A 135155-nucleotide genomic window follows, 5' to 3' on the forward strand; every position below is an offset into this window, starting at 1 on the left:
GAGGGCGAGAAACAGAGAGGCTGAAACAGAGGGCGAGAAACAGAGGGGCTGAAACAGAGGTCGAGAAACAGACGGGCTGAAACAGAGGGCGAGAAACAGAGGGGCTGAAACAGAGGGGCTGGAACAGAGGGGCTGAAACAGAGGGGCTGAAACAGAGGGCGAGAAACAGAGGGGCTGAAACAGAGGGCGAGAAGCAGAGGGGCTGAAACAGAGGGGCTGAAACAGAGGTGCTGAAACATAGGGCGAGAAACAGAGGGGCTGAAACAGAGGGCGAGAAACAGAGGGGCTGAAACAGAGGGCGAGAAACAGAGGGGTTGAAACAGAGGGGCTGAATCAGTGGTGCTGAAACAGAGGGGCTTAAACAGAGGGCGAGAAATAGAGGGGCTGAAACAGAGGGCGAGAAACAGAGTGTCTGAAACAGAGGGGGGAAACAGAGGGCTGAAACAGAGGGCGAGAAACAGAGGGACAGAAACAGAGGGGCTGAAATAGAGGGGCTGAATCAGAGGGGCTGAAACAGAGGGGCTGAATCAGAGGGGCTGAAACAGAGGGGCTGAAACAGAGGGTCTAAATCAGAGGGGCAGAAACAGAGGGGCTGAAACAGAGGGCGAGAAACAGAGAGGCTGAAACAGAGGGCGAGAAACAGAGGGGCTGAAACAGAGGTCGAGAAACAGACGGGCTGAAACAGAGGGCGAGAAACAGAGGGGCTGAAACAGAGGGGCTGGAACAGAGGGGCTGAAACAGAGGGGCTGAAACAGAGGGCGAGAAACAGAGGGGCTGAAACAGAGTGGCTGAAACAGAGGGCGAGAAACAGAGGGCGAGAAACAGATGGGATGAAACAGAGGGCGAGAAACAGAGGGGCTGAAACAGAGGGGCTGAAACAGTGGTGCTGAAACAGAGGGCTGAAACAGAGGGGCTGAAACAGAGGGCGAGAAACAGAGAGGCTGAAACAGAGGGCGAGAAGCAGAGGGGCTGAAACAGAGGGCGAGAAACAGAGGGCGAGAAACAGAGGGACTGAAACAGAGGGGCTGAAACAGAGGTGCTGAAACAGAGGGCGAGAAACAGAGGGGCTGAAACAGAGGGCGAGAAACAGAGGGGCTGAAACAGAGGGCGAGAAACAGAGGGGTTGAAACAGAGGGGCTGAATCAGTGGTGCTGAAACAGAGGGGCTTAAACAGAGGGCGAGAAATAGAGGGGCTGAAACAGAGGGCGAGAAACAGAGTGGCTGAAACAGAGGGGGGAAACAGAGGAGCTGAAACAGAGGGCGAGAAACAGAGGGACAGAAACAGAGGGGCTGAAATAGAGGGGCTGAAACAGAGGGCGAGAAACAGAGGGGCTCAAACAGAGGGCAAGAAACAGAGGGGCTGAAACAGAGTGCGAGAAACAGAGGGGCTGAATCAGAGGGTCTGAAACAGAGGGCGAGAAACAGAGGGGCTGAAACAGAGGGCGAGAAACAGAGGGGGTGAAACAGAGGGTGAGAAACAGAGGGGCAGAAACAGAGGGCGAGAAACAGAGGGGCTGAAACAGAGGGGCTGAAACAGCGAGGGCGAAACAGAGGGGCTGAAAGAGAGGGGCTGATACAGAGGGCGAGAAACAGAGGGGCTGAATCAGAGGGGCTGAATCAGAGTGGTTGAAACAGAGGGGCTGAAACAGAGGGCGAGAAACAGAGGGGCTGAAACAGAGGGGCTGAAACAGAGGTGCTGAAACAGAGGGGCTTAAACAGAGGGCGAGAAATAGAGGGGCTGAAACAGAGGGCGAGAAACAGAGGGGCTGAAACAGAGGGGGGGAAACAGAGGGGCTGAAACAGAGGGCGAGAAACAGAGGGACAGAAACAGAGGGGCTGAAACAGAGGGACAGAAACAGAGGGGCTGAAACAGAGGGGGGGAAACAGAGGGGCTGAAACAGAGGGCGAGAAACAGAGGGACAGAAACAGAGGGGCTGAAACAGAGGGGCTGAAACAGAGGGCAAGAAACAGAGAGGCTGAAACAGAGTGCGAGACCCTTTGGTTCTCGCCCTCTGTTTCAGCCCCTCTGTTTCAGCCCCTCTGTTTCTCGCCCTCTGTTTCAGCCCCTCTGTTTCTCGCCCTCTGTTTCAGCCCCTCTGAATCAGCGCCTCTGTTTCTCGTGCTCTGTTTCAGCCCCTCTGTTTCTTGCCCTCTGTTTCAGCCCCTCAGTTTCTCACCCTCTGTTTCAGCCCCTCTGTTTCAGCCCCTCTGTTTCTGCCCCTCTGTTTCTCGCCCTCTGTTTCAGCCCCTCTGTTTCTCCCCCTCTGTTTCAGCCCCTCTGTTTCTCGCCCTCTGTTTCAGCCCCTCTATTTCTCGCCCTCTGTTTCAGCCCCGCTGTTTCAGACCCACTGTTTCAGCCCCTCTGTTTCAGCCCCTCTGTTTCTCGCCCTCTGTTTCAGCCCCTCTGTTTCTCGCCCTCTGTTTCAGCCCCTCTGTTTTTTAAACTCTGTTTCAGCCCCTCTGTTTCTTGCCCTCTGTTTCAGCCCCTCTGTTTCTCGCCCTCTGTTTCAGCCCCTCTGTTTCAGCCCCTCTGTTTCAGCCCCTCTGTTTCTCGCCCTCTGAATCAGCCCGTCTGTTTCTCGCCCTCTGTTTTTTTCCCCTCTGTTTCTCGCCCTCTGTTTCAGCCTCTCTGTTTCACGCCCTCTGTTTCAGCCCCTCTGTTTCAGCCCCTCTGTATCTCGCCCTCGGTTTTAGCCCCTCTGTTTCTCGCCCTCTGATTCAGCCCCCCTGTTTCTCGCCCTCTGTTTCAGCCCCTCTGATTCAGCCCCTCTGTTTCAGCCCCTCTGATTCAGCCCCTCTATTTCAGCCCCACTATTTCAGCCCCTCTGTTTCAGACCCTCTGTTTCATCCCATCTGTTTCTCGCCCTCTGTTTCTCAACCTCTGTTTCTCGCCCTATGTTTCAGCCCCTCTGTTTTTCGTCCTCTGTTTCAGCCCCTCTGTTTTTCGCCCTCTGTTTCAGCCCCTCTGTTTGTTGCCCTCTGTTTCAGCCCCTCTGTTTCTCGCCCTCTGTTTCAGCCCCTCTGTTTCAGCCCCTCTGTTTCAGCCCCTGTTTCTCGCCCTCTGAATCAGCCCGTCTGTTTCTCGCCCTCTGTTTAACCCCTCTGTTTCTCGCCCTCTGTTTCAGCGTCTCTGTTTCACGCCCTCTGTTTCAGCCCCTCTGTTTCAGCCCCTCAATTTTAGCCCCTCTGTTTCATCCCATCTGTTTCTCGCCCTCTGTTTCTCAACCTCTGTTTCTCGCCCTATGTTTCAGCCCCTCTGTTTTTCGTCCTCTGTTTCAGCCCCTCTGTTTTTCGCCCTCTATTTCTCGCCCGCTGTTTCAGCCCCTTTGGTTCTCGCCCTCTGTTTCAGCCGCTCTGTTTCAGCACCTCTGATTCAGCCCCTCTGTTTCAGCCCCTCTGTTTCTCGCCCTCTGTTTCAGCCCCTCTGTTTCTTGCCCTCTGTTTCAGCCCCTCTGTTTCAGCCCCTCTGTTTCAGCCCCTCTGTTTCTTGCCCTCTGTTTCTCAACCTCTGTTTCTCGCCCTATGTTTCAGCCCCTCTGTTTTTCGTCCTCTGATTCAGCCCCTCTGTTTCAGCCCCTCTGTTTCTCGCCCTCTGTTTCAGCCCCTCTGTTTCTTGCCCTCTGTTTGAGCCCCTCTGTTTCAGCCCCTCTATTTCAGCCCCTCTGTTTCAGCCCCTCTGTTTCTCGCCCTCTGTTTCTCGCCCTCTTTTTCAGCCCCTCTGTTTCTCGCCCTCTGTTTCAACCCCTCTGATTCAGCCCCTCTGATTCAGCCCCACTGTTTCTCGCCATCTGTTTCAGCCACTCTGTTTCAGCCCCTCTGTTTCTTGCCCTCTGTTTCAGCCCCTCTGTTTCTCGCCCTCTGTTTCACCCCCTCTGTTTCTCGCCCTCTGTTTCAGCCCCTCTGTTTCAGGCCCTCTGCTCAGCCCCTCTGTTTCACGCCCTCTGTTTCTCGCCCTCTGTTTCAGCCCCTCTGGTTCAGCCCCTCTGTTTCAGTCCCTCTGTTTCTCGCCCTCTGTTTCTCGCCCTCTGTTTCAGCCCCTCTGTTTCTCGCCCTCTGTTTCAGCCTCTCTGTTTCTCCTCCTCTGTTTCAGCCCCTCTGTTTCTCGCCCTCTGTTTCAGCCCCTCTGTTTCTCGCCCTCTGTTTCAGCCCCTCTATTTCTCGCTCTCTGTTTCAGCCACTCTGTTTCTCGCCCTCTGTTTCAGCCCCTCTGTTTCTCGCCCTCTGTTTCAGCCCCTCTGTTTCAGCCCCTCTGTTTCTCGCCCTCTGTTTCTCACCCTCTGTTTCAGCCCCGCTGTTTCTCGCCCTCTGTTTCAGCCTCACTGTTTCTCGCCCTCTGTTTCAGCCCCTCTGTTTCTCGCCCTCTGTTTCAGCCCCTCTGTTTCTCGCCCTCTGTTTCAGCCCCTCTGTTTCTCGCCCTCTGTTTCAGCCCCTCTATTTCTCGCCCTCTGTTTCAGCCCCTCTGTTTCTCACCCTCTGTTTCAGCTCCTGTGTTTCTCGCCCTGAGAGGCGTGAAACAGAGGCGTGAAACAGAGGGGCTGAATCAGAGGGCCTGAAACAGAGGGTCTGAAACAGAGGGAGAGAAACAGAGTGGGTGAAACAGAAGGCGAGAAACAGAGGGGCTGAAACAGAGGGCAAGTAACAGAGGGGCTGAAACAGAGTGGCTGAAACAGAGGGCGAGAAACAGTGGGGCTGAATCAGAGGGGCTGAATCAGAGGGGTTGAAACAGAGGGCGAGAAACAGAGGGGCTGAAAAAGAGGGCGAGAAACAGAGGGTGAGAAACAGAGGGGCTGAAACAGAGGGGCTGAAACAAAGCGGCTGATACAGAGGGCGAGAAACACAGGAGCTGAAACAGAGGGTGAGAAACAGAGGGGCTGAAACAGAGGGCGAGAAACAGAGGGGCTGAATCAGAGGAGCTGAAACAGAGGGGCTGATTGAGAGGGGCTGAAACAGAGGGCGAGAAACAGAGGGGCTGAAACAGAGGGCGAGAAACAGAGGGGCTGAAACAGAGGAGCTGAAAGAGACGGTGAGAAACAGAGGGGCAGAAACAGAGGGCGAGAAACAGATGGGCTGAAACATAGCAGCTGAAACAGAGAGCGCGAAACAGAGGGTCTGAAACAGAGGGCGAGAAATAGAGGGGCTGAAACAGAGGGCGAGAAACAGAGGGGCTGAATCGGAGGGGCTGAAACAGAGGGCGAGAAACAGAGGGGCTGAAACAGAGGGGCTGAATCAGTGGGGCTGAAACAGAGGGGCTGAAACAGAGGGCGAGAAACAGAGGGGCTGAATCAGAGGGGCTGAATCAGAGGGGCTGAAACAGAGGGGCTGAAACAGAGGGCGAGAAACAGAGGGGCTGAAACAGAGGGGCTGAATCAGTGGTGCTGAAACAGAGGGGCTTAAACAGAGGGCGAGAAATAGAGGGGCTGAAACAGAGGGCGAGAAACAGAGGGGCTGAAACAGAGGGGGGGAAACAGAGGGGCTGAAACAGAGGGCGAGAAACAGAGGGACAGAAACAGAGGGGCTGAAACAGAGGGGCTGAAACAGAGGGCAAGAAACAGAGGGGCTGAAACAGAGTGCGAGACCCTTTGGTTCTCGCCCTCTGTTTCAGCCCCTCTGTTTCAGCCCATCTGTTTCTCGCCCTCTGTTTCAGCCCCACTGTTTCTCGCCCTCTGTTTCAGCCCCTCTGAATCAGCGCCTCTGTTTCTCGCCCTCTGTTTCAGCCCCTCTGTTTCTCGCCCTCTGTTTCAGCCTCTCTGTTTCTCGCCCTCTGTTTCAGCCCCTCTGTTTCTCGCCCTCTGTTTCAGCCCCTCTGTTTCTCGCCCTCTGTTTCACCCCCTCTATTTCTCGCCCTCTGTTTCAGCCCCTCTGTTTCTCACCCTCTGTTTCAGCTCCTGTGTTTCTCGCCTTCTGTATCAGCCGCTTTGTTTCAGCCCCTCTGTTTCAGCCCCTCTGTTTCTCATTCTCTGTTTCTCACCCTCTGTTTCTCGCCCTCTTTTTCAGCCCCTCTGTTTCTCGCCCTCTGTTTCAACCCCACTGATTCAGCCCCTCTGATTCAGCCCCACTGTTTCTCGCCCTCTGTTTCAGCCACTCTATTTCAGCCCCTCTGTTTCTTGCCCTCTGTTTCAGCCCCTTTGTTTCTCGCCCTCTGTTTCACCCCCTCTGTTTCTCGCCCTCTGTTTCAGCCCCTCTGTTTCAGCCCCCCTGTTTCAGCCCCTCTGTTTCAGCCCCTCTATCTCTCGCCCTCTGTTTCAGCCCCTCTGTTTCTCGCCCTCTGTTTCTGCCCCTCTGATTTAGACCCTCTGTTTCAGCCCCTCTGTTTCAGCCCCTCTGTTTCTCGCTCTCTGTTTCTGCCCCTCTGCTTCTCGCCCTCTGTTTCAGCCCCTCTGTTTCTCGCCCTCTGATTCAGCCCCTCTGAATCAGCGCCCCTGTTTCTCGCCCTCTGTTTCAGCCCCTCTGTTTCTTGCCCTCTGTTTCAGCCCCTCAGTTTCTCACCCTCTGTTTCAGCCCCTCTGTTTCAGCCCCTCTGTTTCTCGCCCTCTGTTTCAGCACCTCTGATTCAGCCCCTCTTTTTCTCGCCTTCTGTTTCTCGCCCTCTTTTTCAGCCCCTCTGTTTCTTTCCCTCTGTTTCAGCCCCTCTGTTTAACACCCTCTGTTTCAGCCCCTCTGTTTCTCACCCTCTGTTTCAGCCCCTCTGTTTCAGCCCCTCTGTTTCTCGCTCTCTGTTTCAGCCCCTCTGTTTCTCGCCCTCTGTTTCTCGCCCTCTTTTTCAGCCCCTCTGTTTCTTGCCCTCTGTTTCAGCCCCTCTGTTTCAGCCCATCTGTTTCTCGCCCTCTGTTTCAGTCCCTCTGTTTCTCGCCCTCTGTTTCTCGCCCTCTGTTTCAGCCCCTCTGTTTCTCGCCCTCTGTTTCAGACCCTCTGTTTCGGCCCCTCTGTTTCAGCCCCTCTGTTTCAGCACCTCTGTTTCTCGCCCTCTGTTTCAGCCCCTCTGTTTCTTGCCCTCTGTTTCAGCCCCTCTGTTTCTCGCCCTCTGTTTCAGCCCTTCTGTTTCAGTCCCTCTGTTTCTCGCCCTCTGTTTCTCGCCCTCTGTTTCAGCCCCTGTTTCTCGCCCTCTGTTTCAGCCCCTCTGATTCAGCCCCTCTGTTTCTCGCCCTCTGTTTCTCGCCCTCTGTTTCAGCCCCTCTGTTTCTTGCCCTCTGTTTCAGCCCCTCTGTTTCTCACCCTGTTTCAGCCCCTCTGTTTCTCACCCTCTGTTTCAGCCCCTCTCTTTCAGTCCCTCTGTTTCTCGCCCTCTGTTTCTCGCCCTCTGTTTCAGCCCCTCTGTTTCTCGCCCTCTGTTTCAGCCCCTCTGTTTCTCGCCCTCTGTTTCTGCCCCTCTGTTTCAGCTCCTCTGTTTCAGCCCCTCTGATTCAGCCCCTCTGTTTCTCGCCCTCTGTTTCAGCCCCTCTGTTTCTTGCCCTCTGTTTCAGCCCCTCTGTTTCTCGCCCTCTGTTTCAGCCTCTATGTTTCAGCCCCTCTGTTTCAGCCCCTCTGTTTCAGCCTCTCTGTTTCAGCCCCTCTGTTTCTCGCCCTCTGTTTCAGCCCCTCTGTTTCAGCCCCTCTGTTTCAGTCCCTCTGTTTCTCGCCCTCTGTTTCTCGCCCTCTGTTTCAGTCCCTCTGTTTCTCGCCCTCTGTTTCAGCCCCTCTATTTCTCGCCCTCTGTTTCAGCCCCTCTGTTTCAGCCCCACTGTGTCAGCCCCTCTGTTTCAGACCCTCTGTTTCTCGCGCTCTGTTTCAGCCCCTCTGTTTCTCGCCCTCTGTTTCAGCCCCTCTGTTTCTCGCCCTCTGTTTCAGCCCCTCTGATTCAGGCCCTCTGTTTCTCGCCCTCTGTTTCTCGCCCTCTTTTTCAGCCCCTCTGTTTCTTGCCCTCTGTTTCAGCCCCTCTGTTTCTCACCCTCTGTTTCAGCCCCTCTGCTTCTCACCCTCTGCTTCAGCCCCTCTGTTTCAGCCCCGCTGTTTCTCGCCCTCTGTTTCAGCCCCTCTGTTTCTCTCCCTCTGTTTCAGCACCACTGTTTCAGCCCCTCTGTTTCTCGCCCGCTGTTTCTGCCCCTCTGTTTCAGCCCCTCAGTTTCTCGCCCTCTGTTTCAGCCCCGCTGATTCAGCCCCTCTGTTTCAGCCCCTCTGATTCATCCCCTCTGTTTCAGCCCCTCTATTTCAGCCCCTCTGTTTCAGCCCCTCTGATTCAGCTCCTCTGTTTCAGCCCCTCTGTTTCAGCTCCTCTGTTTCAGCCCCTCTGTTTCTCGCCCTCTGTTTCAGCCCCTCTGTTTCTCGCCCTCTGTTCCTCGCCCTCTGTTTCAGCCCCTCTGTTTCAGTCCCTCTGTTTCTCGCCCTCTGTTTCTCGCCCTCTGTTTCAGCCCCTCTGTTTCTCGCCCTCTGTTTCAGACCCTCTGTTTCAGCCCCTCTATTTCAGCCCCTCTGTTTCAGCCCCTCTGTTTCTCGCCCTCTGTTTCAGCCCCTCTGTTTCTTGCCCTCTGTTTCAGCCCCTCTGTTTCTCGCCCTCTGTTTCAGCCCCTCTGTTTCAGTCCCTCTGTTTCTCGCCCTCTGTTTATCGCCCTCTGTTTCAGCCCCTGTTTCTCACCCTCTGTTTCAGCCCCTCTGTTTCAGCCCCTCTGTTTCTCGCCCTCTGTTTCAAACCCTCTGTTTCAGCCCCTCCATTTCAGCCCCTCTGTTTCAGCCCCTCTGTTTCTCGCCCTCTGTTTCAGCCCCTCTGTTTCTTGCCCTCTGTTTCAGCCCCTCTGTTTCTCGCCCTCTGTTTCAGCCCCTCTGTTTCAGTCCCTCTGTTTCTCGCCCTCTGTTTATCGCCCTCTGTTTCAGCCCCTGTTTCTCGCCCTCTGTTTCAGCCCCTCTGTTTCAGCCCCACTGTGTCAGCCCCACTCTTTCAGACCCTCTGTTTCTCGCCCTCTGTTTCAGCACCTCTGTTTCTCGCCCTCTGTTTCAGCCCCTCTGTTTCTCGCCCTCTGTTTCCGCATCTCTGTTTCAGCCCCTCTGTTTCAGTCCCTCTGATTCAGCCCCTCTGTTTCTCGCCCTCTGTTTCAGCCACTCTGTTTCTTGCCCTCTGTTTCAGCACCTTTGTTTCAGCCCCTCTGTTTCTCGCCCGCTGTTTCTGCCCCTCTGTTTCAGCCCCTCAGTTTCTCGCCCTCTGTTTCAGCCCCGCTGATTCAGCCCCTCTGTTTCAGCCCCTCTGATTCATCCCCTCTGTTTCAGCCCCTCTATTTCAGCCCCTCTGTTTCAGCCCCTCTGATTCAGCTCCTCTGTTTCAGGCTCTCTGTTTCAGCCCGTCTGTTTCAGCCCCTCTGTTTCAGCCCCTCTGTTTCTCGCACTCTGTTTCTCGCCCGCTGTTTCAGTCCCTTAGTTTCTCGCCCACTGTTTCAGCCCCTCTGTTTCAGCCCCTCTGATTCAGCCCCTCTGATTCTGCCCCTCTGTTTCTCGCCCTCTGTTTCAGCCCCTCTGTTTCAGCCCCTCTGTTTCAGCCCCTCCGATTCATCCCCTCTGTTTCAGCCCTACTGTTTCTCGCCCTCTGTTTCAGCCCCTCTGATTCACACTCTCTGTTTCAGCCCCTCTGTTTCAGCCCCTCTGTTTCTCGCCCTCTGTTTCTGCCCCTCTGTCTCTCGCCTTCTGTTTCAGCCCCTCTGTTTCTCGCCCTCTGTTTCAGCCCGTCTGATTCAGCCCCTCTGTTTCAGCCCCTCTGTTTCAGCCCCACTGTGTCAGCCCCTCTGTTTCAGCCCCTCTGTTTCTCGCCCTCTGTTTCAGCCCCTCTGTTTCTCGCCCTCTGTTTCAGCCCCACTGTTTCTCGCCCTCTGTTTCAGCCTCTCTGTTTCAGCCCCTCTGTTTCTCGCCCTCTGTTTCAGCCCCTCTGTTTCAGCCCCTCTGTTTCAGTCCCTCTGTTTCTCGCCCTCTGTTTCTCGCCCTCTGTTTCAGTCCCTCTGTTTCTCGCCCTCTGTTTCAGCCCCTCTATTTCTCGCCCTCTGTTTCAGCCCCTCTGTTTCAGCCCCACTGTGTCAGCCCCTCTGTTTCAGACCCTCTGTTTCTCGCGCTCTGTTTCAGCCCCTCTGTTTCTCGCCCTCTGTTTCAGCCCCTCTGTTTCTCGCCCTCTGTTTCAGCCCCTCTGATTCAGCCCCTCTGTTTCTCGCCCTCTGTTTCTCGCCCTCTTTTTCAGCCCCTCTGTTTCTTGCCCTCTGTTTCAGCCCGTCTGTTTCTCATCCTCTGTTTCAGCCCCTCTGCTTCTCACCCTCTGTTTCAGCCCCTCTGTTTCAGCCCCGCTGTTTCTCGCCCTCTGTTTCAGCCCCTCTGTTTCTCGCCCTCTGTTTCAGCACCTCTGTTTCAGCCCCTCTGTTTCTCGCCCGCTGTTTCTGCCCCTCTGTTTCAGCCCCTCAGTTTCTCGCCCTCTGTTTCAGCCCCGCTGATTCAGCCCCTCTGTTTCAGCCCCTCTGATTCATCCCCTCTGTTTCAGCCCCTCTATTTCAGCCCCTCTGTTTCAGCCCCTCTGATTCAGCTCCTCTGTTTCAGCCCCTCTGTTTCAGCCCCTCTGTTTCAGCCCCTCTGTTTCTCGCCCTCTGTTTCAGCCCCCCTGTTTCTCGCCCTCTGTTTCTCGCCCTCTGTTTCAGCCCCTCTGTTTCAGTCCCTCTGTTTCTCGCCCTCTGTTTCTCGCCCTCTGTTTCAGCCCCTCTGTTTCTCGCCCTCTGTTTCAGCCCCTCTGTTTCTTGCCCTCTGTTTCAGCCCCTCTGTTTCTCGCCCTCTGTTTCAGCCCCTCTGTTTCAGTCCCTCTGTTTCTCGCCCTCTGTTTATCGCCCTCTGTTTCAGCCCCTGTTTCTCGCCCTCTGTTTCAGCCCCTCTGTTTCAGCCCCACTGTGTCAGCCCCACTCTTTCAGACCCTCTGTTTCTCGCCCTCTGTTTCAGCACCTCTGTTTCTCGCCCTCTGTTTCAGCCCCTCTGTTTCTCGCCCTCTGTTTCCGCATCTCTGTTTCAGCCCCTCTGTTTCAGTCCCTCTGATTCAGCCCCTCTGTTTCTCGCCCTCTGTTTCAGCCACTCTGTTTCTTGCCCTCTGTTTCAGCACCTCTGTTTCAGCCCCTCTGTTTCTCGCCCGCTGTTTCTGCCCCTCTGTTTCAGCCCCTCAGTTTCTCGCCCTCTGTTTCAGCCCCGCTGATTCAGCCCCTCTGTTTCAGCCACTCTGATTCATCCCCTCTGTTTCAGCCCCTCTATTTCAGCCCCTCTGTTTCAGCCCCTCTGATTCAGCTCCTCTGTTTCAGCCCCTCTGTTTCAGCCCGTCTGTTTCAGCCCCTCTGTTTCAGCCCCTCTGTTTCTCGCACTCTGTTTCTCGCCCGCTGTTTCAGTCCCTTAGTTTCTCGCCCACTGTTTCAGCCCCTCTGTTTCAGCCCCTCTGATTCAGCCCCTCTGATTCTGCCCCTCTGTTTCTCGCCCTCTGTTTCAGCCCCTCTGTTTCAGCCCCTCTGTTTCAGCCCCTCCGATTCATCCCCTCTGTTTCAGCCCTACTGTTTCTCGCCCTCTGTTTCAGTCCCTTAGTTTCTCGCCCACTGTTTCAGCCCCTCTGTTTCAGCCCCTCTGATTCAGCCCCTCTGATTCTGCCCCTCTGTTTCTCGCCCTCTGTTTCAGCCCCTCTGTTTCAGCCCCTCTGTTTCAGCCCCTCCGATTCATCCCCTCTGTTTCAGCCCTACTGTTTCTCGCCCTCTGTTTCAGCCCCTCTGATTCACACTCTCTGTTTCAGCCCCTCTGTTTCAGCCCCTCTGTTTCTCGCCCTCTGTTTCTGCCCCTCTGTCTCTCGCCTTCTGTTTCAGCCCCTCTGTTTCTCGCCCTCTGTTTCAGCCCGTCTGATTCAGCCCCTCTGTTTCAGCCCCTCTGTTTCAGCCCCACTGTGTCAGCCCCTCTGTTTCAGCCCCTCTGTTTCTCGCCCTCTGTTTCAGCCCCTCTGTTTCTCGCCCTCTGTTTCAGCCCCACTGTTTCTCGCCCTCTGTTTCAGCCTCTCTGTTTCAGCCCCTCTGTTTCTCGCCCTCTGTTTCAGCCCCTCTGTTTCAGCCCCTCTGTTTCAGTCCCTCTGTTTCTCGCCCTCTGTTTCTCGCCCTCTGTTTCAGTCCCTCTGTTTCTCGCCCTCTGTTTCAGCCCCTCTATTTCTCGCCCTCTGTTTCAGCCCCTCTGTTTCAGCCCCACTGTGTCAGCCCCTCTGTTTCAGATCCTCTGTTTCTCGCGCTCTGTTTCAGCCCCTCTGTTTCTCGCCCTCTGTTTCAGCCCCTCTGTTTCTCGCCCTCTGTTTCAGCACCTCTGATTCAGCCCCTCTGTTTCTCGCCCTCTGTTTCTCGCCCTCTTTTTCAGCCCCTCTGTTTCTTGCCCTCTGTTTCAGCCCCTCTGTTTCTCATCCTCTGTTTCAGCCCCTCTGCTTCTCACCCTCTGTTTCAGCCCCTCTGTTTCAGCCCCGCTGTTTCTCGCCCTCTGTTTCAGCCCCTCTGTTTCTCGCCCTCTGTTTCAGCACCTCTGTTTCAGCCCCTCTGTTTCTCGCCCGCTGTTTCTGCCCCTCTGTTTCAGCCCCTCAGTTTCTCGCCCTCTGTTTCAGCCCCGCTGATTCAGCCCCTCTGTTTCAGCCCCTCTGATTCATCCCCTCTGTTTCAGCCCCTCTATTTCAGCCCCTCTGTTTCAGCCCCTCTGATTCAGCTCCTCTGTTTCAGCCCCTCTGTTTCAGCCCCTCTGTTTCAGCCCCTCTGTTTCTCGCCCTCTGTTTCAGCTCCCCTGTTTCTCGCCCTCTGTTTCTCGCCCTCTGTTTCAGCCCCTCTGTTTCAGTCCCTCTGTTTCTCGCCCTCTGTTTCTCGCCCTCTGTTTCAGCCCCTCTGTTTCTCGCCCTCTGTTTCAGCCCCTCTGTTTCTTGCCCTCTGTTTCAGCCCCTCTGTTTCTCGCCCTCTGTTTCAGCCCCTCTGTTTCAGTCCCTCTGTTTCTCGCCCTCTGTTTATCGCCCTCTGTTTCAGCCCCTGTTTCTCGCCCTCTGTTTCAGCCCCTCTGTTTCAGCCCCACTGTGTCAGCCCCACTCTTTCAGACCCTCTGTTTCTCGCCCACTGTTTCAGCCCCTCTGTTTCAGCCCCTCTGATTCAGCCCCTCTGATTCTGCCCCTCTGTTTCTCGCCCTCTGTTTCAGCCCCTCTGTTTCAGCCCCTCTGTTTCAGCCCCTCCGATTCATCCCCTCTGTTTCAGCCCTACTGTTTCTCGCCCTCTGTTTCAGTCCCTTAGTTTCTCGCCCACTGTTTCAGCCCCTCTGTTTCAGCCCCTCTGATTCAGCCCCTCTGATTCTGCCCCTCTGTTTCTCGCCTCTGTTTCAGCCCCTCTGTTTCAGCCCCTCTGTTTCAGCCCCTCCGATTCATCCCCTCTGTTTCAGCCCTACTGTTTCTCGCCCTCTGTTTCAGCCCCTCTGATTCACACTCTCTGTTTCAGCCCCTCTGTTTCAGCCCCTCTGTTTCTCGCCCTCTGTTTCTGCCCCTCTGTCTCTCGCCTTCTGTTTCAGCCCCTCTGTTTCTCGCCCTCTGTTTCAGCCCGTCTGATTCAGCCCCTCTGTTTCAGCCCCTCTGTTTCAGCCCCACTGTGTCAGCCCCTCTGTTTCAGCCCCTCTGTTTCTCGCCCTCTGTTTCAGCCCCTCTGTTTCTCGCCCTCTGTTTCAGCCCCACTGTTTCTCGCCCTCTGTTTCAGCCTCTCTGTTTCAGCCCCTCTGTTTCTCTCCCTCTGTTTCAGCCCCTCTGTTTCAGCCCCTCTGATTCACACTCTCTGTTTCAGCCCCTCTGTTTCAGCCCCTCTGTTTCTCGCCCTCTGTTTCTGCCCCTCTGTCTCTCGCCTTCTGTTTCAGCCCCTCTGTTTCTCGCCCTCTGTTTCAGCCCGTCTGATTCAGCCCCTCTGTTTCAGCCCCTCTGTTTCAGCCCCACTGTGTCAGCCCCTCTGTTTCAGCCCCTCTGTTTCTCGCCCTCTGTTTCAGCCCCTCTGTTTCTCGCCCTCTGTTTCAGCCCCACTGTTTCTCGCCCTCTGTTTCAGCCTCTCTGTTTCAGCCCCTCTGTTTCTCTCCCTCTGTTTCAGCCCCTCTGTTTCAGCCCCTCTGTTTCAGTCCCTCTGTTTCTCGCCCTCTGTTTCTCGCCCTCTGTTTCAGTCCCTCTGTTTCTCGCCCTCTGTTTCAGCCCCTCTATTTCTCGCCCTCTGTTTCAGCCCCTCTGTTTCAGCCCCACTGTGTCAGCCCCTCTGTTTCAGACCCTCTGTTTCTCGCCCTCTGTTTCAGCCCCTCTGTTTCTCGCCCTCTGTTTCAGCCCCTCTGTTTCTCGCCCTCTGTTTCAGCACCTCTGATTCAGCCCCTCTGTTTCTCGCCCTCTGTTTCTCGCCCTCTTTTTCAGCCCCTCTGTTTCTTGCCCTCTGTTTCAGCCCCTCTGTTTCTCATCCTCTGTTTCAGCCCCTCTGCTTCTCACCCTCTGTTTCAGCCCCTCTGTTTCAGCCCCGCTGTTTCTCGCCCTCTGTTTCAGCCCCTCTGTTTCTCGCCCTCTGTTTCAGCACCTCTGTTTCTCGCCCGCTGTTTCTGCCCCTCTGTTTCAGCCCCTCAGTTTCTCGCCCTCTGTTTCAGCCCCGCTGATTCAGCCCCTCTGTTTCAGCCCCTCTGATTCATCCCCTCTGTTTCAGCCCCTCTATTTCAGCCCCTCTGTTTCAGCCCCTCTGATTCAGCTCCTCTGTTTCAGCCCCTCTGTTTCAGCCCCTCTGTTTCAGCCCCTCTGTTTCTCGCCCTCTGTTTCAGCTCCCCTGTTTCTCGCCCTCTGTTTCTCGCCCTCTGTTTCAGCCCCTCTGTTTCAGTCCCTCTGTTTCTCGCCCTCTGTTTCTCGCCCTCTGTTTCAGCCCCTCTGCTTCTCGCCCTCTGTTTCAGCCCCTCTGATTCAGCCCCTCTGTTTCTCGCCCTCTGTTTCTCGCCCTCTTTTTCAGCCCCTCTGTTTCTTGCCCTCTGTTTCAGCCCCTCTGTTTCTCGCCCTCTGTTTCAGCCCCTCTGTTTCTCGCCCTCTGTTTCTGCCCCTCTGTTTCAGCTCCTCTGTTTCAGCCCCTCTGATTCAGCCCCTCTGTTTCTCGCCCTCTGTTTCAGCCCCTCTGTTTCTTGCCCTCTGTTTCTCGCCCTCTGTTTCAGCCTCTATGTTTCAGCCCCTCTGTTTCAGCCCCTCTGTTTCAGCCTCTCTGTTTCAGCCCCTCTGTTTCTCGCCCTCTGTTTCAGCCCCTCTGTTTCAGCCCCTCTGTTTCAGTCCCTCTGTTTCTCGCCCTCTGTTTCTCGCCCTCTGTTTCAGTCCCTCTGTTTCTCGCCCTCTGTTTCAGCGCCTCTATTTCTCGCCCTCTGTTTCAGCCCCTCTGTTTCAGCCCCACTGTGTCAGCCCCTCTGTTTCAGACCCTCTGTTTCTCGCGCTCTGTTTCAGCCCCTCTGTTTCTCGCCCTCTGTTTCAGCCCCTCTGTTTCTCGCCCTGTTTCAGCCCCTCTGATTCAGGCCCTCTGTTTCTCGCCCTCTGTTTCTCGCCCTCTTTTTCAGCCCCTCTGTTTCTTGCCCTCTGTTTCAGCCCCTCTGTTTCTCACCCTCTGTTTCAGCCCCTCTGCTTCTCACCCTCTGCTTCAGCCCCTCTGTTTCAGCCCCGCTGTTTCTCGCCCTCTGTTTCAGCCCCTCTGTTTCTCTCCCTCTGTTTCAGCACCACTGTTTCAGCCCCTCTGTTTCTCGCCCGCTGTTTCTGCCCCTCTGTTTCAGCCCCTCAGTTTCTCGCCCTCTGTTTCAGCCCCGCTGATTCAGCCCCTCTGTTTCAGCCCCTCTGATTCATCCCCTCTGTTTCAGCCCCTCTATTTCAGCCCCTCTGTTTCAGCCCCTCTGATTCAGCTCCTCTGTTTCAGCCCCTCTGTTTCAGCTCCTCTGTTTCAGCCCCTCTGTTTCTCGCCCTCTGTTTCAGCCCCTCTGTTTCTCGCCCTCTGTTCCTCGCCCTCTGTTTCAGCCCCTCTGTTTCAGTCCCTCTGTTTCTCGCCCTCTGTTTCTCGCCCTCTGTTTCAGCCCCTCTGTTTCTCGCCCTCTGTTTCAGCCCCTCTGTTTCTCGCCCTCTGTTTCAGCACCTCTGTTTCTCGCCCGCTGTTTCAGCCCCTCTGTTTCTCGCCCTCTGTTTCAGCACCTCTGTTTCTCGCCCGCTGTTTCTGCCCCTCTGTTTCAGCCCCTCAGTTTCTCGCCCTCTGTTTCAGCCCCGCTGATTCAGCCCCTCTGTTTCAGCCCCTCTGATTCATCCCCTCTGTTTCAGCCCCTCTATTTCAGCCCCTCTGTTTCAGCCCCTCTGATTCAGCTCCTCTGTTTCAGCCCCTCTGTTTCAGCCCCTCTGTTTCAGCCCCTCTGTTTCTCGCCCTCTGTTTCAGCTCCCCTGTTTCTCGCCCTCTGTTTCTCGCCCTCTGTTTCAGCCCCTCTGTTTCAGTCCCTCTGTTTCTCGCCCTCTGTTTCTCGCCCTCTGTTTCAGCCCCTCTGTTTCTCGCCCTCTGTTTCAGCCCCTCTGATTCAGCCCCTCTGTTTCTCGCCCTCTGTTTCTCGCCCTCTTTTTCAGCCCCTCTGTTTCTTGCCCTCTGTTTCAGCCCCTCTGTTTCTCGCCCTCTGTTTCAGCCCCTCTGTTTCTCGCCCTCTGTTTCTGCCCCTCTGTTTCAGCTCCTCTGTTTCAGCCCCTCTGATTCAGCCCCTCTGTTTCTCGCCCTCTGTTTCAGCCCCTCTGTTTCTTGCCCTCTGTTTCTCGCCCTCTGTTTCAGCCTCTATGTTTCAGCCCCTCTGTTTCAGCCCCTCTGTTTCAGCCTCTCTGTTTCAGCCCCTCTGTTTCTCGCCCTCTGTTTCAGCCCCTCTGTTTCAGCCCCTCTGTTTCAGTCCCTCTGTTTCTCGCCCTCTGTTTCTCGCCCTCTGTTTCAGTCCCTCTGTTTCTCGCTCTCTGTTTCAGCGCCTCTATTTCTCGCCCTCTGTTTCAGCCCCTCTGTTTCAGCCCCACTGTGTCAGCCCCTCTGTTTCAGACCCTCTGTTTCTCGCGCTCTGTTTCAGCCCCTCTGTTTCTCGCCCTCTGTTTCAGCCCCTCTGTTTCTCGCCCTCTGTTTCAGCCCCTCTGATTCAGGCCCTCTGTTTCTCGCCCTCTGTTTCTCGCCCTCTTTTTCAGCCCCTCTGTTTCTTGCCCTCTGTTTCAGCCCCTCTGTTTCTCACCCTCTGTTTCAGCCCCTCTGCTTCTCACCCTCTGCTTCAGCCCCTCTGTTTCAGCCCCGCTGTTTCTCGCCCTCTGTTTCAGCCCCTCTGTTTCTCTCCCTCTGTTTCAGCACCACTGTTTCAGCCCCTCTGTTTCTCGCCCGCTGTTTCTGCCCCTCTGTTTCAGCCCCTCAGTTTCTCGCCCTCTGTTTCAGCCCCGCTGATTCAGCCCCTCTGTTTCAGCCCCTCTGATTCATCCCCTCTGTTTCAGCCCCTCTATTTCAGCCCCTCTGTTTCAGCCCCTCTGATTCAGCTCCTCTGTTTCAGCCCCTCTGTTTCAGCTCCTCTGTTTCAGCCCCTCTGTTTCTCGCCCTCTGTTTCAGCCCCTCTGTTTCTCGCCCTCTGTTCCTCGCCCTCTGTTTCAGCCCCTCTGTTTCAGTCCCTCTGTTTCTCGCCCTCTGTTTCTCGCCCTCTGTTTCAGCCCCTCTGTTTCTCGCCCTCTGTTTCAGACCCTCTGTTTCAGCCCCTCTATTTCAGCCCCTCTGTTTCAGCCCCTCTGTTTCTCGCCCTCTGTTTCAGCCCCTCTGTTTCTTGCCCTCTGTTTCAGCCCCTCTGTTTCTCGCCCTCTGTTTCAGCCCCTCTGTTTCAGTCCCTCTGTTTCTCGCCCTCTGTTTATCGCCCTCTGTTTCAGCCCCTGTTTCTCACCCTCTGTTTCAGCCCCTCTGTTTCAGCCCCTCTGTTTCTCGCCCTCTGTTTCAAACCCTCTGTTTCAGCCCCTCCATTTCAGCCCCTCTGTTTCAGCCCCTCTGTTTCTCGCCCTCTGTTTCAGCCCCTCTGTTTCTTGCCCTCTGTTTCAGCCCCTCTGTTTCTCGCCCTCTGTTTCAGCCCCTCTGTTTCAGTCCCTCTGTTTCTCGCCCTCTGTTTATCGCCCTCTGTTTCAGCCCCTGTTTCTCGCCCTCTGTTTCAGCCCCTCTGTTTCAGCCCCACTGTGTCAGCCCCACTCTTTCAGACCCTCTGTTTCTCGCCCTCTGTTTCAGCACCTCTGTTTCTCGCCCTCTGTTTCAGCCCCTCTGTTTCTCGCCCTCTGTTTCCGCATCTCTGTTTCAGCCCCTCTGTTTCAGTCCCTCTGATTCAGCCCCTCTGTTTCTCGCCCTCTGTTTCAGCCACTCTGTTTCTTGCCCTCTGTTTCAGCACCTTTGTTTCAGCCCCTCTGTTTCTCGCCCGCTGTTTCTGCCCCTCTGTTTCAGCCCCTCAGTTTCTCGCCCTCTGTTTCAGCCCCGCTGATTCAGCCCCTCTGTTTCAGCCCCTCTGATTCATCCCCTCTGTTTCAGCCCCTCTATTTCAGCCCCTCTGTTTCAGCCCCTCTGATTCAGCTCCTCTGTTTCAGGCTCTCTGTTTCAGCCCGTCTGTTTCAGCCCCTCTGTTTAAGCCCCTCTGTTTCTCGCACTCTGTTTCTCGCCCGCTGTTTCAGTCCCTTAGTTTCTCGCCCACTGTTTCAGCCCCTCTGTTTCAGCCCCTCTGATTCAGCCCCTCTGATTCTGCCCCTCTGTTTCTCGCCCTCTGTTTCAGCCCCTCTGTTTCAGCCCCTCTGTTTCAGCCCCTCCGATTCATCCCCTCTGTTTCAGCCCTACTGTTTCTCGCCCTCTGTTTCAGCCCCTCTGATTCACACTCTCTGTTTCAGCCCCTCTGTTTCAGCCCCTCTGTTTCTCGCCCTCTGTTTCTGCCCCTCTGTCTCTCGCCTTCTGTTTCAGCCCCTCTGTTTCTCGCCCTCTGTTTCAGCCCGTCTGATTCAGCCCCTCTGTTTCAGCCCCTCTGTTTCAGCCCCACTGTGTCAGCCCCTCTGTTTCAGCCCCTCTGTTTCTCGCCCTCTGTTTCAGCCCCTCTGTTTCTCGCCCTCTGTTTCAGCCCCACTGTTTCTCGCCCTCTGTTTCAGCCTCTCTGTTTCAGCCCCTCTGTTTCTCGCCCTCTGTTTCAGCCCCTCTGTTTCAGCCCCTCTGTTTCAGTCCCTCTGTTTCTCGCCCTCTGTTTCTCGCCCTCTGTTTCAGTCCCTCTGTTTCTCGCCCTCTGTTTCAGCCCCTCTATTTCTCGCCCTCTGTTTCAGCCCCTCTGTTTCAGCCCCACTGTGTCAGCCCCTCTGTTTCAGACCCTCTGTTTCTCGCGCTCTGTTTCAGCCCCTCTGTTTCTCGCCCTCTGTTTCAGCCCCTCTGTTTCTCGCCCTCTGTTTCAGCCCCTCTGATTCAGCCCCTCTGTTTCTCGCCCTCTGTTTCTCGCCCTCTTTTTCAGCCCCTCTGTTTCTTGCCCTCTGTTTCAGCCCGTCTGTTTCTCATCCTCTGTTTCAGCCCCTCTGCTTCTCACCCTCTGTTTCAGCCCCTCTGTTTCAGCCCCGCTGTTTCTCGCCCTCTGTTTCAGCCCCTCTGTTTCTCGCCCTCTGTTTCAGCACCTCTGTTTCAGCCCCTCTGTTTCTCGCCCGCTGTTTCTGCCCCTCTGTTTCAGCCCCTCAGTTTCTCGCCCTCTGTTTCAGCCCCGCTGATTCAGCCCCTCTGTTTCAGCCCCTCTGATTCATCCCCTCTGTTTCAGCCCCTCTATTTCAGCCCCTCTGTTTCAGCCCCTCTGATTCAGCTCCTCTGTTTCAGCCCCTCTGTTTCAGCCCCTCTGTTTCAGCCCCTCTGTTTCTCGCCCTCTGTTTCAGCCCCCCTGTTTCTCGCCCTCTGTTTCTCGCCCTCTGTTTCAGCCCCTCTGTTTCAGTCCCTCTGTTTCTCGCCCTCTGTTTCTCGCCCTCTGTTTCAGCCCCTCTGTTTCTCGCCCTCTGTTTCAGCCCCTCTGTTTCTTGCCCTCTGTTTCAGCCCCTCTGTTTCTCGCCCTCTGTTTCAGCCCCTCTGTTTCAGTCCCTCTGTTTCTCGCCCTCTGTTTATCGCCCTCTGTTTCAGCCCCTGTTTCTCGCCCTCTGTTTCAGCCCCTCTGTTTCAGCCCCACTGTGTCAGCCCCACTCTTTCAGACCCTCTGTTTCTCGCCCTCTGTTTCAGCACCTCTGTTTCTCGCCCTCTGTTTCAGCCCCTCTGTTTCTCGCCCTCTGTTTCCGCATCTCTGTTTCAGCCCCTCTGTTTCAGTCCCTCTGATTCAGCCCCTCTGTTTCTCGCCCTCTGTTTCAGCCACTCTGTTTCTTGCCCTCTGTTTCAGCACCTCTGTTTCAGCCCCTCTGTTTCTCGCCCGCTGTTTCTGCCCCTCTGTTTCAGCCCCTCAGTTTCTCGCCCTCTGTTTCAGCCCCGCTGATTCAGCCCCTCTGTTTCAGCCACTCTGATTCATCCCCTCTGTTTCAGCCCCTCTATTTCAGCCCCTCTGTTTCAGCCCCTCTGATTCAGCTCCTCTGTTTCAGGCTCTCTGTTTCAGCCCGTCTGTTTCAGCCCCTCTGTTTCAGCCCCTCTGTTTCTCGCACTCTGTTTCTCGCCCGCTGTTTCAGTCCCTTAGTTTCTCGCCCACTGTTTCAGCCCCTCTGTTTCAGCCCCTCTGATTCAGCCCCTCTGATTCTGCCCCTCTGTTTCTCGCCCTCTGTTTCAGCCCCTCTGTTTCAGCCCCTCTGTTTCAGCCCCTCCGATTCATCCCCTCTGTTTCAGCCCTACTGTTTCTCGCCCTCTGTTTCAGTCCCTTAGTTTCTCGCCCACTGTTTCAGCCCCTCTGTTTCAGCCCCTCTGATTCAGCCCCTCTGATTCTGCCCCTCTGTTTCTCGCCCTCTGTTTCAGCCCCTCTGTTTCAGCCCCTCTGTTTCAGCCCCTCCGATTCATCCCCTCTGTTTCAGCCCTACTGTTTCTCGCCGTCTGTTTCAGCCCCTCTGATTCACACTCTCTGTTTCAGCCCCTCTGTTTCAGCCCCTCTGTTTCTCGCCCTCTGTTTCTGCCCCTCTGTCTCTCGCCTTCTGTTTCAGCCCCTCTGTTTCTCGCCCTCTGTTTCAGCCCGTCTGATTCAGCCCCTCTGTTTCAGCCCCTCTGTTTCAGCCCCACTGTGTCAGCCCCTCTGTTTCAGCCCCTCTGTTTCTCGCCCTCTGTTTCAGCCCCTCTGTTTCTCGCCCTCTGTTTCAGCCCCACTGTTTCTCGCCCTCTGTTTCAGCCTCTCTGTTTCAGCCCCTCTGTTTCTCTCCCTCTGTTTCAGCCCCTCTGTTTCAGCCCCTCTGTTTCAGTCCCTCTGTTTCTCGCCCTCTGTTTCTCGCCCTCTGTTTCAGTCCCTCTGTTTCTCGCCCTCTGTTTCAGCCCCTCTATTTCTCGCCCTCTGTTTCAGCCCCTCTGTTTCAGCCCCACTGTGTCAGCCCCTCTGTTTCAGACCCTCTGTTTCTCGCGCTCTGTTTCAGCCCCTCTGTTTCTCGCCCTCTGTTTCAGCCCCTCTGTTTCTCGCCCTCTGTTTCAGCACCTCTGATTCAGCCCCTCTGTTTCTCGCCCTCTGTTTCTCGCCCTCTTTTTCAGCCCCTCTGTTTCTTGCCCTCTGTTTCAGCCCCTCTGTTTCTCATCCTCTGTTTCAGCCCCTCTGCTTCTCACCCTCTGTTTCAGCCCCTCTGTTTCAGCCCCGCTGTTTCTCGCCCTCTGTTTCAGCCCCTCTGTTTCTCGCCCTCTGTTTCAGCACCTCTGTTTCAGCCCCTCTGTTTCTCGCCCGCTGTTTCTGCCCCTCTGTTTCAGCCCCTCAGTTTCTCGCCCTCTGTTTCAGCCCCGCTGATTCAGCCCCTCTGTTTCAGCCCCTCTGATTCATCCCCTCTGTTTCAGCCCCTCTATTTCAGCCCCTCTGTTTCAGCCCCTCTGATTCAGCTCCTCTGTTTCAGCCCCTCTGTTTCAGCCCCTCTGTTTCAGCCCCTCTGTTTCTCGCCCTCTGTTTCAGCTCCCCTGTTTCTCGCCCTCTGTTTCTCGCCCTCTGTTTCAGCCCCTCTGTTTCAGTCCCTCTGTTTCTCGCCCTCTGTTTCTCGCCCTCTGTTTCAGCCCCTCTGTTTCTCGCCCTCTGTTTCAGCCCCTCTGTTTCTTGCCCTCTGTTTCAGCCCCTCTGTTTCTCGCCCTCTGTTTCAGCCCCTCTGTTTCAGTCCCTCTGTTTCTCGCCCTCTGTTTATCGCCCTCTGTTTCAGCCCCTGTTTCTCGCCCTCTGTTTCAGCCCCTCTTTTTCAGCCCCACTGTGTCAGCCCCACTCTTTCAGACCCTCTGTTTCTCGCCCTCTGTTTCAGCACCTCTGTTTCTCGCCCTCTGTTTCAGCCCCTCTGTTTCTCGCCCTCTGTTTCCGCATCTCTGTTTCAGCCCCTCTGTTTCAGTCCCTCTGATTCAGCCCCTCTGTTTCTCGCCCTCTGTTTCAGCCACTCTGTTTCTTGCCCTCTGTTTCAGCACCTCTGTTTCAGCCCCTCTGTTTCTCGCCCGCTGTTTCTGCCCCTCTGTTTCAGCCCCTCAGTTTCTCGCCCTCTGTTTCAGCCCCGCTGATTCAGCCCCTCTGTTTCAGCCCCTCTGATTCATCCCCTCTGTTTCAGCCCCTCTATTTCAGCCCCTCTGTTTCAGCCCCCCTGATTCAGCTCCTCTGTTTCAGGCTCTCTGTTTCAGCCCGTCTGTTTCAGCCCCTCTGTTTCAGCCCCTCTGTTTCTCGCACTCTGTTTCTCGCCCGCTGTTTCAGTCCCTTAGTTTCTCGCCCACTGTTTCAGCCCCTCTGTTTCAGCCCCTCTGATTCAGCCCCTCTGATTCTGCCCCTCTGTTTCTCGCCCTCTGTTTCAGCCCCTCTGTTTCAGCCCCTCTGTTTCAGCCCCTCCGATTCATCCCCTCTGTTTCAGCCCTACTGTTTCTCGCCCTCTGTTTCAGCCCCTCTGATTCACACTCTCTGTTTCAGCCCCTCTGTTTCAGCCCCTCTGTTTCTCGCCCTCTGTTTCTGCCCCTCTGTCTCTCGCCTTCTGTTTCAGCCCCTCTGTTTCTCGCCCTCTGTTTCAGCCCGTCTGATTCAGCCCCTCTGTTTCAGCCCCTCTGTTTCAGCCCCACTGTGTCAGCCTCTCTGTTTCAGCCCCTCTGTTTCTCGCCCTCTGTTTCAGCCCCTCTGTTTCTCGCCCTCTGTTTCAGCCCCACTGTTTCTCGCCCTCTGTTTCAGCCCCTCTGTTTCAGCCCCTCTGTTTCAGTCCCTCTGTTTCTCGCCCTCTGTTTCTCGCCCTCTGTTTCAGCCCCTCTGTTTCTCGCCCTCTGTTTCAGCCCCTCTGTTTCTCGCCCTCTGTTTCAGCCCCTCTGTTTCAGCTCCTCTGTTTCAGCCCCTCTGTTTCAGCCCCTCTGTTTCTCGCCCTCTGTTTCAGCCCCTCTGTTTCTTGCCCTCTGTTTCAGCCCCTCTGTTTCTCGCCCTCTGTTTCAGCCTCTCTGTTTCAGCCCCTCTGTTTCTCGCCCTCTGTTTCAGCCCCTCTGTTTCAGCCCCTCCGATTCATCCCCTCTGTTTCAGCCCTACTGTTTCTCGCCCTCTGTTTCAGCCCCTCTGATTCACACTCTCTGTTTCAGCCCCTCTGTTTCAGCCCCTCTGTTTCTCGCCCTCTGTTTCTGCCCCTCTGTCTCTCGCCTTCTGTTTCAGCCCTCTGTTTCTCGCCCTCTGTTTCAGCCCGTCTGATTCAGCCCCTCTGTTTCAGCCCCTCTGTTTCAGCCCCACTGTGTCAGCCCCTCTGTTTCAGCCCCTCTGTTTCTCGCCCTCTGTTTCAGCCCCTCTGTTTCTCGCCCTCTGTTTCAGCCCCACTGTTTCTCGCCCTCTGTTTCAGCCCCTCTGTTTCAGCCCCTCTGTTTCAGTCCCTCTGTTTCTCACCCTCTGTTTCTCGCCCTCTGTTTCAGCTCCTCTGTTTCTCGCCCTCTGTTTCAGCCCCTCTGTTTCTCGCCCTCTGTTTCAGCCCCTCTGTTTCAGCTCCTCTGTTTCAGCCCCTCTGTTTCAGCCCCTCTGTTTCTCGCCCTCTGTTTCAGCCCCTCTGTTTCTTGCCCTCTGTTTCAGCCCCTCTGTTTCTCGCCCTCTGTTTCAGCCTCTCTGTTTCAGCCACTCTGTTTCAGCCCCTCTGTTTCAGCCTCTCTGCTTCAGCCCCTCTGTTTCTCGCCCTCTGTTTCAGCCCCTCTGTTTCAGCCCCTCTGTTTCAGTCCCTCTGTTTCTCGCCCTCTGTTTCTCGCCCTCTGTTTCAGCCCCTCTTTTTCTCGCCCTCTGTTTCAGTCCCTCTGTTTCTCGCCCTCTGTTTCAGCCCCTCTATTTCTCGCCCTCTGTTATAGCCCCTCTGTTTCAGCCCCACTGTGTCAGCCCCTCTGTTTCAGACCCTCTGTTTCTCGCGCTCTGTTTCAGCCCCTCTGTTTCTCGCCCTCTGTTTCAGCTCCTCTGTTTCTCGCCCTCTGTTTCAGCCCCTCTGATTCAGCCCCTCTGTTTCTCGCCCTCTGTTTCTCGCCCTCTTTTTCAGCCACTCTGTTTCTTGCCCTCTGTTTCAGCCTCTCTGTTTCTCACCCTCTGTTTCAGCCCCTCTGTTTCTCACCCTCTGTTTCAGCCCCTCTGTTTCAGCCCCTCTGTTTCAGTCCCTCTGTTTCAGCCCCTCTGTTTCTCGCCCTCTGTTTCAGCCCCTCTGATTCAGCCCCTCTGTTTCTCGCCCTCTGTTTCTCGCACTCTTTTTCAGCCCCTCTGTTTCTTGCCCTCTGTTTCAGCCCCTCTGTTTCAGCCCCTCTGTTTCAGCCCCTCTGTTTCTCGCCCTCTGTTTCAGCCCCTCTGTTTCTCGCCCTCTGTTTCTCGCCCTCTGTTTCAGCCCCTCTGTTTCAGTCCCTCTGTTTCTCGCCCTCTGTTTCTCGCCCTCTGTTTCAGCCCCTCTGTTTCTCGCCCTCTGTTTCAGACCCTCTGTTTCAGCCCCTCTGTTTCAGCCCCTCTGTTTCAGCCCCTCTGTTTCTCGCCCTCTGTTTCAGCCCCTCTGTTTCTTGCCCTCTGTTTCAGCCCCTCTGTTTCTCGCCCTCTGTTTCAGCCCCTCTGTTTCAGTCCCTCTGTTTCTCGCCCTCTGTTTCAGCCCCTGTTTCTCGCCCTCTGTTTAAGCCCCCTCTGTTTCAGCCCCACTGTGTCAGCCCCACTGTTTCAGCCCCTCTGTTTCAGTCCCTCTGTTTCTGGCCCTCTGTTTCTCGCCCTCTGTTTCAGCCCCTCTGTTTCTCGCCCTCTGTTTCAGCCCCTCTGTTTCAGCCCCTGTTTCTCGCCCTCTGTTTAAGCCCCCTCTGTTTCAGCCCCACTGTGTCAGCCCCACTGTTTCAGCCCCTCTGTTTCAGTCCCTCTGTTTCTGGCCCTCTGTTTCTCGCCCTCTGTTTCAGCCCCTCTGTTTCTCGCCCTCTGTTTCAGCCCCTCTGTTTCTCGCCCTCTGTTTCAGCACATCTGTTTCAGCCCCTCTGTTTCAGCCCCTCCGTTTCTCGCCCTCTGTTTCAGCCACTCTGTTTCTCGCCCTCTGTTTCAGCCCCTCTGTTTCTCGCCCTCTGTTTCAGTCCCTCTGTTTCGCTCTCTCTGTTTCAGCCCCTCTGTTTCTCGCCCTCTGTTTCTGCCCGTCTGTTTCTCGCCCTCTGTTTCAGCCTCTCTGTTTCTCGCCCTCTGTTTCAGCCCCTCTGTTTCTCACCCTCTGTTTCAGACCCTCTGATTAAGCCCCTCTGTTTCAGCCCCTCTGAATCAGCCCCTCTGATTCAACCCTCTGTTTCAGCCCCTCTGTTTCAGCCCCTCTGTTTCTCGCCCTCCGTTTCAGCCCCTCTGTTTCAGCCCCACTGTGTCAGCCCCTCTGTTTCAGCCCCCCTATTTCTCGCCCTCAGTTTCAGCCCCTCTGTTTCAGCCCCACTGTGTCAGCCCCTCTGTTTCAGCCCCTCTGTTTCTCGCCCTCTGTTTCAGCCCCTCTGTTTCAGTCCCTCTGTTTCAGTCCCTCTGTTTCTCGCCCACTGTTTCTCGCCCACTGTTTCAGCCCCTCTGTTTCTCGCCCTCTGTTTCAGCCCCTCTGTTTCTCGCCCTCTGTTTCAGCCCCTCTGTTTCAGCCCCTCTGTTTCTCGCCCTCTGTTTCAGCCTCTCTGTTTCAGCCCCTCTGTTTCTCGCCCTCTGTTTCAGCCCCTCTGTTTCAGCCCCTCCGATTCATCCCCTCTGTTTCAGCCCTACTGTTTCTCGCCCTCTGTTTCAGCCCCTCTGATTCACACTCTCTGTTTCAGCCCCTCTGTTTCAGCCCCTCTGTTTCTCGCCCTCTGTTTCTGCCCCTCTGTCTCTCGCCTTCTGTTTCAGCCCTCTGTTTCTCGCCCTCTGTTTCAGCCCCTCTGTTTCTCGCCCTCTGTTTCAGCCCCTCTGTTTCAGTCCCTCTGTTTCTCGCCCTCTGTTTCAGCCCCTGTTTCTCGCCCTCTGTCTGAAACAGAGGGGCTGAAACAGTGGGGCTGAAACAGAGGGCGAGAAACAGAGGGGCTGAAACAGAGGGCGCGAAACAGAGGGGCTGAAATAGAGGGCGAGAAACAGAGGGGCTGAATCAGAGGGGCTGAAACAGAGGGTGAGAAACAGAGGGGCTGAAACAGAGGGCTGAAACAGAGGGGCTGAAAAAGAGGGCGAAAAACAGAGGGGCTGAAACAGAGGGCGAGAAAAAGAGGGGGTGAAACAGAGGGGCTGAAACAGAGGGGCTGAAACAGAGGGGCTGCAACAGGGTGGCTGAAACAGAGGGGCTGAAACAGAGGTGCTGAAACAGAGGGGCTGAAACAGAGGGCGAGAAACAGAGGGGCTGAAACAGAGGGCGAGAAACAGAGGGGCTGAAACAGAGTGGCTGAAACAGAGGGCGAGAAACAGAGGGGCTGAAACAGAGGGGCTGAAATAGAGGGCGAGAAACAGAGGGGCTGAAACAGAGGGGCTGAAACAGAGGGCGAGAAACAGAGGGGCTGAATCAGAGGGGCTGAATCAGAGGGGCTGAAAGAGAGGGGCTGAAACAGAGGGCGAGAAACAAAGGGGCTGAAACCGCGGGCGTGAAACAGAGGGCCAGAAACAGAGGGGCTGTAACAGAGGGGCTGAAACAGACGGGCTGAAACAGAGAGCCTGAAACAGAGGGCGAGAAACAGAGGGCTGAAACAGAGGGCGAAAAACAGAGGGGCTGAAACAGAGGGGCTGAAACAGAGGGGCTGAAACAGAGGGGCTGAATCAGAGGGGCTGAAACAGAGGGCAAGAAACAGAGTGGTTGAAACAGAGGGCGAGAAACAGATGGGCTGAAACAGAGGGCGAGAAACAGAGGGGCTGAAACAGAGGGCGAGAAACAGAGGGGCTGAAACAGAGGGGCTGAAACAGACGGGCTGAAACAGACGGCAAAAAACAGAGGTGCTGAAACAGAGGGCGAGAAACAGAGGGTGAGAAACAGAGGGCGAGAAACAGAGGGGCTGAAACAGAGGGCAAAAAACAGAGGGGCTGAAACAGAGGGCGAGAAACAGAGGGTGAGAAACAGAGGGCGAGAAACAGATGGGATGAAACAGAGTGGCTGAAACAGAGGGGATGAAATAGAGGGGCTGAAACAGAGGGGCTGAATCAGAGGGGCTGCAACAGAGGGGCTGAATCAGAGGGGCTGACACAGAGTGCGAGAAACAGAGGAGCTGAAACAGAGGGCGAGAAACAGAGGGGCTGAAACAGAGGGCGAGAAACAGAGGGGCTGAAACAGAGGGGCTGAAACAGAGGGCGAGAAACAGAGAGGCTGAAACAGAGGGCGAGAAACAGAGGGGCTGAAACAGAGGGCAAGAAACAGAGGGGCTGAATCCGAGATGCGAGAAACAGAGGGGCTGAAACAGAGAGGCTGAAACAGAGGAGCTGAAACAGAGGGCGAGAAACAGAGGGGCTGAAACAGAGGGCGAGAAACAGAGGGGCTGAAACGGAGGGCGAGAAACAGAGGGCGAGAAACAGAGGGACTGAAACAGAGGGGCTGAAACAGAGGGCGAGAAACAGAGGGGCTGAAACAGAGGGCGAGAAACAGAGGGGCTGAAACAGAGGGCGAGAAACAGAGGGGCTGAAACAGAGGGGCTGAAACAGTGGGGCTGAAACAGAGGGGCTGAAACAGAGGGGCTGAAACAGACCGCGAGAAACAGAGGGGCTGAAACAGAGGGCGCGAAACAGAGGGTCTGAAACAGAGGGGCTGAAACAGAGGGGCTGAAACGGAGGGCGAGAAACAGAGGGTCTGAAACAGAGGGGCTGACACAGTGGGGCTGAAACAGAGGGGCTGAAACAGAGGGCGAAAAATAGAGGGGCTGAAACAGAGGGCGAGAAACAGAGGGACTGAAACAGAAGGCGAGAAACAGAGGGGCTGAAAGAGAGGGCGAGAAACAGAGGGCGAGAAACAGAGGGACTGAAACAGAGGGGCTGAAACAGAGGGGCTGAAACAGAGGGCGAGAAACAGAGGGGCTGAAACAGAGGGCGAGAAACAGAGGGGCTGAAACAGAGGGGCTGAAACAGAGAGGCTGAAACAGCGGGCAAGAAACAGAGGGGCTGAAACAGAGGGCGAGAAACAGAGGGGCTGAAACAGAGGGGCTGAAACAGAGGGCGAGAAACAGAGGGGCTGAAACAGAGGGCGAGAAACAGAGGGGCTGAAACAGTGGGCGAGAAACAGTGGGCGAGAAACAGAGGGACTGAAACAGAGGGACTGAAACAGAGGGGCTGAAACAGAGGGCGAGAAACAGAGGGGCTGAAACAGAGGGGCTGACACAGTGGGGCTGAAACAGAGGGGCTGAAACTGAGGGCGAGAAATAGGGGGGCTGAAACAGAGGGGCTGACACAGTGGGGCTGAAACAGAGGGGCTGAAACGGAGGGCGAGAAACAGAGGGGCTGAAACAGAGGGGCTGAAACAGAGGGTTGAATCAGAGGGGCTGATTCAGAGGGGCTGAAACAGTGGGGCTTAATCAGAGGGTCTGAAACAGAGGGTGAGAAACAGAGGGGCTGAAACAGAGGGCGAGAAACAGAGAGGCTGAAACAGAGGGCGAGAAACAGACGGGCAGAAACAGAGGGCGAGAAACAGAGGGGCTGAAACAGAGAGAGCGAAACAGAGGGACTGAAACAGAGGGCGAGAAACAGAGGGGCTTAAACAGAGGGCGAGAAACAGAGTGGCTGAAACAGAGGGCGAGAAACGGAGGGGCTGAAACAGAGGGGCTGAAACAGATGTGCTGAAACAGAGGGCGAGAAACAGAGGGGCTGAAACAGAGGGCGAGAAACAGAGGGGCTGAAACAGAGGGCGAGAAACAGAGGGCCAGAAACAGAGGGACTGAAACAGAGGGGCTGAAACAGTGGGGCTGACACAGTGGGGCTGAAACAGAGGGGGCTTAAACAGAGGGCGAGAAACAGGGGCTGAAACAGAGGGGCTGAAACAGAGGGCGAGAAACAGAGGGGCTGAAACAGAGGGCGAGAAACAGAGGGCCAGAAACAGAGGGACTGAAACAGAGGGGCTGAAACAGTGGGGCTGACACAGTGGGGCTGAAACAGAGGGGGCTTAAACAGAGGGCGAGAAACAGGGGCTGAAACAGAGGGCGAGAAACAGAGGGACTGAAACAGAGGGGCTGAAACAGAGGGCGAGAAACAGAGGGGCTGAAACAGAGGGCAAGAAACAGAGGGGCTGAAACAGAGGGCGAGAAACAGAGGGGCTGAAACAGAGGGGCTGAAACAGAGGGGCTGAAACAGAGGGTCTGAAACAGAGGGCGAGAAACAGAGGGGCTGAAACAGAGGGCGAGAAACAGAGGGCGAGAAACAGAGGGACTGAAACAGAGGGGCTGAAACAGAGGGCGAGAAACAGAGGGCGAGAAACAGAGGGGCTGAAACAGAGGGCGAGAAACAGAGGGGCTGAAACAGAGGGGCTGAAACAGAGGGGCTGAAACAGAGGGCAAGAAACAGAGGGGCTGAAAAAGAGTGCGAGAAACAGAGGGCGAGAAACAGAGGGGCTGAATCAGAGGGGCTGAAACAGAGGGCGAGAAACAGAGGGGCTGAAACAGAGGGACTGAAACAGAGGGGCTGAAACAGAGGGGCTGAAACAGAGGGTGAGAAACAGAGGGGCTGAAACAGAGGGTGAGAAACAGAGAGGCTGAAACAGAGGGCAAGAAACAGAGTGGCTGAAAAAGAGGGCGAGAAACAGAGGGCGAGAAACAGAGGGGCTGAATCAGAGGGGCTGAAACAGAGGGCGAGAAACAGAGGGGCTGAAACAGAGGGCGAGAAACAGAGGGGCTGAAACAGAGCGCGAGAAACAGAGGGTCTGAAACAGAGGGGCTGACACAGTGGGGCTGAAACAGAGGGGCTATAACAGAGGGCGAGAAACAGAGGGACTGAAACAGAGGGCGAGAAAAAGAGGGGCTGAAACAGAGGGCGAGAAACAGAGGGCGAGAAACAGAGGGACTGAAACAGAGGGGCTGAAACAGAGGGGCTGAAACAGAGGGCGAGAAACAGAGGGGCTGAAGCAGAGAGGCTGAAACAGAGGGGCTGAAACAGAGTGGCTGAAACAGAGAGGCTGAAACAGAGGGCGAGAAACAGAGGGGCTGAAACAGAGGGCAAGAAACAGAGGGGCTGAAACAGAGGGCGAGAAACAGAGGGGCTGAAACAGAGGGGCTGAAACAGAGGAGCTGAAACAGAGGGGCTGAAACAGAGGGCGAGAAACAGAGGGGCTGAAACAGAGGGGCTGAAACAGAGGGGCTGAAACAGAGGGCGAGAAACAGTGGGGCTGAAACAGAGGGCGAGAAACAGAGGGGCTGAAACAGAGGGCGAGAAACAGAGGGGCTGAAACAGAGGGGCTGACACAGTGGGGCTGAAACAGAGGGGCTGAAACAGAGGGGCTGAATCAGACGGGCTGAAACAGAGGGCGAGAAACAGAGGGCTGAAACAGAAGGCGAGAGACAGAGGGGCAGAAACAGAGGGCGAGAAACAGAGGGGCTGAAACAGAGGGGCTGAAACAGAGAGTGTGAATCAGAGGGGCTGAAACAGAGGGCGAGAAACAGTAGGGCTGAAACAGAGGGGATGAATCGGAGGGGCTGAAACAGAGGGGCTGAAACAGAGGGCGAGAAACAGAGGGGCTGAAACAGAGAGGCTGAAACAGAGGGCGAGAAACAGAGGGGCTGAAACAGAGGGCAAGAAACAGAGGGGCTGAAACAGAGGGCGAGAAACAGAGGGGCTGAAACAGAGGGGCTGAAACAGAGGAGCTGAAACAGAGGGGCTGAAACAGAGGGCGAGAAACAGAGGGGCTGAAACAGAGGGCGAGAAACAGAGGGGCTGAAACAGAGGGCGAGAAACAGAGGGCGAGAAACAGAGGGACTGAAACAGAGGGGCTGAAACAGAGGGGCTGAAACAGAGGGCGAGAAACAGTGGGGCTGAAACAGAGGGCGAGAAACAGAGGGGCTGAAACAGAGGGCGAGAAACAGAGGGGCTGAAACAGAGAGGCTGACACAGTGGGGCTGAAACAGAGGGGCTGAAACAGAGGGGCTGAATCAGACGGGCTGAAACAGAGGGCGAGAAACAGAGGGGCTGAAACAGAAGGCGAGAGACAGAGGGGCAGAAACAGAGGGCGAGAAACAGAGGGGCTGAAACAGAGGGGCTGAAACAGAGAGTGTGAATCAGAGGGGCTGAAACAGAGGGCGAGAAACAGTAGGGCTGAAACAGAGGGGATGAATCGGAGGGGCTGAAACAGAGGGGCTGAAACAGAGGGGCTGAAACAGAGGGCGAGAAACAGAGGGGCAGAATCAGAGGGGCTGAATCAGAGGGGCTGAAACAGAGGGGCTGAAACAGTGGGCGAGAAACTAAGGGACTGAAACAGCGGGCGAGAAACAGAGTGTGAGAAACAGAGGGGCTGAAACAGAGGGGCTGAAACAGACGGGCTGAAACAGAGAGCCTGAAACAGAGGAGCTGAATCAGGGGGGCTGAAACAGAGGGGCTGAAATAGAGGGGCTGAAACAGAGGGGATGAATCAGAGGGGCTGAAACAGAGGGGCTGAATCAGCGGGGCTGAAACAGAGGGCGAGAAACTGAGGGGCTGAAACAGAGGGGCAGAAACAGCGGGCGAGAAACAGAGGGGCTGAAACAGAGGTGCTGAAACAGAGGGCAAGAAACAGAGTGGCTGAAACAGAGGGCGAGAAACAGAGGGGCTGAATCAGAGGGACTGAAACAGAGGGGCTGAAACAGAGATGCGGAAACAGAGGGCGAGAAACAGAGGGGCTGAAACAGAGGGCGAGAAACAGAGGTGCTGAAACAGAGGGCGAGAAACAGAGGGTCTGAAAGAGTGGGGCTGACACAGTGGGGCTGAAACAGAGGGGCTGAAACAGAGGGCGAGAAACAGGGGCTGAAACAGAGGGCGATAAACAGAGGGCGAGAAACAGAGGGACTGAAACAGAGGGGCTGAAACAGAGGGCGAGAAACAGAGGGGCTGAAACAGAGGGCAAGAAACAGAGGGGCTGAAACAGAGGGCGAGAAACAGAGGGGCTGAAACAGAGGGCGAGAAACAGAGGGCGAGAAACAGAGGGACTGAAACAGAGGGGCTGAAACAGAGGGCGAGAAACAGAGGGCGAGAAACAGGGGAGCTGAAACAGAGGGCGAGAAACAGAGGGGCTGAAACAGAGGGGCTGAAACAGAGGGGCTGAAACAGAGGAGCTGAATCAGAGGGGCTGAAACAGAGGGGCTGAAATAGAGGGGCTGAAACAGAGGGGATGAATCAGAGGGGCTGAAACAGAGGGGCTGAATCAGCGGGGCTGAAACAGAGGGCGAGAAACTGAGGGGCTGAAACAGAGGGGCAGAAACAGCGGGCGAGAAACAGAGGGGCTGAAACAGAGGTGCTGAAACAGAGGGCGAGAAACAGAGGGGCTGAAACAGAGGGCGAGAAACAGCGGGGCTGAAACAGAGGGGCTGAAACAGAGGGTGAGAAGCAGAGGGGCTGAAACAGAGGATGAGAAACAGAGGGGCTGAAACAGAGGGCAAGAAACAGAGGGGCTGAAAAAGAGGGCGAGAAACAGAGGGCGAGAAACAGAGGGGCTGAATCAGAGGTGCTGAAACAGAGGGCGAGAAACAGAGGGGCTGAAACAGAGGGCGAGAAACAGAGGGGCTGAAACAGAGCGCGAGAAACAGAGGGTCTGAAACAGAGGGGCTGACACAGTGGGGCTGAAACAGAGGGGCTGAAACAGAGGGCGAGAAATAGAGGGGCTGAAACAGAGGGCGAGAAACAGAGGGACTGAAACAGAGGGCGAGAAACAGAGGGCGAGAAACAGAGGGACTGAAACAGAGGGGCTGAAACAGAGGGGCTGAAACAGAGGGCGAGAAACAGAGGGGCTGAAACAGAGAGGCTGAAACAGAGGGCGAGAAACAGTGGGGCTGAAACAGAGGGCGAGAAACAGAGGGGCTGAAACAGAGGGCGAGAAACAGAGGGGCTGAAACAGAGGGGCTGACACAGTGGGGCTGAAACAGAGGGGCTGAAACAGAGGGGCTGAATCAGACGGGCTGAAACAGAGGGCGAGAAACAGAGGGGCTGAAACAGAAGGCGAGAGACAGAGGGGCAGAAACAGAGGGCGAGAAACAGAGGGGCTGAAACAGAGGGGCTGAAACAGAGAGTGTGAATCAGAGGGGCTGAAACAGAGGGCGAGAAACAGTAGGGCTGAAACAGAGGGGATGAATCGGAGGGGCTGAAACAGAGGGGCTGAAACAGAGGGGCTGAAACAGAGGGCGAGAAACAGAGGGGCAGAATCAGAGGGGCTGAATCAGAGGGGCTGAAACAGAGGGGCTGAAACAGTGGGCGAGAAACTAAGGGACTGAAACAGCGGGCGAGAAACAGAGTGCGAGAAACAGAGGGGCTTAAACAGAGGGGCTGAAACAGACGGGCTGAAACAGAGAGCCTGAAACAGAGGAGCTGAATCAGAGGGGCTGAAACAGAGGGGCTGAAATAGAGGGGCTGAAACAGAGGGGATGAATCAGAGGGGCTGAAACAGAGGGGCTGAATCAGCGGGGCTGAAACAGAGGGCGAGAAACTGAGGGGCTGAAACAGAGGGGCAGAAACAGCGGGCGAGAAACAGAGGGGCTGAAACAAAGGTGCTGAAACAGAGGGCAAGAAACAGAGTGGCTGAAACAGAGGGCGAGAAACAGAGGGGCTGAATCAGAGGGACTGAAACAGAGGGGCTGAAACAGAGATGCGGAAACAGAGGGCGAGAAACAGAGGGGCTGAAACAGAGGGCGAGAAACAGAGGTGCTGAAACAGAGGGCGAGAAACAGAGGGTCTGAAAGAGTGGGGCTGACACAGTGGGGCTGAAACAGAGGGGCTGAAACAGAGGGCGAGAAACAGGGGCTGAAACAGAGGGCGATAAACAGAGGGCGAGAAACAGAGGGACTGAAACAGAGGGGCTGAAACAGAGGGCGAGAAACAGAGGGGCTGAAACAGAGGGCAAGAAACAGAGGGGCTGAAACAGAGGGCGAGAAACAGAGGGGCTGAAACAGAGGGGCTGAAATGGAGGGGCTGAAACAGAGGGTTTGAAACAGAGGGCGAGAAACAGAGGGGCTGAAACAGAGGGGCTGAAACAGAGGGTGAGAAACAGGGGCTGAAACAGAGGGCGATAAACAGAGGGCGAGAAACAGAGGGGCTGAAACAGAGGGGCTGAAACAGAGAGTGTGAATCAGAGGGGCTGAAACAGAGGGCGAGAAACAGTAGGGCTGAAACAGAGGGGATGAATCGGAGGGGCTGAAACAGAGGGGCTGAAACAGAGGGCGAGAAACAGAGGGGCTGAAACAGAGAGGCTGAAACAGAGGGCGAGAAACAGAGGGGCTGAAACAGTGGGCAAGAAACAGAGGGGCTGAAACAGAGGGCGAGAAACAGAGGGGCTGAAACAGAGGGGCTGAAACAGAGGAGCTGAAACAGAGGGGCTGAAACAGAGGGCGAGAAACAGAGGGGCTGAAACAGAGGGCGAGAAACAGAGGGGCTGAAACAGAGGGCGAGAAACAGAGGGCGAGAAACAGAGGGACTGAAACAGAGGGGCTGAAACAGAGGGGCTGAAACAGAGGGCGAGAAACAGTGGGGCTGAAACAGAGGGCGAGAAACAGAGGGGCTGAAACAGAGGGCGAGAAACAGAGGGGCTGAAACAGAGAGGCTGACACAGTGGGGCTGAAACAGAGGGGCTGAAACAGAGGGGCTGAATCAGACGGGCTGAAACAGAGGGCGAGAAACAGAGGGGCTGAAACAGAAGGCGAGAGACAGAGGGGCAGAAACAGAGGGCGAGAAACAGAGGGGCTGAAACAGAGGGGCTGAAACAGAGAGTGTGAATCAGAGGGGCTGAAACAGAGGGCGAGAAACAGTAGGGCTGAAACAGAGGGGATGAATCGGAGGGGCTGAAACAGAGGGGCTGAAACAGAGGGGCTGAAACAGAGGGCGAGAAACAGAGGGGCAGAATCAGAGGGGCTGAATCAGAGGGGCTGAAACAGAGGGGCTGAAACAGTGGGCGAGAAACTAAGGGACTGAAACAGCGGGCGAGAAACAGAGTGCGAGAAACAGAGGGGCTGAAACAGAGGGGCTGAAACAGACGGGCTGAAACAGAGAGCCTGAAACAGAGGAGCTGAATCAGGGGGGCTGAAACAGAGGGGCTGAAATAGAGGGGCTGAAACAGAGGGGATGAATCAGAGGGGCTGAAACAGAGGGGCTGAATCAGCGGGGCTGAAACAGAGGGCGAGAAACTGAGGGGCTGAAACAGAGGGGCAGAAACAGCGGGCGAGAAACAGAGGGGCTGAAACAGAGGTGCTGAAACAGAGGGCAAGAAACAGAGTGGCTGAAACAGAGGGCGAGAAACAGAGGGGCTGAATCAGAGGGACTGAAACAGAGGGGCTGAAACAGAGATGCGGAAACAGAGGGCGAGAAACAGAGGGGCTGAAACAGAGGGCGAGAAACAGAGGTGCTGAAACAGAGGGCGAGAAACAGAGGGTCTGAAAGAGTGGGGCTGACACAGTGGGGCTGAAACAGAGGGGCTGAAACAGAGGGCGAGAAACAGGGGCTGAAACAGAGGGCGATAAACAGAGGGCGAGAAACAGAGGGACTGAAACAGAGGGGCTGAAACAGAGGGCGAGAAACAGAGGGGCTGAAACAGAGGGCAAGAAACAGAGGGGCTGAAACAGAGGGCGAGAAACAGAGGGGCTGAAACAGAGGGCGAGAAACAGAGGGCGAGAAACAGAGGGACTGAAACAGAGGGGCTGAAACAGAGGGCGAGAAACAGAGGGCGAGAAACAGGGGAGCTGAAACAGAGGGCGAGAAACAGAGGGGCTGAAACAGAGGGGCTGAAACAGAGGGGCTGAAACAGAGGAGCTGAATCAGAGGGGCTGAAACAGAGGGGCTGAAATAGAGGGGCTGAAACAGAGGGGATGAATCAGAGGGGCTGAAACAGAGGGGCTGAATCAGCGGGGCTGAAACAGAGGGCGAGAAACTGAGGGGCTGAAACAGAGGGGCAGAAACAGCGGGCGAGAAACAGAGGGGCTGAAACAGAGGTGCTGAAACAGAGGGCGAGAAACAGAGGGGCTGAAACAGAGGGCGAGAAACAGCGGGGCTGAAACAGAGGGGCTGAAACAGAGGGTGAGAAGCAGAGGGGCTGAAACAGAGGATGAGAAACAGAGGGGCTGAAACAGAGGGCAAGAAACAGAGGGGCTGAAAAAGAGGGCGAGAAACAGAGGGCGAGAAACAGAGGGGCTGAATCAGAGGTGCTGAAACAGAGGGCGAGAAACAGAGGGGCTGAAACAGAGGGCGAGAAACAGAGGGGCTGAAACAGAGCGCGAGAAACAGAGGGTCTGAAACAGAGGGGCTGACACAGTGGGGCTGAAACAGAGGGGCTGAAACAGAGGGCGAGAAATAGAGGGGCTGAAACAGAGGGCGAGAAACAGAGGGACTGAAACAGAGGGCGAGAAACAGAGGGCGAGAAACAGAGGGACTGAAACAGAGGGGCTGAAACAGAGGGGCTGAAACAGAGGGAGAGAAACAGAGGGGCTGAAACAGAGAGGCTGAAACAGAGGGCGAGAAACAGTGGGGCTGAAACAGAGGGCGAGAAACAGAGGGGCTGAAACAGAGGGCGAGAAACAGAGGGGCTGAAACAGAGGGGCTGACACAGTGGGGCTGAAACAGAGGGGCTGAAACAGAGGGGCTGAATCAGACGGGCTGAAACAGAGGGCGAGAAACAGAGGGGCTGAAACAGAAGGCGAGAGACAGAGGGGCAGAAACAGAGGGCGAGAAACAGAGGGGCTGAAACAGAGGGGCTGAAACAGAGAGTGTGAATCAGAGGGGCTGAAACAGAGGGCGAGAAACAGTAGGGCTGAAACAGAGGGGATGAATCGGAGGGGCTGAAACAGAGGGGCTGAAACAGAGGGGCTGAAACAGAGGGCGAGAAACAGAGGGGCAGAATCAGAGGGGCTGAATCAGAGGGGCTGAAACAGAGGGGCTGAAACAGTGGGCGAGAAACTAAGGGACTGAAACAGAGGGCGAGAAACAGTAGGGCTGAAACAGAGGGGATGAATCGGAGGGGCTGAAACAGAGGGGCTGAAACAGAGGGGCTGAAACAGAGGGCGAGAAACAGAGGGGCAGAATCAGAGGGGCTGAATCAGAGGGGCTGAAACAGAGGGGCTGAAACAGTGGGCGAGAAACTAAGGGACTGAAACAGCGGGCGAGAAACAGAGTGCGAGAAACAGAGGGGCTGAAACAGAGGGGCTGAAACAGACGGGCTGAAACAGAGAGCCTGAAACAGAGGAGCTGAATCAGAGGGGCTGAAACAGAGGGGCTGAAATAGAGGGGCTGAAACAGAGGGGATGAATCAGAGTGGCTGAAACAGAGGGGCTGAATCAGCGGGGCTGAAACAGAGGGCGAGAAACTGAGGGGCTGAAACAGAGGGGCAGAAACAGCGGGCGAGAAACAGAGGGGCTGAAACAGAGGTGCTGAAACAGAGGGCAAGAAACAGAGTGGCTGAAACAGAGGGCGAGAAACAGAGGGGCTGAATCAGAGGGACTGAAACAGAGGGGCTGAAACAGAGATGCGGAAACAGAGGGCGAGAAACAGAGGGGCTGAAACAGAGGGCGAGAAACAGAGGTGCTGAAACAGAGGGCGAGAAACAGAGGGTCTGAAAGAGTGGGGCTGACACAGTGGGGCTGAAACAGAGGGGCTGAAACAGAGGGCGAGAAACAGGGGCTGAAACAGAGGGCGATAAACAGAGGGCGAGAAACAGAGGGACTGAAACAGAGGGGCTGAAACAGAGGGCGAGAAACAGAGGGGCTGAAACAGAGGGCAAGTAACAGAGGGTCTGAAACAGAGGGCGAGAAACAGAGGGGCTGAAACAGAGGGCGAGAAACAGAGGGCGAGAAACAGAGGGACTGAAACAGAGGGGCTGAAACAGAGGGCGAGAAACAGAGGGCGAGAAACAGGGGGGCTGAAACAGAGGGCGAGAAACAGAGGGGCTGAAACAGAGGGGCTGAAACAGAGGGGCTGAAACAGAGGAGCTGAATCAGAGGGGCTGAAACAGAGGGGCTGAAATAGAGGGGCTGAAACAGAGGGGATGAATCAGAGGGGCTGAAACAGAGGGGCTGAATCAGCGGGGCTGAAACAGAGGGCGAGAAACTGAGGGGCTGAAACAGAGGGGCAGAAACAGCGGGCGAGAAACAGAGGGGCTGAAACAGAGGTGCTGAAACAGAGGGCGAGAAACAGAGGGGCTGAAACAGAGGGCGAGAAACAGCGGGGCTGAAACAGAGGGGCTGAAACAGAGGGTGAGAAGCAGAGGGGCTGAAACAGAGGATGAGAAACAGACGGGCTGAAACAGAGGGCAAGAAACAGAGGGGCTGAAAAAGAGGGCGAGAAACAGAGGGCGAGAAACAGAGGGGCTGAATCAGAGGGGCTGAAACAGAGGGCGAGAAACAGAGGGGCTGAAACAGAGGGCGAGAAACAGAGGGGCTGAAACAGAGCGCGAGAAACAGAGGGTCTGAAACAGAGGGGCTGACACAGTGGGGCTGAAACAGAGGGGCTGAAACAGAGGGCGAGAAATAGAGGGGCTGAAACAGAGGGCGAGAAACAGAGGGACTGAAACAGAGGGCGAGAAACAGAGGGCGAGAAACAGAGGGACTGAAACAGAGGGGCTGAAACAGAGGGGCTGAAACAGAGGGCGAGAAACAGAGGGGCTGAAACAGAGAGGCTGAAACAGAGGGCGAGAAACAGTGGGGCTGAAACAGAGGGCGAGAAACAGAGGGGCTGAAACAGAGGGCGAGAAACAGAGGGGCTGAAACAGAGGGGCTGACACAGTGGGGCTGAAACAGAGGGGCTGAAACAGAGGGGCTGAATCAGACGGGCTGAAACAGAGGGCGAGAAACAGAGGGGCTGAAACAGAAGGCGAGAGACAGAGGGGCAGAAACAGAGGGCGAGAAACAGAGGGGCTGAAACAGAGGGGCTGAAACAGAGAGTGTGAATCAGAGGGGCTGAAACAGAGGGCGAGAAACAGTAGGGCTGAAACAGAGGGGATGAATCGGAGGGGCTGAAACAGAGGGGCTGAAACAGAGGGGCTGAAACAGAGGGCGAGAAACAGAGGGGCAGAATCAGAGGGGCTGAATCAGAGGGGCTGAAACAGAGGGGCTGAAACAGTGGGCGAGAAACTAAGGGACTGAAACAGCGGGCGAGAAACAGAGTGCGAGAAACAGAGGGGCTTAAACAGAGGGGCTGAAACAGACGGGCTGAAACAGAGAGCCTGAAACAGAGGAGCTGAATCAGAGGGGCTGAAACAGAGGGGCTGAAATAGAGGGGCTGAAACAGAGGGGATGAATCAGAGGGGCTGAAACAGAGGGGCTGAATCAGCGGGGCTGAAACAGAGGGCGAGAAACTGAGGGGCTGAAACAGAGGGGCAGAAACAGCGGGCGAGAAACAGAGGGGCTGAAACAAAGGTGCTGAAACAGAGGGCAAGAAACAGAGTGGCTGAAACAGAGGGCGAGAAACAGAGGGGCTGAATCAGAGGGACTGAAACAGAGGGGCTGAAACAGAGATGCGGAAACAGAGGGCGAGAAACAGAGGGGCTGAAACAGAGGGCGAGAAACAGAGGTGCTGAAACAGAGGGCGAGAAACAGAGGGTCTGAAAGAGTGGGGCTGACACAGTGCGGCTGAAACAGAGGGGCTGAAACAGAGGGCGAGAAACAGGGGCTGAAACAGAGGGCGATAAACAGAGGGCGAGAAACAGAGGGACTGAAACAGAGGGGCTGAAACAGAGGGCGAGAAACAGAGGGGCTGAAACAGAGGGCAAGAAACAGAGGGGCTGAAACAGAGGGCGAGAAACAGAGGGGCTGAAACAGAGGGGCTGAAATGGAGGGGCTGAAACAGAGGGTTTGAAACAGAGGGCGAGAAACAGAGGGGCTGAAACAGAGGGGCTGAAACAGAGGGTGAGAAACAGGGGCTGAAACAGAGGGCGATAAACAGAGGGCGAGAAACAGAGGGACTGAAACAGAGGGGCTGAAACAGAGGGCGAGAAACAGAGGGGCTGAAACAGAGGGCAAGAAACAGAGGGGCTGAAACAGAGGGCGAGAAACAGAGGGGCTGAAACAGAGGGGCTGAAATAGAGGGGCTGAAACAGAGGGTCTGAAACAGAGGGCGAGAAACAGAGGGGCTGAAACAGAGGGCGAGAAACAGAGGGCGAGAAACAGAGGGACTGAAACAGAGGGGCTGAAACAGAGGGCGAGGAACAGAGGGCGAGAAACAGAGGGGCTGAAACAGAGGGCGAGAAACAGAGGGGCTGAAACAGAGGAGCTGAAACAGAGGGGCTGAAACAGAGGAGCTGAATCAGAGGGGCTGAAACAGAGGGGCTGAAATAGAGGGGCTGAAACAGAGGGGATGAATCAGAGGGGCTGAAACAGAGGGGCTGAATCAGCGGGGCTGAAACAGAGGGCGAGAAACTGAGGGGCTGAAACAGAGGGGCAGAAACAGCGGGCGAGAAACAGAGGGGCTGAAACAGTGGTGCTGAAACAGAGGGAGAGAAACAGAGGGGCTGAAACAGAGGGCGAGAAACAGCGGGGCTGAAACAGAGGGGCTGAAGCAGAGGGTGAGAAGCAGAGGGGCTGAAACAGAGGGTGAGAAACAGAGGGGCTGAAACAGAGGGCAAGAAACAGAGGGGCTGAAAAAGAGGGCGAGAAACAGAGGGCGAGAAACAGAGGGCCTGAATCAGAGGGGCTGAAACAGAGGGCGAGAAACAGAGGGGCTGAAACAGAGGGCGAGAAACAGAGGGGCTGAAACAGAGCGCGAGAAACAGAGGGTCTGAAACAGAGGGGCTGACACAGTGGGGCTGAAACAGAGGGGCTGAAACAGAGGGCGAGAAATAGAGGCGCTGAAACAGAGGGCGAGAAACAGAGGGACTGAAACAGAGGGCGAGAAACAGAGGGCGAGAAACAGAGGGACTGAAACAGAGGGGCTGAAACAGAGGGGCTGAAACAGAGGGCGAGAAACAGAGGGGCTGAAACAGAGAGGCTGAAACAGAGGGGCTGAAACAGAGGGGCTGAAACATAGAGGCTGAAACAGAGGGCGAGAAACAGAGGGGCTGAAACAGAGGGCAAGAAACAGAGGGGCTGAAACAGAGGGCGAGAAACAGAGGGGCTGAATCAGAGGGGCTGAAACAGAGGAGCTGAAACAGAGGGGCAGAAACAGAGGGCGAGAAACAGAGGGGCTGAAACAGAGGGCGAGAAACAGAGGGGCTGAAACAGAGGGCAAGAAACAGAGGGGCTGAAAAAGAGGGCGAGAAACAGAGGGCGAGAAACAGAGGGGCTGAATCAGAGGGGCTGAAACAGAGGGCGAGAAACAGAGGGGCTGAAACAGAGGGCGAGAAACAGAGGGCGAGAAACAGAGGGACTGAAACAGAGGGGCTGAAACAGAGGGCGAGAAACAGAGGGCGAGAAACAGGGGAGCTGAAACAGAGGGCGAGAAACAGAGGGGCTGAAACAGAGGGGCTGAAACAGAGGGGCTGAAACAGAGGAGCTGAATCAGAGGGGCTGAAACAGAGGGGCTGAAATAGAGGGGCTGAAACAGAGGGGATGAATCAGAGGGGCTGAAACAGAGGGGCTGAATCAGCGGGGCTGAAACAGAGGGCGAGAAACTGAGGGGCTGAAACAGAGGGGCAGAAACAGCGGGCGAGAAACAGAGGTGCTGAAACAGAGGGCGAGAAACAGAGGGGCTGAAACAGAGGGCGAGAAACAGCGGGGCTGAAACAGAGGGGCTGAAACAGAGGGTGAGAAGCAGAGGGGCTGAAACAGAGGATGAGAAACAGAGGGGCTGAAACAGAGGGCAAGAAACAGAGGGGCTGAAAAAGAGGGTGAGAAACAGAGGGCGAGAAACAGAGGGGCTGAATCAGAGGTGCTGAAACAGAGGGCGAGAAACAGAGGGGCTGAAACAGAGGGCGAGAAACAGAGGGGCTGAAACAGAGGGCGAGAAACAGAGGGTCTGAAACAGAGGGGCTGACACAGTGGGGCTGAAACAGAGGGGCTGAAACAGAGGGCGAGAAATAGAGGGGCTGAAACAGAGGGCGAGAAACAGAGGGACTGAAACAGAGGGCGAGAAACAGAGGGCGAGAAACAGAGGGACTGAAACAGAGGGGCTGAAACAGAGGGGCTGAAACAGAGGGAGAGAAACAGAGGGGCTGAAACAGAGAGGCTGAAACAGAGGGCGAGAAACAGTGGGGCTGAAACAGAGGGCGAGAAACAGAGGGGCTGAAACAGAGGGCGAGAAACAGAGGGGCTGAAACAGAGGGGCTGACACAGTGGGGCTGAAACAGAGGGGCTGAAACAGAGGGGCTGAATCAGACGGGCTGAAACAGAGGGCGAGAAACAGAGGGGCTGAAACAGAAGGCGAGAGACAGAGGGGCAGAAACAGAGGGCGAGAAACAGAGGGGCTGAAACAGAGGGGCTGAAACAGAGAGTGTGAATCAGAGGGGCTGAAACAGAGGGGCTGAAACAGAGGGAGAGAAACAGAGGGGCTGAAACAGAGAGGCTGAAACAGAGGGCGAGAAACAGTGGGGCTGAAACAGAGGGCGAGAAACAGAGGGGCTGAAACAGAGGGCGAGAAACAGAGGGGCTGAAACAGAGGGGCTGACACAGTGGGGCTGAAACAGAGGGGCTGAAACAGAGGGGCTGAATCAGACGGGCTGAAACAGAGGGCGAGAAACAGAGGGGCTGAAACAGAAGGCGAGAGACAGAGGGGCAGAAACAGAGGGCGAGAAACAGAGGAGCTGAAACAGAGGGGCTGAAACAGAGAGTGTGAATCAGAGGGGCTGAAACAGAGGGCGAGAAACAGTAGGGCTGAAACAGAGGGGATGAATCGGAGGGGCTGAAACAGAGGGGCTGAAACAGAGGGGCTGAAACAGAGGGCGAGAAACAGAGGGGCAGAATCAGAGGGGCTGAATCAGAGGGGCTGAAACAGAGGGGCTGAAACAGTGGGCGAGAAACTAAGGGACTGAAACAGAGGGCGAGAAACAGTAGGGCTGAAACAGAGGGGATGAATCGGAGGGGCTGAAACAGAGGGGCTGAAACAGAGGGGCTGAAACAGAGGGCGAGAAACAGAGGGGCAGAATCAGAGGGGCTGAATCAGAGGGGCTGAAACAGAGGGGCTGAAACAGTGGGCGAGAAACAGAGGGTCTGAAAGAGTGGGGCTGACACAGTGGGGCTGAAACAGAGGGGCTGAAACAGAGGGCGAGAAACAGGGGCTGAAACAGAGGGCGATAAACAGAGGGCGAGAAACAGAGGGACTGAAACAGAGGGGCTGAAACAGAGGGCGAGAAACAGAGGGGCTGAAACAGAGGGCAAGAAACAGAGGGGCTGAAACAGAGGGCGAGAAACAGAGGGGCTGAAACAGAGGGCGAGAAACAGAGGGCGAGAAACAGAGGGACTGAAACAGAGGGGCTGAAACAGAGGGCGAGAAACAGAGGGCGAGAAACAGGGGAGCTGAAACAGAGGGCGAGAAACAGAGGGGCTGAAACAGTGGGGCTGAAACAGAGGGGCTGAAACAGAGGAGCTGAATCAGAGGGGCTGAAACAGAGGGGCTGAAATAGAGGGGCTGAAACAGAGGGGATGAATCAGAGGGGCTGAAACAGAGGGGCTGAATCAGCGGGGCTGAAACAGAGGGCGAGAAACTGAGGGGCTGAAACAGAGGGGCAGAAACAGCGGGCGAGAAACAGAGGGGCTGAAACAGAGGTGCTGAAACAGAGGGCGAGAAACAGAGGGGCTGAAACAGAGGGCGAGAAACAGCGGGGCTGAAACAGAGGGGCTGAAACAGAGGGTGAGAAGCAGAGGGGCTGAAACAGAGGATGAGAAACAGAGGGGCTGAAACAGAGGGCAAGAAACAGAGGGGCTGAAAAAGAGGGCGAGAAACAGAGGGCGAGAAACAGAGGGGCTGAATCAGAGGTGCTGAAACAGAGGGCGAGAAACAGAGGGGCTGAAACAGAGGGCGAGAAACAGAGGGGCTGAAACAGAGCGCGAGAAACAGAGGATCTGAAACAGAGGGGCTGACACAGTGGGGCTGAAACAGAGGGGCTGAAACAGAGGGCGAGAAATAGAGGGGCTGAAACAGAGGGCGAGAAACAGAGGGACTGAAACAGAGGGCGAGAAACAGAGGGCGAGAAACAGAGGGACTGAAACAGAGGGGCTGAAACAGAGGGGCTGAAACAGAGGGCGAGAAACAGAGGGGCTGAAACAGAGAGGCTGAAACAGAGGGCGAGAAACAGTGGGGCTGAAACAGAGGGCGAGAAACAGAGGGGCTGAAACAGAGGGCGAGAAACAGAGGGGCTGAAACAGAGGGGCTGACACAGTGGGGCTGAAACAGAGGGGCTGAAACAGAGGGGCTGAATCAGACGGGCTGAAACAGAGGGCGAGAAACAGAGGGGCTGAAACAGAAGGCGAGAGACAGAGGGGCAGAAACAGAGGGCGAGAAACAGAGGGGCTGAAACAGAGGGGCTGAAACAGAGAGTGTGAATCAGAGGGGCTGAAACAGAGGGCGAGAAACAGTAGGGCTGAAACAGAGGGGATGAATCGGAGGGGCTGAAACAGAGGGGCTGAAACAGAGGGGCTGAAACAGAGGGCGAGAAACAGAGGGGCAGAATCAGAGGGGCTGAATCAGAGGGGCTGAAACAGAGGGGCTGAAACAGTGGGCGAGAAACTAAGGGACTGAAACAGAGGGCGAGAAACAGTAGGGCTGAAACAGAGGGGATGAATCGGAGGGGCTGAAACAGAGGGGCTGAAACAGAGGGGCTGAAACAGAGGGCGAGAAACAGAGGGGCAGAATCAGAGGGGCTGAATCAGAGGGGCTGAAACAGAGGGGCTGAAACAGTGGGCGAGAAACTAAGGGACTGAAACAGCGGGCGAGAAACAGAGTGCGAGAAACAGAGGGGCTGAAACAGAGGGGCTGAAACAGACGGGCTGAAACAGAGAGCCTGAAACAGAGGAGCTGAATCAGAGGGGCTGAAACAGAGGGGCTGAAATAGAGGGGCTGAAACAGAGGGGATGAATCAGAGTGGCTGAAACAGAGGGGCTGAATCAGCGGGGCTGAAACAGAGGGCGAGAAACTGAGGGGCTGAAACAGAGGGGCAGAAACAGCGGGCGAGAAACAGAGGGGCTGAAACAGAGGTGCTGAAACAGAGGGCAAGAAACAGAGTGGCTGAAACAGAGGGCGAGAAACAGAGGGGCTGAATCAGAGGGACTGAAACAGAGGGGCTGAAACAGAGATGCGGAAACAGAGGGCGAGAAACAGAGGGGCTGAAACAGAGGGCGAGAAACAGAGGTGCTGAAACAGAGGGCGAGAAACAGAGGGTCTGAAAGAGTGGGGCTGACACAGTGGGGCTGAAACAGAGGGGCTGAAACAGAGGGCGAGAAACAGGGGCTGAAACAGAGGGCGATAAACAGAGGGCGAGAAACAGAGGGACTGAAACAGAGGGGCTGAAACAGAGGGCGAGAAACAGAGGGGCTGAAACAGAGGGCAAGAAACAGAGGGGCTGAAACAGAGGGCGAGAAACAGAGGGGCTGAAACAGAGGGCGAGAAACAGAGGGCGAGAAACAGAGGGACTGAAACAGAGGGGCTGAAACAGAGGGCGAGAAACAGAGGGCGAGAAACAGGGGGGCTGAAACAGAGGGCGAGAAACAGAGGGGCTGAAACAGAGGGGCTGAAACAGAGGGGCTGAAACAGAGGAGCTGAATCAGAGGGGCTGAAACAGAGGGGCTGAAATAGAGGGGCTGAAACAGAGGGGATGAATCAGAGGGGCTGAAACAGAGGGGCTGAATCAGCGGGGCTGAAACAGAGGGCGAGAAACTGAGGGGCTGAAACAGAGGGGCAGAAACAGCGGGCGAGAAACAGAGGGGCTGAAACAGAGGTGCTGAAACAGAGGGCGAGAAACAGAGGGGCTGAAACAGAGGGCGAGAAACAGCGGGGCTGAAACAGAGGGGCTGAAACAGAGGGTGAGAAGCAGAGGGGCTGAAACAGAGGATGAGAAACAGACGGGCTGAAACAGAGGGCAAGAAACAGAGGGGCTGAAAAAGAGGGCGAGAAACAGAGGGCGAGAAACAGAGGGGCTGAATCAGAGGGGCTGAAACAGAGGGCGAGAAACAGAGGGGCTGAAACAGAGGGCGAGAAACAGAGGGGCTGAAACAGAGCGCGAGAAACAGAGGGTCTGAAACAGAGGGGCTGACACAGTGGGGCTGAAACAGAGGGGCTGAAACAGAGGGCGAGAAATAGAGGGGCTGAAACAGAGGGCGAGAAACAGAGGGACTGAAACAGAGGGCGAGAAACAGAGGGCGAGAAACAGAGGGACTGAAACAGAGGGGCTGAAACAGAGGGGCTGAAACAGAGGGCGAGAAACAGAGGGGCTGAAACAGAGAGGCTGAAACAGAGGGCGAGAAACAGTGGGGCTGAAACAGAGGGCGAGAAACAGAGGGGCTGAAACAGAGGGCGAGAAACAGAGGGGCTGAAACAGAGGGGCTGACACAGTGGGGCTGAAACAGAGGGGCTGAAACAGAGGGGCTGAATCAGACGGGCTGAAACAGAGGGCGAGAAACAGAGGGGCTGAAACAGAAGGCGAGAGACAGAGGGGCAGAAACAGAGGGCGAGAAACAGAGGGGCTGAAACAGAGGGGCTGAAACAGAGAGTGTGAATCAGAGGGGCTGAAACAGAGGGCGAGAAACAGTAGGGCTGAAACAGAGGGGATGAATCGGAGGGGCTGAAACAGAGGGGCTGAAACAGAGGGGCTGAAACAGAGGGCGAGAAACAGAGGGGCAGAATCAGAGGGGCTGAATCAGAGGGGCTGAAACAGAGGGGCTGAAACAGTGGGCGAGAAACTAAGGGACTGAAACAGCGGGCGAGAAACAGAGTGCGAGAAACAGAGGGGCTGAAACAGAGGGGCTGAAACAGACGGGCTGAAACAGAGAGCCTGAAACAGAGGAGCTGAATCAGAGGGGCTGAAACAGAGGGGCTGAAATAGAGGGGCTGAAACAGAGGGGATGAATCAGAGGGGCTGAAACAGAGGGGCTGAATCAGCGGGGCTGAAACAGAGGGCGAGAAACTGAGGGGCTGAAACAGAGGGGCAGAAACAGCGGGCGAGAAACAGAGGGGCTGAAACAAAGGTGCTGAAACAGAGGGCAAGAAACAGAGTGGTTGAAACAGAGGGCGAGAAACAGAGGGGCTGAATCAGAGGGACTGAAACAGAGGGGCTGAAACAGAGATGCGGAAACAGAGGGCGAGAAACAGAGGGGCTGAAACAGAGGGCGAGAAACAGAGGTGCTGAAACAGAGGGCGAGAAACAGAGGGTCTGAAAGAGTGGGGCTGACACAGTGGGGCTGAAACAGAGGGGCTGAAACAGAGGGCGAGAAACAGGGGCTGAAACAGAGGGCGATAAACAGAGGGCGAGAAACAGAGGGACTGAAACAGAGGGGCTGAAACAGAGGGCGAGAAACAGAGGGGCTGAAACAGAGGGCAAGAAACAGAGGGGCTGAAACAGAGGGCGAGAAACAGAGGGGCTGAAACAGAGGGGCTGAAATGGAGGGGCTGAAACAGAGGGTTTGAAACAGAGGGCGAGAAACAGAGGGGCTGAAACAGAGGGGCTGAAACAGAGGGTGAGAAACAGGGGCTGAAACAGAGGGCGATAAACAGAGGGCGAGAAACAGAGGGACTGAAACAGAGGGGCTGAAACAGAGGGCGAGAAACAGAGGGGCTGAAACAGAGGGCAAGAAACAGAAGGGCTGAAACAGAGGGCGAGAAACAGAGGGGCTGAAACAGAGGGGCTGAAATAGAGGGGCTGAAACAGAGGGTCTGAAACAGAGGGCGAGAAACAGAGGGGCTGAAACAGAGGGCGAGAAACAGAGGGCGAGAAACAGAGGGACTGAAACAGAGGGGCTGAAACAGAGGGCGAGGAACAGAGGGCGAGAAACAGAGGGGCTGAAACAGAGGGCGAGAAACAGAGGGGCTGAAACAGAGGAGCTGAAACAGAGGGGCTGAAACAGAGGAGCTGAATCAGAGGGGCTGAAACAGAGGGGCTGAAATAGAGGGGCTGAAACAGAGGGGATGAATCAGAGGGGCTGAAACAGAGGGGCTGAATCAGCGGGGCTGAAACAGAGGGCGAGAAACTGAGGGGCTGAAACAGAGGGGCAGAAACAGCGGGCGAGAAACAGAGGGGCTGAAACAGTGGTGCTGAAACAGAGGGAGAGAAACAGAGGGGCTGAAACAGAGGGCGAGAAACAGCGGGGCTGAAACAGAGGGGCTGAAGCAGAGGGTGAGAAGCAGAGGGGCTGAAACAGAGGGTGAGAAACAGAGGGGCTGAAACAGAGGGCAAGAAACAGAGGGGCTGAAAAAGAGGGCGAGAAACAGAGGGCGAGAAACAGAGGGCCTGAATCAGAGGGGCTGAAACAGAGGGCGAGAAACAGAGGGGCTGAAACAGAGGGCGAGAAACAGAGGGGCTGAAACAGAGCGCGAGAAACAGAGGGTCTGAAACAGAGGGGCTGACACAGTGGGGCTGAAACAGAGGGGCTGAAACAGAGGGCGAGAAATAGAGGGGCTGAAACAGAGGGCGAGAAACAGAGGGACTGAAACAGAGGGCGAGAAACAGAGGGCGAGAAACAGAGGGACTGAAACAGAGGGGCTGAAACAGAGGGGCTGAAACAGAGGGCGAGAAACAGAGGGGCTGAAACAGAGAGGCTGAAACAGAGGGGCTGAAACAGAGGGGCTGAAACATAGAGGCTGAAACAGAGGGCGAGAAACAGAGGGGCTGAAACAGAGGGCAAGAAACAGAGGGGCTGAAACAGAGGGCGAGAAACAGAGGGGCTGAATCAGAGGGGCTGAAACAGAGGAGCTGAAACAGAGGGGCAGAAACAGAGGGCGAGAAACAGAGGGGCTGAAACAGAGGGCGAGAAACAGAGGGGCTGAAACAGAGGGCGAGAAACAGAGGGCGAGAAACAGAGGGACTGAAAGAGAGGGGCTGAAACAGAGGGTGAGAAACAGAGGGGCTGAAACAGAGGGTGAGAAACAGAGGGGCTGAAACAGAGGGCAAGAAACAGAGGGGCTGAAACAGAGGGCGAGAAACAGAGGGCGAGAAACAGAGGGGCTGAATCAGAGGGGCTGAAACAGAGGGCGAGAAACAGGGGCTGAAACAGAGGGCGAGAAACAGAGGGCGAGAAACAGAGGGACTGAAACAGAAGGGCTGAAACAGAGGGCGAGAAACAGAGGGGCTGAAACAGAGGGCAAGAAACAGAGGGGCTGAAACAGAGGGCGAGAAACAGAGGTGCTGAAACAGAGGGGCTGAAACAGAGGGGCCGAAACAGAGGGTCTGAAACAGAGGGCGAGAAACAGAGGGGCTGAAACAGAGGGCGAGAAACAGAGGGCGAGAAACAGAGGGACTGAAACAGAGGGCGAGAAACAGATGGGCTGAAACAGAGGGGCTGAAACAGAGGGCAAGAAACAGAGGGGCTGAAAAAGAGGGCGAGAAACAGAGGGCGAGAAACAGAGGGGCTGAAACAGAGAGCGAGAAACAGAGGGGCTGAAACAGAGGGGCTGAAACAGAGGGTGAGAAACAGAGGGGCTGAAACAGAGGGTGTTAAACAGAGGGGCTGAAACAGAGGGAAAGAAACAGAGGGGCTGAAAAAGAGGGCGAGAAACAGAAGGCGAGAAAAAGAGGGGCTGAATCAGAGGTGCTGAAACAGAGGGCGAGAAACAGAGGGGCTGAAACAGAGGGGCTGAAACAGAGGGTGAGAAACTGAGGGGCTGAAACAGAGAGGCTGAAACAGAGGGGCTGAAACAGAGGGGCTGAAACATAGAGGCTGAAACAGAGGGCGAGAAACAGAGGGGCTGAAACAGAGGGCAAGAAACAGAGGGGCTGAAACAGAGGGCGAGAAACAGAGGGGCTGAATCAGAGGGGCTGAAACAGAGGAGCTGAAACAGAGGGGCAGAAACAGAGGGCGAGAAACAGAGGGGCTGAAACAGAGGGCGAGAAACAGAGGGGCTGAAACAGAGGGCGAGAAACAGAGGGCGAGAAACAGAGGGACTGAAAGAGAGGGGCTGAAACAGAGGGTGAGAAACAGAGGGGCTGAAACAGAGGGTGAGAAACAGAGGGGCTGAAACAGAGGGCAAGAAACAGAGGGGCTGAAACAGAGGGCGAGAAACAGAGGGCGAGAAACAGAGGGGCTGAATCAGAGGGGCTGAAACAGAGGGCGAGAAACAGGGGCTGAAACAGAGGGCGAGAAACAGAGGGCGAGAAACAGAGGGACTGAAACAGAAGGGCTGAAACAGAGGGCGAGAAACAGAGGGGCTGAAACAGAGGGCAAGAAACAGAGGGGCTGAAACAGAGGGCGAGAAACAGAGGTGCTGAAACAGAGGGGCTGAAACAGAGGGGCCGAAACAGAGGGTCTGAAACAGAGGGCGAGAAACAGAGGGGCTGAAACAGAGGGCGAGAAACAGAGGGCGAGAAACAGAGGGACTGAAACAGAGGGCGAGAAACAGATGGGCTGAAACAGAGGGGCTGAAACAGAGGGCAAGAAACAGAGGGGCTGAAAAAGAGGGCGAGAAACAGAGGGCGAGAAACAGAGGGGCTGAAACAGAGAGCGAGAAACAGAGGGGCTGAAACAGAGGGGCTGAAACAGAGGGTGAGAAACAGAGGGGCTGAAACAGAGGGTGTTAAACAGAGGGGCTGAAACAGAGGGAAAGAAACAGAGGGGCTGAAAAAGAGGGCGAGAAACAGAAGGCGAGAAAAAGAGGGGCTGAATCAGAGGTGCTGAAACAGAGGGCGAGAAACAGAGGGGCTGAAACAGAGGGGCTGAAACAGAGGGTGAGAAACTGAGGGGCTGAAACAGAGGGCAAGAAACAGAGGGGCTGAAACAGAGGGCGAGAAACAGGGGCGCTGATTCAGAGGGGCTGAATCAGAGGGCGAGAAACAGAGGGGCTGAAACAGAGGGCGAGAAGCAGAGGGGCAGAAACAGAGAGCGAGAAACAGAGGGGCTGAAACAGAGGGGCTGAAACAGAGGGTCTAAATCAGAGGGGCAGAAACAGAGGGCGAGAAACAGAGGGGCTGAAACAGAGGGCGAGAGATAGAGGGGCTGAAACAGAGGGGCTGAAACAGGGGGGCTGAAACAGAGGGGCTGAAACAGAGGGCGAGAAACAGAGGGGGTGAAACAGAGGGCGAGAAACAAAGGGGCTGAAACAGAGGGCAAGAAACAGAGGGGCTGAAATAGAGTGGCTGAAACAGAGGGCGAGAAACAGTGGGGCTGAATCAGAGGGGCTGAATCAGTGGGGTTGAAACAGAGGGCGAGAAACAGAGGGGCTGAAAAAGAGGGCGAGAAACAGAGGGTGAGAAACAGAGAATGAGAAACAGAGGGGCTGAAACAGAGGGGCTGAAACAAAGCGGCTGATACAGAAGGCGAGAAACACAGGAGCTGAAACAGAGGGTGAGAAACAGAGGGGCTGAAACAGAGGGCGAGAAATAGAGGGGGTGAAACAGAGGGCGAGAAACAGAGGGGCTGAAACAGAGGGCGAGAAACAGAGGGGCTGAAACAGAGGGCGAGAAACAGAGAGGCTGAAACAGAGGGCGAGAAACAGAGGGGCTGAAACAGAGGGCGAGAAACAGAGGCGCTGATTTAGAGGGGCTGAAACAGAGGGCGAGAAACAGAGGGGCTGAAACAGAGGGCGAGAAACAGATGGGCTGAAACAGAGGGGCTGAAACAGAGGGCGAGAACCAAAGGGTCTCGCACTCTGTTTCAGCCCCTCTGTTTCTTGCCCTCTGTTTCAGCCCCTCTGTTTCAGCCCCTCTGTTTCTGTCCCTCTGTTTCTCGCCCTCTGTTTCAGCCCCTCTGTTTCCCCCCCTCTGTTTCAGCCCCTCTGTTTCTCGCCCTCTGTTTCAGCCCCTCTATTTCTCGCCCTCTGTTTAAGCCCCTCTGTTTCAGCACCACTGATTCAGCCCCTCTGTTTCAGCCCCTCTGTTTCTCGCCCTCTGTTTCAGCCCCTCTGTTTCAGCCCCTCTGATTCAGCCCCTCTGATTCAGCCCCTCTGTTTCTCGCCCTCTGTTTCAGCCCCTCTGTTTCAGCCCCACTGTTTCAGCCCCTCTGTTTCAGCCCCTCTGTTTCTCGCCCTCTGTTTCAGCCCCTCCGATTCAGCCCCTCTGTTTCTCGCCCTCTGTTTCAGCCCCTCTATTTCTCGCCCTCTGTTTCAGACCCTCTGTTTCGCGCTCTCTGTTTCAGCTGCTATGTTTCAGCCCATCTGTTTCTCGCCCTCTGTTTCTGCCCCTCTGTTTCTCACCGTCTCTTTCAGCTCCTCTGTTTCAGCCCCTCTGTTTCTCGCCCTCTGTTTCAGCCCCTCTGTTTCTCGCCCTCTGTTTCAGCCCCTCTCAATCAGCCCCTCTGTTTCAGCTCCTCTGATTCAGCCCCTCTGTTTCTCGCCCTCTGTTTCAGCCCCTCTGTTTCGCACCCTCTGTTTCAGCTCCTGTGTTTCTCGCCCTCTGTATCAGCCGCTTTGTTTCAGCCCCTCTGTTTCAGCCCCTCTGTTTCTCACCCTCTGTTTCTCGCCCTCTTTTTCAGCCCCTCTGTTTCTCGCCCTCTGTTTCAACCCCTCTGATTCAGCCCCTCTGATTCAGCCCCACTGTTTCTCGCCCTCTGTTTCAGCCACTCTGTTTCAGCCCCTCTGTTTCTTGCCCTCTGTTTCAGCCCCTCTGTTTCTCGCCTTCTGTTTCACCCACTCTGTTTCTCGCCCTCTGTTTCAGACCCTCTGTTTCAGGCCCTCTGATTCAGCCCCTCTGTTTCACGCCTCTGTTTCACGCCTCTCAGGGCGAGAAACACAGGAGCTGAAACAGAGGGTGAGAAACAGAGGGGCTGAAACAGAGGGCGAGAAATAGAGGGGCTGAAACAGAGGGCGAGAAACAGAGGGGCTGAAACAGAGGGCGAGAAACAGAGGGGCTGAAACAGAGGGCGAGAAACAGAGGGGCTGAAACAGAGGGCGAGAAACAGTGAGGCTGAAACAGAGGGCGAGAAACAGCGGGGCTGAAACAGAGGGTGAGAAACAGAGGGCGAGAAACAGAGGGGCTGAAACAGAGGGGCTGAAACAGAGGGCGAGAAACAGAGGGGCTGAAACAGAGGGCGAGAAACAGAGGGGCTGAAACAGAGGGCGAGAAACAGAGTGGCTGAAACAGAGAGCGAGAAATAGAGGGGCTGAAACAGAGGGCGAGAAACAGAGGGGCTGAAACAGAGGGCGAGAAACAGAGGGGCTGAAACAGAGGAGGAGAAACAGAGAGGCTGAAACAGAGGGCGAGAAACAGAGGGGCTGAAACAGAGGGCGAGAAACAGAGGGCGAGAAACAGAGGGACTGAAACAGAGGGGCTGAACCAGAGGGGCTGAAACAGAGGGCGAGAAACAGAGGGCGTGAAACAGAGGGGCTGAGCAGAGGGCCTGAAACAGAGGGGCTGAAACAGAGGGCGAGAAACAGAGGGGGTGAAACAGAGGGCGAGAAACAGAGGGGCTGAAACAGAGGGCAAGAAACAGAGGGGCTGAAACAGAGTGGCTGAAACAGATGGCGAGAAACAGTGGGGCTGAATCAGAGGGGCTGAATCAGAGGGGTTGAAACAGAGGGCGAGAAACAGAGGGGCTGAAAAAGAGGGCGAGAAACAGAGGGCGAGAAACAGAGGGGCTGAAACAGAGGGGCTGAAATAGAGGGGCTGAAACAGAGGGGCTCAAACAGAGGGCAAGAAACAGAGGGGCTGAAACAGAGGGCGAGAAACAGAGGGGCTGAAACAGAGGGGCTGAATCAGAGGACGAAAAACAGAGGGGCTGAAACATAGGGCGAGAAACAGAGGTTGAGAAACAGAGGGCAAGAAACAGAGGGGCTGAAACAGAGGGGCTGAAACAGAGGGGCTGAAACAGAGGGCAAGAAACAGAGGGGCTGAAACAGAGGGCGAGAAACAGAGGGGCTGAAACAGAGGGGCTGAATCAGAGGTGCTGAAACAGAGCGGCTGAAACAGAGGGCGAGAACCAAAGGGGCTGAAACAGCGGGCGAGAAATAGAGGGCGAAAAACAGAGGGGCTGAAACAGAGGACGAAAAACAGAGGGGCTGAAACATAGGGCGAGAAACAGAGGTTGAGAAACAGAGGGCGAGAAACAGATGGGATGAAACAGAGGGGCTAAAATAGAGGGGCTGAAACAGAGGGGCTGAAACAGAGGGCGTGAAACAGAGACGCTGAAACAGAGGGCGAGAAACAGAGGGGTTAAACAGAGGGCGAGAAACAGACGGGCTGATTCAGAGGGCGAGAAACAGGGGCTGAAACAGAGGGGCTGAAACAGAGGGGCTGAAACAGAGGGCGAGAAACAGAGGGGCTGAAACAGAGGGCAACAAACAGAGGGGCTGAAACAGAGGGCGAAAAACAGAGGGGCTGAAACAGAGGACGAAAAACAGAGGGGCTGAAACATAGGGCGAGAAACAGAGGTTGAGAAACAGAGGGCGAGAAACAGATGGGATGAAACAGAGGGTCTGAAACAGAGGGGCTGAAATAGTGGGGCTGAAATAGAGGGGCTGAATCAGAGAGGCTGAAACAGAGGGGCTGAATCAGAGGGGCTGAAACAGAGGGCGAGAAACAGGGGGGCTGAATCAGAGGGCGAGAAACAGAGGGGCTAAAACCGAGGGCGAGATACAGAGGGGCTGAAACAGAGGGGCTGAAACAGAGGGCGTGAAACAGAGAGGCTGAAACAGAGGGCGAGAAACAGAGGGGAAAAAAACAGAGGGCGAGAAACAGACGGGCTGATTCAGAGGGCGAGAAACAGAGGGGCTGAAACAGAGGGGCTGAAACAGAGGGGCTGAAACAGAGGGCGAGAAACAGAGGGGCTGAAACAGAGGGCAAGAAACAGAGGGGCTGAAACAGAGTTTAAAAAACAGAGGGGCTGAAACAGAGGGCGAGAAACAGAGGGGCTGAAACAGAGGGCGAGAAACAGAGGGGCTGAAACAGAGGGGCTGAAACAGTGGGTCTGAAACAGCGGGGCTGAAACAGAGGGCGAGAAATAGAGGGGCTGAAACAGAGGGCGAGAAACAGAGGGGCTGAAACAGAGGGGGAGAAACAGAGGGGCTGAAACAGAGGGCGAGAAACAGAGGGGCAGAAACAGAGGGGCTGAAACAGAGGGGCTGAAACAGAGGGTGAGAAACTGAGGGGCTGAAACAGAGGGCAAGAAACAGAGGGGCTGAAACAGAGCACGAGAAACAGAGGCGCTGATTCAGAGGGGCTGAAACAGAGGGCGAGAAACAGAGGGGCTGAAACAGAGGGCGAGAAACAGAGGGGCTGAAACAGAGGGGCTGAAACAGAGGGCGAGAACCAAAGGGTCTCGCACTCTGTTTCAGCCTCTCTGTTTCTTGCCCTCTGTTTCAGCCCCTCTGTTTCAGCCCCTCTGTTTCTGTCCCTCTGTTTCTCGCCCTCTGTTTCAGCCCCTCTGTTTCCCCCCCTCTGTTTCAGCCCCTCTGTTTCTGTCCCTCTGTTTCAGCCCCTCTGTTTCTGTCCCTCTGTTTCTCGCCCTCTGTTTCAGCCCCTCTGTTTCCCCCCCTCTGTTTCAGCCCCTCTGTTTCTCGCCCTCTGTTTCAGCCCCTCTATTTCTCGCCCTCTGTTTAAGCCCCTCTGTTTCAGCACCACTGATTCAGCCCCTCTGTTTCAGCCCCTCTGTTTCTCGCCCTCTGTTTCAGCCCCTCTGTTTCAGCCCCTCTGATTCAGCAACTCTGATTCAGCCCCTCTGTTTCTCGCCCTCTGTTTCAGCCCCTCTGTTTCAGCCCCACTGTTTCAGCCCCTCTGTTTCAGCCCCTCTGTTTCTCGCCCTCTGTTTCAGCCCCTCCGATTCAGCCCCTCTGATTCTCGCCCTCTGTTTCAGCCCCTCTATTTCTCGCCCTCTGTTTCAGACCCTCTGTTTCTCGCCCTATGTTTCAGCCTGTCTGTTTCTCACCCTCTGTATCAGCCCCTCTGTTTCTCGCCCTCTGTTTCAGCCTCCCTGTTTCACGCCCTCTGTTTCAGCCCCTCTGTTTCAGCCCCTCTGTTTCAGCCCCTCTGTTTCAGCCCCTCTGTTTCTCGCCCTCTGTTTCAGCCCCTCTGTTTCAACCACTCTGATTCAGCCCCTCTGATTCAGCCCCTCTGTTTCTCGCCCTCTGTATCAGCCCCTCTCTTTCAGCCCCTCTGTTTCGCCCTCGCTGTTTCAGCCCCTCTGTTTCAGCCCCTCTGTTTCTCGCCCTCTGTTTCTGCCCCTCTGTTTCTCACCCTCTGTTTCACCCCCTCTGTTTCTCGCCCTCTGTTTCAGCCCCTCTGTTTCTCGCCCTCTGTTTCAGACCCTCTGATTCAGCCCCTCTGTTTCTCGCACTCTGTTTCAGCCCCTCTGTTTCTTGCCCTCTGTTTGAGCCCCTCTGTTTCTCGCCCTCTGTTTCAGCCCCTCTATTTCAGCCCCTCTGTTTCTGTCCCTCTGTTTCTCGCCCTCTGTTTCAGCTCCTCTGTTTCCCCCCTCTGTTTCAGCCACTCTGTTTCTCGCCCTCTGTTTCAGCCCCTCTATTTCTCGCCCTCTGTTTAAGCCCCTCTGTTTCAGCACCACTGATTCAGCCCCTCTGTTTCAACCCCTCTGTTTCTCGCCCTCTGTTTCAGCCCCTCTGTTTCTCGCCCTCTGTTTCAGCCCCTCTGTTTCTCGCCCTCTGTTTCAGCACCTCTGTTTCAGCCCCTCTGTTTCAGTCCCTCTGTTTCTCGCCCTCTGTTTCTCGCACTCTGTTTCAGCCCCTCTGCTTCTCGCCCTCTGTTTCAGCCTCTCTGTTTCTCGCCCTCTGTTTCAGCCCCTCTGTTTCAGCCCTCTGTTTCAGCACCACTGTTTCAGCCCCTCTGTTTCAGCCCCTCTGTTTCTCGCCCTCTGTTTCATCCCATCTGTTTCTCGCCCTCTGTTTCTCGCCCTCTGTTTCAGCCACTCTGTTTCAGCCCCTCTGTTTCTCGCCCTCTGTTTCAGCCCCTCTGTTTCAGCCCCTCTGTTCCAGCCCCTCTGTTTCAGCCCCTCTGTTTCTCGCCCTCTGTTTCAGCCCGTCTGTTTCTCGACCTCTGTTTCAGCCCCTCTGTTTCTCGCCCTCTGTTTCAGCCTCTCTGTTTCTCGCCCTCTGTTTCAGCCCCTCTGTTTCTGCCCCTCTGATTTAGACCCTCTGTTTCAGCCCCTCTGTTTCAGCCCCTCTGATTCAGCCCCTCTGTTTCAGCCCCTCTGATTCAGCCCCTCTATTTCAGCCCCTCTGTTTCTGTCCCTCTGTTTCTCGCCCTCTGTTTCAGCCCTCTGTTTCCCCCCTCTGTTTCAGACACTCTGTTTCTCGCCCTCTGTTTCAGCCCCTCTATTTCTCGCCCTCTGTTTAAGCCCCTCTGTTTCAGCACCACTGATTCAGCCCCTCTGTTTCAACCCCTCTGTTTCTCGCCCTCTGTTTCAGCCCCTCTGTTTCTCGCCCTCTGTTTCAGCCCCTCTGTTTCTCGCCCTATGTTTCAGCACCTCTGTTTCAGCCCCTCTGTTTCAGCCCCTCTGTTTCTCGCCCTCTGTTTCTCGCCCTCTGTTTCAGCCCCTCTGCTTCTCGCCCTCTGTTTCAGCCCCTCTGTTTCTCGCCCTCTGTTTCAGCCCCTCTGTTTCAGCCCCTCTGTTCCAGCCCCTCTGTTTCAGCCCCTCTGTTTCTCGCCCTCTGTTTCAGCCCGTCTGTTTCTCGACCTCTGTTTCAGCCCCTCTGTTTCTCGCCCTCTGTTTCAGCCTCTCTGTTTCTCGCCCTCTGTTTCAGCCCCTCTGTTTCAGCCCCTCTGTTTCAGACCCTCTGTTTCTCGCCCTCGGTTTCAGCCCCTCTGTTTCTGCCCCTCTGATTTAGACCCTCTGTTTCAGCCCCTCTGTTTCAGCCCCTCTGATTCAGCCCCTCTGTTTCAGCCCCTCTGATTCAGCCCCTCTGTTTCAGCCCCTCTATTTCAGACCCTCTGTTTCAGCCCCTCTGTTTCATCCCCTCTGTTTCTCGCCCTCTGTTTCTCAACCTCTGTTTCTCGCCCTCTGTTTCAGCCCATCTCTTTTTCGTAATCTGTTTCAGCCACTCTGTTTTTCGCCCTCTGTTTCAGCCCCTTGGGTTCTCGCCCTCTGTTTCAGCCCCTCTTTTTCAGCCACTCTGATTCAGCCCCACTGATTCAGCCCCTCTGTTTCTCGCCCTCTGTTTCAGCCCCTCTGTTTCAGCCCCTCTGTTTCAGCCCCTCTGTTTCTCGCCCTCTGTTTCAGCCCCTCTGTTTCTCGCACTCTGTTTCAGCACCTCTGTTTCTCGCACTCTGTTTCAGCCCCTCTGTTTCAGCCCCTCTGTTTCAGCCCCTCTGTTTCTCGCCCTCTGTGTCAGCCACTCTGTTTCTCGCCCTTTGTTTCAGCCCCTCTGTTTCTCGCCCTCGGTTTCAGCCCCTCTGTTTCAGCCCCTCTGTTTCTCGCCTTCTGTTTCAGCCCCTCTGATTCAGCCCCTCTGTTTCTCACCCTCTGTTTCAGCCCCTCTGATTCAGTCCCTCTGATTCAGCCCCACTCATTCAGCCCCTCTGATTCAGCCCCTCTGTTTCCTGCCCCTCTGTTTCAGCCCCTCTGTTTCTCGCCCTCTGTTTCAGCCCCTCTGTTTCAGCCCCTCTGTTTCAGGCCCTCTGTTTCAGCCCCTCTGTTTCACGCCCTCTGTTTCTCGCCCTCTGTTTCAGCCCCTCTGGTTCAGCCCCTCTGTTTCAGTCCCTCTGTTTCTCGCCCTCTGTTTCTCGCCCTCTCTTTCAGCCCCTCTGTTTCTCGCCCTCTGTTTCAGCCTCTCTGTTTCTCGCTCTCTGTTTCAGCCCCTCTGTTTCTCGCCCTCTGTTTCAGCCCCTCTGTTTCTCGCCCTCTGTTTCAGCCCCTCTATTTCTCGCCCTCTGTTTCAGCCACTCTGTTTCTCGCCCTCTGTTTCAACCCCTCTGTTTCTCGCCCTCTGTTTCAGCCCCTCTGTTTCTCGCCCTCTGTTTCAGCCCCTCTGTTTCAGCCCCTTTGTTTCTCGCCCTCTGTTTCTCGCCCTCTGTTTCAGCCCCTCTGTTTCTCGCCCTCTGTTTCAGCCTCTCTGTTTCTCGCCCTCTGTTTCAGCCCCTCTGTTTCAGCCCTCTGTTTCAGCACCACTGTTTCAGCCCCTCTGTTTCAGCCCCTCTGTTTCTCGCCCTCTGTTTCATCCCATCTGTTTCTCGCCCTCTGTTTCTCGCCCTCTGTTTCAGCCACTCTGTTTCAGCCCCTCTGTTTCTCGCCCTCTGTTTCAGCCCCACTGTTTCAGCCCCTCTGTTTCAGCCCCTCTGTTTCTCGCCCTCTGTTTGAGCCCCTCTGTTTCAACCCCTCTGATTCAGCCCCTCTGATTCAGCCCCTCTGTTTCTCGCCCTCTGTTTCAGCCCCTCTGTTTCAGCCCCTCTGTTTCAGCCCCTCTGATTCAGCCCCTCTATTTCAGCCCCTCTGTTTCTGTCCCTCTGTTTCTCGCCCTCTGTTTCAGCCCCTCTGTTTCCCCCCTCTGTTTCAGCCACTCTGTTTCTCGCCCTCTGTTTCAGCCCCTCTATTTCTCGCCCTCTGTTTACGCCCCTCTGTTTCAGCACCACTGATTCAGCCCCTCTGTTTCAACCCCTCTGTTTCTCGCCCTCTGTTTCAGCCCCTCTGTTTCTCGCCCTCTGTTTCAGCCCCTCTGTTTCTCGCCCTCTGTTTCAGCACCTCTGTTTCAGCCCCTCTGTTTCAGTCCCTCTGTTTCTCGCCCTCTGTTTCTCGCCCTCTGTTTCAGCCCCTTGGGTTCTCGCCCTCTGTTTCAGCCCCTCTGTTTCTCGCCCTCTGTTTCAGCCCCTCTGTTTCAGCCCCTCTGTTCCAGCCCCTCTGTTTCAGCCCCTCTGTTTCTCGCCCTCTGTTTCAGCCCGTCTGTTTCTCGACCTCTGTTTCAGCCCCTCTGTTTCTCGCCCTCTGTTTCAGCCTCTCTGTTTCTCGCCCTCTGTTTCAGCCCCTCTGTTTCAGCCCCTCTGTTTCAGACCCTCTGTTTCTCGCCCTCGGTTTCAGCCCCTCTGTTTCTGCCCCTCTGATTTAGACCCTCTGTTTCAGCCCCTCTGTTTCAGCCCCTCTGATTCAGCCCCTCTGTTTCAGCCCCTCTGATTCAGCCCCTCTGTTTCAGCCCCTCTATTTCAGACCCTCTGTTTCAGCCCCTCTGTTTCATCCCCTCTGTTTCTCGCCCTCTGTTTCTCAACCTCTGTTTCTCGCCCTCTGTTTCAGCCCATCTCTTTTTCGTAATCTGTTTCAGCCCCTCTGTTTTTCGCCCTCTGTTTCAGCCCCTTGGGTTCTCGCCCTCTGTTTCAGCCCCTCTTTTTCAGCCACTCTGATTCAGCCCCACTGATTCAGCCCCTCTGTTTCTCGCCCTCTGTTTCAGCCCCTCTGTTTCAGCCCCTCTGTTTCTCGCCCTCTGTTTCAGCCCCTCTGTTTCTCGCACTCTGTTTCAGCGCCTCTGTTTCTCGCACTCTGTTTCAGCCCCTCTGTTTCAGCCCCTCTGTTTCAGCCCCTCTGTTTCTCGCCCTCTGTGTCAGCCACTCTGTTTCTCGCCCTTTGTTTCAGCCCCTCTGTTTCGCGCCCTCGATTTCAGCCCCTCTGTTTCAGCCCCTCTGTTTCTCGCCTTCTGTTTCAGCCCCTCTGATTCAGCCCCTCTGTTTCTCACCCTCTGTTTCAGCCCCTCTGATTCAGTCCCTCTGATTCAGCCCCACTCATTCAGCCCCTCTGATTCAGCCCCTCTGTTTCCTGCCCCTCTGTTTCAGCCCCTCTGTTTCTCGCCCTCTGTTTCAGCCCCTCTGTTTCAGCCCCTCTGTTTCAGGCCCTCTGTTTCAGCCCCTCTGTTTCACGCCCTCTGTTTCTCGCCCTCTGTTTCAGCCCCTCTGGTTCAGCCCCTCTGTTTCAGTCCCTCTGTTTCTCGCCCTCTGTTTCTCGCCCTCTCTTTCAGCCCCTCTGTTTCTCGCCCTCTGTTTCAGCCTCTCTGTTTCTCGCTCTCTGTTTCAGCCCCTCTGTTTCTCGCCCTCTGTTTCAGCCCCTCTGTTTCTCGCCCTCTGTTTCAGCCCCTCTATTTCTCGCCCTCTGTTTCAGCCACTCTGTTTCTCGCCCTCTGTTTCAACCCCTCTGTTTCTCGCCCTCTGTTTCAGCCCCTCTGTTTCTCGCCCTCTGTTTCAGCCCCTCTGTTTCAGCCCCTTTGTTTCTCGCCCTCTGTTTCTCGCCCTCTGTTTCAACCCCTCTGTTTCTCGCCCTCTGTTTCAGCCTCTCTGTATCTCGCCCTCTGTTTCAGCCCCTCTGTTTCAGCCCTCTGTTTCAGCACCACTGTTTCAGCCCCTCTGTTTCAGCCCCTCTGTTTCTCGCCCTCTGTTTCATCCCATCTGTTTCTCGCCCTCTGTTTCTCGCCCTCTGTTTCAGCCACTCTGTTTCAGCCCCTCTGTTTCTCGCCCTCTGTTTCAGCCCCTCTGTTTCAGCCCCTCTGTTTCAGCCCCTCTGTTTCTCGCCCTCTGTTTGAGCCCCTCTGTTTCAACCCCTCTGATTCAGCCCCTCTGATTCAGCCCCTCTGTTTCTCGCCCTCTGTTTCAGCCCCTCTGTTTCAGCCCCTCTGTTTCTCGCCCTCTGTTTCTGCCCCTCTGATTTAGCCCCTCTGTTTCAGCCCCTCTGTTTCAGCCCCTCTGTTTCTCGCCCTCTGTTTCAGCCCCTCTGTTTCACGCTCTCTGTTTCAGCCCCTCTGTTTCAGCCCCTCTGTTTCTTGCCCTCTGTTTCTGCACCTCTGTTTCTCACACTCTGTTTCAGCACCTCCATTTCAGCCCCTCTGTTTCTCGCCCTCTGTTTCAGCCCCTCTGTTTCTCGCCCTCTGTTTCAGCCCCTCTGATTCAGCCCCTCTGTTTCTCGCCCTCTGTTTCAGCCCCTCTGTTTCTTGCCCTCTGTTTGAGCCCCTCTGTTTCTCGCCCTCTGTTTCAGCCCCTCTGTTTCAGCCCCTCTGTTTCTGCCCCTCTGTTTCTCGCCCTCTGTTTCAGCCCCTCTGTTTCTCCCCCTCTGTTTCAGCCCCTCTATTTCTCGCCCTCTGTTTAAGCCCCTCTGTTTCAGCACCAATGATTCAGCCCCTCTGTTTCAGCCCCTGTGTTTCTCGCCCTCTGTTTCAGCCCCTCTGTTTCTCGCCCTCTGTTTCAGCCCCTCTGTTTCTTGCCCTCTGTTTGAGCCCCTCTGTTTCTCGCCCTCTGTTTCAGCCCCTCTGTTTCAGTCCCTCTGTTTCTCGCCCTCTGTTTCTCGCCCTCTGTTTCAGCCCCTCTGATTCAGCCCCTCTGTTTCTCGCCCTCTGTTTCAGCCCCTCTGTTTCTTGCCCTCTGTTTGAGCCCCTCTGTTTCTCGCCCTCTGTTTCAGCCCCTCTGTTTCAGCCCCTCTGTTTCTGCCCCTCTGTTTCTCGCCCTCTGTTTCAGCCCCTCTGTTTCTCCCCCTCTGTTTCAGCCCCTCTATTTCTCGCCCTCTGTTTAAGCCCCTCTGTTTCAGCACCAATGATTCAGCCCCTCTGTTTCAGCCCCTGTGTTTCTCGCCCTCTGTTTCAGCCCCTCTGTTTCTCGCCCTCTGTTTCAGCCCCTCTGTTTCTCGCCCTCTGTTTCAGCACCTCTGTTTCAGCCCCTCTGTTTCAGTCCCTCTGTTTCTCGCCCTCTGTTTCTCCCTCTTTTCAGCCCCTCTGCTTCTCGCCCTCTGTTTCAGCCTCTCTGTTTCAGCCCCTCTGTTCCACCCCTCTGTTTCAGCCCCTCTGTTTCTCGCCCTCTGTTTCAGCCCCTCTGTTTCTCGCCCTCTGTTTCTGCCCCTCTGATTTAGCCCCTCTGTTTCAGCCCCTCTGTTTCTCGCCCTCTGTTTCTGCCCCTCTGTTTCAGCCCCTCTGTTTCAGCCCCTCTGTTTCTCGCCCTCTGTTTCAGCCCCTCTGAATCAGCACCTCTGTTTCTCGCCCTCTGTTTCAGCCCCTCTGTTTCTTGCCCTCTGTTTCAGCCCATCAGTTTCTCGCCAATCTGTTTCAGCCCCTCTGTTTCAGCCCCTCTGTTTCTGCCCCTCTGTTTCTCCCCCTCTGTTTCAGCCCCTATGTTTCAGCCCCTCTGTTTCTCGCCCTCTGTTTCAGCCTCTCTGTTTCACGCCCTATTTTTCAGCCCCACCTTTTCAGCCCCTCTGTTTCAGCACCTCTGTTTCTCGCCCTCTGTTTCAACCCCTCTGTTTCTCGCCCTCTGTTTCAGCCCCTCTGTTTCAGTCCCTCTGTTTCTCGCCCTCTGTTTCTCGCCCTCTGTTTCTGCCCCTCTGTTTCTTGCCGTCTGTTTCAGCCCCTCTGTTTCTCGCCCTCTGTTTCAGCCCCTCTGTTTCAGCCCCTCTGTTTCAGCCCCTCTGTTTCTCGCCCTCTGAATCTGCCCGTCTGTTTCTCACACTCTGTTTCCGCCCCTCTGTTTCTCCCCCTCAGTTTCAGCCTCTCTGTTTCACGCCCTCTGTTTCAGCCCCTCTGTTTCAGCCCCTCTATTTCAGCCCCTCTGTTTCAGCCCCTCTGTATCTCGCCCTCGGTTTCAGCCCCTCTGTTTCTCGCCCTCTGATTCAGCCCCTCTGTTTCTCGCCCTCTGTTTCAGCCCCTCTGATTCAGCCCCTCTATTTCAGCCCCTCTGTTTCAGCCCCTCTGTTTCATCCCATCTGTTTCTCGCCCTCTGTTTCTCAACCTCTGTTTCTCGCCCTATGTTTCAGCCCCTCTGTTTCTCGCCCTCTGTTTCTGCCCCTCTGTTTCTCACCCTCTGTTTCAGCACCTCCATTTCAGCCCCTCTGTTTCTCGCCCTCTGTTTCAGCCCCTCTGTTTCTCGCCCTCTGTTTCAGCCCCTCTGATTCAGCCCCTCTGTTTCTCGCCCTCTGTTTCAGCCCCTCTGTTTCTTGCCCTCTGTTTGAGCCCCTCTGTTTCTCGCCCTCTGTTTCAGCCCCTCTGTTTCAGCCCCTCTGTTTCTGCCCCTCTGTTTCTCGCCCTCTGTTTCAGCCCCTCTGTTTCTCCCCCTCTGTTTCAGCCCCTCTGTTTCTCGCCCTCTTTTTCAGCCCCTCTATTTCTCGCCCTCTGTTTAAGCCCCTCTGTTTCAGCACCACTGATTCAGCCCCTCTGTTTCAGCCCCTGTGTTTCTCGCCCTCTGTTTCAGCCCCTCTGTTTCTCGCCCTCTGTTTCAGCCCCTCTGTTTCTCGCCCTCTGTTTCAGCACCTCTGTTTCAGCCCCTCTGTTTCAGTCCCTCTGTTTCTCGCCCTCTGTTTCTCCCTCTTTTCAGCCCCTCTGCTTCTCGCCCTCTGTTTCAGCCTCTCTGTTTCAGCCCCTCTGTTCCAGCCCCTCTGTTTCAGCCCCTCTGTTTCTCGCCCTCTGTTTCAGCCCCTCTGTTTCTCGCCCTCTGTTTCTGCCCCTCTGATTTAGCCCCTCTGTTTCAGCCCCTCTGTTTCAGCCCCTCTGTTTCTCGCCCTCTGTTTCTGCCCCTCTGTTTCAGCCCCTCTGTTTCAGCCCCTCTGTTTCTCGCCCTCTGTTTCAGCCCCTCTGAATCAGCGCCTCTGTTTCTCGCCCTCTGTTTCAGCCCCTCTGTTTCTTGCCCTCTGTTTCAGCCCCTCAGTTTCTCGCCCTCTGTTTCAGCCCCTCTGTTTCAGCCCCTCTGTTTCTGCCCCTCTGTTTCTCGCCCTCTGTTTCAGCCCCTCTGTTTCTCCCCCTCTGTTTCAGCCCCTCTGTTTCAGCCCCTCTGTTTCTCGCCCTCTGTTTCAGCCTCTCTGTTTCACGCCCTATTTTTCAGCCCCACCTTTTCAGCCCCTCTGTTTCAGCCCCTCTGTTTCTCGCCCTCTGTTTCAACCCCTCTGTTTCTCGCCCTCTGTTTCAGCCCCTCTGTTTCAGTCCCTCTGTTTCTCGCCCTCTGTTTCTCGCCCTCTGTTTCAGCCCCTCTGTTTCTCGCCCTCTGTTTCAGCCCCTCTGTTTCTCGCCCTCTGTTTCAGCCCGTCTGTTTCAGCCCCTCTGTTTCAGCCCCTCTGTTTCTCGCCCTCTGAATCAGCACGTCTGTTTCTCACCCTCTGTTTCAGCCCCTCTGTTTCTCGCCCTCTGTTTCAGCCCCTCTGTTTCAGTCCCTCTGTTTCTCGCCCTCTGTTTCTCCCTCTTTTCAGCCCCTCTGCTTCTCGCCCTCTGTTTCAGCCTCTCTGTTTCAGCCCCTCTGTTCCAGCCCCTCTGTTTCAGCCCCTCTGTTTCTCGCCCTCTGTTTCAGCCCCTCTGTTTCTCGCCCTCTGTTTCTGCCCCTCTGATTTAGCCCCTCTGTTTCGGCCCCTCTGTTTCAGCCCCTCTGTTTCTCGCCCTCTGTTTCTGCCCCTCTGTTTCAGCCCCTCTGTTTCAGCCCCTCTGTTTCTCGCCCTCTGTTTCAGCCCCTCTGAATCAGCGCCTCTGTTTCTCGCCCTCTGTTTCAGCCCCTCTGTTTCTTGCCCTCTGTTTCAGCCCCTCAGTTTCTCGCCCTCTGTTTCAGCCCCTCTGTTTCAGCCCCTCTGTTTCTGCCCCTCTGTTTCTCGCCCTCTGTTTCAGCCCCTCTGTTTCTCCCACTCTGTTTCAGTCCCTCTGTTTCAGCCCCTCTGTTTCTCGCCCTCTGTTTCAGCCTCTCTGTTTCACGCCCTATTTTTCAGCCCCACCTTTTCAGCCCCTCTGTTTCAGCCCCTCTGTTTCTCGCCCTCTGTTTCAACCCCTCTGTTTCTCGCCCTCTGTTTCAGCCCCTCTGTTTCAGTCCCTCTGTTTCTCGCCCTCTGTTTCTCGCCCTCTGTTTCAGCCCCTCTGTTTCTTGCCCTCTGTTTCAGCCCCTCTGTTTCTCGCCCTCTGTTTCAGCCCCTCTGTTTCAGCCCCTCTGTTTCAGCCCCTCTGTTTCTCGCCCTCTGAATCAGCACGTCTGTTTCTCACCCTCTGTTTCAGCCCCTCTGTTTCTCGCCCTCTGTTTCAGCCCCTCTGTTTCAGCCCCTCTGTTCCAGCCCCTCTGTTTCAGCCCCTCTGTTTCTCGCCCTCTGTTTCAGCCCGTCTGTTTCTCGACCTCTGTTTCAGCCCCTCTGTTTCTCGCCCTCTGTTTCAGCCTCTCTGTTTCTCGCCCTCTGTTTCAGCCCCTCTGTTTCTGCCCCTCTGATTTAGACCCTCTGTTTCAGCCCCTCTGTTTCAGCCCCTCTGATTCAGCCCCTCTGTTTCAGCCCCTCTGATTCAGCCCCTCTATTTCAGCCCCTCTGTTTCTGTCCCTCTGTTTCTCGCCCTCTGTTTCAGCCCCTCTGTTTCCCCCCTCTGTTTCAGCCACTCTGTTTCTCGCCCTCTGTTTAAGCCCCTCTGTTTCAGCACCACTGATTCAGCCCCTCTGTTTCAACCCCTCTGTTTCTCGCCCTCTGTTTCAGCCCCTCTGTTTCTCGCCCTCTGTTTCAGCCCCTCTGTTTCTCGCCCTCTGTTTCAGCACCTCTGTTTCAGCCCCTCTGTTTCAGTCCCTCTGTTTCTCGCCCTCTGTTTCTCGCCCTCTGTTTCAGCCCCTCTGCTTCTCGCCCTCTGTTTCAGCCCCTCTGTTTCTCGCCCTCTGTTTCAGCCCCTCTGTTTCAGCCCCTCTGTTCCAGCCCCTCTGTTTCAGCCCCTCTGTTTCTCGCCCTCTGTTTCAGCCCGTCTGTTTCTCGACCTCTGTTTCAGCCCCTCTGTTTCTCGCCCTCTGTTTCAGCCTCTCTGTTTCTCGCCCTCTGTTTCAGCCCCTCTGTTTCAGCCCCTCTGTTTCAGACCCTCTGTTTCTCGCCCTCGGTTTCAGCCCCTCTGTTTCTGCCCCTCTGATTTAGACCCTCTGTTTCAGCCCCTCTGTTTCAGCCCCTCTGATTCAGCCCCTCTGTTTCAGCCCCTCTGATTCAGCCCCTCTGTTTCAGCCCCTCTATTTCAGACCCTCTGTTTCAGCCCCTCTGTTTCATCCCCTCTCTTTCTCGCCCTCTGTTTCTCAACCTCTGTTTCTCGCTCTCTGTTTCAGCCCCTCTGTTTTTCGTAATCTGTTTCAGCCCCTCTGTTTTTCGCCCTCTGTTTCAGCCCCTTGGGTTCTCGCCCTCTGTTTCAGCCCCTCTTTTTCAGCCACTCTGATTCAGCCCCACTGATTCAGCCCCTCTGTTTCTCGCCCTCTGTTTCAGCCCCTCTGTTTCAGCCCCTCTGTTTCAGCCCCTCTGTTTCTCGCCCTCTGTTTCAGCCCCTCTGTTTCTCGCACTCTGTTTCAGCGCCTCTGTTTCTCGCACTCTGTTTCAGCCCCTCGGTTTCAGCCCCTCTGTTTCAGCCCCTCTGTTTATCGCCCTCTGTGTCAGCCACTCTGTTTCTCGCCCTTTGTTTCAGCCCCTCTGTTTCTCGGCCTCGGTTTCAACCCCTCTGTTTCAGCCCCTCTGTTTCTCGCCTTCTGTTTCAGCCGCTCTGATTCAGCCCCTCTGTTTCTCACCCTCTGTTTCAGCCCCTCTGATTCAGTCCCTCTGATTCAGCCCCACTCATTCAGCCCCTCTGATTCAGCCCCTCTGTTTCCTGCCCCTCTGTTTCAGCCCCTCTGTTTCTCGCCCTCTGTTTCAGCCCCTCTGTTTCAGCCCCTCTGTTTCAGGCCCTCTGTTTCAGCCCCTCTGTTTCACGCCCTCTGTTTCTCGCCCGCTGTTTCAGCCCCTCTGGTTCAGCCCCTCTGTTTCAGTCCCTCTGTTTCTCGCCCTCTGTTTCTCGCCCTCTCTTTCAGCCCCTCTGTTTCTCGCCCTCTGTTTCAGCCTCTCTGTTTCTCGCTCTCTGTTTCAGCCCCTCTGTTTCTCGCCCTCTGTTTCAGCCCCTCTGTTTCTCGCCCTCTGTTTCAGCCCCTCTATTTCTCGCCCTCTGTTTCAGCCACTCTGTTTCTCGCCCTCTGTTTCAACCCCTCTGTTTCTCGCCCTCTGTTTCAGCCCCTCTGTTTCAGCCCTCTGTTTCAGCACCACTGTTTCAGCCCCTCTGTTTCAGCCCCTTTGTTTCTCGCCCTCTGTTTCTCGCACTCTGTTTCAGCACCTCTGTTTCTCGCCCTCTGTTTCAGCCTCTCTGTTTCTCGCCCTCTGTTTCAGCCCCTCTGTTTCAGCCCTCTGTTTCAGCACCACTGTTTCAGCCCCTCTGTTTCAGCCCCTCTGTTTCTCGCCCTCTGTTTCATCCCATCTGTTTCTCGCCCTCTGTTTCTCGCCCTCTGTTTCAGCCACTCTGTTTCAGCCCCTCTGTTTCTCGCCCTCTGTTTCAGCCCCTCTGTTTCAGCCCCTCTGTTTCAGCCCCTCTGTTTCTCGCCCTCTGTTTCAGCCCCTCTGTTTCAACCCCTCTGATTCAGCCCCTCTGATTCAGCCCCTCTGTTTCTCGCCCTCTGTTTCAGCCCCTCTGTTTCAGCACCTCTGTTTCTCGCCCTCTGTTTCTGCTTCTCTGACTTAGCCCCTCTGTTTCAGCCCCTCTGTTTCAGCCCCTTTGTTTCTCGCCCTCTGTTTCAGCCCCTCTGTTTCACGCTCTCTGTTTCAGCCCCTCTGTTTCAGCCCCTCTGTTTCTTACCCTCTGTTTCTGCCCCTCTGTTTCTCACCCTCTGTTTCAGCACCTCCGTTTCAGCCCCTCTGTTTCTCGCCCTCTGTTTCAGCCCCTCTGTTTCTCGCCCTCTGTTTCAGCCCCTCTGATTCAGCCCCTCTGTTTCTCGCCCTCTGTTTCAGCCCCTCTGTTTCTTGCCCTCTGTTTGAGCCCCTCTGTTTCTCGCCCTCTGTTTCAGCCCCTCTGTTTCAGCCCCTCTGTTTCTGCCCCTCTGTTTCTCGCCCTCTGTTTCAGCCCCTCTGTTTCTCCCCCTCTGTTTCAGCCCCTCTGTTTCTCGCCCTCTGTTTCAGCCCCTCTATTTCTCGCCCTCTGTTTAAGCCCCTCTGTTTCAGCACCACTGATTCAGCCCCTCTGTTTCAGCCCCTGTGTTTCTCGCCCTCTGTTTCAGCCCCTCTGTTTCTCGCCCTCTGTTTCAGCCCCTCTGTTTCTCGCCCTCTGTTTCAGCACCTCTGTTTCAGCCCCTCTGTTTCAGTCCCTCTGTTTCTCGCCCTCTGTTTCTCCCTCTTTTCAGCCCCTCTGCTTCTCGCCCTCTGTTTCAGCCTCTCTGTTTCAGCCCCTCTGTTCCACCCCTCTGTTTCAGCCCCTCTGTTTCTCGCCCTCTGTTTCAGCCCCTCTGTTTCTCGCCCTCTGTTTCTGCCCCTCTGATTTAGCCCCTCTGTTTCAGCCCCTCTGTTTCAGCCCCTCTGTTTCTCGCCCTCTGTTTCTGCCCCTCTGTTTCAGCCCCTCTGTTTCAGCCCCTCTGTTTCTCGCCCTCTGTTTCAGCCCCTCTGAATCAGCGCCTCTGTTTCTCGCCCTCTGTTTCAGCCCCTCTGTTTCTTGCCCTCTGTTTCAGCCCCTCAGTTTCTCGCCCTCTGTTTCAGCCCCTCTGTTTCAGCCCCTCTGTTTCTGCCCCTCTGTTTCTCCCCCTCTGTTTCAGCCCCTCTGTTTCAGCCCCTCTGTTTCTCGCCCTCTGTTTCAGCCTCTCTGTTTCACGCCCTATTTTTCAGCCCCACCTTTTCAGCCCCTCTGTTTCAGCCCCTCTGTTTCTCGCCCTCTGTTTCAACCCCTCTGTCTCTCGCCCTCTGTTTCAGCCCCTCTGTTTCAGTCCCTCTGTTTCTCGCCCTCTGTTTCTCGCCCTCTGTTTCAGCCCCTCTGTTTCTTGCCGTCTGTTTCAGCCCCTCTGTTTCTCGCCCTCTGTTTCAGCCCCTCTGTTTCTCGCCCTCTGAATCAGCCCGTCTGTTTCTCACCCTCTGTTTCAGCCCCTCTGTTTCTCCCCCTCAGTTTCAGCCTCTCTGTTTCACGCCCTCTGTTTCAGCCCCTCTGTTTCAGCCCCTCTATTTCAGCCCCTCTGTTTCAGCCCCTCTGTATCTCGCCCTCGGTTTCAGCCCCTCTGTTTCTCGCCCTCTGATTCAGCCCCTCTGTTTCTCGCCCTCTGTTTCAGCCCCTCTGATTCAGCCCCTCTGTAACTGCCCCTCTGATTCAGCCCCTCTATTTCAGCCCCTCTATTTCAGCCCCTCTGTTTCAGCCCCTCTGTTTCATCCCATCTGTTTCTCGCCCTCTGTTTCTCAACCTCTGTTTCACGCCCTATGTTTCAGCCCCTCTGTTTCTCGCCCTCTGTTTCTGCCCCTCTGTTTCTCACCCTCTGTTTCAGCACCTCCGTTTCAGCCCCTCTGTTTCTCGCCCTCTGTTTCAGCCCCTCTGTTTCTCGCCCTCTGTTTCAGCCCCTCTGATTCAGCCCCTCTGTTTCTCGCTCTCTGTTTCAGCCCCTCTGTTTCTCGCCCTCTGTTTGAGCCCCTCTGTTTCTCGCCCTCTGTTTCAGCCCCTCTGTTTCAGCCCCTCTGTTTCTGCCCCTCTGTTTCTCGCCCTCTGTTTCAGCCCCTCTGTTTCTCCCCCTCTGTTTCAGCCCCTCTGTTTCTCGCCCTCTGTTTCAGCCCCTCTATTTCTCGCCCTCTGTTTAAGCCCCTCTGTTTCAGCACCACTGATTCAGCCCCTCTGTTTCAGCCCCTGTGTTTCTCGCCCTCTGTTTCAGCCCCTCTGTTTCTCGCCCTCTGTTTCAGCCCCTCTGTTTCTCGCCCTCTGTTTCAGCACCTCTGTTTCAGCCCCTCTGTTTCAGTCCCTCTGTTTCTCGCCCTCTGTTTCTCCCTCTTTTCAGCCCCTCTGCTTCTCGCCCTCTGTTTCAGCCTCTCTGTTTCAGCCCCTCTGTTCCAGCCCCTCTGTTTCAGCCCCTCTGTTTCTCGCCCTCTGTTTCAGCCCCTCTGTTTCTCGACCTCTGTTTCTGCCCCTCTGATTTAGCCCCTCTGTTTCAGCCCCTCTGTTTCAGCCCCTCTGTTTCTCGCCCTCTGTTTCTGCCCCTCTGTTTCAGCCCCTCTGTTTCAGCCCCTCTGTTTCTCGCCCTCTGTTTCAGCCCCTCTGAATCAGCGCCTCTGTTTCTCGCCCTCTGTTTCAGCCCCTCTGTTTCTTGCCCTCTGTTTCAGCCCCTCAGTTTCTCGCCCTCTGTTTCAGCCCCTCTGTTTCAGCCCCTCTGTTTCTGCCCCTCTGTTTCTCGCCCTCTGTTTCAGCCCCTCTGTTTCTCCCCCTCTGTTTCAGCCCCTCTGTTTCAGCCCCTCTGTTTCTCGCCCTCTGTTTCAGCCTCTCTGTTTCACGCCCTATTTTTCAGCCCCACCTTTTCAGCCCCTCTGTTTCAGCCCCTCTGTTTCTCGCCCTCTGTTTCAACCCCTCTGTTTCTCGCCCTCTGTTTCAGCCCCTCTGTTTCAGTCCCTCTGTTTCTCGCCCTCTGTTTCTCGCCCTCTGTTTCAGCCCCTCTGTTTCTTGCCCTCTGTTTCAGCCCCTCTGTTTCTCGCCCTCTGTTTCAGCCCCTCTGTTTCAGCCCCTCTGTTTCAGCCCCTCTGTTTCTCGCCCTCTGAATCAGCACGTCTGTTTCTCACCCTCTGTTTCAGCCCCTCTGTTTCTCCCCCTCAGTTTCAGCCTCTCTGTTTCACGCCCTCTGTTTCAGCCCCTCTGTTTCAGCCCCTCTATTTCAGCCCCTCTGTTTCAGCCCCTCTGTATCTCGCCCTCGGTTTCAGCCCCTCTGTTTCTCGCCCTCTGATTCAGCCCCTCTGTTTCTCGCCCTCTGTTTCAGCCCCTCTGATTCAGCCCCTCTGTAACTGCCCCTGTGATTCAGCCCCTCTATTTCAGCCCCTCTATTTCAGCCCCTCTGTTTCAGCCCCTCTGTTTCATCCCATCTGTTTCTCGCCCTCTGTTTCTCAACCTCTGTTTCTCGCCCTATGTTTCAGCCCCTCTGTTTTTCGTCCTCTGTTTCAGCCCCTCTGTTTCTCGTCCTCTGTTTCAGCCCCTCTGTTTCTCGCCCTCTGTTTCTCGCCCTCTGTTTCAGCCCCTCTGTTTCAGCCCCGCTGTTTCTCGCCCTCTGTTTCAGCCCCTCTGTTTCAGCCCCTCTGTTTCAGCCCCTCTGTTTCTCGCCCTCTGTTTCAGCCCCTCTGTTTCAACCCCTCTGATTCAGCCCCTCTGATTCAGCCCCTCTGTTTCTCGCCCTCTGTTTCAGCCCCTCTGTTTCAGCCCCTCTGTTTCTCGCCCTCTGTTTCTGCCAATCTGATTTAGCCCCTCTGTTTCAGCCCCTCTGTTTCTCGCCCTCTGTTTCAGCCCCTCTGTTTCACGCTCTCTGTTTCAGCCCCTCTGTTTCAGCCCCTCTGTTTCAGCCCCTCTGTTTCTCGCCCTCTGTTTCTGCCCCTCTGTTTCTCACCCTCTGTTTCAGCACCTCCGTTTCAGCCCCTCTGTTTCTCGTCCTCTGTTTCAGCCCCTCTGTTTCTCGCCCTCTGTTTCAGCCCCTCTGATTCAGCCCCTCTGTTTCTCGCCCTCTGTTTCAGCCCCTCTGTTTCTTGCCCTCTGTTTGAGCCCCTCTGTTTCTCGCCCTCTGTTTCAGCCCCTCTGTTTCTGCCCCTCTGTTTCTGCCCCTCTGTTTCTCGCCCGCTGTTTCAGCCTCTCTGTTTCTCCCCCTCTGTTTCAGCCCCTCTGTTTCTCGCCCTCTATTTCAGCCCCTCTATTTCTCGCCCTCTGTTTAAGCCCCTCTGTTTCAGCACCACTGATTCAGCCCCTCTGTTTCAGCCCCTGTGTTTCTCGCCCTCTGTTTCAGCCCCTCTGTTTCTCGCCCTCTGTTTCAGCCCCTCTGTTTCTCACCCTCTGTTTCAGCACCTCTGTTTCAGCCCCTCTGTTTCAGTCCCTCTGCTTCTCGCCCTCTGTTTCAGCCCCTCTGTTTCAGCCCCTCTGTTCCAGCCCCTCTGTTTCAGCCCCTCTGTTTCTCGCCCTCTGTTTCAGCCCCTCTGTTTCTCGCCCTCTGTTTCTGCCCCTCTGATTTAGCCCCTCTGTTTCAGCCCCTCTGTTTCAGCCCCTCTGTTTCTCGCCCTCTGTTTCTGCCCCTCTGTTTCAGCCCCTCTGTTTCAGCCCCTCTGTTTCTCGCCCTCTGTTTCAGCCCCTCTGAATCAGCGCATCTGTTTCTCGCCATCTGTTTCAGCCCCTCTGTTTCAGCCCCTCTGTTTCAGCCCCTCTGATTCAGCCCCTCTGTTTCAGTCCCTCTGCTTCTCGCCCTCTGTTTCAGCCCCTCTGTTTCAACCCCTCTGATTCAGCCCCTCTGATTCAGCCCCTCTGTTTCTCGCCCTCTGTTTCAGCCCCTCTGTTTCAGCCCCTCTGTTTCAGCCCCTCTGATTCAGCCCCTCTATTTCAGCCCCTCTGTTTCTGTCCCTCTGTTTCTCGCCCTCTGTTTCAGCCCCTCTGTTTCCCCCCTCTGTTTCAGCCACTCTGTTTCTCGCCCTCTGTTTCAGCCCCTCTATTTCTCGCCCTCTGTTTACGCCCCTCTGTTTCAGCACCACTGATTCAGCCCCTCTGTTTCAACCCCTCTGTTTCTCGCCCTCTGTTTCAGCCCCTCTGTTTCTCGCCCTCTGTTTCAGCCCCTCTGTTTCTCGCCCTCTGTTTCAGCACCTCTGTTTCAGCCCCTCTGTTTCAGTCCCTCTGTTTCTCGCCCTCTGTTTCTCGCCCTCTGTTTCAGCCCCTTGGGTTCTCGCCCTCTGTTTCAGCCCCTCTGTTTCTCGCCCTCTGTTTCAGCCCCTCTGTTTCAGCCCCTCTGTTCCAGCCCCTCTGTTTCAGCCCCTCTGTTTCTCGCCCTCTGTTTCAGCCCGTCTGTTTCTCGACCTCTGTTTCAGCCCCTCTGTTTCTCGCCCTCTGTTTCAGCCTCTCTGTTTCTCGCCCTCTGTTTCAGCCCCTCTGTTTCAGCCCCTCTGTTTCAGACCCTCTGTTTCTCACCCTCGGTTTCAGCCCCTCTGTTTCTGCCCCTCTGATTTAGACCCTCTGTTTCAGCCCCTCTGTTTCAGCCCCTCTGATTCAGCCCCTCTGTTTCAGCCCCTCTGATTCAGCCCCTCTGTTTCAGCCCCTCTATTTCAGACCCTCTGTTTCAGCCCCTCTGTTTCATCCCCTCTGTTTCTCGCCCTCTGTTTCTCAACCTCTGTTTCTCGCCCTCTGTTTCAGCCCATCTCTTTTTCGTAATCTGTTTCAGCCCCTCTGTTTTTCGCCCTCTGTTTCAGCCCCTTGGGTTCTCGCCCTCTGTTTCAGCCCCTCTTTTTCAGCCACTCTGATTCAGCCCCACTGATTCAGCCCCTCTGTTTCTCGCCCTCTGTTTCAGCCCCTCTGTTTCAGCCCCTCTGTTTCTCGCCCTCTGTTTCAGCCCCTCTGTTTCTCGCACTCTGTTTCAGCGCCTCTGTTTCTCGCACTCTGTTTCAGCCCCTCTGTTTCAGCCCCTCTGTTTCAGCCCCTCTGTTTCTCGCCCTCTGTGTCAGCCACTCTGTTTCTCGCCCTTTGTTTCAGCCCCTCTGTTTCGCGCCCTCGATTTCAGCCCCTCTGTTTCAGCCCCTCTGTTTCTCGCCTTCTGTTTCAGCCCCTCTGATTCAGCCCCTCTGTTTCTCACCCTCTGTTTCAGCCCCTCTGATTCAGTCCCTCTGATTCAGCCCCACTCATTCAGCCCCTCTGATTCAGCCCCTCTGTTTCCTGCCCCTCTGTTTCAGCCCCTCTGTTTCTCGCCCTCTGTTTCAGCCCCTCTGTTTCAGCCCCTCTGTTTCAGGCCCTCTGTTTCAGCCCCTCTGTTTCACGCCCTCTGTTTCTCGCCCTCTGTTTCAGCCCCTCTGGTTCAGCCCCTCTGTTTCAGTCCCTCTGTTTCTCGCCCTCTGTTTCTCGCCCTCTCTTTCAGCCCCTCTGTTTCTCGCCCTCTGTTTCAGCCTCTCTGTTTCTCGCTCTCTGTTTCAGCCCCTCTGTTTCTCGCCCTCTGTTTCAGCCCCTCTGTTTCTCGCCCTCTGTTTCAGCCCCTCTATTTCTCGCCCTCTGTTTCAGCCACTCTGTTTCTCGCCCTCTGTTTCAACCCCTCTGTTTCTCGCCCTCTGTTTCAGCCCCTCTGTTTCTCGCCCTCTGTTTCAGCCCCTCTGTTTCAGCCCCTTTGTTTCTCGCCCTCTGTTTCTCGCCCTCTGTTTCAACCCCTCTGTTTCTCGCCCTCTGTTTCAGCCTCTCTGTATCTCGCCCTCTGTTTCAGCCCCTCTGTTTCAGCCCTCTGTTTCAGCACCACTGTTTCAGCCCCTCTGTTTCAGCCCCTCTGTTTCTCGCCCTCTGTTTCATCCCATCTGTTTCTCGCCCTCTGTTTCTCGCCCTCTGTTTCAGCCACTCTGTTTCAGCCCCTCTGTTTCTCGCCCTCTGTTTCAGCCCCTCTGTTTCAGCCCCTCTGTTTCAGCCCCTCTGTTTCTCGCCCTCTGTTTGAGCCCCTCTGTTTCAACCCCTCTGATTCAGCCCCTCTGATTCAGCCCCTCTGTTTCTCGCCCTCTGTTTCAGCCCCTCTGTTTCAGCCCCTCTGTTTCTCGCCCTCTGTTTCTGCCCCTCTGATTTAGCCCCTCTGTTTCAGCCCCTCTGTTTCAGCCCCTCTGTTTCTCGCCCTCTGTTTCAGCCCCTCTGTTTCACGCTCTCTGTTTCAGCCCCTCTGTTTCAGCCCCTCTGTTTCTTGCCCTCTGTTTCTGCACCTCTGTTTCTCACACTCTGTTTCAGCACCTCCATTTCAGCCCCTCTGTTTCTCGCCCTCTGTTTCAGCCCCTCTGTTTCTCGCCCTCTGTTTCAGCCCCTCTGATTCAGCCCCTCTGTTTCTCGCCCTCTGTTTCAGCCCCTCTGTTTCTTGCCCTCTGTTTGAGCCCCTCTGTTTCTCGCCCTCTGTTTCAGCCCCTCTGTTTCAGCCCCTCTGTTTCTGCCCCTCTGTTTCTCGCCCTCTGTTTCAGCCCCTCTGTTTCTCCCCCTCTGTTTCAGCCCCTCTATTTCTCGCCCTCTGTTTAAGCCCCTCTGTTTCAGCACCAATGATTCAGCCCCTCTGTTTCAGCCCCTGTGTTTCTCGCCCTCTGTTTCAGCCCCTCTGTTTCTCGCCCTCTGTTTCAGCCCCTCTGTTTCTCGCCCTCTGTTTCAGCACCTCTGTTTCAGCCCCTCTGTTTCAGTCCCTCTGTTTCTCGCCCTCTGTTTCTCCCTCTTTTCAGCCCCTCTGCTTCTCGCCCTCTGTTTCAGCCTCTCTGTTTCAGCCCCTCTGTTCCACCCCTCTGTTTCAGCCCCTCTGTTTCTCGCCCTCTGTTTCAGCCCCTCTGTTTCTCGCCCTCTGTTTCTGCCCCTCTGATTTAGCCCCTCTGTTTCAGCCCCTCTGTTTCTCGCCCTCTGTTTCTGCCCCTCTGTTTCAGCCCCTCTGTTTCAGCCCCTCTGTTTCTCGCCCTCTGTTTCAGCCCCTCTGAATCAGCACCTCTGTTTCTCGCCCTCTGTTTCAGCCCCTCTGTTTCTTGCCCTCTGTTTCAGCCCATCAGTTTCTCGCCAATCTGTTTCAGCCCCTCTGTTTCAGCCCCTCTGTTTCTGCCCCTCTGTTTCTCCCCCTCTGTTTCAGCCCCTATGTTTCAGCCCCTCTGTTTCTCGCCCTCTGTTTCAGCCTCTCTGTTTCACGCCCTATTTTTCAGCCCCACCTTTTCAGCCCCTCTGTTTCAGCACCTCTGTTTCTCGCCCTCTGTTTCAACCCCTCTGTTTCTCGCCCTCTGTTTCAGCCCCTCTGTTTCAGTCCCTCTGTTTCTCGCCCTCTGTTTCTCGCCCTCTGTTTCTGCCCCTCTGTTTCTTGCCGTCTGTTTCAGCCCCTCTGTTTCTCGCCCTCTGTTTCAGCCCCTCTGTTTCAGCCCCTCTGTTTCAGCCCCTCTGTTTCTCGCCCTCTGAATCTGCCCGTCTGTTTCTCACACTCTGTTTCCGCCCCTCTGTTTCTCCCCCTCAGTTTCAGCCTCTCTGTTTCACGCCCTCTGTTTCAGCCCCTCTGTTTCAGCCCCTCTATTTCAGCCCCTCTGTTTCAGCCCCTCTGTATCTCGCCCTCGGTTTCAGCCCCTCTGTTTCTCACCCTCTGATTCAGCCCCTCTGTTTCTCGCCCTCTGTTTCAGCCCCTCTGATTCAGCCCCTCTATTTCAGCCCCTCTGTTTCAGCCCCTCTGTTTCATCCCATCTGTTTCTCGCCCTCTGTTTCTCAACCTCTGTTTCTCGCCCTATGTTTCAGCCCCTCTGTTTCTCGCCCTCTGTTTCTGCCCCTCTGTTTCTCACCCTCTGTTTCAGCACCTCCATTTCAGCCCCTCTGTTTCTCGCCCTCTGTTTCAGCCCCTCTGTTTCTCGCCCTCTGTTTCAGCCCCTCTGTTTCTCCCCCTCTGTTTCAGCCCCTCTGTTTCTCGCCCTCTTTTTCAGCCCCTCTATTTCTCGCCCTCTGTTTAAGCCCCTCTGTTTCAGCACCACTGATTCAGCCCCTCTGTTTCAGCCCCTGTGTTTCTCGCCCTCTGTTTCAGCCCCTCTGTTTCTCGCCCTCTGTTTCAGCCCCTCTGTTTCTCGCCCTCTGTTTCAGCACCTCTGTTTCAGCCCCTCTGTTTCAGTCCCTCTGTTTCTCGCCCTCTGTTTCTCCCTCTTTTCAGCCCCTCTGCTTCTCGCCCTCTGTTTCAGCCTCTCTGTTTCAGCCCCTCTGTTCCAGCCCCTCTGTTTCAGCCCCTCTGTTTCTCGCCCTCTGTTTCAGCCCCTCTGTTTCTCGCCCTCTGTTTCTGCCCCTCTGATTTAGCCCCTCTGTTTCAGCCCCTCTGTTTCAGCCCCTCTGTTTCTCGCCCTCTGTTTCTGCCCCTCTGTTTCAGCCCCTCTGTTTCAGCCCCTCTGTTTCTCGCCCTCTGTTTCAGCCCCTCTGAATCAGCGCCTCTGTTTCTCGCCCTCTGTTTCAGCCCCTCTGTTTCTTGCCCTCTGTTTCAGCCCCTCAGTTTCTCACCCTCTGTTTCAGCCCCTCTGTTTCAGCCCCTCTGTTTCTGCCCCTCTGTTTCTCGCCCTCTGTTTCAGCCCCTCTGTTTCTCCCCCTCTGTTTCAGCCCCTCTGTTTCAGCCCCTCTGTTTCTCGCCCTCTGTTTCAGCCTCTCTGTTTCACGCCCTATTTTTCAGCCCCACCTTTTCAGCCCCTCTGTTTCAGCCCCTCTGTTTCTCGCCCTCTGTTTCAACCCCTCTGTTTCTCGCCCTCTGTTTCAGCCCCTCTGTTTCAGTCCCTCTGTTTCTCGCCCTCTGTTTCTCGCCCTCTGTTTCAGCCCCTCTGTTTCTCGCCCTCTGTTTCAGCCCCTCTGTTTCTCGCCCTCTGTTTCAGCCCGTCTGTTTCAGCCCCTCTGTTTCAGCCCCTCTGTTTCTCGCCCTCTGAATCAGCACGTCTGTTTCTCACCCTCTGTTTCAGCCCCTCTGTTTCTCGCCCTCTGTTTCAGCCCCTCTGTTTCAGTCCCTCTGTTTCTCGCCCTCTGTTTCTCCCTCTTTTCAGCCCCTCTGCTTCTCGCCCTCTGTTTCAGCCTCTCTGTTTCAGCCCCTCTGTTCCAGCCCCTCTGTTTCAGCCCCTCTGTTTCTCGCCCTCTGTTTCAGCCCCTCTGTTTCTCGCCCTCTGTTTCTGCCCCTCTGATTTAGCCCCTCTGTTTCGGCCCCTCTGTTTCAGCCCCTCTGTTTCTCGCCCTCTGTTTCTGCCCCTCTGTTTCAGCCCCTCTGTTTCAGCCCCTCTGTTTCTCGCCCTCTGTTTCAGCCCCTCTGAATCAGCGCCTCTGTTTCTCGCCCTCTGTTTCAGCCCCTCTGTTTCTTGCCCTCTGTTTCAGCCCCTCAGTTTCTCGCCCTCTGTTTCAGCCCCTCTGTTTCAGCCCCTCTGTTTCTGCCCCTCTGTTTCTCGCCCTCTGTTTCAGCCCCTCTGTTTCTCCCACTCTGTTTCAGTCCCTCTGTTTCAGCCCCTCTGTTTCTCGCCCTCTGTTTCAGCCTCTCTGTTTCACGCCCTATTTTTCAGCCCCACCTTTTCAGCCCCTCTGTTTCAGCCCCTCTGTTTCTCGCCCTCTGTTTCAACCCCTCTGTTTCTCGCCCTCTGTTTCAGCCCCTCTGTTTCAGTCCCTCTGTTTCTCGCCCTCTGTTTCTCGCCCTCTGTTTCAGCCCCTCTGTTTCTTGCCCTCTGTTTCAGCCCCTCTGTTTCTCGCCCTCTGTTTCAGCCCCTCTGTTTCAGCCCCTCTGTTTCAGCCCCTCTGTTTCTCGCCCTCTGAATCAGCACGTCTGTTTCTCACCCTCTGTTTCAGCCCCTCTGTTTCTCGCCCTCTGTTTCAGCCCCTCTGTTTCAGCCCCTCTGTTCCAGCCCCTCTGTTTCAGCCCCTCTGTTTCTCGCCCTCTGTTTCAGCCCCTCTGTTTCTCGACCTCTGTTTCAGCCCCTCTGTTTCTCGCCCTCTGTTTCAGCCTCTCTGTTTCTCGCCCTCTGTTTCAGCCCCTCTGTTTCTGCCCCTCTGATTTAGACCCTCTGTTTCAGCCCCTCTGTTTCAGCCCCTCTGATTCAGCCCCTCTGTTTCAGCCCCTCTGATTCAGCCCCTCTATTTCAGCCCCTCTGTTTCTGTCCCTCTGTTTCTCGCCCTCTGTTTCAGCCCCTCTGTTTCCCCCCTCTGTTTCAGCCACTCTGTTTCTCGCCCTCTGTTTAAGCCCCTCTGTTTCAGCACCACTGATTCAGCCCCTCTGTTTCAACCCCTCTGTTTCTCGCCCTCTGTTTCAGCCCCTCTGTTTCTCGCCCTCTGTTTCAGCCCCTCTGTTTCTCGCCCTCTGTTTCAGCACCTCTGTTTCAGCCCCTCTGTTTCAGTCCCTCTGTTTCTCGCCCTCTGTTTCTCGCCCTCTGTTTCAGCCCCTCTGCTTCTCGCCCTCTGTTTCAGCCCCTCTGTTTCTCGCCCTCTGTTTCAGCCCCTCTGTTTCAGCCCCTCTGTTCCAGCCCCTCTGTTTCAGCCCCTCTGTTTCTCGCCCTCTGTTTCAGCCCGTCTGTTTCTCGACCTCTGTTTCAGCCCCTCTGTTTCTCGCCCTCTGTTTCAGCCTCTCTGTTTCTCGCCCTCTGTTTCAGCCCCTCTGTTTCAGCCCCTCTGTTTCAGACCCTCTGTTTCTCGCCCTCGGTTTCAGCCCCTCTGTTTCTGCCCCTCTGATTTAGACCCTCTGTTTCAGCCCCTCTGTTTCAGCCCCTCTGATTCAGCCCCTCTGTTTCAGCCCCTCTGATTCAGCCCCTCTGTTTCAGCCCCTCTATTTCAGACCCTCTGTTTCAGCCCCTCTGTTTCATCCCCTCTCTTTCTCGCCCTCTGTTTCTCAACCTCTGTTTCTCGCCCTCTGTTTCAGCCCCTCTGTTTTTCGTAATCTGTTTCAGCCCCTCTGTTTTTCGCCCTCTGTTTCAGCCCCTTGGGTTCTCGCCCTCTGTTTCAGCCCCTCTTTTTCAGCCACTCTGATTCAGCCCCACTGATTCAGCCCCTCTGTTTCTCGCCCTCTGTTTCAGCCCCTCTGTTTCAGCCCCTCTGTTTCAGCCCCTCTGTTTCTCGCCCTCTGTTTCAGCCCCTCTGTTTCTCGCACTCTGTTTCAGCGCCTCTGTTTCTCGCACTCTGTTTCAGCCCCTCGGTTTCAGCCCCTCTGTTTCAGCCCCTCTGTTTATCGCCCTCTGTGTCAGCCACTCTGTTTCTCGCCCTTTGTTTCAGCCCCTCTGTTTCTCGGCCTCGGTTTCAACCCCTCTGTTTCAGCCCCTCTGTTTCTCGCCTTCTGTTTCAGCCCCTCTGATTCAGCCCCTCTGTTTCTCACCCTCTGTTTCAGCCCCTCTGATTCAGTCCCTCTGATTCAGCCCCACTCATTCAGCCCCTCTGATTCAGCCCCTCTGTTTCCTGCCCCTCTGTTTCAGCCCCTCTGTTTCTCGCCCTCTGTTTCAGCCCCTCTGTTTCAGCCCCTCTGTTTCAGGCCCTCTGTTTCAGCCCCTCTGTTTCACGCCCTCTGTTTCTCGCCCGCTGTTTCAGCCCCTCTGGTTCAGCCCCTCTGTTTCAGTCCCTCTGTTTCTCGCCCTCTGTTTCTCGCCCTCTCTTTCAGCCCCTCTGTTTCTCGCCCTCTGTTTCAGCCTCTCTGTTTCTCGCTCTCTGTTTCAGCCCCTCTGTTTCTCGCCCTCTGTTTCAGCCCCTCTGTTTCTCGCCCTCTGTTTCAGCCCCTCTATTTCTCGCCCTCTGTTTCAGCCACTCTGTTTCTCGCCCTCTGTTTCAACCCCTCTGTTTCAGTCCCTCTGTTTCAGCCCCTCTGTTTCAGCCCTCTGTTTCAGCACCACTGTTTCAGCCCCTCTGTTTCAGCCCCTTTGTTTCTCGCCCTCTGTTTCTCGCACTCTGTTTCAGCACCTCTGTTTCTCGCCCTCTGTTTCAGCCTCTCTGTTTCTCGCCCTCTGTTTCAGCCCCTCTGTTTCAGCCCTCTGTTTCAGCACCACTGTTTCAGCCCCTCTGTTTCAGCCCCTCTGTTTCTCGCCCTCTGTTTCATCCCATCTGTTTCTCGCCCTCTGTTTCTCGCCCTCTGTTTCAGCCACTCTGTTTCAGCCCCTCTGTTTCTCGCCCTCTGTTTCAGCCCCTCTGTTTCAGCCCCTCTGTTTCAGCCCCTCTGTTTCTCGCCCTCTGTTTCAGCCCCTCTGTTTCAACCCCTCTGATTCAGCCCCTCTGATTCAGCCCCTCTGTTTCTCGCCCTCTGTTTCAGCCCCTCTGTTTCAGCACCTCTGTTTCTCGCCCTCTGTTTCTGCTTCTCTGACTTAGCCCCTCTGTTTCAGCCCCTCTGTTTCAGCCCCTTTGTTTCTCGCCCTCTGTTTCAGCCCCTCTGTTTCACGCTCTCTGTTTCAGCCCCTCTGTTTCAGCCCCTCTGTTTCTTACCCTCTGTTTCTGCCCCTCTGTTTCTCACCCTCTGTTTCAGCACCTCTGTTTCAGCCCCTCTGTTTCAGTCCCTCTGTTTCTCGCCCTCTGTTTCTCCCTCTTTTCAGCCCCTCTGCTTCTCGCCCTCTGTTTCAGCCTCTCTGTTTCAGCCCCTCTGTTCCAGCCCCTCTGTTTCAGCCCCTCTGTTTCTCGCCCTCTGTTTCAGCCCCTCTGTTTCTCGCCCTCTGTTTCTGCCCCTCTGATTTAGCCCCTCTGTTTCAGCCCCTCTGTTTCAGCCCCTCTGTTTCTCGCCCTCTGTTTCTGCCCCTCTGTTTCAGCCCCTCTGTTTCAGCCCCTCTGTTTCTCGCCCTCTGTTTCAGCCCCTCTGAATCAGCGCCTCTGTTTCTCGCCCTCTGTTTCAGCCCCTCTGTTTCTTGCCCTCTGTTTCAGCCCCTCAGTTTCTCGCCCTCTGTTTCAGCCCCTCTGTTTCAGCCCCTCTGTTTCTGCCCCTCTGTTTCTCGCCCTCTGTTTCAGCCCCTCTGTTTCTCCCCCTCTGTTTCAGCCCCTCTGTTTCAGCCCCTCTGTTTCTCGCCCTCTGTTTCAGCCTCTCTGTTTCACGCCCTATTTTTCAGCCCCACCTTTTCAGCCCCTCTGTTTCAGCACCTCTGTTTCTCGCCCTCTGTTTCAACCCCTCTGTTTCTCGCCCTCTGTTTCAGCCCCTCTGTTTCAGTCCCTCTGTTTCTCGCCCTCTGTTTCTCGCCCTCTGTTTCAGCCCCTCTGTTTCTCGCCCTCTGTTTCAGCCCCTCTGTTTCTCGCCCTCTGTTTCAGCCCGTCTGTTTCAGCCCCTCTGTTTCAGCCCCTCTGTTTCTCGCCCTCTGAATCAGCACGTCTGTTTCTCACCCTCTGTTTCAGCCCCTCTGTTTCTCGCCCTCTGTTTCAGCCCCTCTGTTTCAGTCCCTCTGTTTCTCGCCCTCTGTTTCTCCCTCTTTTCAGCCCCTCTGCTTCTCGCCCTCTGTTTCAGCCTCTCTGTTTCAGCCCCTCTGTTCCAGCCCCTCTGTTTCAGCCCCTCTGTTTCTCGCCCTCTGTTTCAGCCCCTCTGTTTCTCGCCCTCTGTTTCTGCCCCTCTGATTTAGCCCCTCTGTTTCGGCCCCTCTGTTTCAGCCCCTCTGTTTCTCGCCCTCTGTTTCTGCCCCTCTGTTTCAGCCCCTCTGTTTCAGCCCCTCTGTTTCTCGCCCTCTGTTTCAGCCCCTCTGAATCAGCGCCTCTGTTTCTCGCCCTCTGTTTCAGCCCCTCTGTTTCTTGCCCTCTGTTTCAGCCCCTCAGTTTCTCGCCCTCTGTTTCAGCCCCTCTGTTTCAGCCCCTCTGTTTCTGCCCCTCTGTTTCTCGCCCTCTGTTTCAGCCCCTCTGTTTCTCCCACTCTGTTTCAGTCCCTCTGTTTCAGCCCCTCTGTTTCTCGCCCTCTGTTTCAGCCTCTCTGTTTCACGCCCTATTTTTCAGCCCCACCTTTTCAGCCCCTCTGTTTCAGCCCCTCTGTTTCTCGCCCTCTGTTTCAACCCCTCTGTTTCTCGCCCTCTGTTTCAGCCCCTCTGTTTCAGTCCCTCTGTTTCTCGCCCTCTGTTTCTCGCCCTCTGTTTCAGCCCCTCTGTTTCTTGCCCTCTGTTTCAGCCCCTCTGTTTCTCGCCCTCTGTTTCAGCCCCTCTGTTTCAGCCCCTCTGTTTCAGCCCCTCTGTTTCTCGCCCTCTGAATCAGCACGTCTGTTTCTCACCCTCTGTTTCAGCCCCTCTGTTTCTCGCCCTCTGTTTCAGCCCCTCTGTTTCAGCCCCTCTGTTCCAGCCCCTCTGTTTCAGCCCCTCTGTTTCTCGCCCTCTGTTTCAGCCCGTCTGTTTCTCGACCTCTGTTTCAGCCCCTCTGTTTCTCGCCCTCTGTTTCAGCCTCTCTGTTTCTCGCCCTCTGTTTCAGCCCCTCTGTTTCTGCCCCTCTGATTTAGACCCTCTGTTTCAGCCCCTCTGTTTCAGCCCCTCTGATTCAGCCCCTCTGTTTCAGCCCCTCTGATTCAGCCCCTCTATTTCAGCCCCTCTGTTTCTGTCCCTCTGTTTCTCGCCCTCTGTTTCAGCCCCTCTGTTTCCCCCCTCTGTTTCAGCCACTCTGTTTCTCGCCCTCTGTTTAAGCCCCTCTGTTTCAGCACCACTGATTCAGCCCCTCTGTTTCAACCCCTCTGTTTCTCGCCCTCTGTTTCAGCCCCTCTGTTTCTCGCCCTCTGTTTCAGCCCCTCTGTTTCTCGCCCTCTGTTTCAGCACCTCTGTTTCAGCCCCTCTGTTTCAGTCCCTCTGTTTCTCGCCCTCTGTTTCTCGCCCTCTGTTTCAGCCCCTCTGCTTCTCGCCCTCTGTTTCAGCCCCTCTGTTTCTCGCCCTCTGTTTCAGCCCCTCTGTTTCAGCCCCTCTGTTCCAGCCCCTCTGTTTCAGCCCCTCTGTTTCTCGCCCTCTGTTTCAGCCCGTCTGTTTCTCGACCTCTGTTTCAGCCCCTCTGTTTCTCGCCCTCTGTTTCAGCCTCTCTGTTTCTCGCCCTCTGTTTCAGCCCCTCTGTTTCAGCCCCTCTGTTTCAGACCCTCTGTTTCTCGCCCTCGGTTTCAGCCCCTCTGTTTCTGCCCCTCTGATTTAGACCCTCTGTTTCAGCCCCTCTGTTTCAGCCCCTCTGATTCAGCCCCTCTGTTTCAGCCCCTCTGATTCAGCCCCTCTGTTTCAGCCCCTCTATTTCAGACCCTCTGTTTCAGCCCCTCTGTTTCATCCCCTCTCTTTCTCGCCCTCTGTTTCTCAACCTCTGTTTCTCGCCCTCTGTTTCAGCCCCTCTGTTTTTCGTAATCTGTTTCAGCCCCTCTGTTTTTCGCCCTCTGTTTCAGCCCCTTGGGTTCTCGCCCTCTGTTTCAGCCCCTCTTTTTCAGCCACTCTGATTCAGCCCCACTGATTCAGCCCCTCTGTTTCTCGCCCTCTGTTTCAGCCCCTCTGTTTCAGCCCCTCTGTTTCAGCCCCTCTGTTTCTCGCCCTCTGTTTCAGCCCCTCTGTTTCTCGCACTCTGTTTCAGCGCCTCTGTTTCTCGCACTCTGTTTCAGCCCCTCGGTTTCAGCCCCTCTGTTTCAGCCCCTCTGTTTATCGCCCTCTGTGTCAGCCACTCTGTTTCTCGCCCTTTGTTTCAGCCCCTCTGTTTCTCGGCCTCGGTTTCAACCCCTCTGTTTCAGCCCCTCTGTTTCTCGCCTTCTGTTTCAGCCCCTCTGATTCAGCCCCTCTGTTTCTCACCCTCTGTTTCAGCCCCTCTGATTCAGTCCCTCTGATTCAGCCCCACTCATTCAGCCCCTCTGATTCAGCCCCTCTGTTTCCTGCCCCTCTGTTTCAGCCCCTCTGTTTCTCGCCCTCTGTTTCAGCCCCTCTGTTTCAGCCCCTCTGTTTCAGGCCCTCTGTTTCAGCCCCTCTGTTTCACGCCCTCTGTTTCTCGCCCGCTGTTTCAGCCCCTCTGGTTCAGCCCCTCTGTTTCAGTCCCTCTGTTTCTCGCCCTCTGTTTCTCGCCCTCTGTTTCAGCCCCTCTGTTTCTCGCCCTCTGTTTCAGCCTCTCTGTTTCTCGCTCTCTGTTTCAGCCCCTCTGTTTCTCGCCCTCTGTTTCAGCCCCTCTGTTTCTCGCCCTCTGTTTCAGCCCCTCTATTTCTCGCCCTCTGTTTCAGCCACTCTGTTTCTCGCCCTCTGTTTCAACCCCTCTGTTTCAGTCCCTCTGTTTCAGCCCCTCTGTTTCAGCCCTCTGTTTCAGCACCACTGTTTCAGCCCCTCTGTTTCAGCCCCTTTGTTTCTCGCCCTCTGTTTCTCGCACTCTGTTTCAGCACCTCTGTTTCTCGCCCTCTGTTTCAGCCTCTCTGTTTCTCGCCCTCTGTTTCAGCCCCTCTGTTTCAGCCCTCTGTTTCAGCACCACTGTTTCAGCCCCTCTGTTTCAGCCCCTCTGTTTCTCGCCCTCTGTTTCATCCCATCTGTTTCTCGCCCTCTGTTTCTCGCCCTCTGTTTCAGCCACTCTGTTTCAGCCCCTCTGTTTCTCGCCCTCTGTTTCAGCCCCTCTGTTTCAGCCCCTCTGTTTCAGCCCCTCTGTTTCTCGCCCTCTGTTTCAGCCCCTCTGTTTCAACCCCTCTGATTCAGCCCCTCTGATTCAGCCCCTCTGTTTCTCGCCCTCTGTTTCAGCCCCTCTGTTTCAGCACCTCTGTTTCTCGCCCTCTGTTTCTGCTTCTCTGACTTAGCCCCTCTGTTTCAGCCCCTCTGTTTCAGCCCCTTTGTTTCTCGCCCTCTGTTTCAGCCCCTCTGTTTCACGCTCTCTGTTTCAGCCCCTCTGTTTCAGCCCCTCTGTTTCTTACCCTCTGTTTCTGCCCCTCTGTTTCTCACCCTCTGTTTCAGCACCTCCGTTTCAGCCCCTCTGTTTCTCGCCCTCTGTTTCAGCCCCTCTGTTTCTCGCCCTCTGTTTCAGCCCCTCTGATTCAGCCCCTCTGTTTCTCGCCCTCTGTTTCAGCCCCTCTGTTTCTTGCCCTCTGTTTGAGCCCCTCTGTTTCTCGCCCTCTGTTTCAGCCCCTCTGTTTCAGCCCCTCTGTTTCTGCCCCTCTGTTTCTCGCCCTCTGTTTCAGCCCCTCTGTTTCTCCCCCTCTGTTTCAGCCCCTCTGTTTCTCGCCCTCTGTTTCAGCCCCTCTATTTCTCGCCCTCTGTTTAAGCCCCTCTGTTTCAGCACCACTGATTCAGCCCCTCTGTTTCAGCCCCTGTGTTTCTCGCCCTCTGTTTCAGCCCCTCTGTTTCTCGCCCTCTGTTTCAGCCCCTCTGTTTCTCGCCCTCTGTTTCAGCACCTCTGTTTCAGCCCCTCTGTTTCAGTCCCTCTGTTTCTCGCCCTCTGTTTCTCCCTCTTTTCAGCCCCTCTGCTTCTCGCCCTCTGTTTCAGCCTCTCTGTTTCAGCCCCTCTGTTCCACCCCTCTGTTTCAGCCCCTCTGTTTCTCGCCCTCTGTTTCAGCCCCTCTGTTTCTCGCCCTCTGTTTCTGCCCCTCTGATTTAGCCCCTCTGTTTCAGCCCCTCTGTTTCAGCCCCTCTGTTTCTCGCCCTCTGTTTCTGCCCCTCTGTTTCAGCCCCTCTGTTTCAGCCCCTCTGTTTCTCGCCCTCTGTTTCAGCCCCTCTGAATCAGCGCCTCTGTTTCTCGCCCTCTGTTTCAGCCCCTCTGTTTCTTGCCCTCTGTTTCAGCCCCTCAGTTTCTCGCCCTCTGTTTCAGCCCCTCTGTTTCAGCCCCTCTGTTTCTGCCCCTCTGTTTCTCCCCCTCTGTTTCAGCCCCTCTGTTTCAGCCCCTCTGTTTCTCGCCCTCTGTTTCAGCCTCTCTGTTTCACGCCCTATTTTTCAGCCCCACCTTTTCAGCCCCTCTGTTTCAGCCCCTCTGTTTCTCGCCCTCTGTTTCAACCCCTCTGTTTCTCGCCCTCTGTTTCAGCCCCTCTGTTTCAGTCCCTCTGTTTCTCGCCCTCTGTTTCTCGCCCTCTGTTTCAGCCCCTCTGTTTCTTGCCGTCTGTTTCAGCCCCTCTGTTTCTCGCCCTCTGTTTCAGCCCCTCTGTTTCTCGCCCTCTGAATCAGCCCGTCTGTTTCTCACCCTCTGTTTCAGCCCCTCTGTTTCTCCCCCTCAGTTTCAGCCTCTCTGTTTCACGCCCTCTGTTTCAGCCCCTCTGTTTCAGCCCCTCTATTTCAGCCCCTCTGTTTCAGCCCCTCTGTATCTCGCCCTCGGTTTCAGCCCCTCTGTTTCTCGCCCTCTGATTCAGCCCCTCTGTTTCTCGCCCTCTGTTTCAGCCCCTCTGATTCAGCCCCTCTGTAACTGCCCCTCTGATTCAGCCCCTCTATTTCAGCCCCTCTATTTCAGCCCCTCTGTTTCAGCCCCTCTGTTTCATCCCATCTGTTTCTCGCCCTCTGTTTCTCAACCTCTGTTTCACGCCCTATGTTTCAGCCCCTCTGTTTCTCGCCCTCTGTTTCTGCCCCTCTGTTTCTCACCCTCTGTTTCAGCACCTCCGTTTCAGCCCCTCTGTTTCTCGCCCTCTGTTTCAGCCCCTCTGTTTCTCGCCCTCTGTTTCAGCCCCTCTGATTCAGCCCCTCTGTTTCTCGCTCTCTGTTTCAGCCCCTCTGTTTCTCGCCCTCTGTTTGAGCCCCTCTGTTTCTCGCCCTCTGTTTCAGCCCCTCTGTTTCAGCCCCTCTGTTTCTGCCCCTCTGTTTCTCGCCCTCTGTTTCAGCCCCTCTGTTTCTCCCCCTCTGTTTCAGCCCCTCTGTTTCTCGCCCTCTGTTTCAGCCCCTCTATTTCTCGCCCTCTGTTTAAGCCCCTCTGTTTCAGCACCACTGATTCAGCCCCTCTGTTTCAGCCCCTGTGTTTCTCGCCCTCTGTTTCAGCCCCTCTGTTTCTCGCCCTCTGTTTCAGCCCCTCTGTTTCTCGCCCTCTGTTTCAGCACCTCTGTTTCAGCCCCTCTGTTTCTCGCCCTCTGTTTCTCCCTCTTTTCAGCCCCTCTGCTTCTCGCCCTCTGTTTCAGCCTCTCTGTTTCAGCCCCTCTGTTCCAGCCCCTCTGTTTCAGCCCCTCTGTTTCTCGCCCTCTGTTTCAGCCCCTCTGTTTCTCGACCTCTGTTTCTGCCCCTCTGATTTAGCCCCTCTGTTTCAGCCCCTCTGTTTCAGCCCCTCTGTTTCTCGCCCTCTGTTTCTGCCCCTCTGTTTCAGCCCCTCTGTTTCAGCCCCTCTGTTTCTCGCCCTCTGTTTCAGCCCCTCTGAATCAGCGCCTCTGTTTCTCGCCCTCTGTTTCAGCCCCTCTGTTTCTTGCCCTCTGTTTCAGCCCCTCAGTTTCTCGCCCTCTGTTTCAGCCCCTCTGTTTCAGCCCCTCTGTTTCTGCCCCTCTGTTTCTCGCCCTTCTGTTTCAGCCCCTCTGTTTCTCCCCCTCTGTTTCAGCCCCTCTGTTTCAGCCCCTCTGTTTCTCGCCCTCTGTTTCAGCCTCTCTGTTTCACGCCCTATTTTTCAGCCCCACCTTTTCAGCCCCTCTGTTTCAGCCCCTCTGTTTCTCGCCCTCTGTTTCAACCCCTCTGTTTCTCGCCCTCTGTTTCAGCCCCTCTGTTTCAGTCCCTCTGTTTCTCGCCCTCTGTTTCTCGCCCTCTGTTTCAGCCCCTCTGTTTCTTGCCCTCTGTTTCAGCCCCTCTGTTTCTCGCCCTCTGTTTCAGCCCCTCTGTTTCAGCCCCTCTGTTTCAGCCCCTCTGTTTCTCGCCCTCTGAATCAGCACGTCTGTTTCTCACCCTCTGTTTCAGCCCCTCTGTTTCTCCCCCTCAGTTTCAGCCTCTCTGTTTCACGCCCTCTGTTTCAGCCCCTCTGTTTCAGCCCCTCTATTTCAGCCCCTCTGTTTCAGCCCCTCTGTATCTCGCCCTCGGTTTCAGCCCCTCTGTTTCTCGCCCTCTGATTCAGCCCCTCTGTTTCTCGCCCTCTGTTTCAGCCCCTCTGATTCAGCCCCTCTGTAACTGCCCCTGTGATTCAGCCCCTCTATTTCAGCCCCTCTATTTCAGCCCCTCTGTTTCAGCCCCTCTGTTTCATCCCATCTGTTTCTCGCACTCTGTTTCTCAACCTCTGTTTCTCGCCCTATGTTTCAGCCCCTCTGTTTTTCGTCCTCTGTTTCAGCCCCTCTGTTTCTCGTCCTCTGTTTCAGCCCCTCTGTTTCTCGCCCTCTGTTTCTCGCCCTCTGTTTCAGCCCCTCTGTTTCAGCCCCGCTGTTTCTCGCCCTCTGTTTCAGCCCCTCTGTTTCAGCCCCTCTGTTTCAGCCCCTCTGTTTCTCGCCCTCTGTTTCAGCCCCTCTGTTTCAACCCCTCTGATTCAGCCCCTCTGATTCAGCCCCTCTGTTTCTCGCCCTCTGTTTCAGCCCCTCTGTTTCAGCCCCTCTGTTTCTCGCCCTCTGTTTCTGCCAATCTGATTTAGCCCCTCTGTTTCAGCCCCTCTGTTTCTCGCCCTCTGTTTCAGCCCCTCTGTTTCACGCTCTCTGTTTCAGCCCCTCTGTTTCAGCCCCTCTGTTTCAGCCCCTCTGTTTCTCGCCCTCTGTTTCTGCCCCTCTGTTTCTCACCCTCTGTTTCAGCACCTCCGTTTCAGCCCCTCTGTTTCTCGTCCTCTGTTTCAGCCCCTCTGTTTCTCGCCCTCTGTTTCAGCCCCTCTGATTCAGCCCCTCTGTTTCTCGCCCTCTGTTTCAGCCCCTCTGTTTCTTGCCCTCTGTTTGAGCCCCTCTGTTTCTCGCCCTCTGTTTCAGCCCCTCTGTTTCTGCCCCTCTGTTTCTGCCCCTCTGTTTCTCGCCCGCTGTTTCAGCCCCTCTGTTTCTCCCCCTCTGTTTCAGCCCCTCTGTTTCTCGCCCTCTATTTCAGCCCCTCTATTTCTCGCCCTCTGTTTAAGCCCCTCTGTTTCAGCACCACTGATTCAGCCCCTCTGTTTCAGCCCCTGTGTTTCTCGCCCTCTGTTTCAGCCCCTCTGTTTCTCGCCCTCTGTTTCAGCCCCTCTGTTTCTCACCCTCTGTTTCAGCACCTCTGTTTCAGCCCCTCTGTTTCAGTCCCTCTGCTTCTCGCCCTCTGTTTCAGCCCCTCTGTTTCAGCCCCTCTGTTCCAGCCCCTCTGTTTCAGCCCCTCTGTTTCTCGCCCTCTGTTTCAGCCCCTCTGTTTCTCGCCCTCTGTTTCTGCCCCTCTGATTTAGCCCCTCTGTTTCAGCCCCTCTGTTTCAGCCCCTCTGTTTCTCGCCCTCTGTTTCTGCCCCTCTGTTTCAGCCCCTCTGTTTCAGCCCCTCTGTTTCTCGCCCTCTGTTTCAGCCCCTCTGAATCAGCGCATCTGTTTCTCGCCATCTGTTTCAGCCCCTCTGTTTCTTGCCCTCTGTTTCAGCCCCTCAGTTTCTCGCCCTCTGTTTCAGCCCCTGTGTTTCAGCCCCTCTGTTTCTGCCCCTCTGTTTCTCGCCCTCTGTTTCAGCCCATCTGTTTCTCCCCCTCTGTTTCAGCCCCTCTGTTTCAGCCCCTCTGTTTCTCGCCCTCTGTTTCAGCCTCTCTGTTTCACGCCCTATTTTTCAGCCCCACCTTTTCAGCCCCTCTGTTTCAGCACCTCTGTTTCTCGCCCTCTGTTTCAACCCCTCTGTTTCTCGCCCTCTGTTTCAGCCCCTCTGTTTCAGTCCCTCTGTTTATCGCCCTCTGTTTCTCGCCCTCTGTTTCAGCCCCTCTGTTTCTTGCCCTCTGTTTCAGCCCCTCTGTTTCTCGCCCTCTGTTTCAGCCCCTCTGTTTCAGCCCCTCTGTTTCAGCCCCTCTGTTTCTCGCCCTCTGAATCAGCCCGTCTGTTTCTCACCCTCTGTTTCAGCCCCTCTGTTTCTCCCCCTCAGTTTCAGCCTCTCTGTTTCACGCCCTCTGTTTCAGCCCCTCTGTTTCAGCCCCTCTATTTCAGCCCCTCTGTTTCAGCCCCTCTGTATCTCGCCCTCGGTTTCAGCCCCTCTGTTTCTCGCCCTCTGATTCAGCCCCTCTGTTTCTCGCCCTCTGTTTCAGCCCCTCTGATTCAGCCCCTCTGTAACTGCCCCTCTGATTCAGCCCCTCTATTTCAGCCCCTCTGTTTCAGCCCCTCTATTTCAGCCCCTCTGTTTCAGCCCCTCTGTATCTCGCCCTCGGTTTCAGCCCCTCTGTTTCTCGCCCTCTGATTCAGCCCCTCTGTTTCTCGCCCTCTGTTTCAGCCCCTCTGTTTCAGCCCCTCTGTTTCTGCCCCTCTGTTTCTCGCCCTCTGTTTCAGCCCCTCTGTTTCTCCCCCTCTGTTTCAGCCCCTCTGTTTCAGCCCCTCTGTTTCTCGCCCTCTGTTTCAGCCTCTCTGTTTCACGCCCTATTTTTCAGTCCCACCTTTTCAGCCCCTCTGTTTCAGCCCCTCTGTTTCTCGCCCTCTGTTTCAACCCCTCTGTTTCTCGCCCTCTGTTTCAGCCCCTCTGTTTCAGTCCCTCTGTTTCTCGCCCTCTGTTTCTCGCCCTCTGTTTCAGCCCCTCTGTTTCTTGCCCTCTGTTTCAGCCCCTCTGTTTCTCGCCCTCTGTTTCAGCCCCTCTGTTTCAGCCCCTCTGTTTCAGCCCCTCTGTTTCTCGCCCTCTGAATCAGCACGTCTGTTTCTCACCCTCTGTTTCAGCCCCTCTGTTTCTCCCCCTCAGTTTCAGCCTCTCTGTTTCACGCCCTCTGTTTCAGCCCCTCTGTTTCAGCCCCTCTATTTCAGCCCCTCTGTTTCAGCCCCTCTGTATCTCGCCCTCGGTTTCAGCCCCTCTGTTTCTCGCCCTCTGATTCAGCCCCTCTGTTTCTCGCCTTCTGTTTCAGCCCCTCTGATTCAGCCCCTCTGTAACTGCCCCTGTGATTCAGCCCCTCTATTTCAGCCCCTCTATTTCAGCCCCTCTGTTTCAGCCCCTCTGTTTCATCCCATCTGTTTCTCGCCCTCTGTTTCTCAACCTCTGTTTCTCGCCCTATGTTTCAGCCCCTCTGTTTTTCGTCCTCTGTTTCAGCCCCTCTGTTTCTCGTCCTCTGTTTCAGCCCCTCTGTTTCTCGCCCTCTGTTTCTCGCCCTCTGTTTCAGCCCCTCTGTTTGAGCCCCTCTGTTTCTCGCCCTCTGTTTCAGCCCCTCTGTTTCTGCCCCTCTGTTTCTGCCCCTCTGTTTCTCGCCCGCTGTTTCAGCCCCTCTGTTTCTCCCCCTCTGTTTCAGCCCCTCTGTTTCTCGCCCTCTATTTCAGCCCCTCTATTTCTCGCCCTCTGTTTAAGCCCCTCTGTTTCAGCACCACTGATTCAGCCCCTCTGTTTCAGCCCCTGTGTTTCTCGCCCTCTGTTTCAGCCCCTCTGTTTCTCGCCCTCTGTTTCAGCCCCTCTGTTTCTCACCCTCTGTTTCAGCACCTCTGTTTCAGCCCCTCTGTTTCAGTCCCTCTGCTTCTCGCCCTCTGTTTCAGCCCCTCTGTTTCAGCCCCTCTGTTCCAGCCCCTCTGTTTCAGCCCCTCTGTTTCTCGCCCTCTGTTTCAGCCCCTCTGTTTCTCGCCCTCTGTTTCTGCCCCTCTGATTTAGCCCCTCTGTTTCAGCCCCTCTGTTTCAGCCCCTCTGTTTCTCGCCCTCTGTTTCTGCCCCTCTGTTTCAGCCCCTCTGTTTCAGCCCCTCTGTTTCTCGCCCTCTGATTCAGCCCCTCTGAATCAGCGCATCTGTTTCTCGCCATCTGTTTCAGCCCCTCTGTTTCTTGCCCTCTGTTTCAGCCCCTCAGTTTCTCGCCCTCTGTTTCAGCCCCTGTGTTTCAGCCCCTCTGTTTCTGCCCCTCTGTTTCTCGCCCTCTGTTTCAGCCCATCTGTTTCTCCCCCTCTGTTTCAGCCCCTCTGTTTCAGCCCCTCTGTTTCTCGCCCTCTGTTTCAGCCTCTCTTTTCACGCCCTATTTTTCAGCCCCACCTTTTCAGCCCCTCTGTTTCAGCACCTCTGTTTCTCGCCCTCTGTTTCAACCCCTCTGATTCTCGCCCTCTGTTTCAGCCCCTCTGTTTCAGTCCCTCTGTTTCTCGCCCTCTGTTTCTCGCCCTCTGTTTCAGCCCCTCTGTTTCTTGCCCTCTGTTTCAGCCCCTCTGTTTCTCGCCCTCTGTTTCAGCCCCTCTGTTTCAGCCCCTCTGTTTCAGCCCCTCTGTTTCTCGCCCTCTGAATCAGCCCGTCTGTTTCTCACCCTCTGTTTCAGCCCCTCTGTTTCTCCCCCTCAGTTTCAGCCTCTCTGTTTCACGCCCTCTGTTTCAGCCCCTCTGTTTCAGCCCCTCTATTTCAGCCCCTCTGTTTCAGCCCCTCTGTATCTCGCCCTCGGTTTCAGCCCCTCTGTTTCTCGCCCTCTGATTCAGCCCCTCTGTTTCTCGCCCTCTGTTTCAGCCCCTCTGATTCAGCCCCTCTGTAACTGCCCCTCTGATTCAGCCCCTCTATTTCAGCCCCTCTATTTCAGCCCCTCTGTTTCAGCCCCTCTGTTTCATCCCATCTGTTTCTCGCCCTCTGTTTCTCAACCTCTGTTTCTCGCCCTATGTTTCAGCCCCTCTGTTTTTCGTCCTCTGTTTCAGCCCCTCTGTTTCTCGCCCTCTGTTTCAGCCCCCCTGTTTCTTGCCCTCTGTTTCAGCCCCTCTGTTTCTCGCCCTCTGTTTCAGCCCCTCTGTTTCAGCCCCTCTGTTTCAGCCCCTCTGTTTCAGCCCCTCTGTTTCTCGCCCTCTGAATCAGCCCGTCTGTTTCTCGCCCTCTGTTTCAGACCCTCTGTTTCTCGCCATCTGTTTCAGCCTCTCTGTTTCACGCCCTCTGTTTCAGCCCCTCTGTTTCAGCCCCTCTATTTCAGCCCCTCTGTTTCAGCCCCTCTGTATCTCGCCCTCGGTTTCAGCCCCTCTGTTTCTCGCCCTCTGATTCAGCCCCTCTGTTTCTCGCCCTCTGTTTCAGCCCCTCTGATTCAGCCCCTCTATATCAGCCCCTCTGATTCAGCCCCTCTATTTCAGCCCCTCTATTTCAGCCCCTCTGTTTCAGCCCCTCTGTTTCATCACATCTATTTCTCGCCCTCTGTTTCTCAACCTCTGTTTCTCGCCCTATGTTTCAGCCCCTCTGTTTTTCGTCCTCTGTTTCAGCCCCTCTGTTTTTCGCCCTCTATTTCTCGCCCGCTGTTTCAGCCCCTTTGGTTCTCGCCCTCTGTTTCAGCCCCTCTGTTCCAGCCCCTCTGATTCAGCCCCTCTGATTCAGACCCTCTGTTTCTCGCCCTCTGTTTCAGCCCCTCTGTTTCAGCCCCTCTGTTTCAGCCCCTCTTTTTGTCGCCCTCTGTTTCAGCCCATCTGTTTCTCGCCCTCTGTTTCAACCCCTCTGTTTCAGCCCCTCTGATTCAGCCCCTCTGTTTCAGCCCCTCTGTTTCTCGCCCTCTGTTTCAGCCCCTCTGTTTCTCGCCCTCTGTTTCAGCACCTCTGTTTCAGCCACTCTGTTTCAGTCCCTCTGTTTCTCGCCCTCTGTTCCTCGCCCTCTGTTTCAGCCCCTCTGTTTCTCGCCCTCTGTTTCAGCCCCTCTGTTTCTCGCCCTCTGTTTCAACCCCTCTGTTTCTTGCCCTCTATTTCAGCCCTCTGTTTCAGCCCCACTGTTTCAGCCCCTCTGTTTCAGCCCCTCTGTTTCTCGCCCTATGTTTCAGCCCGTATGTTTCTCGCCCTCTGTATCAGCCCCTCTGTTTCTCGCCCTCTGTTTCAGCCTCTCTGTTTCACGCCCTCTGTTTCAGCCCCTCTGTTTCAGCCCCTCTGTTTCAGCCCCTCTGATTCAGCCCCTCTGTTTCTCGCCCTCTGTATCAGCCCCTCTGTTTCAGCCCCTCTGTTTCGCGCTCGCTATTTCAGCCCCTCTGTTTCAGCCCCTCTGATTCTCGCCCTTTGTTTCTGCCCCTCTGTTTCTCACCCTCTGTTTTTGCCCCTCTGTGTCAGCCCCTCTGTTTCTCGCCCGCTGTTTCAGATCCTCTGTTTCTCGCCCTCTGTTTCAGCCCCTCTGATTCAGCCCCTCTGTTTCTCGCACTCTGTTTCAGCCCCTTTGTTTCTTGCCCTCTGTTTGAGCCCCTCTGTTCTTCGCCCTCTGTTTCAGTCCCTCTGTTTCAGCCCCTCTGTTTCTGTGCCTCTGTTTCTCGCCCTCTGTTTCAGCCCCTCTGTTTCCCCCCCTCTGTTTCAGCCCCTCTGTTTCTCGCCCTCTGTTTCAGCCCCTCTGTTTCAGCCCCTCTGTTTCTGCCCCTCTGTTTCTCGCCCTCTGTTTCAGCCCCTCTGTTTCTCCTCGTCTGTTTCAGCCCCTCTGTTTCTCGCGCTCTGTTTCAGCCCCTCTATTTCTCGCCCTCTGTTTTAACCCCTCTGTTTCAGCACCACTGATTCAGCCCCTCTGTTTCAGCCCCTCTGTTTCTCGCCCGCTGTTTCAGCCCCTCTGTTTCTCGCCCTCTGTTTCAGCCCCTCTGTTTCAGCCCCTCTGATTCAGCCCCACTGATTCAGCCCCTCTGCTTCTCGCCCTCTGTTTCAGCCACTCTGTTTCAGCCCCTCTGTTTCAAACCCTCTGTTTCTCGCCCTCTGTTTCAGCCCCTCTGTTTCTCGCACTCTGTTTCAGCGCCTCTGTTTCTCGCACTCTTTTTCCGCCCCTCTGTTTCTCGCCCTCTGTTTCAGCCTCTCTGTTTCTCGCTCTCTGTTTCAGCCCCTCTGTTTCTCGCCCTCTGTTTCAGCCCCTCTGTTTTTCGCCCTCTGTTTCAGCCCCTCTATTTCTCGCCCTCTGTTTCAGCCACTCTGTTTCTCGCCCTCTGTTTCAACCCCTCTGTTTCTCGCCCTCTGTTTCAGCCCCTCTGTTTCTCGCCCTCTGTTTCAGACCCTCTGTTTCAGCCACTTTGTTTCTCGCCCTCTGTTTCTCGCCCTCTGTTTCAGCCCCTCTGTTTCTCGCCGTCTGTTTCAGCCTCGCTGTTTCTCGCCCTCTGTTTCAGCCCCTCTGTTTCAGCCCTCTGTTTCAGCCCTACTGTTTCAGCCCCTCTGTTTCAGCCCCTCTGTTTCTCGCCCTCTGTTTCAGCTCGTCTGTTTCTCGCCCTCTGTATCAGCCCCTCTGTTTCTCGCCCTCTGTTTCAGCCCCTCTGTTTCAGCCCCTCTGTTTCTCGCCCTCTGTTTCAGCCCCTCTGTTTCAGCCCCTCTGTTTCTCGCCCTCTGTTTCAGCCCCTCTGTTTCAACCCCTCTGATTCAGCCCCTCTGATTCAGCCCCTCTGTTTCTCGCCCTCTGTTTCTGCCCCTCTGATTTAGCCCCTCTGTTTCAGCCCCTCTGTTTCAGCCCCACTGTTTCTTGCCCTCTGTTTCAGCCCCTCTGTTTCACGCTCTCTGTTTCAGCCCCTCTGTTTCAGCCCCTCTGTTTCTCGCCCTCTGTTTCTGCCCCTCTGTTTCAGCCCCTCCGTGTCAGCCCCTCTGTTTCTCGCCCTCTGTTTCAGCCCCTCTGTTTCTCGCCCTCTGTTTCAGCCCCTCTGATTCAGCCCCTCTGTTTCTCGCCCTCTGTTTCAGCTCGTCTGTTTCTCGCCCTCTGTATCAGCCCCTCTGTTTCTCGCCCTCTGTTTCAGCCCCTCTGTTTCAGCCCCTCTGTTTCTCGCCCTCTGTTTCAGCCCCTCTGTTTCAGCCCCTCTGTTTCTCGCCCTCTGTTTCAGCCCCTCTGTTTCAACCCCTCTGATTCAGCCCCTCTGATTCAGCCCCTCTGTTTCTCGACCTCTGTTTCTGCCCCTCTGATTTAGCCCCTCTGTTTCAGCCCCTCTGTTTCAGCCCCTCTGTTTCTTGCCCTCTGTTTCAGCCCATCTGTTTCACGCTCTCTGTTTCAGCCCCTCTGTTTCAGCCCCTCTGTTTCTCGCCCTCTGTTTCTGCCCCTCTGTTTCTCACCCTCTGTTTCAGCCCCTCCGTTTCAGCCCCTCTGTTTCTCGCCCTCTGTTTCAGCCCCTCTGTTTCTCGCCCTCTGTTTCAGCCCCTCTGATTCAGCCCCTCTGTTTCTCGCCCTCTGTTTCAGCCCCTCTGTTTCTTGCCCTCTGTTTGAGCACCTCTGTTTCTCGCCCTCTGTTTCAGCCCCTCTGTTTCAGCCCCTCTGTTTCTGCCCCTCTGTTTATCGCCCTCTGTTTCAGCCCCTCTGTTTCTCCCCCTCTGATTCAGCCCCTCTATTTCTCGCCTTCTGTTTAAGCCCCTCTGTTTCAGCACCACTGATTCAGCACCTCTGTTTCAGCCCCTCTGTTACTCGCCCTCTGTTTCAGCCCCTCTGTTTCTCTCCCTCTGTTTCAGCCCCTCTGTTTCTCACCCTCTGTTTCAGCACCTCTGTTTCAGCCCCTATGTTTCAGTCCCTCTGTTTCTCGCCCTCTGTTTCTCGCCCTCTGTTTCAGCCCCTCTGTTTCTCGCCCTCTGTTTCAGCCCCTCTGTTTCACGCCCTCTGTTTCAGCCCCTCTGTTTCAGCCCCTCTGTTCCTCGCCCTCTGTTTCAGCCCCTCTGTTTCAGCCCCTCTGTTCCAGCCCCTCTGTTTCAGCCCCTCTGTTTCTCGCCCTTTGTTTCAGCCCCTCTGTTTCTCGCCCTCTGTTTCTGCCCCTCTGATTTAGCCCCTCTGTTTCAGCCCCTCTGTTTCAGCCCCTCTGTTTCTCGCCCTCTGTTTCAGCCCTTCTGTTTCACGCTCTCTGTTTCAGCCCCTCTGTTTCAGCCCCTCTGTTTCTCGCCCACGGTTTCTGCCCCTCTGTTTCTCACCCTCTGTTTCAGCCCCTCTGTTTCTCGCCCTCTGTTTCAGCCCCTCTGTTTCTCGCCCTCTGTTTCAGCCCCTCTGATTCAGCCCCTCTGTTTCTCGCCCTTTGTTTCAGCCCCTCTGTTTCTCGCCCTCTGTTTCAGCCCCTCTGTTTCAGCCCCTCTGTTTCTGCCCCTCTGTTTCTCGCCCTCTGTTTCAGCCCCTCTGTTTCTCCCCGTCTGTTTCAGCCCCTCTGTTTCTCGCGCTCTGTTTCAGCCCCTCTATTTCTCGCCCTCTGTTTTAACCCCTCTGTTTCAGCACCACTGATTCAGCCCCTCTGTTTCAGCCCCTCTGTTTCTCGCCCGCTGTTTCAGCCCCTCTGTTTCTCGCCCTCTGTTTCAGCCCCTCTGCTTCTCGCCCTCTGTTTCAGCCCCTCTGTTTCTCTCCCTCTGTTTCAGCCCCTCTGTTTCAGCCCCTCTGTTCCAGCCGCTCTGTTTCAGCCCTTCTGTTTCTCGCCCTCTGTTTCAGCCCCTCTGTTTCTCGCCCTCTGTTTCTGCCCCTCTGATTTAGCCCCTCTGTTTCAGCCCCTCTGTTTCAGCCCCTCTGTTTCTCGCCCTCTGTTTCAGCCCCTCTGTTTCACGCTCTCTGTTTCAGCCCCTCTGTTTCAGCCCCTCTGTTTCTCGCCCTCGGTTTCTGCCCCTCTGTTTCTCACCCTCTGTTTCAGCCCCTCCGTTTCAGCCCCTCTGTTTCTCGCCCTCTGTTTCAGCCCCTCTGTTTCTCGCCCTCTGTTTCAGCTCCTCTGATTCAGCCCCTCTGTTTCTCGCCCTCTGTTTCAGCCCCTCTGTTTCTCGCCCTCTGTTTCAGCCCCTCTGTTTCAGCCACTCTGTTTCTGCCCATCTGTTTCTCGCCCTCTGTTTCAGCCACTCTGTTTCTCCCCGTCTGTTTCATCCCCTCTGTTTCTCGCGCTCTGTTTCAGCCCCTCTATTTCTCGCCCTCTGTTTAAGACCCACTGTTTCAGCACCACTGATTCAGCCCCTCTGTTTCAGCCCCTCTGTTTCTCGCCCTCTGTTTCAGCCCCTCTGTTTCTCACCCTCTGTTTCAGCCCCTCTGTTTCTCGCCCTCTGTTTCAGCACCTCTGTTTCAGCCCCTCTGTTTCAGTCCCTCTGTTTCTCGCCCTCTGTTTCTCGCCCTCTGTTTCAGCCCCTCTGCTTCTCACCCTCTGTTTCAGCCCCTCTGTTTCTCGCCCTCTGTTTCAGCCCCTCTGTTTCAGCCCCTCTGTTCCAGCCCCTCTGTTTCAGCCCCTCTGTTTCTCGCCCTCTGTTTCAGCCCGTCTGTTTCTCGACCTCTGTTTCAGCCCCTCTTTTTCTCGCCCTCTGTTTCAGCCTCTCTGTTTCTTGCCCTCTGTTTCAGCCCCTCTGTTTCACGCTCTCTGTTTCAGCCCCTCTGTTTCAGCCCCTCTGTTTCTCGCCCTCTGTTTCTGCCCCTCTGTTTCAGCCCCTCCGTGTCAGCCCCTCTGTTTCTCGCCCTCTGTTTCAGCCCCTCTGTTTCTCGCCCTCTGTTTCAGCCCCTCTGATTCAGCCCCTCTGTTTCTCGCCCTCTGTTTCAGCTCGTCTGTTTCTCGCCCTCTGTATCAGCCCCTCTGTTTCTCGCCCTCTGTTTCAGCCCCTCTGTTTCAGCCCCTCTGTTTCTCGCCCTCTGTTTCAGCCCCTCTGTTTCAGCCCCTCTGTTTCTCGCCCTCTGTTTCAGCCCCTCTGTTTCAACCCCTCTGATTCAGCCCCTCTGATTCAGCCCCTCTGTTTCTCGACCTCTGTTTCTGCCCCTCTGATTTAGCCCCTCTGTTTCAGCCCCTCTGTTTCAGCCCCTCTGTTTCTTGCCCTCTGTTTCAGCCCATCTGTTTCACGCTCTCTGTTTCAGCCCCTCTGTTTCAGCCCCTCTGTTTCTCGCCCTCTGTTTCTGCCCCTCTGTTTCTCACCCTCTGTTTCAGCCCCTCCGTTTCAGCCCCTCTGTTTCTCGCCCTCTGTTTCAGCCCCTCTGTTTCTCGCCCTCTGTTTCAGCCCCTCTGATTCAGCCCCTCTGTTTCTCGCCCTCTGTTTCAGCCCCTCTGTTTCTCGCCCTCTGTTTCAGCCCCTCTGTTTCTCGCCCTCTGTTTCAGCCCCTCTGATTCAGCCCCTCTGTTTCTCGCCCTTTGTTTCAGCCCCTCTGTTTCTCGCCCTCTGTTTCAGCCCCTCTGTTTCAGCCCCTCTGTTTCTGCCCCTCTGTTTCTCGCCCTCTGTTTCAGCCCCTCTGTTTCTCCCCGTCTGTTTCAGCCCCTCTGTTTCTCGCGCTCTGTTTCAGCCCCTCTATTTCTCGCCCTCTGTTTTAACCCCTCTGTTTCAGCACCACTGATTCAGCCCCTCTGTTTCAGCCCCTCTGTTTCTCGCCCGCTGTTTCAGCCCCTCTGTTTCTCGCCCTCTGTTTCAGCCCCTCTGCTTCTCGCCCTCTGTTTCAGCCCCTCTGTTTCTCTCCCTCTGTTTCAGCCCCTCTGTTTCAGCCCCTCTGTTCCAGCCGCTCTGTTTCAGCCCTTCTGTTTCTCGCCCTCTGTTTCAGCCCCTCTGTTTCTCGCCCTCTGTTTCTGCCCCTCTGATTTAGCCCCTCTGTTTCAGCCCCTCTGTTTCAGCCCCTCTGTTTCTCGCCCTCTGTTTCAGCCCCTCTGTTTCACGCTCTCTGTTTCAGCCCCTCTGTTTCAGCCCCTCTGTTTCTCGCCCTCGGTTTCTGCCCCTCTGTTTCTCACCCTCTGTTTCAGCCCCTCCGTTTCAGCCCCTCTGTTTCTCGCCCTCTGTTTCAGCCCCTCTGTTTCTCGCCCTCTGTTTCAGCTCCTCTGATTCAGCCCCTCTGTTTCTCGCCCTCTGTTTCAGCCCCTCTGTTTCTCGCCCTCTGTTTCAGCCCCTCTGTTTCAGCCACTCTGTTTCTGCCCATCTGTTTCTCGCCCTCTGTTTCAGCCACTCTGTTTCTCCCCGTCTGTTTCATCCCCTCTGTTTCTCGCGCTCTGTTTCAGCCCCTCTATTTCTCGCCCTCTGTTTAAGACCCACTGTTTCAGCACCACTGATTCAGCCCCTCTGTTTCAGCCCCTCTGTTTCTCGCCCTCTGTTTCAGCCCCTCTGTTTCTCACCCTCTGTTTCAGCCCCTCTGTTTCTCGCCCTCTGTTTCAGCACCTCTGTTTCAGCCCCTCTGTTTCAGTCCCTCTGTTTCTCGCCCTCTGTTTCTCGCCCTCTGTTTCAGCCCCTCTGCTTCTCACCCTCTGTTTCAGCCCCTCTGTTTCTCGCCCTCTGTTTCAGCCCCTCTGTTTCAGCCCCTCTGTTCCAGCCCCTCTGTTTCAGCCCCTCTGTTTCTCGCCCTCTGTTTCAGCCCGTCTGTTTCTCGACCTCTGTTTCAGCCCCTCTTTTTCTCGCCCTCTGTTTCAGCCTCTCTGTTTCTCGCCCTCTGTTTCAGCCCCTCTGTTTCAGCCCCTCTGTTTCAGCCGCTCTGTTTCAGCCCCTCTGTTTCTCGCCCTCTGTTTCAGCCCCTCTGTTTCTCGCCCTCTGTTTCAGCCCCTCTGATTCAGCCCCTCTGTTTCTGCCCCTCCGATTCAGCCCCTCTGTTTCAGCCCCTCTGTTTCAGCCCCTCTGTTTCTCGCCCTCTGTTTCAGCCCCTCTGTTTCAGCCCCTCTGTTTCTCGCCCTCTGTTTCAGCCCCTCTGTTTCAACCCCTCTGATTCAGCCCCTCTGATTCAGCCCCTCTGTTTCTCGACCTCTGTTTCTGCCCCTCTGATTTAGCCCCTCTGTTTCAGCCCCTCTGTTTCAGCCCCTCTGTTTCTTGCCCTCTGTTTCAGCCCCTCTGTTTCTTGCCCTCTGTTTCAGCCCCTCTGTTTCAGCCCCTCTGTTTCTCGCCCTCTGTTTCTGCCCCTCTGTTTCTCACCCTCTGTTTCAGCACCTCCGTTTCAGCCCCTCTGTTTCTCGCCCTCTGTTTCAGCCCCTCTGTTTCTCGCCCTCTGTTTCAGCCCCTCTGATTCAGCCCCTCTGTTTCTCGCCCTCTGTTTCAGCCCCTCTGTTTCTTGCCCTCTGTTTGAGCACCTCTGTTTCAGCCCCTCTGTTTCAGCCCCTCTGTTTCTGCCCCTCTGTTTATCGCCCTCTGTTTCAGCCCCTCTGTTTCTCCCCCTCTGTTTCAGCCCCTCTATTTCTCGCCCTCTGTTTAATCCCCTCTGTTTCAGCACCACTGATTCAGCACCTCTGTTTCAGCCCCTGTGTTTCTCGCCCTCTGTTTCAGCCCCTCTGTTTCTCTCCCTCTGTTTCAGCCCCTCTGTTTCTCACCCTCTGTTTCAGCACCTCTGTTTCAGCCCCTATGTTTCAGTCCCTCTGTTTCTCGCCCTCTGTTTCTCGCCCTCTGTTTCAGCCCCTCTGTTTCTCGCCCTCTGTTTCAGCCCCTCTGTTTCTCGCCCTCTGTTTCAGCCCCTCTGTTTCAGCCCCTCTGTTCCTCGCCCTCTGTTTCAGCCCCTCTGTTTCAGCCCCTCTGTTCCAGCCCCTCTGTTTCAGCCCCTCTGTTTCTCGCCATTTGTTTCAGCCCCTCTGTTTCTCGCCCTCTGTTTCTGCCCCTCTGATTTAGCCCTTCTGTTTCAGCCCCTCTGTTTCAGCCCCTCTGTTTCTCGCCCTCTGTTTCAGCCCTTCTGTTTCACGCTCTCTGTTTCAGCCCCTCTGTTTCAGCCCCTCTGTTTCTCGCCCACGGTTTCTGCCCCTCTGTTTCTCACCCTCTGTTTCAGCCCCTCCGTTTCAGCCCCTCTGTTTCTCGCCCTCTGTTTCAGCCCCTCTGTTTCTCGCCCTCTGTTTCAGCCCCTCTGATTCAGCCCCTCTGTTTCTCGCCCTCTGTTTCAGCCCCTCTGTTTCTCGCCCTCTGTTTCAGCCCCTCTGTTTCAGCCCCTCTGTTTCTGCCCCTCTGTTTCTCGCCCTCTGTTTCAGCCCCTCTGTTTCTCCCCGTCTGTTTCAGCCCCTCTGTTTCTCGCGCTCTGTTTCAGCCCCTCTATTTCTCGCCCTCTGTTTAAGCCCCTCTGTTTCAGCACCACTGATTCAGCCCCTCTGTTTCAGCCCCTCTGTTTCTCGCCCGCTGTTTCAGCCCCTCTGTTTCTCGCCCTCTGTTTCAGCCCCTCTGCTTCTCGCCCTCTGTTTCAGCCCCTCTGTTTCTCGCCCTCTGATTCAGCCCCTCTGTTTCAGCCCCTCTGTTCCAGCCCCTCTGTTTCAGCCCCTCTGTTTCTCGCCCTCTGTTTCAGCCCCTCTGTTTCTCGCCCTCTGTTTCTGCCCCTCTGATTTAGCCCCTCTGTTTCAGCCCCTCTGTTTCAGCCCCTCTGTTTCTCGCCCTCTGTTTCAGCCCCTCTGTTTCACGCTCTCTATTTCAGCCCCTCTGTTTCAGCCCCTCTGTTTCTCGCCCTCGGTTTCTGCCCCTCTGTTTCTCACCCTCTGTTTCAGCCCCTCCGTTTCAGCCCCTCTGTTTCTCGCCCTCTGTTTCAGCCCCTCTGTTTCTCGCCCTCCGTTTCAGCCCCTCTGATTCAGCCCCTCTGTTTCTTGCCCTCTGTTTGAGCACCTCTGTTTCTCGCCCTCTGTTTCAGCCCCTCTGTTTCAGCCCCTCTGTTTCTGCCCCTCTGTTTATCGCCCTCTGTTTCAGCCCCTCTGTTTCTCCCCCTCTGTTTCAGCCCCTCTATTTCTCGCCCTCTGTTTAAGCCCCTCTGTTTCAGCACCACTGATTCAGCACCTCTGTTTCAGCCCCTCTGTTTCACGCTCTCTGTTTCAGCCCCTCTGTTTCAGCCCCTCTGTTTCTCGCCCTCGGTTTCTGCCCCTCTGTTTCTCACCCTCTGTTTCAGCCCCTCTGATTCAGCCCCTCTGTTTCTCGCCCTCTGTTTCAGCCCCTCTGTTTCTTGCCCTCTGTTTGAGCACCTCTGTTTCTCGCCCTCTGTTTCAGCCCCTCTGTTTCAGCCCCTCTGTTTCTGCCCCTCTGTTTATCGCCCTCTGTTTCAGCCCCTCTGTTTCTCCCCCTCTGTTTCAGCCCCTCTATTTCTCGCCCTCTGTTTAAGCCCCTCTGTTTCAGCACCACTGATTCAGCACCTCTGTTTCAGCCCCTGTGTTTCTCGCCCTCTGTTTCAGCCCCTCTGTTTCTCTCCCTCTGTTTCAGCCCCTCTGTTTCTCACCCTCTGTTTCAGCACCTCTGTTTCAGCCCCTATGTTTCAGTCCCTCTGTTTCTCGCCCTCCGTTTCAGCCCCTCTGATTCAGCCCCTCTGTTTCAGCCCCTCTATTTCAGACCCTCTGTTTCAACCCCTCTGATTCAGCCCCTCTGATTCAGCCCCTCTGTTTCTCGCCCTCTGTTTCTGCCCCTCTGATTTAGCCCCTCTGTTTCAGCCCCTCTGTTTCAGTCCCTCTGTTTCTTGCCCTCTGTTTCAGCCCCTCTGTTTCACGCTCTCTGTTTCAGCCCCTCTGTTTCAGCCCCTCTGTTTCTCGCCCTCTGTTTCTGCCCCTCTGTTTCTCACCCTCTGTTTCAGCCCCTCCGTTTCAGCCCCTCTGTTTCTCGCCCTCTGTTTCAGCCCCTCTGTTTCTCGCCCTCTGTTTCAGCCCCTCTGATTCAGCCCCTCTGTTTCTCGCCCTCTGTTTCAGCTCGTCTGTTTCTCGCCCTCTGTTTGAGCACCTCTGTTTCTCGACCTCTGTTTAAGCCCCTCTGTTTCAGCCCCTCTGTTTCAGCCCCTCTGTTTCAGCCCCTCAGTTTGTCACCCTCTGTTTCAGCCCCTCTGTTTCAGCCCCTCTGTTTCTGCCCCTCTGTTTCTCGCCCTCTGTTTCAGCCCCTCTGTTTCTCCCCCTCTGTTTCAGCCCCTCTGTTTCTCGCCCTCTGTTTCAGCTCCTCTATTTCTCGCCCTCTGTTTCAGCCCCGCTGTTTCAGACCCACTGTTTCAGCCCCTCTGTTTCAGCCCCTCTGTTTCTCGCCCTCTGTTTCAGCCCCTCTGTTTCTCGCCCTCTGTTTCAGCCCCTCTGTTTTTCGTCCTCTGTTTCAGCCCCTCTGTGTTTCGCCCTCTGTTTCAGCCCCTCTGTTTCTTGCCCTCTGTTTCAGCCCCTCTGTTTCTCGCCCTCTGTTTCAGCCCCTCTGTTTCAGCCCCTCTGTTTCAGCCCCTCTGTTTCTCGCCATCTGAATCAGCCCGTCTGTTTCTCGTCCTCTGTTTCAGCCCCTCTGTTTTTCGCCCTCTGTTTCAGCCCCTCTGTTTCTTGCCCTCTGTTTCAGCCCCTCTGTTTCTCGCCCTCTGTTTCAGCCCCTCTGTTTCAGCCCCTCTGTTTCAGCCCCTCTGTTTCAGCCCCTCTGTTTCATCCCCTCTGTTTCTCGCCCTCTGTTTCTCGCCCTCTGTTTCTCAACCTCTGTTTCTCGCCCTCTGTTTCAGCCCCTCTGTTTTTCGTAATCTGTTTCAGCCCCTCTGTTAGGGTTGGGGCTGAAACAGAGGGTGAGAAACAGAGGGGCAGAAACCGAGGGCGAGAAACAGAGGGGCTGAAACAGAGGGGCTGAAACAGAGAGCGTGATACAGAGGGGCTGAAACAGAGGGCGAGAAACAGAGGGGCTGAAACAGAGGGGCTGAAACAGAGGGGCTAAATCAGAGGGGCAGAACAGAGGGCGAGAAACAGAGGGGCTGAAACAGAGGGCGAGAAACAGAGGGGCTGAAACAGAGGGGCTGGAACAGAGGGGCTGAAACAGAGGGGCTGAAACAGAGGGCGAGAAACAGAGGGGCTGAAACAGAGGGCGAGAAGCAGAGGGGCTGAAACAGAGGGCGAGAAACAGAGGGGCTGAAACAGCGGGCGAGAAACAGAGGGACTGAAACAGAGGGGCTGAATCAGTGGTGCTGAAACAGAGGGGCTTAAACAGAGGGCGAGAAATAGAGCGGCTGAAACAGAGCACGAGAAACAGAGGGACTGAAACAGACGGGGAGAAACAGAGGGGCTGAAACAGAGGGCGAGAAACAGAGGGGCAGAAACAGAGGGGCTGAAACAGAGGGGCTGAAACAGAGGGCGAGAAACAGAGGGGCTGAAACAGAGGGCGAGAAACAGAGGGGCTGAATCAGACGGGCTGAAACAGAGGGCGAGAAACAGAGGGGCTGAAACAGAGGGCGAGAAACAGAGGGGCTGAAACGGAGGGGCTGAAACAGAGGGTGAGAAACAGAGGGGCAGAAACCGTGGGCGAGAAACAGAGGGGCTGAAACAGAGGGGCTGAAACAGAGGGGCTGAACCAGAGGGGCTGAAACAGAGGGCGAGAAACAGAGGGCGTGAAACAGAGGGGCTGAAACAGAGGGCCTGAAACAGAGGGGCTGAAACAGAGGGGCTGAAACAGAGGGCGAGAAACAGAGGGGCTGAAACAGAAGGGCGGGAAACAGAGGGGCTGAATCAGAGGGGCTAAATGAGTGGGGCTGAATCAGAGGGACTGAATCAGAGGGGCTGAAACAGAGGGTGAGAAACAGAGGGGCTGAAACGGAGGGGCTGAAACAGAGGGCGAGAAACAGAGGGGCTGAAACAGAGGGCGAGAAACAGAGGGGCTGAAACAGAGGGACTGAAACAGAGGGGCTGAACCAGAGGGGCTGAAACAGAGGGCGAGAAACAGAGGGCGTGAAACAGAGGGGCTGAAACAGAGGGCCTGAAACAGAGGGGCTGAAACAGAGGGGCTGAAACAGAGGGTGAGAAACAGAGGGGCTGAATCAGAGGGGCTGAAACAGAAGGCGAGAAACAGAGGGGCTGAAACAGAGGGCGAGAAACAGAGGGGCTGAAACCGAGGGCGAGAAACAGAGGGGCTGAAACAAAGGATGAGAAACAGAGTGGCTGACACAGAGGGCGAGGAACAGAGGGGCTGAAACAGAGGGGCTGAAACAGAGGGGCTGAAACAGAGTGCGAGAAACAGAGGCGCTGAAACAGAGTGCGAGAAACAGAGGGGCTGAAACAGAGGGCGAGAAACAGAGGGGCTGAAACAGAGGGGCTGAAACAGAGGGGCTGAAACAGAGGGCGAGAAACAGAGGGGCTGAATCAGTGGGGCTGAATCAGAGTGGCTGAAAAAGAGGGGCTGAAACAGAGGGCGAGAACCCAAGGGGCTGAAACAGAGGGCGAAAAACAGAGGGGCTGAAACAGATTACGAAAAACAGAGGGGCTGAAACAGAGGGCGAGAAACAGAGGTTGAGAAACAGAGGGCGAGAAACAGGGGGGATGAAACAGAGGGGCTGAAACAGAGGGTCTGAAATAGAGGGGCTGAAACAGAGGGGCTGAATCAGAGGGGCTGAAACAGAGGGGCTGAATCAGAGGGGCTGAAACAGAGGGGCTGAAACAGAGGGTCTAAATCAGAGGGGCAGAAACAGAGGGGCTGAAACCGAGGGCGAGAAACAGAGGGTCTGAAACAGAGGGGCTGAAACAGAGGGGCTGAAACAGAGGGCGAGAAACAGAGAGGCTGAAACAGAGGGCGAGAAACAGAGGGGCTGAAACAGAGGTCGAGAAACAGACGGGCTGAAACAGAGGGGCTGAAACAGAGGGGCTGAAACAGAGGGGCTGGAACAGAGGGGCTGAAACAGAGGGGCTGAAACAGAGGGCGAGAAACAGAGGGGCTGAAACAGAGGGCGAGAAGCAGAGGGGCTGAAACAGAGGGCGAGAAACAGAGGGCGAGAAACAGAGGGGCTGAATCAGTGGTGCTGAAACAGAGGGGCTTAAACAGAGGGCGAGAAATAGAGGGGCTGAAACAGAGGGCGAGAAACAGAGTGGCTGAAACAGAGGGGGGAAACAGAGGGGCTGAAACAGAGGGCGAGAAACAGAGGGACAGAAACAGAGGGGCTGAAATAGAGGGGCTGAATCAGAGGGGCTGAAACAGAGGGGCTGAATCAGAGGGGCTGAAACAGAGGGGCTGAAACAGAGGGTCTAAATCAGAGGGGCAGAAACAGAGGGGCTGAAACAGAGGGCGAGAAACAGAGAGGCTGAAACAGAGGGCGAGAAACAGAGGGGCTGAAACAGAGGTCGAGAAACAGACTGGCTGAAACAGAGGGTGAGAAACAGAGGGGCTGAAACAGAGGGGCTGGAACAGAGGGGCTGAAACAGAGGGGCTGAAACAGAGGGCGAGAAACAGAGGGGCTGAAACAGAGGGCGAGAAGCAGAGGGGCTGAAACAGAGGGCGAGAAACAGAGGGCGAGAAACAGAGGGACTGAAACAGAGGGGCTGAAACAGAGGTGCTGAAACAGAGGGCGAGAAACAGAGGGGCTGAAACAGAGGGCGAGAAACAGAGGGGCTGAAACAGAGGGCGAGAAACAGAGGGGTTGAAACAGAGGGGCTGAATCAGTGGTGCTGAAACAGAGGGGCTTAAACAGAGGGCGAGAAATAGAGGGGCTGAAACAGAGGGCGAGAAACAGAGTGGCTGAAACAGAGGGGGGAAACAGAGGGGCTGAAACAGAGGTCGAGAAACAGAGGGACAGAAACAGAGGGGCTGAAATAGAGGGGCTGAAACAGAGGGCGAGAAACAGAGGAGCTCAAACAGAGGGCAAGAAACAGAGGGGCTGAAACAGAGTACGAGAAACAGAGGGGCTGAATCAGAGGGTCTGAATCAGAGGGTCTGAAACAGAGGGCGAGAAACAGAGGGGCTGAAACAGAGGGCGAGAAACAGAGGGGGTGAAACAGAGTGTGAGAAACAGAGGGGCAGAAACAGAGGGCGAGAAACAGAGGGGCTGAAACAGAGGGGCTGAAACAGAGGGGCAGAAACAGAGGGCGAGAAACAGAGGGGCTGAAACAGAGGGCGAGAAACAGAGGGGCTGAAACAGAGGGCGAGAAACAGAGGGGTTGAAACAGAGGGGCTGAATCAGTGGTGCTGAAACAGAGGGGCTTAAACAGAGGGCGAGAAATAGAGGGGCTGAAACAGAGGGCGAGAAACAGAGTGGCTGAAACAGAGGGAGGAAACAGAGGGGCTGAAACAGAGGTCGAGAAACAGAGGGACAGAAACAGAGGGGCTGAAATAGAGGGGCTGAAACAGAGGGCGAGAAACAGAGGAGCTCAAACAGAGGGCAAGAAACAGAGGGGCTGAAACAGAGTACGAGAAACAGAGGGGCTGAATCAGAGGGTCTGAAACAGAGGGCGAGAAACAGAGGGGCTGAAACAGAGGGCGAGAAACAGAGGGGGTGAAACAGAGTGTGAGAAACAGAGGGGCAGAAACAGAGGGCGAGAAACAGAGGGGCTGAAACAGAGGGGCTGAAACAGCGAGGGCGAAACAGAGGGGCTGAAAGAGAGGGGCTGATACAGAGGGCGAGAAACAGAGGGGCTGAATCAGAGGGGCTGAATCAGAGGGGTTGAAACAGAGGGGCTGAAACAGAGGGCGAGAAACAGAGGGGCTGAAACAGAGGGGCTGAAACAGAGGGGCTGAAACAGAGGGGCTGAAACAGAGGGCGTGAAACAGAGAGGCTGAAACAGAGGGCGAGAAACAGAGGGGCTGATACAGAGGGCGAGAAACAGACGGACTGAAACATAGGGCGAGAAACAGAGGGTCTGAAACAGAGGGCGAGAAATAGAGGGGCTGAAACAGAGGGCGAGAATCAGAGGGGCTGAATCGGAGGGGCTGAAACAGAGGGCGAGAAACAGAGGGGCTGAAACAGAGGGGCTGAAACAGTGGGGCTGAAACAGAGGGGCTGAAACAGAGGGCGAGAAACAGAGGGGCTGAATCAGAGTTGCTGAATCAGAGGGGCTGAAACAGAGGGGCTGAAACAGAGGGCGAGAAACAGAGGGGCTGAAACAGAGGGGCTGAATCAGTGGTGCTGAAAGAGAGGGGCTTAAACAGAGGGCGAGAAATAGAGGGGCTGAAACAGAGGGCGAGAAACAGAGGGGCTGAAACAGAGGGGGGGAAACAGAGGGGCTGAAACAGAGGGCGAGAAACAGAGGGACAGAAACAGAGGGGCTGAAACAGAGGGACAGAAACAGAGGGGCTGAAACAGAGGGGGGGAAACAGAGGGGCTGAAACAGAGGGCGAGAAACAGAGGGACAGAAACAGAGGGGCTGAAACAGAGGGGCTGAAACAGAGGGCAAGAAACAGAGAGGCTGAAACAGAGTGCGAGACCCTTTGGTTCTCGCCCTCTGTTTCAGCCCCTCTGTTTCAGCCCCTCTGTTTCTCGCCCTCTGTTTCAGCCCCTCTGTTTCTCGCCCTCTGTTTAAGCCCCTCTGTTTCAGCCCCTCTGTTTCAGCCCCTCTGTTTCTCGCCCTCTGTTTCAGCCCCTCTGTTTCTCCCCCTCTGTTTCAGCCCCTCTATTTCTCGCCCTCTGTTTAAGCCCCTCTGTTTCAGCCCCTCTGTTTCAGCCCCTCTGTTTCAGCCCCTCTGTTTCTCGCCCTCTGTTTCAGCCCCTCTGTTTCTCACCCTCTGTTTCAGCCCCTCTGTTTCAGCCCCTCTGTTTCTGCCCCTCTGTTTCTCGCCCTCTGTTTCAGCCCCTCTGAATCAGCGCCTCTGTTTCTCGCCCTCTGTTTGAGCCCCTCTGTTTCTTGCCCTCTGTTTCAGCCCCTCAGTTTCTCACCCTCTGTTTCAGCCCCTCTGTTTCAGCCCCTCTGTTTCTGCCCCTCTGTTTCTCGCCCTCTGTTTCAGCCCCTCTGTTTCTCCCCCTCTGTTTCAGCCCCTCTGTTTCTCGCCCTCTGTTTCAGCCCCTCTATTTCTCGCCCTCTGTTTCAGCCCCGCTGTTTCAGACCCACTGTTTCAGCCCCTCGGTTTCAGCCCCTCTGTTTCTCGCCCTCTGTTTCAGCCCCTCTGTTTCTCGCCCTCTGTTTCAGCCCCTCTGTTTTTCGTCCTCTGTTTCAGCCCCTCTGTTTTTCGCCCTCTGTTTCAGCCCCTCTGTTTCTTGCCCTCTGTTTCAGCCCCTCTGTTTCTCGCCCTCTGTTTCAGCCCCTCTGTTTCAGCCCCTCTGTTTCAGCCCCTCTGTTTCTCGCCATCTGAATCAGCCCGTCTGTTTCTCGTCCTCTGTTTCAGCCCCTCTGTTTTTCGCCCTCTGTTTCAGCCCCTCTGTTTCTTGCCCTCTGTTTCAGCCCCTCTGTTTCTCGCCCTCTGTTTCAGCCCCTCTGTTTCAGCCACTCTGTTTCAGCCCCTCTGTTTCAGCCCCTCTGTTTCATCCCCTCTGTTTCTCGCCCTCTGTTTCTCGCCCTCTGTTTCTCAACCTCTGTTTCTCGCCCTCTGTTTCAGACCCTCTGTTTTTCGTAATCTGTTTCAGCCCCTCTGTTAGGGTTGGGGCTGAAACAGAGGGTGAGAAACAGAGGGGCAGAAACCGAGGGCGAGAAACAGAGGGGCTGAAACAGAGGGGCGGAAACAGAGAGCGTGATACAGAGGGGCTGAAACAGAGGGCGAGAAACAGAGGGGCTGAAACAGAGGGGCTGAAACAGAGGGGCTAAATCAGAGGGGCAGAACAGAGGGCGAGAAACAGAGGGGCTGAAACAGAGGGCGAGAAACAGAGGGGCTGAAACAGAGGGGCTGAAACAGAGGGGCTAAATCAGAGGGGCAGAACAGAGGGCGAGAAACAGAGGGGCTGAAACAGAGGGCGAGAAACAGAGGGGCTGAAACAGAGGGGCTGGAACAGAGGGGCTGAAACAGAGGGGCTGAAACAGAGGGCGAGAAACAGAGGGGCTGAAACAGAGGGCGAGAAGCAGAGGGGCTGAAACAGAGGGCGAGAAACAGAGGGGCTGAAACAGCGGGCGAGAAACAGAGGGACTGAAACAGAGGGGCTGAATCAGTGGTGCTGAAACAGAGGGGCTTAAACAGAGGGCGAGAAATAGAGGGGCTGAAACAGAGCGCGAGAAACAGAGGGGCTGAAACAGACGGGGAGAAACAGAGGGGCTGAAACAGAGGGCGAGAAACAGAGGGGCAGAAACAGAGGGGCTGAAACAGAGGGGCTGAAACAGAGGGCGAGAAACAGAGGGGCTGAAACAGAGGGCGAGAAACAGAGGGGCTGAATCAGAGGGGCTGAAACAGAGGGCGAGAAACAGAGGGGCTGAAACAGAGGGCGAGAAACAGAGGGGCTGAAACGGAGGGGCTGAAACAGAGGGTGAGAAACAGAGGGGCAGAAACCGTGGGCGAGAAACAGAGGGGCTGAAACAGAGGGGCTGAAACAGAGAGCGTGAAACAGAAGGGCTGAAACAGAGGGCGAGAAACAGAGGGGCTGAAACAGAGGGGCTGAAACAGAGGGGCTAAATCAGAGGGGCAGAAACAGAGGGCGAGAAACAGAGGGGCTGAAACAAAGGGCGAGAAACAGAGGGGCTGAAACAGAGGGGCTGGAACAGAGGGGCTGAAACAGAGGGGCTGAAACAGAGGGCGAGGAACAGAGGGGCTGAAACAGAGGGGCTGAAACAGAGGGCGAGAAACAGAGGGGCTGAAACAGAGGGCGAGAAACAGAGGGGCTGAAACAGAGGGCGAGAAACAGAGGGCGAGAAACAGAGGGACTGAAACATAGGGGCTGAAACAGAGGTGCTGAAACAGAGGGTGAGAAACAGAGGGGCTGAAACAGAGGGAGAGAAACAGAGGGGCTGAAACAGAGGGCGAGAAACACAGGGGCTGAAACAGAGGTGCTGAATCAGTGGTGCTGAAACAGAGGGGCTTAAACAGAGGGCGAGAAATAGAGGGGCTGAAACAGAGGGGGATAAACAGAGGGGCTGAAACAGAGGGCGATAAACAGAGGGGCAGAAACAGAGGGGCTGAAACAGAGGGGCTGAAACAGAGGGCGAGAAACAGAGGTGCTCAAACAGAGGGCAATAAACAGAGGGGCTGAAACAGAGGGCGAGAAACAGAGGGGCTGAATCAGAGGGGCAGAAACAGAGGGCGAGAAACAGAGGGGCTGAAACAGAGGGCGAGAAACAGAGGGGCTGAAACGGAGGGGCTGAAACAGAGGGTGAGAAACAGAGGGGCAGAAACAGAGGGCGAGAAACAGAGGGGCTGAAACAGAGGGGCTGAAACAGAGAGCGTGAAACAGAGGGGCTGAAACAGAGGGCAAGAAACAGAGGGGCTGAAACAGAGGGGCTGAAACAGAGGGGCTAAATCAGAGGGGCAGAAACAGAGGTCGAGAAACAGAGGGGCTGAATCAGAGGGGCTGAATCAGAGGGGTTGAAACAGAGGGTCTGAAACAGAGGGCGAGAAACAGAGGGGCTGAAACAGAGGGGCTGAAACAGAGGGCGAGAAACAGAGGGGCTGAAACAGAGGGGCTGAAACAGAGGGCGAGAAACAGAGGGGCTGATACAGAGGGCGAGAAACAGACGAGCTGAAACAGACGAGCTGAAACAGAGGGCGAGAAACAGAGGGGCTGAATCAGAGGGGCTGAAACAGAGGGCGAGAAACAGAGGGGCTGAAACAGAGGGCGAGAAACAGAGGGGCTGAAACGGAGGGGCTGAAACAGAGGGTGAGAAACAGAGGGGCAGAAACAGAGGGCGAGAAACAGAGGGGCTGAAACAGAGGGGCTGAAACAGAGAGCGTGAAACAGAGGGGCTGAAACAGAGGGCAAGAAACAGAGGGGCTGAAACAGAGGGGCTGAAACAGAGGGGCTAAATCAGAGGGGCAGAAACAGAGGGCGAGAAACAGAGGGGCTGAATCAGAGGGGCTGAATCAGAGGGGTTGAAACAGAGGGGCTGAAACAGAGGGCGAGAAACAGAGGGGCTGAAACAGAGGGGCTGAAACAGAGGGCGAGAAACAGAGGGGCTGAAACAGAGGGGCTGAAACAGAGGGCGAGAAACAGAGGGGCTGATACAGAGGGCGAGAAACAGACGAGCTGAAACAGAGGGCGAGAAACAGAGGGGCTGAAACAGAGGGCGAGAAACAGCGAGGCTGAAACAGAGGGTGAGAAACAGAGGGGCTGAAACAGAGGGCGAGAAACAGAGGGCGAGAAACAAAGTGGCTGAAACAGAGGGTCTGAAAAAGAGGGCGAGAAACAGAGGGGCTGAAACAGAGGGCGAGAAACAGAGGGCGAGAAACAAAGTGGCTGAAACAGAGGGTCTGAAAAAGAGGGCGAGAAACAGAGGGGCTGAAACAGAGGGCGAGAAACAGAGGGGTTGAAACAGAGGGCGAGAAACAGAGTGGCTGAAACAGAGGGCGAGAAATAGAGGGGCTGAAACAGAGGGCGAAAAACAGAGGGGCTGAAACAGAGGGCGATTAACAGAGGGGATGAAACAGAGGGGCTGAAACAGAGGGGCTGAAACAGAGGGGCTGAATCGGAGGGGCAGAAACAGAGGGGCTGAATCAGAGGGGCTGAAACAGAGGGCGAGAAACAGAGGGGCTGAAACAGAGGGCGAGAAACAGAGGGGCTGAAACAGAGGGGCTGAAACAGAGGGGCTGAAACAGAGGGCGAGAAACAGAGAGGCTGAAACAGAGGGCGAGAAACAGAGGGGCTGAAACAGAGGTCGAGAAACAGACGGGCTGAAACAGAGGGCGAGAAACAGAGGGGCTGAAACAGAGGGGCTGGAACAGAGGGGCTGAAACAGAGGGGCTGAAACAGAGGGCGAGAAACAGAGGGGCTGAAACAGAGGGTGAGAAGCAGAGGGGCTGAAACAGAGGGCGAGAAACAGAGGGCGAGAAACAGAGGGACTGAAACAGAGGGGCTGAAACAGAGGTGCTGAAACAGAGGGCGAGAAACAGAGGGGCTGAAACAGAGGGTGAGAAACAGAGGGGCTGAAACAGAGGGCGAGAAACAGAGGGGCTGAAACAGAGGGGCTGAATCAGTGGTGCTGAAACAGAGGGGCTTAAACAGAGGGCGAGAAATAGAGGGGCTGAAACAGAGCACGAGAAACAGAGGGGATGAAACAGACGGGGAGAAACAGAGTGGCTGAAACAGAGGGCGAGAAACAGAGGGGCAGAAACAGAGCGGCTGAAACAGAGGGGCTGAAACAGAGGGCGAGAAACAGAGGGGCTGAAACAGAGGGCGAGAAACAGAGGGGCTGAATCAGAGGGGCTGAAACAGAGGGCGAAAAACAGAGGGGCTGTAACAGAGGGCGAGAAACAGAGTGGCTGAAACGGAGGGGCTGAAACAGAGGGTGAGAAACAGAGGGGCAGAAACCGAGGGCGAGAAACAGAGGGGCTGAAACAGATGGGCTGAAACAGAGAGCGTGAAACAGAGGGGCTGAAACAGAGGGCGAGAAACAGAGGGGCTGAAACAGAGGGGCTGAAACAGAGGGGCTAAATCAGAGGGGCAGAAACAGAGGGCGAGAAACAGAGGGGCTGAAACAGAGGGGCAGAAACAGAGGGGCTGAAACAGAGGGGCTGGAACAGAGGGGCTGAAACAGAGGGGCTGAAACAGAGGGCGAGAAACAGAGGGGCTGAAACAGAGGGCGAGAAGCAGAGGGGCTGAAACAGAGGGCGAGAAACAGAGGGGCTGAAACAGCGGGCGAGAAACAGAGGGGCTGAAACAGAGGGGCTGAATCAGTGGTGCTGAAACAGAGGGGCTTAAACAGAGGGCGAGAAATAGAGGGGCTGAAACAGAGGGCGAGAAACAGAGGGGCTGAAACAGACGGGGAGAAACAGAGGGGCTGAAACAGAGGGCGAGAAACAGAGGGGCAGAAACAGAGGGGCTGAAACAGAGTGGCTGAAACAGAGGGCGAGAAACAGAGGGGCTGAAACAGAGGGCGAGAAACAGAGGGGCTGAATCAGAGGGGCTGAAACAGAGGGCGAGAAACAGAGGGGCTGAAACAGAGGGCGAGAAACAGAGGGGCTGAAACGGAGGGGCTGAAACAGAGGGTGAGAAACAGAGGGGCAGAAACCGTGGGCGAGAAACAGAGGGGCTGAAACAGAGGGGCTGAAACAGAGAGCGTGAAACAGAAGGGCTGAAACAGAGGGCGAGAAACAGAGGGGCTGAAACAGAGGGGCTGAAACAGAGGGGCTAAATCAGAGGGGCAGAAACAGAGGGCGAGAAACAGAGGGGCTGAAACAAAGGGCGAGAAACAGAGGGGCTGAAACAGAGGGGCTGGAACAGAGGGGCTGAAACAGAGGGGCTGAAACAGAGGGCGAGGAACAGAGGGGCTGAAACAGAGGGGCTGAAACAGAGGGCGAGAAACAGAGGGGCTGAAACAGAGGGGCTGAAACAGAGGGCGAGAAACAGAGGGCGAGAAACAGAGGGACTGAAACATAGGGGCTGAAACAGAGGTGCTGAAACAGAGGGTGAGAAACAGAGGGGCTGAAACAGAGGGAGAGAAACAGAGGGGCTGAAACAGAGGGCGAGAAACTCAGGGGCTGAAACAGAGGTGCTGAATCAGTGGTGCTGAAACAGAGGGGCTTAAACAGAGGGCGAGAAATAGAGGGGCTGAAACAGAGGGGGAGAAACAGAGGGGCTGAAACAGAGGGCGATAAACAGAGGGGCAGAAACAGAGGGGCTGAAACAGAGGGGCTGAAACAGAGGGCGAGAAACAGAGGTGCTCAAACAGAGGGCGAGAAACAGAGGGGCTGAAACGGAGGTGCTGAAACAGAGGGTGAGAAACAGAGGGGCAGAAACAGAGGGCGAGAAACAGAGGGGCTGAAACAGAGGGGCTGAAACAGAGAGCGTGAAACAGAGGGGCTGAAACAGAGGGCAAGAAACAGAGGGGCTGAAACAGAGGGGCTAAATCAGAGGGGCAGAAACAGAGGTCGAGAAACAGAGGGGCTGAATCAGAGGGGCTGAATCAGAGGGGTTGAAACAGAGGGGCTGAAACCGAGGGCGAGAAACAGAGGGGCTGAAACAGAGGGGCTGAAACAGAGGGCGAGAAACAGAGGGGCTGAAACAGAGGGGCTGAAACAGAGGGCGAGAAACAGAGGGTCTGATACAGAGGGCGAGAAACAGACGAGCTGAAACAGAGGGCGAGAAACAGAGGGGCTGAATCAGAGGGGCTGAAACAGAGGGCGAGAAACAGAGGGGCTGAAACAGAGGGCGAGAAACAGAGGGGCTGAAACGGAGGGGCTGAAACAGAGGGTGAGAAACAGAGGGGCAGAAACAGAGGGCGAGAAACAGAGGGGCTGAAACAGAGGGGCTGAAACAGAGAGCGTGAAACAGAGGGGCTGAAACAGAGGGCAAGAAACAGAGGGGCTGAAACAGAGGGGCTGAAACAGAGGGGCTAAATCAGATTGGCAGAAACAGAGGGCGAGAAACAGAGGGGCTGAAACAGAGGGCCTGAAACAGAGGGCGAGAAACAGAGGGGCTGAATCAGAGGGGCTGAATCAGAGGGGTTGAAACAGAGGGGCTGAAACAGAGGGCGAGAAACAGAGGGGCTGAAACAGAGGGGCTGAAACAGAGGGCGAGAAACAGAGGGGCTGAAACAGAGGGGCTGTAACAGAGGGCGAGAAACAGAGGGGCTGATACAGAGGGCGAGAAACAGACGAACTGAAACAGAGGGCGAGAAACAGAGGGGCTGAAACAGAGGGGCTGAAACAGTGGGGCTGAAACAGAGGGCTGAAACAGAGGGGCTAAAACAGAGGGCGAGAAACAGCGAGGCTGAAACAGAGGGTGAGAAACAGAGGGGCTGAAACAGAGGGCGAGAAACAGAGGGCGAGAAACAAAGTGGCTGAAACAGAGGGTCTGAAACAGAGGGCGAGAAACAGAGGGGCTGAAACAGAGGGCGAGAAACAGAGGGGTTGAAACAGAGGGCGAGAAACAGAGTGGCTGAAACAGAGGGCGAGAAATAGAGGGGCTGAAACAGAGGGCGAAAAACAGAGGGGCTGAAACAGAGAGCGAGAAACAGAGAGGCTGAAACAGAGGGCGAGAAACAGAGGGGCGGAAAAAGAGTGCGAGAAACAGAGGCGCTGGAACAGAGTGCGAGAAACAGAGGGGCTGAAACAGAGGGCGAGAAACAGAGGGTTTGAAACAGAGGGGCTGAAACAGAGGGGCTGAAACAGAGGGCGAGAACCAAAGGGGCTGAAACAGAGGGCGAAAAACAGAGAGGCTGAAACAGATTACGAAATACAGAGGGGCTGAAACAGAGGGCGAGAAACAGAGTTTGAGAAACAGAGGGCGAGAAACAGAGGGGATGAAACAGAGGGGCTGAAACAGAGGGTCTGAAATAGAGGGGCTGAAACAGAGGGGCTGAATCAGAGGGGCTGATACAGAGGGTGAGAAACAGAGTGGCTGAATCAGAGGGCGAGAAACAGAGGGGCTGAAACAGAGGGGGGGAAACAGAGGGGCAGAAACAGAGGGCGAGAAACAGAGGGACAGAAACAGAGGGGCTGAAACAGGGGGACTGAAACAGAGGGCGAGAAACAGAGGGGCTCAAACAGAGGGCAAGAAACAGAGGGTCTGAAACAGAGTGCGAGAAACAGAGGGGCTGAATCAGAGGGGCTGAAACAGAGGGCGAGAAACAGAGGGGCTGAAACAGCGGGCGAGAAACAGAGGGGCTGACACAGAGGGGCAAAAACAGAGGGTGAGAAACAGAGGGGCAGAAACAGAGGGCGAGAATCAGAGGGGCTGAAACAGAGGGGCTGAAATAGCGAGCGCGAAACAGAGGGGCTGAAACAGAGGGGCTGATACAGAGGGCGAGAAACAGAGGGGCTGAATCAGAGGGGCTGAAACAGAGGGGCTGAAACAGAGTGGCTGAAACAGAGGGCGTGAAACAGAGAGGCTGAAACAGAGGGCGAGAAACAGAGGGGCTGATACAGAGGGCGAGAAACATACGGGCTGAAACATAGGGCGAGAAACAGAGGGGCTGAAACAGAGGGGCTGAAACAGTGGGGCTGAAACAGAGGGCTGAAATAGAGGGGCTGAATCAGAGGGGCAGTTACAGAGGGGCTGAATCAGAGGGGCTGAAACAGAGGGCGAGAAACAGAGTGGCTGAATCAGAGGGCGAGAAACAGAGGGGCTGAAATCGAGGGCGAGATACAGAGGGGCTGAAACAGAGGGCGAGGAACAGAGGGGCTGAAACAGAGGGCGAGAAACAGAGGGGCTGAAACAGAGGGCGAGGAACAGAGGGCGAGAAACAGAGGGACTGAAACAGAGTGGCTGAAACAGAGGGGCTGAAACAGAGGGCGAGAAACAGAGGGGCTGAAACAGAGGGGCTGAAACAGAGGGGCTGAAACAGAGGGGCTGAAACAGAGGGCAAGAAACAGGGGGGCTGAAACAGAGGGCGAGAAACAGAGGGGCTGAAACAGAGGACGAAAAACAGAGGGGCTGAAACATAGGGCGAGAAACAGAGGTTGAGAAACAGAGGGCGAGAAACAGATGGGATGAAACAGAGGGGCTGAAACAGAGGGGCTGAAATAGAGGGGCTGAAATAGAGGGGCTGAATCAGAGGGGCAGTTACAGAGGGGCTGAATCAGAGGGGCTGAAACAGAGGGCGAGAAACAGAGTGGCTGAATCAGAGGGCGAGAAACAGAGGGGCTGAAATCGAGGGCGAGATACAGAGGGGCTGAAACAGAGGGGCTGAAATAGAGGGGCTGAAACAGAGGGGCTGAAACAGAGGGCGTGAAACAGAGAGGCTGAAACTGAGGGGGAGAAACAGAGGGGCTGAAACAGAGGGTGAGAAACAGACGGGCTGATTCAGAGGGCGAGAAACAGAGGGGCTGAAACAGAGGGGCTGAAACAGAGGGGCTGAAACAGAGGGCGAGAAACAGAGGGGCTGAAACAGAGGGCAAGAAACAGAGGGGCTGAAACAGAGGGCGAGAAACAGAGGGCGAGAAACAGAGGGACTGAAACAGAGGGGCTGAAACAGAGGGCGAGAAACAGAGGGGTTGAAACAGAGGGCGAGAAACAGAGGGGCTGAAACAGAGGGGCTGAAAAGGTGGGGCTGAAAAATAGGGCGTGAAACAGAGAGGCTGAAACAGAGGGCGAGAAACAGAGGGGCTGAAACAGAGGGGCTGAAACAGAGGGGGAGAAACAGAGGGGCTGAAACAGAGGGGCTGAAACAGAGGGGCAGAAACAGAGGGGCTGAAACAGAGGGGCTGAAACAGAGGGCGAGAAACTGAGGGGCTGAAACAGAGGGCAAGAAACAGAGGGGCTGAAACAGAGGGCGAGAAACAGAGGCGCTGATTCAGAGGGGCTGAAACAGAGGGCGAGAAACAGAGGGGCTGAAACAGAGGGGCTGAAACAGAGGGGCAGAAACAGAGGGCGAGAAACAGAGGGGCTGAAACAGAGGGGCTGAAACAGAGGGGCTAAATCAGAGGGGCAGAAACAGAGGGGCTGAAACAGAGGGCGAGAAACAGAGGGGCTGAAACAGAGGGGCTGGAACAGAGGGGCTGAAACAGAGGGGCTGAAACAGAGGGCGAGAAGCAGAGGGGCTGAAAAGAGGGAGAAACAGAGGGCGAGAAACAGAGGGACTGAAACAGAGGGGCTGAAACAGAGGGCGAGAAACAGAGGGGCTGAAACAGAGGGCGAGAAACACAGGGGCTGAAACAGAGGGGCTGAATCAGTGGTGCTGAAACAGAGGGGCTTAAACAGAGGGCGAGAAATAGAGGGGCTGAAACAGAGGGCGAGAAACAGAGGGGCTGAAACAGAGGGGGAGAAACAGAGGGGCTGAAACAGAGGGCGAGAGACAGAGGGGCAGAAACAGAGAGGCTGAAACAGAGGGGCTCAAACAGAGGGCAAGAAACAGAGGGGCTGAAACAGAGGGCGAGAAACAGAGGGGCTGAATCAGAGGGGCTGAAACAGAGGGCGAGAAACAGAGGGGCTGAAACAGAGGGCGAGAAACAGAGGGGCTGAAACGGAGGTGCTGAAACAGAGGGTGAGAAACAGAGGGGCAGAAACAGAGGGCGAGAAACAGAGGGGCTGAAACAGAGGGGCTGAAACAGAGAGCGTGAAACAGAGGGGCTGAAACAGAGGGCGAGAAACAGAGGGGCTGAAACAGAGGGGCTGAAACAGAGGGGCTAAATCAGATTGGCAGAAACAGAGGGCGAGAAACAGAGGGGCTGAAACAGAGGGCCTGAAACAGAGGGCGAGAAACAGAGGGGCTGAATCAGAGGGGCTGAATCAGAGGGGTTGAAACAGAGGGGCTGAAACAGAGGGCGAGAAACAGAGGGGCTGAAACAGAGGGGCTGAAACAGAGGGGCTGAAACAGAGGGCGAGAAACAGAGGGGCTGAAACAGAGTGGCTGAAACAGAGGGCGAGAATCAGAGGGGCTGATACAGAGGGCGAGAAACAGACAGGTTGAAACAGAGGGCGAGAAACAGAGGGGCTGAAACAGAGGGGCTGAAACAGAGGGGCTGAAACAGAGGGCGAGAAACAGAGAGGCTGAAACAGAGGGCGAGAAACAGAGGGGCTGAAACAGAGGGCGAGAAACAGAGGGCGAGAAACAAAGGGGCTGAAACAGAGGGGCTGAAACAGAGGGCGAGAAACAGAGGCGCTGAAACAGAGGGCAAGAAACAGAGGGGCTGAAACAGAGGGCGAGAAACAGAGTGGCTGAAACAGAGGGTGAGAAATAGAGGGGCTGAAACAGAGGGCGAGAAACAGAGGGCGAGAAAAAGAGGGGCTGAAACAGAGGGCAAGAAACAGGGGGGCTGAAACAGAGGGCGAGAAACAGAGGGGCTGAAACAGAGGACGAAAAACAGAGGGGCTGAAACATAGGGCGAGAAACAGAGGTTGAGAAACAGAGGGCGAGAAACAGATGGGATGAAACAGAGGGGCTGAAACAGAGGGGCTGAAATAGAGGGGCTGAAATAGAGGGGCTGAAACTGAGGGGCAGTTACAGAGGGGCTGAATCAGAGGGGCTGAAACAGAGGGCGAGAAACAGAGGGGCTGAATCAGAGGGCGAGAAACAGAGGGGCTGAAACCGAGGGCGAGATACAGAGGGGCTGAAACATAGGGGCTGAAATACAGGGGCTGAAACAGAGGGGCTGAAACAGAGCGCGTGAAACAGAGAGGCTGAAACTGAGGGGGAGAAACAGAGGGGCTGAAACAGAGGGTGAGAAACAGACGGGCTGATTCAGAGGGCGAGAAACAGAGGGGCTGAAACAGAGGGGCTGAAACAGAGGGGTTGAAACAGAGGGCGAGAAACAGAGGGGCTGAAACAGAGGGCTAGAAACAGAGGGGCTGAAACAGAGGGCGAGAAACAGAGGGCGAGAAACAGAGGTACTGAAACAGAGGGGCTGAAACAGAGGGCGAGAAACAGAGGGGTTGAAACAGAGGGCGAGAAACAGAGGGGCTGAAACAGAGGGGCTGAAAAGGTGGGGCTGAAAAATAGGGCGTGAAACAGAGAGGCTGAAACAGAGGGCGAGAAACAGAGGGGCTGAAACAGAGGGGCTGAAACAGAGGTGGAGAAACAGAGGGGCTGAAACAGAGGGCGAGAAACAGAGGGGCAGAAACAGAGGGGCTGAAACAGAGGGGCTGAAACAGAGGGCGAGAAACTGAGGGGCTGAAACAGAGGGCAAGAAACAGAGGGGCTGAAACAGAGGGCGAGAAACACAGGCGCTGATTCAGAGGGGCTGAAACAGAGGGCGAGAAACAGAGGGGCTGAAACAGAGGGGCTGAAACAGAGGGGCAGAAACAGAGGGCGAGAAACAGTGGGGCTGAAACAGAGGGGCTGAAGCAGAGGGGCTAAATCAGAGGGGCAGAAACAGAGGGCGAGAAACAGAGGGGCTGAAACAGAGGGCGAGAAACAGAGGGGCTGAAACAGAGGGGCTGGAACAGAGGGGCTGAAACAGAGAGGCTGAAACAGAGGGCGAGAAGCAGAGGGGCTGAAAAGAGGGAGAAACAGAGGGCGAGAAACAGAGGGACTGAAACAGAGGGGCTGAAACAGAGGTGCTGAAACAGAGGGCGAGAAACAGAGGTGCTGAAACAGAGGGCGAGAAACAGAGGGGCTGAAACAGAGGGCGAGAAACACAGGGGCTGAAACAGAGGGGCTGAATCAGTGGTGCTGAAACAGAGGGGCTTAAACAGAGGGCGAGAAATAGAGGGGCTGAAACAGAGGGCGAGAAACAGAGGGGCTGAAACAGAGGGGGAGAAACCGAGGGGCTGAAACAGAGGGCGAGAAACAGAGGGGCAGAAACAGAGGGGCTGAAACAGAGGGGCTGAAACAGAGGGCGAGAAACAGAGGGGCTCAAACAGAGGGCAAGAAACAGAGGGGCTGAAACAGAGGGCGAGAAACAGAGGGGCTGAATCAGAGGGGCTGAAACAGAGGGCGAGAAACAGAGGGGCTGAAACGGAGGTGCTGAAACAGAGGGTGAGAAACAGAGGGGCAGAAACAGAGGGCGAGAAACAGAGGGGCTGAAACAGAGGGGCTGAAACAGAGAGCGTGAAACAGAGGGGCTGAAACAGAGGGCGAGAAACAGAGGGGCTGAAACAGAGGGGCTAAATCAGATTGGCAGAAACAGAGGGCGAGAAACAGAGGGGCTGAAACAGAGGGCCTGAAACAGAGGGCGAGAAACAGAGGGGCTGAATCAGAGGGGCTGAATCAGAGGGGTTGAAACAGAGGGGCTGAAACAGAGGGCGAGAAACAGAGGGGCTGAAACAGAGGGGCTGAAACAGAGGGGCTGAAACAGAGGGCGAGAAACAGAGGGGCTGAAACAGAGTGGCTGAAACAGAGGGCGAGAATCAGAGGGGCTGATACAGAGGGCGAGAAACAGACAGGTTGAAACAGAGGGCGAGAAACAGAGGGGCTGAAACAGAGGGGCTGAAACAGAGGGGCTGAAACAGAGGGCGAGAAACAGAGAGGCTGAAACAGAGGGCGAGAAACAGAGGGGCTGAAACAGAGGGCAAGAAACAGAGGGGTTGAAACAGAGGGCGAGAAACAGAGTGGCTGAAACAGAGGGTGAGAAATAGAGGGGCTGAAACAGAGGGCGAGAAACAGAGGGCGAGAAAAACAGGGGCTGAAACAGAGGGCAAGAAACAGGGGGGCTGAAACAGAGGGCGAGAAACAGAGGGGCTGAAACAGAGGACGAAAAACAGAGGGGCTGAAACATAGGGCGAGAAACAGAGGTTGAGAAACAGAGGGCGAGAAACAGATGGGATGAAACAGAGGGGCTGAAACAGAGGGGCTGAAATAGAGGGGCTGAAATAGAGGGGCTGAAACTGAGGGGCAGTTACAGAGGGGCTGAATCAGAGGGGCTGAAACAGAGGGCGAGAAACAGAGGGGCTGAATCAGAGGGCGAGAAACAGAGGGGCTGAAACCGAGGGCGAGATACAGAGGGGCTGAAACAGAGGGGCTGAAATACAGGGGCTGAAACAGAGGGGCTGAAACAGAGCGCGTGAAACAGAGAGGCTGAAACTGAGGGGGAGAAACAGAGGGGCTGAAACAGAGGGTGAGAAACAGACGGGCTGATTCAGAGGGCGAGAAACAGAGGGGCTGAAACAGAGGGGCTGAAACAGAGGGGTTGAAACAGAGGGCGAGAAACAGAGGGGCTGAAACAGAGGGCTAGAAACAGAGGGGCTGAAACAGAGGGCGAGAAACAGAGGGCGAGAAACAGAGGTACTGAAACAGAGGGGCTGAAACAGAGGGCGAGAAACAGAGGGGTTGAAACAGAGGGCGAGAAACAGAGGGGCTGAAACAGAGGGCGAGAAACAGAGGGGCAGAAACAGAGGGGCTGAAACAGAGGGGCTGAAACAGAGGGCGAGAAACTGAGGGGCTGAAACAGAGGGCAAGAAACAGAGGGGCTGAAACAGAGGGCGAGAAACACAGGCGCTGATTCAGAGGGGCTGAAACAGAGGGCGAGAAACAGAGGGGCTGAAACAGAGGGGCTGAAACAGAGGGGCAGAAACAGAGGGCGAGAAACAGTGGGGCTGAAACAGAGGGGCTGAAACAGAGGGGCTAAATCAGAGGGGCAGAAACAGAGGGCGAGAAACAGAGGGGCTGAAACAGAGGGCGAGAAACAGAGGGGCTGAAACAGAGGGGCTGGAACAGAGGGGCTGAAACAGAGAGGCTGAAACAGAGGGCGAGAAGCAGAGGGGCTGAAAAGAGGGAGAAACAGAGGGCGAGAAACAGAGGGACTGAAACAGAGGGGCTGAAACAGAGGTGCTGAAACAGAGGGCGAGAAACAGAGGTGCTGAAACAGAGGGCGAGAAACAGAGGGGCTGAAACAGAGGGCGAGAAACACAGGGGCTGAAACAGAGGGGCTGAATCAGTGGTGCTGAAACAGAGGGGCTTAAACAGAGGGCGAGAAATAGAGGGGCTGAAACAGAGGGCGAGAAACAGAGGGGCTGAAACAGAGGGGGAGAAACCGAGGGGCTGAAACAGAGGGCGAGAAACAGAGGGGCAGAAACAGAGGGGCTGAAACAGAGGGGCTGAAACAGAGGGCGAGAAACAGAGGGGCTCAAACAGAGGGCAAGAAACAGAGGGGCTGAAACAGAGGGCGAGAAACAGAGGGGCTGAATCAGAGGGGCTGAAACAGAGGGCGAGAAACAGAGGGGCTGAAACAGAGGGCGAGAAACAGAGGGGCTGAAACGGAGGTGCTGAAACAGAGGGTGAGAAACAGAGGGGCAGAAACAGAGGGCGAGAAACAGAGGGGCTGAAACATAGGGCGAGAAACAGAGGTTGAGAAACAGAGGGCGAGAAACAGATGGAATGAAACAGAGGGGCTGAAACAGAGGGGCTGAAATAGAGGGGCTGAAATAGAGGGGCTGAATCAGAGGGGCAGTTACAGAGGGGCTGAATCAGAGGGGCTGAAACAGAGGGCGAGAAACAGAGGGGCTGAATCAGAGGGCGAGAAACAGAGGGGCTGAAACCGAGGGCGAGATACAGAGGGGCTGAAACAGAGGGGCTGAAATAGAGGGGCTGAAACAGAGGGGCTGAAACAGAGGGCGTGAAACAGAGAGGCTGAAACTGAGGGGGAGAAACAGAGGGGCTGAAACAGAGGGTGAGAAACAGACGGGCTGATTCAGAGGGCGAGAAACAGAGGGGTTGAAACAGAGGGGCTGAAACAGAGGGGCTGAAACAGAGGGCGAGAAACAGAGGGGCTGAAACAGAGGGCAAGAAACAGAGGGGCTGAAACAGAGGGCGAGAAACAGAGGGGCTGAAACAGAGGGCGAGAAACAGAGGGCGAGAAACAGAGGGACTGAAACAGAGGGGCTGAAACAGAGGGCGAGAAACATAGGGGTTGAAACAGAGGGCGAGAAACAGAGGGGCTGAAACAGAGGGGCTGAAAAGGTGGGGCTGAAAAATAGGGCGTGAAACAGAGAGGCTGAAACAGAGGGCGAGAAACAGAGGAGCTGAAACAGAGGGGCTGAAGCAGAGGGGGAGAAACAGAGGGGCTGAAACAGAGGGCGAGAAACAGAGGGGCAGAAACAGAGGGGCTGAAACAGAGGGGCTGAAACAGAGGGCGAGAAACTGAGGGGCTGAAACAGAGGGGCTGAAACAGAGGGCGAGAAACAGAGGGGCTGAAACAGAGGGCTAGAAACAGAGGGGCTGAAACAGAGGGCGAGAAACAGAGGGCGAGAAACAGAGGTACTGAAACAGAGGGGCTGAAACAGAGGGCGAGAAACAGAGGGGTTGAAACAGAGGGCGAGAAACAGAGGGGCTGAAACAGAGGGGCTGAAAAGGTGGGGCTGAAAAATAGGGCGTGAAACAGAGAGGCTGAAACAGAGGGCGAGAAACAGAGGGGCTGAAACAGAGGGGCTGAAACAGAGTGGGAGAAACAGAGGGGCTGAAACAGAGGGCGAGAAACAGAGGGGCAGAAACAGAGGGGCTGAAACAGAGGGGCTGAAACAGAGGGCGAGAAACTGAGGGGCTGAAACAGAGGGCAAGAAACAGAGGGGCTGAAACAGAGGGCGAGAAACAGAGGCGCTGATTCAGAGGGGCTGAAACAGAGGGCGAGAAACAGAGGGGCTGAAACAGAGGGGCTGAAACAGAGTGGCAGAAACAGAGGGCGAGAAACAGAGGGGCTGAAACAGAGGGGCTGAAACAGAGGGGCTAAATCAGAGGGGCAGAAACAGAGGGCGAGAAACAGAGGGGCTGAAACAGAGGGCGAGAAACAGAGGGGCTGAAACAGAGGGGCTGGAACAGAGGGGCTGAAACAGAGAGGCTGATCAGAGGGCGAGAAGCAGAGGGGCTGAAAAGAGGGAGAAACAGAGGGCGAGAAACAGAGGGACTGAAACAGAGGGGCTGAAACAGAGGTGCTGAAACAGAGGGCGAGAAACAGAGGGGCTGAAACAGAGGGCGAGAAACAGAGGGGCTGAAACAGAGGGCGAGAAACACAGGGGCTGAAACAGAGGGGCTGAATCAGTGGTGCTGAAACAGAGGTGCTTAAACAGAGGGCGAGAAATAGAGGGGCTGAAACAGAGGGCGAGAAACAGAGGGGCTGAAACAGAGGGGGAGAAACAGAGGGGCTGAAACAGAGGGCGAGAAACAGAGGGGCAGAAACAGAGGGGCTGAAACAGAGGGGCTGAAACAGAGGGCGAGAAACAGAGGGGCTCAAACAGAGGGCAAGAAACAGAGGGGCTGAAACAGAGGGCGAGAAACAGAGGGGCTGAATCAGAGGGGCTGAAACAGAGGGCGAGAAACAGAGGGGCTGAAACAGAGGGCGAGAAACAGAGGGGCTGAAACGGAGGTGCTTAAACAGAGGGTGAGAAACAGAGGGGCAGAAACAGAGGGCGAGAAACAGAGTGGCTGAAACATAGGGCGAGAAACAGAGGTTGAGAAACAGAGGGCGAGAAACAGATCGGATGAAACAGAGGGGCTGAAACAGAGGGGCTGAAATAGAGGGGCTGAAATAGAGGGGCTGAATCAGAGGGGCAGTTACAGAGGGGCTGAATCAGAGGGGCTGAAACAGAGGGCGAGAAACAGAGGGGCTGAATCAGAGGGCGAGAAACAGAGGGGCTGAAACCGAGGGCGAGATACAGAGGGGCTGAAACAGAGGGGCTGAAATAGAGGGGCTGAAACAGAGGGGCTGAAACAGAGGGCGTGAAACAGAGAGGCTGAAACTGAGGGGGAGAAACAGAGGGGCTGAAACAGAGGGTGAGAAACAGACGGGCTGATTCAGAGGGCGAGAAACAGAGGGGCTGAAACAGAGGGGCTGAAACAGAGGGGCTGAAACAGAGGGCGAGAAACAGAGGGGCTGAAACAGAGGGCAAGAAACAGAGGGGCTGAAACAGAGGGCGAGAAACAGAGGGGCTGAAACAGAGGGCGAGAAACAGAGGGCGAGAAACAGAGGGACTGAAACAGAGGGGCTGAAACAGAGGGCGAGAAACATAGGGGTTGAAACAGAGGGGCTGAAAAGGTGGGGCTGAAAAATAGGGCGTGAAACAGAGAGGCTGAAACAGAGGGCGAGAAACAGAGGAGCTGAAACAGAGGGGCTGAAACAGAGGGGGAGAAACAGAGGGGCTGAAACAGAGGGCGAGAAACAGAGGGGCAGAAACAGAGGGGCTGAAACAGAGGGGCTGAAACAGAGGGCGAGAAACTGAGGGGCTGAAACGGAGGTGCTTAAACAGAGGGTGAGAAACAGAGGGGCAGAAACAGAGGGCGAGAAACAGAGGGGCTGAAACATAGGGCGAGAAACAGAGGTTGAGAAACAGAGGGCGAGAAACAGATCGGATGAAACAGAGGGGCTGAAACAGAGGGGCTGAAATAGAGGGGCTGAAATAGAGGGGCTGAATCAGAGGGGCAGTTACAGAGGGGCTGAATCAGAGGGGCTGAAACAGAGGGCGAGAAACAGAGGGGCTGAATCAGAGGGCGAGAAACAGAGGGGCTGAAACCGAGGGCGAGATACAGAGGGGCTGAAACAGAGGGGCTGAAATAGAGGGGCTGAAACAGAGGGGCTGAAACAGAGGGCGTGAAACAGAGAGGCTGAAACTGAGGGGGAGAAACAGAGGGGCTGAAACAGAGGGTGAGAAACAGACGGGCTGATTCAGAGGGCGAGAAACAGAGGGGCTGAAACAGAGGGGCTGAAACAGAGGGGCTGAAACAGAGGGCGAGAAACAGAGGGGCTGAAACAGAGGGCAAGAAACAGAGGGGCTGAAACAGAGGGCGAGAAACAGAGGGGCTGAAACAGAGGGCGAGAAACAGAGGGCGAGAAACAGAGGGACTGAAACAGAGGGGCTGAAACAGAGGGCGAGAAACATAGGGGTTGAAACAGAGGGGCTGAAAAGGTGGGGCTGAAAAATAGGGCGTGAAACAGAGAGGCTGAAACAGAGGGCGAGAAACAGAGGAGCTGAAACAGAGGGGCTGAAACAGAGGGGGAGAAACAGAGGGGCTGAAACAGAGGGCGAGAAACAGAGGGGCAGAAACAGAGGGGCTGAAACAGAGGGGCTGAAACAGAGGGCGAGAAACTGAGGGGCTGAAACAGAGGGGCTGAAACAGAGGGCGAGAAACAGAGGGGCTAAAACAGAGGGCTAGAAACAGAGGGGCTGAAACAGAGGGCGAGAAACAGAGGGCGAGAAACAGAGGTACTGAAACAGAGGGGCTGAAACAGAGGGCGAGAAACAGAGGGGTTGAAACAGAGGGCGAGAAACAGAGGGGCTGAAACAGAGGGGCTGAAAAGGTGGGGCTGAAAAATAGGGCGTGAAACAGAGAGGCTGAAACAGAGGGCGAGAAACAGAGGGGCTGAAACAGAGGGGCTGAAACAGAGGGGGAGAAACAGAGGGGCTGAAACAGAGGGCGAGAAACAGAGGGGCAGAAACAGAGGGGCTGAAACAGAGGGGCTGAAACAGAGGGCAAGAAACTGAGGGGCTGAAACAGAGGGCAAGAAACAGAGGGGCTGAAACAGAGGGCGAGAAACAGAGGCGCTGATTCAGAGGGGCTGAAACAGAGGGCGAGAAACAGAGGGGCTGAAACAGAGGGGCTGAAACAGAGGGGCAGAAACAGAGGGCGAGAAACAGAGGGGCTGAAACAGAGGGGCTGAAACAGAGGGGCTAAATCAGAGGGGCAGAAACAGAGGGCGAGAAACAGAGGGGCTGAAACAGAGGGCGAGAAACAGAGGGGCTGAAACAGAGGGGCTGGAACAGAGGGGCTGAAACAGAGAGGCTGAAACAGAGGGCGAGAAGCAGAGGGGCTGAAAAGAGGGAGAAACAGAGGGCGAGAAACAGAGGGACTGAAACAGAGGGGCTGAAACAGAGGTGCTGAAACAGAGGGCGAGAAACAGAGGGGCTGAAACAGAGGGCGAGAAACAGAGGGGCTGAAACAGAGGGCGAGAAACACAGGGGCTGAAACAGAGGGGCTGAATCAGTGGTGCTGAAACAGAGGTGCTTAAACAGAGGGCGAGAAATAGAGGGGCTGAAACAGAGGGCGAGAAACAGAGGGGCTGAAACAGAGGGCGAGAAACAGAGGGGCTGAAACAGAGGGCGAGAAACAGAGGGGCAGAAACAGAGGGGCTGAAACAGAGGGGCTGAAACAGAGGGCGAGAAACAGAGGGGCTCAAACAGAGGGCAAGAAACAGAGGGGCTGAAACAGAGGGCGAGAAACAGAGGGGCTGAATCAGAGGGGCTGAAACAGAGGGCGAGAAACAGAGGGGCTGAAACAGAGGGCGAGAAACAGAGGGGCTGAAACGGAGGTGCTTAAACAGAGGGTGAGAAACAGAGGGGCAGAAACAGAGGGCGAGAAACAGAGGGGCTGAAACATAGGGCGAGAAACAGAGGTTGAGAAACAGAGGACGAGAAACAGATGGGATGAAACAGAGGGGCTGAAACAGAGGGGCTGAAATAGAGGGGCTGAAATAGAGGGGCTGAATCAGAGGGGCAGTTACAGAGGGGCTGAATCAGAGGGGCTGAAACAGAGGGCGAGAAACAGAGGGGCTGAATCAGAGGGCGAGAAACAGAGGGGCTGAAACCGAGGGCGAGATACAGAGGGGCTGAAACAGAGGGGCTGAAATAGAGGGGCTGAAACAGAGGGGCTGAAACAGAGGGCGTGAAACAGAGAGGCTGAAACTGAGGGGGAGAAACAGAGGGGCTGAAACAGAGGGTGAGAAACAGACGGGCTGATTCAGAGGGCGAGAAACAGAGGGGCTGAAACAGAGGGGCTGAAACAGAGGGGCTGAAACAGAGGGCGAGAAACAGAGGGGCTGAAACAGAGGGCAAGAAACAGAGGGGCTGAAACAGAGGGCGAGAAACAGAGGGCGAGAAACAGAGGGACTGAAACAGAGGGGCTGAAACAGAGGGCGAGAAACAGAGGGGTTGAAACAGAGGGCGAGAAACAGAGGGGCTGAAACAGAAGGGCTGAAAAGGTGGGGCTGAAAAATAGGGCGTGAAACAGAGAGGCTGAAACAGAGGGCGAGAAACAGAGGGGCTGAAACAGAGGGGCTGAAACAAAGGGGGAGAAACAGAGGGGCTGAAACAGAGGGGCTGAAACAGAGGGGCAGAAACAGAGGGGCTGAAACAGAGGGGCTGAAACAGAGGGCGAGAAACTGAGGGGCTGAAACAGAGGGCAAGAAACAGAGGGGCTGAAACAGAGGGCGAGAAACAGAGGGACTGAAACAGAGGGGCTGAAACAGAGGGCGAGAAACAGAGGGGTTGAAACAGAGGGCGAGAAACAGAGGGGCTGAAACAGAGGGGCTGAAAAGGTGGGGCTGAAAAATAGGGCGTGAAACAGAGGCTGAAACAGAGGGCGAGAAACAGAGGGGCTGAAACAGAGGGGGCTGAAACAGAGGGGGAGAAACAGAGGGGCTGAAACAGAGGGTGAGAAACAGAGGGGCAGAAACAGAGGGGCTGAAACAGAGGGGCTGAAACAGAGGGCGAGAAACTGAGGGGCTGAAACAGAGGGCAAGAAACAGAGGGGCAAAAACAGAGGGTGAGAAACAGAGGGGCAGAAACAGAGGGCGAGAATCAGAGGGGCTGAAACAGAGGGGCTGAAATAGCGAGCGCGAAACAGAGGGGCTGAAACAGAGGGGCTGATACAGAGGGCGAGAAACAGAGGGGCTGAATCAGAGGGGCTGAAACAGAGGGGCTGAAACAGAGTGGCTGAAACAGAGGGCGTGAAACAGAGAGGCTGAAACAGAGGGCGAGAAACAGAGGGGCTGATACAGAGGGCGAGAAACATACGGGCTGAAACATAGGGCGAGAAACAGAGGGGCTGAAACAGAGGGGCTGAAACAGTGGGGCTGAAACAGAGGGCTGAAATAGAGGGGCTGAATCAGAGGGGCAGTTACAGAGGGGCTGAATCAGAGGGGCTGAAACAGAGGGCGAGAAACAGAGTGGCTGAATCAGAGGGCGAGAAACAGAGGGGCTGAAATCGAGGGCGAGATACAGAGGGGCTGAAACAGAGGGCGAGGAACAGAGGGGCTGAAACAGAGGGCGAGAAACAGAGGGGCTGAAACAGAGGGCGAGGAACAGAGGGCGAGAAACAGAGGGACTGAAACAGAGTGGCTGAAACAGAGGGGCTGAAACAGAGGGCGAGAAACAGAGGGGCTGAAACAGAGGGGCTGAAACAGAGGGGCTGAAACAGAGGGGCTGAAACAGAGGGCAAGAAACAGGGGGGCTGAAACAGAGGGCGAGAAACAGAGGGGCTGAAACAGAGGACGAAAAACAGAGGGGCTGAAACATAGGGCGAGAAACAGAGGTTGAGAAACAGAGGGCGAGAAACAGATGGGATGAAACAGAGGGGCTGAAACAGAGGGGCTGAAATAGAGGGGCTGAAATAGAGGGGCTGAATCAGAGGGGCAGTTACAGAGGGGCTGAATCAGAGGGGCTGAAACAGAGGGCGAGAAACAGAGTGGCTGAATCAGAGGGCGAGAAACAGAGGGGCTGAAATCGAGGGCGAGATACAGAGGGGCTGAAACAGAGGGGCTGAAATAGAGGGGCTGAAACAGAGGGGCTGAAACAGAGGGCGTGAAACAGAGAGGCTGAAACTGAGGGGGAGAAACAGAGGGGCTGAAACAGAGGGTGAGAAACAGACGGGCTGATTCAGAGGGCGAGAAACAGAGGGGCTGAAACAGAGGGGCTGAAACAGAGGGGCTGAAACAGAGGGCGAGAAACAGAGGGGCTGAAACAGAGGGCAAGAAACAGAGGGGCTGAAACAGAGGGCGAGAAACAGAGGGCGAGAAACAGAGGGACTGAAACAGAGGGGCTGAAACAGAGGGCGAGAAACAGAGGGGTTGAAACAGAGGGCGAGAAACAGAGGGGCTGAAACAGAGGGGCTGAAAAGGTGGGGCTGAAAAATAGGGCGTGAAACAGAGAGGCTGAAACAGAGGGCGAGAAACAGAGGGGCTGAAACAGAGGGGCTGAAACAGAGGGGGAGAAACAGAGGGGCTGAAACAGAGGGGCTGAAACAGAGGGGCAGAAACAGAGGGGCTGAAACAGAGGGGCTGAAACAGAGGGCGAGAAACTGAGGGGCTGAAACAGAGGGCAAGAAACAGAGGGGCTGAAACAGAGGGCGAGAAACAGAGGCGCTGATTCAGAGGGGCTGAAACAGAGGGCGAGAAACAGAGGGGCTGAAACAGAGGGGCTGAAACAGAGGGGCAGAAACAGAGGGCGAGAAACAGAGGGGCTGAAACAGAGGGGCTGAAACAGAGGGGCTAAATCAGAGGGGCAGAAACAGAGGGGCTGAAACAGAGGGCGAGAAACAGAGGGGCTGAAACAGAGGGGCTGGAACAGAGGGGCTGAAACAGAGGGGCTGAAACAGAGGGCGAGAAGCAGAGGGGCTGAAAAGAGGGAGAAACAGAGGGCGAGAAACAGAGGGACTGAAACAGAGGGGCTGAAACAGAGGGCGAGAAACAGAGGGGCTGAAACAGAGGGCGAGAAACACAGGGGCTGAAACAGAGGGGCTGAATCAGTGGTGCTGAAACAGAGGGGCTTAAACAGAGGGCGAGAAATAGAGGGGCTGAAACAGAGGGCGAGAAACAGAGGGGCTGAAACAGAGGGGGAGAAACAGAGGGGCTGAAACAGAGGGCGAGAGACAGAGGGGCAGAAACAGAGAGGCTGAAACAGAGGGGCTCAAACAGAGGGCAAGAAACAGAGGGGCTGAAACAGAGGGCGAGAAACAGAGGGGCTGAATCAGAGGGGCTGAAACAGAGGGCGAGAAACAGAGGGGCTGAAACAGAGGGCGAGAAACAGAGGGGCTGAAACGGAGGTGCTGAAACAGAGGGTGAGAAACAGAGGGGCAGAAACAGAGGGCGAGAAACAGAGGGGCTGAAACAGAGGGGCTGAAACAGAGAGCGTGAAACAGAGGGGCTGAAACAGAGGGCGAGAAACAGAGGGGCTGAAACAGAGGGGCTGAAACAGAGGGGCTAAATCAGATTGGCAGAAACAGAGGGCGAGAAACAGAGGGGCTGAAACAGAGGGCCTGAAACAGAGGGCGAGAAACAGAGGGGCTGAATCAGAGGGGCTGAATCAGAGGGGTTGAAACAGAGGGGCTGAAACAGAGGGCGAGAAACAGAGGGGCTGAAACAGAGGGGCTGAAACAGAGGGGCTGAAACAGAGGGCGAGAAACAGAGGGGCTGAAACAGAGTGGCTGAAACAGAGGGCGAGAATCAGAGGGGCTGATACAGAGGGCGAGAAACAGACAGGTTGAAACAGAGGGCGAGAAACAGAGGGGCTGAAACAGAGGGGCTGAAACAGAGGGGCTGAAACAGAGGGCGAGAAACAGAGAGGCTGAAACAGAGGGCGAGAAACAGAGGGGCTGAAACAGAGGGCGAGAAACAGAGGGCGAGAAACAAAGGGGCTGAAACAGAGGGGCTGAAACAGAGGGCGAGAAACAGAGGCGCTGAAACAGAGGGCAAGAAACAGAGGGGTTGAAACAGAGGGCGAGAAACAGAGTGGCTGAAACAGAGGGTGAGAAATAGAGGGGCTGAAACAGAGGGCGA

Source organism: Chiloscyllium punctatum, chromosome 21 (genome assembly GCF_047496795.1).
Source record: "Chiloscyllium punctatum isolate Juve2018m chromosome 21, sChiPun1.3, whole genome shotgun sequence".
Classification (NCBI taxonomy): domain Eukaryota; kingdom Metazoa; phylum Chordata; class Chondrichthyes; order Orectolobiformes; family Hemiscylliidae; genus Chiloscyllium; species Chiloscyllium punctatum.